The 144,179-nt window shown below is 37.4% G+C and overlaps 1 protein-coding gene, 1 long non-coding RNA gene and 1 pseudogene across 2 annotated transcripts; 2 read left to right on the forward strand and 1 right to left on the reverse strand.

Moving 5' to 3' along the window:
• The first annotated feature begins 20,562 nt into the window (after positions 1–20,562).
• LOC118497369 lies at positions 20,563–22,551 on the forward strand (annotated as a pseudogene).
• Positions 22,552–23,728: 1,177 nt separating this feature from the next.
• On the reverse strand, positions 23,729–38,349 carry LOC118497370. Its single transcript, XR_004899892.1, has 4 exons — positions 37,647–38,349; positions 33,732–33,855; positions 26,109–26,392; positions 23,729–25,248 (listed from the first exon to the last, which is right to left on the reverse strand). It is a non-coding gene; the product is annotated as an uncharacterized LOC118497370 (long non-coding RNA).
• Positions 38,350–38,788: 439 nt separating this feature from the next.
• Positions 38,789–86,068, forward strand: IPO5 (importin 5). Its single transcript, XM_028526947.2, has 26 exons — positions 38,789–38,954; positions 46,265–46,345; positions 51,188–51,380; positions 54,513–54,615; positions 57,895–57,991; positions 58,230–58,334; positions 60,381–60,503; positions 60,586–60,706; positions 62,453–62,540; positions 64,638–64,744; positions 68,894–69,018; positions 69,111–69,200; positions 69,285–69,458; positions 71,850–72,068; positions 73,097–73,180; positions 74,874–75,006; positions 75,093–75,214; positions 76,207–76,303; positions 77,477–77,649; positions 78,615–78,726; positions 78,816–78,871; positions 79,993–80,115; positions 80,947–81,166; positions 81,770–81,998; positions 84,049–84,190; positions 84,778–86,068. Exons 1-26 carry the CDS (start codon positions 38,865–38,867, stop codon positions 84,862–84,864), a joined length of 3,294 nt encoding a protein of 1,097 aa, XP_028382748.1. The 5' UTR covers positions 38,789–38,864; the 3' UTR covers positions 84,865–86,068.
• The last annotated feature ends 58,111 nt before the right edge of the window (positions 86,069–144,179 follow it).

Raw genomic sequence — 144,179 nt, forward strand, 5'->3', positions numbered from 1 at the left:
TTAAGAACAGTAACCAGAGGGGAGGTGGGAGGGGATAACAGGGGGAAGGGGAGAAGGGTTTTCAGGAACAAATATAAAGGACACTTGGACCAAACCAAGGGCAAGGGTGGAAGCTAGGGAAGGCGGTGGGGATGGCTGGGTTTGGGGGAGTAATGGGGGAAATTCAGACAACTGTAAGTGAACAACAACAAAATAATGTTTTAAAAAAATAAGGAAAACATTTTAAAAAGGAAATGGGCAAAAGATCTGAACAGATACTTCTCCAAGGAGGACATACAGAGAGCCCACAGGCATATGAAAGGATGCTCAGTGTCACTAGCAGCAGAGAGATGCAAATCAAAACCACAATGAGATACCACCTCATGCTGGTCAGAATGGCCATAAATAAGAAATTAGTGAACAAGAGCTGGTTAGGATGTGGAGAAAAGGGAACCTTGTGTACTGTTAGAGGGGATGCAGACTGGTGCAGCCACTGTGGAAAAGAGTATGGAATTTCCTAAAAAAAAAATAAAAAATGGAAACTGCCTTTTGATATGGCAATTCCTCTACTTGGATTACACACTAAGAATCCTGAAACACCAATTCAAATGAACCTGTGCATCCCAATGTTCACAGCAGCATTATTTACCATAGCCAAGTGCTGGATATAGCCTAAGTGCGCATTATTAAATGAGTGGATCAAAAAACTGTGGACACTTACAAATGGAATAGTATGGAAAGAAAGAAAGGAGGATCTCTTACTGTTCACGACAGCATGGATGAAAATGGAGAGCATTATGCTAATTGAAAAAAAGCCAGGCAGCAGAAGGCAAAATAGCATATAATCTCAAATATAAGTGAAGCCTAATGAACAAATCAAACAGATGACTAAAATAGAACCAGAGACATGGAAACACAGAACAGAATGGCATGAACCAGAGGGAAAGTGGGAGGAGAATAAGAGAAGAAAGGGAAGGGCCTAGTTAAAGAACAAGATAAATGACCCATGGAGATGGACAACAGTGTGGGGATTGACTGTGGCAGTGCAGGTGGGTGCGGTAGTGGAGAGCTACAGGGGAAAATTGGTACAAATGTAATTGAACAACATAAAAAGAATTAAAAGAATTTAAAAAGTAACAGCTTGTAAGAATGAAAAAGGGGGTAGGGGACATTGCTAATTCTTCAACTTTCATTTCAGTAGATGTACCCCAGCTAAAGAATTAATTCAGAGTTAACAAAAAAAAAATAGATTCTCTTTTCATTATGATGCGTCTTGGTGGGAACTCTTTGCATCCATCTTGTTTGGGACTCTCTGTGCTTCCTGGACTTACATTTCTATTTCCTTCACCAAATTAGGGACATTTTCTTTCATTTTCTTTCAAATAGATTTCCAATTTCTTGCTCTTTCTCTTCTCCTGGCACCCCTATGAACGGAATGTTGGAATGCTTGAAGTTGTCCCACAGACTGCTACACTATCTTTGTTTTTCTTGGGATTCTTATTTCTTCTTGTTCTAATTGGTTGTTTGTTTTTTTTTTTTTCACTTCCTTATGTTCTAAATCATTGGTTTGATTTTTGACCTTACCCACTCTACTGTTGTTTCCTTGTAAATTGTTTTTCATTTCAATTAGTGTATCCTTGGTTTCTGACTGGACCTTTTTTATGGCATTGAGGTCCTCACCAAGCTCCTGAGCATCCTTATAACTAGTGTTTTGAACTCTACATCTGATAGATTGCTTGTCCCCATTTTGTTAGTTATTTCTGGATTTTTGATCTGTTGTTTTCATTTGGGCATGTTCCTATGTTTCCTCATTTTGGCAGCCTCACTGTGTTTGTTTCTATGTATTAGGTAGAGCAGATTTTTCTCTCCATCTTGGTAGGGTGTGTAATGTAGTAGGTGTACTGCAGGGTCCAGTGGCACAGCCTCCCCTATCACCCAAGCTAGGTACTCAAGATGCACCCTCCATGTGGGCTGAGTACACCCTCCTCTTGTAATTGAGCCTTCATTACTGTCAGCAGGTCAATGGAAGAGATTTATCTAAGCCAATCAGCTGCAAGGACTGGGTATGACCACTGACTACCAAGCTGTGCCCTCCACTGAGGATCACCTGTGCAAGGAAAGGGTAGTGGTGCTCTGAGGTGGTCTACAGTTGTCCACGGGTATGCAGGCTCTGGAATTTCCTGGGTAGTGCAGGCCAAAGTCAGCTCCCAACCTGTATTTTGCCTGGGTCCACCCTGCATGAACTGTACCACAGTTTGTTTGACCATCACCCATTCAAGAACATTTTGGGGTTGTTGTTTTTTTGCCATTATGAAGAAAACTGTAAACATTTGTGTACAGAGTTTTGTGTGGGCTCTTTTCCCTTCTTGTGATAATGGCAGGCAGTGCAACTGCTGGCTTACATGGTAATTGTATGCTTAGTTTATGAGAAACTACCAAAGTGTTTTTCCAGAGTAACTGTATCTTTTTATATTCCCACCAACAATATGTGAGAATCCAGTTTCTCTGCATCCTTGCTGGCATTTGGCATTGCCATTATTTTTAATATGAGCTGTTCTGATAAGTGTGTAATGATAGGCTGTCATGGTATTAATTTTCATTTTGTTAGTGGCTAGTGATAATGAACATCACTGGACAGGGTGATGTTCTTTCTTCTGACTTGAGGAGTGCATACTTTAGAATTGCGTATATCCTTGATACTTGGCTTTGTGGTTGGTTCATATTTCACAACAGAATAATTAAGAAAAGAAGAAGAAAGATGGAGCACTGAGTTTAACTTATTTAAAAAATTTTTTTAAATTTTATTTTTATTGTTTAAGCTGTTAGAGTTGTTTCTGTTTTAAGTTTAATTTTTGGAGATACTATTTCCCTTCATATTTTAAAAATAAGAGCAACCATAAGGAAGACACTGAAATAACCAGACAGTGGGAGATAAGGTAGGAAATCAGGTAGGCCCCCAATGGGAAGCCTGTGCTATATTCAACTGACCACAGAATCTCAGTGTAAAACAGCCTTCCAAAAACCAAAATTGCTTCCAAAGAAGACTGACATGGAATTGTTCAAACATAGAAAAAATTTTTATTATGCACATGCATGGCATAAAAGTTTCATGTACTGCACAGAGGAGTGCTAGCATAAGAATAATTTGAGTAAAAATGAGAAACCAAACACTTCATTTCCAGGTAGTTGGAAAATGTTTTGAAGAGGTGGAAATTTGAGCTCTTTAAAAGCCTCTTTAGGATGTGACAATATGATGGGAGGGATGAGGCACAAAGTTGTTATGTGTCATTATAAGAACTTTGGTACTAGTCTTACTTTGATCAGAAAAGAAAATGACAGGAAAGGTAGAGGAAGTTTGTCATAGCATCTTGTATTTATTTTCTAGAGCTGTCATAACAAAGTACCACAGGCTGTGTGGCTTTAAACAACAGAAATGTATTGACTCACAGTTCTGGAGGCTACAAAGAAATTAGATTCCTGTATTATTTTATTTATTTATTTATTTATTTTTAATGTTGTTCAATTATAGTTATCTGCATTTACTCCCCACTATTCCCCCCCACCCAAGCCATCATCACCTCCCTCCCTTGCTTGCAACCCATCCTTGGTTTTGTCCATGTGTCCTTTACAGTTGTTCATGAAAACCCTTCCACCCAACTGGAATCTAATCAAGAAAACAAACAAGCAAGCAAAATATAACCAGAGATGTTGAAATTAAGAATAATCTGACTATAACCAGAGGGGAGGAGGAGAGGATAATAGGGGGAACATTTCTATATTATAGAAAAATGCTGAATCAAGAACAAAAAGTTTCTGGGGTCAATTTATAGTCAAACACAAATTCAGGCATTCAGGATGTTACTTGTTAACTGAGCAAGAGAGAATCCTCAAAACCTTATACACACAAAAGAACCAGCTTCAACACAACCTGCCCTCACCAGCACAAAAAATACAAGAGGTGGTGGACAGAATGACCCTCATTTAATCAGTTGGTGGGAAGGAACTACCAAAGAAAGACCCAACAACAATAAAAACCCAAAGACAAACACAGAGCCAACTTAAATGACAGCCCAAGACCAGTGAGCTTGGGAGATCAAGGAAACTGCACCACTGAAACTCACTGGTATTCTACCACAGAAGTTCACACCACAAACCTAGGGAGCCAGAACAGATTGATTTAAAAAGCTGAGGCTAACAAGAAGAGTCTCACAAACAATGGGAAGACAAAGAAACAATCCCCAAATAACAGGAAAGGAGGAAGCCTCACAAAGAATGCTAAATGAAATACAGGAAACACAACTATCAGATTTTCAGTTCAAAGCAATGCTTGTTAGGAAGCTAAATAAGCTACCAATGAGCTACCAGAAACTACAGGGAAGCTACAATGAACTCACTGAAAACTATATCAACATGAGAAAGGAAATATACCTGGCTAACGTAGCTCAGTGGATTGAGTGCGGGCTGCGAACCAAAGTGTCGCAAGTTCAATTCCCAGTCAGGGCACATGTCTGGGTTGCAGGCCACAGCCTCCACCAACCCACACATTGATGTTTCTCTCTCTCTCTCTCTTTCTCCCTCCCTTTCCTCTCTAAAAATAAATAAATAAATCTTAAAAAAAAAGAAAGAGGACATATAAACTATCAACAAGGGCTAAGGGGAAATGAATACAATTTCTGACTGAAGAACACAGTAGAAAGAATGAAAAGCAGGATCGATGAACAGAAGATCAGATCAGCAAATTGGAGGACAAACTAGAAAAAACACCCAGAAAGAGCAAGGTAAGGAAAAGAGGCTCAGAAAGAATGAAGAGGGATTAAGGGAAATGCAAGACAATAATGAAATGCAATAATATCCCTATAATAGGAATACCAGAAGGAGAAGAAGAAGAGCAAGGGATAGAAAACTTATTTGAAAAAGTAATGATGGAAAACTTCCCTAATTTGATGAGAGAAAAAGTCACACAAATCCAGGAAACACAGAGAGTTCCAATCAAAAGGAACCCAAAGAGGGTCACTTCAAGACATATCATAATTAAAATGGCAAAATACCAAGACAAAGAGAGAATCTTAAAAGCACCAAGAAAGAAACAGGAAGTAACATACAAGGGAGCCCCAATAAGGTTAGCAATTGATTTCTCAATGGAAACACTCCAAGCCAGAAGACATTGGCAAGAAATAATCCAAGTAATGAGAACCAGAGGTCTGCAACCAAAAACTATTTTACCCAGCAAGGCTCTCAAAAAGATAGAAGGCCAAATAAGAAGCTTCCAGGACAAAAGAAGTCCAAAAGAATACACCTCCACCAACCACTCTCCAAGAGATGGTAAAGAGCCTGCTTTAAGGAAAAGCAGGAAAAGAGAGAGGAACACAGGTACAAAAATGGCAATGAATAAGTACCTATCAGGAATAACCTTAAACATAAATGAACTAAATGCTCCAATCAAAAGACATAGAGGAGCTGAATTGATAAGAAAGCATGACCCACACATATGTTGCCTACAAGAGACCCACCTCAGGACAAAAGATCTACACAGACTAAAAGTGAAGGGCTGGAAACAAATTTTCCAAGCAAATGGACAGGAAAAAAAAAAGCCAGGGTAGCAATACTCATATCAGACAAAATAGACTTCCAAAAAAGGTCCATAAAGAGAGACCCAGAAGGTCACTTCATAATACTCAAGAGAAGAATCCACCAAGAAGACATAAACATTGTAAACATATATGCACCCAACAAAGGAGCACCCAAATACATAAAGAAAGTCTTAGAGGACTTCAAGAAAGATATTGACAAAAACACAATTATAGTAGGGGATTTTAACACCCCATTGTCAAAAATGGACACATCTTCCAAACAAAACATCAAGTAAGATATTGTGGCATTGAACAATGCCCTAGAGGAAATGGACTTAACTGATATATAGAGAGCCCTTCATCCCAAAGAAGCAAAATACACATTCTTTTCAAATGCACATGGAACATTTTCAAAGATAGACCATATGATAGGACACAAAGCAAGCCTCAATAAATTTAAGAAAATTGAAATTATACCAAGCATTTTCTCTGACCACAAGGGACTGAAACTAGAAACCAACCCCAAGGGAAGTAACCTGAAACACTCAAAATCATGGAGATTGAATAGCATGCTATTGAATCATGAATGGGTTAAGAATGAAATAGGGGAAGAAATGAAAAAGTTTCTGGAAACAAACAAAAATAAATTCACAACAACCCAAAACTTATGGGACACAGCTAAGGCAGTCCTGAGAGGGAAGTTGATAATGACACAGGCCTACCTAAAAAAGACAGAAATATTTCAAACAAACAGCCTAACCCTACATCTACAAGAACTTGAGGAACAACAACAAAGACAGCCCAGAGCAAGCAGAAGGAAGGAAATAACCAAGATAAGAAAAGAATTAAATGACATAGAGACTAAAAGCACAATTCTAAGGATCAATGAATCCAGGAGCTGGTTCTTTGAAAAGATAAACAAAATCCACAAGTCTTTAAGCAGGCTCATCAAGAAAAAATGAGAGAGGACCCACATAAACACAATCAGAAATGAAAGAGGAGAGATTACAACTGACACCACAGAAATACAAACGATTGTAAGAAATTACTATGAAGAACTGTATGCCAAGACATTTGAAAATCTAGGTGAAATGGACAAAGTTCTAGAAAAATATAATCTTCCAAAACTCAATAAAAAAGAAGCAGAAAGCCTGAACAGACCAATAACAGCAGATGAAATTGAAGCACTAATCAAAAAATTCCTGACACACAAAAGTCCAGGTCTGAATGATTTCACACGAGAATTCTACAAAGGATTTAAGGTAGAGCTAATCCCTATCCTTCACAGACTATTCCAAAAAATCCAGAATAATGGAAGACTCTCAAGCTGTTTTTATGAAGCCAGCATCACCCTAATCCCAAAACCAGATAAAGACAGAACAAAGAAAGAAAACTTCAGGCCAATATCACTGATGAACATAGACTCGAAAATCCTCAGCAAAATATCGGGTCCAAAATATTGTTGGGTATGGTTGGGGTGCGGCAAACCATACCCAACAATAAATTAAAAAGAAGATACACCATGACCAAGTGGGATGCATCCCAGTGATGCAAGTATGGTTCAATATTCCCAAATCAGTAAATGTAATACGTCACATAAACAAAAGCAAAGACAAAAATCACATGATCATATCAATAGATGCACAAAAAGCATTTGATAAGATACAGCACCCATTTATGATAAAAACACTCAGCAAAGTGGCAATAAAGGGAGCATTCCTCAACATAATAAAGGCCATATATGAGAGACCTACAGCCAATATCATACTCAATGGGCAAAAATTAAAATCTTTTCCACTGAGATCAGGAACAAGACAAGGTTGTCCACTTTCACCACTTTCATTCAATATAGTATTGGAAGTTTAACCACAGCAATCCAACAAGAAAAGGAAATAAAAGGCATCCAAATCAGAAAGGAAGAAACAAAACTGTCATTGTTTGCAGATGACATGATAGTGTACACAGAAAATCCTATAGACTCTGCCAAAAAACTGCTTGACCTAATAAACAAATTTGGCAAAACTGTGGGATACAAAGTCAATATCTACAAATCAAAGGCATTTTTGTATACCAACAATGAAACAGCAGAAAGAGAAATCAGGAAAAAAATCCCATTTGATTTAGCAAAAAGAAAAATAAAATACTTAGGAATAAATCTAACCAAGGAAGTAAAAGACCTGTATACAGAAAGCTACACAACACTGAGGAAAGAAATCAAGGAAGACACAAACAAAAGGAAACATATACCATGTTCATGGATTGGAAAAATTAACATCATTAAAATGTCCATACTACCCAAAGCAATTTACACATTCAATGCAATACCTATTAAAGTACCAATGGCTTATTTCACAGACATAGAACAAACACTTCAAAAATTTATATGCAACCATAAACAACCCGGAATACCTGCTGCAATTTTGATAAAGAAGAGCAAAGTAGGAGGGATCACAATACCTGACACTAAACTATACTACAAGCCCACTGTATACCAAACTCTATTGCAAGGCCACTGTTATGAAAACAGACTGGTACTGGCATAAAAACTGGCACATGGGCCAATGGAACAGAACAGAGAGCCCAGAAATAAACCCAAGTCTCTACAATCAATTAATATTTGACAAAGGGGACAGCAAAATAAAATGGAGTAAAAACAGTCTCTTCAACAAATGATGTTGGGAAAACTAGACAGCTATGTGCAAAAAATGAAACTCCAGGACCAACTTACACCATGTACAAAAATAAATTCAAGGTGGAGGAAAGACTTAAATATAAGCCATGTCACCATTCAAGTCCTAGAGGAAAACATAGGCAGGAAAATCTCAGATATTTCACGCAGCAACATTTTTCTGTTACGTCCCCCAGAGCAAGGGACATAAAGGAAAGAATAAACAAATGGGATCTCATCAAAATAAAAAGCTTCTGCACAGCTAAAGAAAACAGTATTAAAATAAAAACAGAACCAACCATATGGGAAAACATATTTGCCAATGATACCTCAGACAAGGGTTTAATCTCCAAAATATATAAAGAACTTACATGACTCCACTCTAAGAAGACAAGCAACCCAATTAAAAAATGGGCAAAGGACTTAAACAAACACTTCTTCAAGGAGGACAGACAGAGGATCAAGAGACACATGAAAAGATGCTCAATATCGCTAGCTATCAGAGAGATGCAAATTAAAACCACAATGAGATACCACTTTACACTAGTCAGAATAGCCATGAGAAACAAAGCAACAAACAAGTGTTGGAGAGCTTGTGGAGAAAAAGGGGACCCTAGTGCATTGTTGGTGGGATTGCAGACTGGTACAACCACTATGAGAAACAGTATGGAATTTTCTCAGAAAACTAAAAATGGATCTGCCTTTTGATCCAGCAAGTTTACTGCTAGGATTATATCCTAAGAACCCTGAAACACCAATCCAAAAGAACCTATGCACCCCAATGTTCACAGCAGCACAATTTACAATAGCCAAGTGCTAGAAGCAACCTAGGTGCCCAGTAAATGAATGGATCAAAAAACTATGGTCCATTTACAGAATTGGAATCTATGCAGCAGAAGAAAGAAGGGACTCCTACCCTTTGCAACAGCATGGATGCAACTGGAAAGCATTATGCTAACTGAAATAAGCAAGGTGGTGAAAGACAAATAGCGTATGATCTCACCTTAACAGGAACCTAATCAACAAAACAAAGAAACAAGCAAAATATAACCAAAGACATTGAAATAGAGAACAGACTGACAGAGTTCAGAGGGGAGAGGAGAGGGAATTTCAGGGGAAAGGGGAAAGGGGTTACAGGAACAAGTATAAAGGACACATGGATAAAAACTAGGTGTGGGTGGAAATGGGAGGGCGGAGGGGAGGGCTGGGTGGGTGAGTTGGGATGGGAGTAAAAGATAGAAAATTGTACTGCAACAACAATTAAAATAAAATAAAAAAAGATGTTAGTTGTTAGTTCTTCATTGCAGTCTTTTGGACCTTTAAGATTGTACTGCAAATGTTCATTCTTTCTCCTGTATAATTACAACAGTTTTTTCTCTTATCTTCTTCACTCATCTACTGTCTTTGACCTAGAAACTATCCATTGAAATTAAAAGCACTGTTATAAGAACTTTACATATGTTAACCTTTTTTTTAAAAGATTTCACTTATTTATTTTTAGAGAGGGAGGGAGGGGAGATAGAGGGAGAGAAACATCAGTGTGCGGTTGCTGGGGGTTATGGCCTGCAACCCAAGCATATACCCTGGCTGGGAATCAAACCTGCAACACTTTGGTTTGCAGCCCACGCTCAATCCACTGAGCTATGCAGCCAGGACTGATACGTTAACCCTTTAAGTCAAATGACACAACAACCCAATAAAGTGGAAATCAATGTTCCCATTTTACAGATGAGGAACCAAAGCATAGAGAAGCTGTGTAACTTACCCCTTGTTTCAGAGCTAATTACAAGTGAGGTAAGCTGGGATGGTTCCAGAGCCTGTGTTCTCAGGCACTAAAATATCACTTAGTTTCTATTTCTTAGGATATCAAAACAACAACAATAAGTATAATAAGATTTTACAATAATGTCAGCAAAGTACTTTTTACAGTTTCTTGGCAATAGTAGGGACTATATGAATGTACTTTTCCCAGTTTTATTGAGAAATAATTGACAGCATTGTATAATTTTAAGGTACACAATGTGGTGATTTGATATATGTAAATAATATGAAATGATTATCACACTAAAGTTAGTAAACATATCCATCACCTTGCATAGTTAACATTTTTTGTATATGTATATGTATGTGTTTTTGGTGTGTATATGTGTGTGGTGAGAACACTTAAGATCTATTCTCTTAGAAACTTTCAAGCAGACAATATAAAATTGTTAACCATAATCACCAAAGTGTAAATTAGACCCCCAAAACTTATTCATCTTATAACTGGAGGTTTGTACCCTTTGATCATCATCTCCTCTTATCCCCAAATCTTCCAAACCACTAGTGCCATCAATTTACTCTCTGTTTCTACTATAAGTGATTCTACATATAAGTGACATCATACAGTATTTATTTTTCTTGTATGAAAATTATTTAACCTTTTTTTAAATTACTTTATTGTTGTTCAATTACAGTTGTCTGCATTTACCCCCATCACTCCCCCCAACCCCAGCCATCCCCACCCCCCTCCCCTGCTTCCACCCCACCTTGGTTTGGTCCATGGGTCCTTTATACTTGTTCCTGAAAACTCTTCCCCACTTCCCCTCCCACCTCCCCTTTGGTTACTGTCAGATTGTTCTTAATTTCAATGTCTCTGGTTATAGTTTGCTTGCTTGTTTTGTTGATTAGGTTCCTGTTAAAGGTTAGATCATATAGTATTTGTCCCTCACCACCTGGCTTATTTCACTTAGCATGATGCTCTCCAGTTCTATCCATGCTGTCACAAAGGGCAGGAGATCCTTCTTTCTTTCTGCTGTGTAGTATTCCACCGTGTCAACGTACCACTGTTTTTGATCCATTCATTATGATGGGCACTTAGGCTGCCTCAAGCACTCAGCTATTGTAAGTTGTACTGCTATGAACATTGGGGTACATAGGTTCTTTTTGGCTGGTGTTTCAGGGCTCTTAGGATATAATCCCAGCAGTGGAATTGCTGGGTCAAAAAGCAGTTCCATTTTTTATTTTCTGAGGAAATTTCATACTGTTCTCCACAGTGGCTGCAACAGTTTTTGTCTGCACCAACAGCGCACTAGAATTCGCTTTTCTCCACATCCTCTCCAACATTTGTTGTTTGTTGATTTGTTTATGATGGCCATTCTGACCACTGTGAAGTGGTATCTCATTGTGGTTTTAATTTGCATCTTTCTGCTGGCTAGTGATGCTGAGCATCTTTTCATGTGTCTCTGCACCATCTGTAGATCCTCCTTGGAGAAGTGTCTGTTCAAGTCTTTGCCCATTTTTATTGGGTTGTTTTTTTTTCTCCTGGAGTAGAGTCATGTGAGTTCTTTATATATTTTGGAGATCAAATTCTCATCCAAGGTAACATGGGAAAATATGTTTTCCCATAGAGCTGATTCTCTTTTCATTTTAATGCAGTATTCTTTAGCCATACAGGAGCTTTTTAATTTAATGAGATAACATTTGTTTATTCTTTCCTTTATATCCCTTGCTCTAGGGGATACATCCATGAAAATATTGCTGGGTGGAATGTCTGAGATTTTTCTGCCTATGTTTTCCTCTGGGGCTTTTGTGGTATCACAACTTATATATGTCTTGTATCTACCTTGAGTTTATTTTTGTGTATGGTATCAGTTATTGATCAACTGTCATTTTTTTGCATGTAGCTGTCCAGATCTCCCAACACCATTTGTTGAGGGGGCTTATTTACTCCATTTTATTCTTCTACTCCCTTTGTCAAATGTTAACTGACCATAAAGACTTGGGTTTATATCTCAGCTCTCTATTATGTCTTGGCTATATCTGTTCCATTGGTCTATGTGTCTGTTCTCATGCCACAGCCATTCCATTTTGATTACAGTGACCTTGTAATACAGTTTGATATCAGGTATTGTGATCCCTCCTACTTTGTTCTTCTTTCTCAACATTGTAGCAGGTATTCGGGGTCACTTATGGTTCCATATAAATTTTTTAAATGTTTGTTCTACATGGGTGAAATATGTCATTAGGACTTTAATAGGGATTGCATTGAATCTATGAACTACTTTGGGTAGCATGTACATTTTGATGATGTTAATTCTTGCAATCCATGAGCTTCCATTTGTGTCCTCCTTAATTTCTTTCTTCATTGTTATGTCATTTTCTGAGTACAGGTCATTTACCTCCTTCATTAGGGTTATTCTGAGGTACTTTATTATTTTTGTTGCTATATCAAGTGGGTTTTTTACCCCTGATTTCTTGTTCTGGTGTACCATTGTGTGTACAAAAATGCCTTTGATTTCTGAATATAGACTTTGTATATGGCTGTTTTGCCAAATTCACTTATTAGGTCAAGTAGTTTTTTGGTGAAGTCTATAGGATTTTCTATATACAGCATCATGCCATCTGCAAACAATGATAGTTTTGCTTTCTTTGTTCCAATATGGATGCCTTTTATTTATTTTTCTTGTCTAATTCCTGTGGCTAGGCTTCCAATACTATAATGAATAGGATTGTTGAAAGTAGACATCCTTCTCTTATTCCTAATCTTACTGGGAAAGCTCTTGAGTTTTTGGCCATTGAGTATGATGTTGGCTGTAGGTCTCATATATGGCTTTCATTATGTTGAGGAATGCTCCCTCTATTCCCACTTTGCTGAGTGTTTTTATCATAAATGGGTAATGTACCTTATCAAATGCTTTGTCCACATCTATTGTTATGATCATGTAATTTTGCCTTTCATTTTCTTTATATGATGTATTATGTTTATTGATTTGGGAATACTGAACCATCCTTGTATCCCTGGGATGAATCCCACTTCATCATGGAGTATGATCTTTTTAATATATTTCTGGATGTGCATTGGCAATTGTTTGTTGAGGATTTTAGCATCTATGTTCATCAGCAATATTGGCCTAAAGTTGTTTTTTTGTTTGTTATGTTTTTATCTTGTTTTGGGATTAGGATGATGCTGGATTCACTATAGGATTTTCTAAGACTTCCATCTTCTTGGATTTTTTTGGAATAGTAAGTGAATGATAGGGGTTAGCTCATCCTTAAATGCTTTGTAGAATTCTCCTGTGAAACCATCTGGTCCAGGACTTTTGTGTGTTGGAACCTTTTGATTACTGCTAAATTTTGTCAGTTTTTATTGATGTGTTTAAGCTTTTTGCCTGTTCTTCACTTAGCTTTGGAAGATTATATTTTTCTAGAAATTTGTCTGTTTCACTTAGGTATTCAAATTTCTTGGCATACAGTTCTTTGTAGTAATTTCTTACAGTCTTTTGTATTTCTGTAGTATCAGCTATAATCTCTCCTCTTTCATTTCTGATTGTGATTATTGGGTCCTCTCTCTTTTTTTCTAGATGAGTCTGTTTAAAGGCTTGTTGATTTTGTTTCTCTTTTCAAAGAACCAGCTCCTGGATTCATTGATCCTTAGCATTGTGCTTCTAGTCTCTATGTCATTTAATTCTTTTCTGATCTTGGTTATTTCCTCCTTTGACTTGCTCTGGGCTGTCTTTGCTGTTGTTCCTCGAGTTCTTATAGATGTAGGGTTAGGTTGTTTGAAATATTTCTATCTTTTTAAGGTAGGCCTGTGTCATTATGAACTTCCCTCTCAGTACTGCCTTGGTTGTATCCCATAGCTTTTGGATTGTTTTGAATTCATGTTCATTAGTTCCAGAAACTTTTTGATTTCTTCCCTAATCTTATTCTTGACTCATTCATTATTTCATAGAATGCTACTCAATCTCCATGAGTTTGAGTGTTTTTGAGTTTTTTTTTCTTAAGGTTGGTTTCTAGTTTTAGTCCTTTGCAGTGAGAGAACATGTGTGATATGATTTCAATTTTCTTGGAAGTATTGAGGCTTGTTTTGTGACCTATCATGTTGTCTATCTTTGAAAATGTTCCATGTGCATTTGAAAAGAATGTGTACTTTGCTTCTTTGGGATGAAAGGCTGTGTGTGTGTGTGTGTGTGTGTGTGTGTATCAGTTAAGTTCATTTGATCTAGGGCATTGTTCAATGCCACAATATCTTTGTTGATATTTTGTTTGGAAGATCTGTCCATTTTTGACAGTGGGGTGTTGAAATCCCCTACTATAATTGTGTTGTTCTCAGTATCTTTCTTGAAGTCCTCCAAGATTTTCTTTATGTATTTGAGTGCTCCTATGTTGGGTGCATATATATTTATTATGTTTATATCTTCTTGATGGATTCTTCCCTTGAGTATTATGAAGCGACCTTCTGGGTATCTTTTTATGGCCCTTTTTTTTTAAGTCTCTTTTGTCTGATGTGAATATTGCTATCCCAGCTTTTTTTTCCTGTCCATTTGCTTGGAATATTTTTTCCCAGCCCTTCACTTCTAGTCTGTGTAGGTCTTTTGTTCTGAGATGGGTCTCTTGTAGGCAGCATATGTGCAGGTCATGATTTCTTATCCATTCAGCTATTCTATGTCTTTTGATTGAAGCATTTAATCCACTTAGATTTAAGGTTGTTGATAAGTACTGATTCATTGCCATTTTTTTGTACCTGTGTTCCTCTCTCGCTCACTCTTTTTTTTTTTTTCTTTTCTAAAGCAGATCCTTTAGCATCTCTAGTAGAGCTGCTTTGGAGGAGGTGTATTCTTCGAGTCTTCCTTTGTCTGGGAAACTCCTTATTTGGCCTTCCATTTTAATTGAGAGCCTTGCTGGACAGTGTAGTCTTGGTTGCAGGCCTTTGTTTTTCAATACTTGGAATATTCCTTGCCATTGCCTTTAGACTTGGAATGTGTCCACTGCGAAGTCAGTTGCTAGTTTTACTGGGGCTCCCTTGTATGTTACCTCCTGTTTCTCCTTGATGCCATTAAGATTCTCTCTTTGTCTTGGAATTTTGCCATTTTAATTATGATGTGTCTTGAAGTGGGCCTCTTTGTGTACCTCTTGATTAGGACTCTCTGCATTTTCTGGATTTGTGTGACTTTTTCTCTCATCAAATGAGGCAAGTTTTCCATCATTACTTATACAAACATGTTTTCTGTCCCTTGCTCCTCTTCTCCTTCTGCTGTCCATATTATATATTATTATGTTTTATATTTTCCTGTATTTCCCTTAATCCCTCTTCATTCTTTCTGAGCCTCCTTTCCTTTTCTTGCTCTTTCTGGGTGTTTTTTCTACTTTGACTGCCAGCTCACTGACTCAATCCTTTGCTTCATCAAGCCTGCTTTTGATTCTTTTTACTGTGTTCTTCAGTTCAGAAATTGTATTCTTCATTTCCTCTTGGCCCTTCTTTATAGTTTCTATTTCCTTTTTCATGTTAATATACTTTGCAGTGATTTCACTGTAGTTTCAGTATGGTTTCTGGCAATTCTCAGTGAGCTCATTGAGCTTCCTTATAACCATTGCTTTGAACTCACTGTCTGATAGTTGAGTTGCCTCTATTTCATTTAGCATTCTTTCTGAAGTTTCTTTTCCTTTCATTTCAGGATTGTTTCTTTGTCTTTTCATTATTTGTGAGACTCTTCTTGTTAGCCTCTGATTCTTAAATTGATCTCTTCTGACTCCCTGTGTTTATGGTGTGAACTTCTATGGTAGGAAACCTGTGAGATTCAGTGCTGCAATCTCCTTGACGTCCTGAACTTGATGGTCTTAGACTGTCATTTACGTTGGCTCTCTGGATGTCTTTGTGTTTTGTAGGTTGTTTGGTCTTTCTTTGGTGAGTCCTTCCCTCTAGCTGGTTAACCTAGGGTCACTTCACCCACCACTCTTGTATGCTGTTGTGCAGGTGTGGGCAGGTTGTGTCAAAGCTGGTTCTTCTGTCTATATGAAGTTTTGAGTCTTGCCTCTTGTTATTGTTCAGTTGTTTGTTCTGGGTAGTTCTCCACCATTTAGTTGTAGTTCCAGATCAGTCCTGAGTGGAGGTTAGTGTGGCTTCCACTCAATCCTTCACCTTTCTCTTTTTATCTATTAGTGGTTCCTTTGTCAGTGGATTCTCTTTTAGATAGAGGGAGTGTATTCTATGGGATTTAAAGTACCAACCCATAGAGAAGAGATAGAAGGTCTTTTGGATACATATAGTGTTAACCATTTTATTTCACCCAACTAGCTACTTTTCAGAAAGTGTGGAAAAAAGATAAGACTCTTGTTAGAGGGGGGAAGGATTATGAGTTGGATGCAGAAACAGAGAGCTTATGGGAGGTCAGATTATGAGATATAGTGAGAGTAAGGGTTAGAAAGTAGGTGTAGTGTGTGAGAAAATAGGGTTAACCACAGCAGTAATAAATTTCCAGAAGACAGTGAAACGGGCTAAGATCCTGAGGGGCGTTGTATAGTATTTAGAATTGTGTGGAACAATTATTTACAATAATACTGGAACAACAATCATATGACAGAATCTATGTGATCTGAATAAGAAGAATAGGAAGTATACAACCTAGAGTAGTGTGCTATGGAACACAAGTGAAGTGAAAGAAGGAGAATTAAAAATACACTATGAAAGAGAGAACAAGGAAAGCCATTCAAACAATGGAATTAAACAAAGAAAATAAAGAAAACTAAACAGAAAGAGAAATACAAAATGCTAATAAAAGTAAAAATAATGAAAAATAATAATAATACAAACTAACAATAACTTGCAAATTCTCTGAAATAGCAAAGTGATACTTATCTTAGTTTATCACTTGTTGGCTCACCCCTCTTTGGATCTGACTCTGGTCCTTTCACACTTCCCGGTTTTATTGTCTCACTTGTGGGGGAAAAAAGAAGGAAGAAAGAAAAAAAATCCTCCTATCTTTAAACCGGCCAAGTCAGTTTTGTTGGTCTTACTGGCTGCAACAGGCTGAGGGGGGTTGGGTTTTGCTTTTCTCCCTTTCTGTGGTTTTGTGCAGATGTGGGGCAGGTCTGAGAAGTACTCTTCACAGTTGTCCAGCCTCCAGCCCAGTTCCTCAGTTTGCTGCCGGTCCCCCCACTGCCCTTCTGAGCTAGCCTTACACCTTCAGTCCACCAGTTGTGCTGTCCTTGAGGTACACCAATTAGGGACAACTCACAACCACCTTCTTGCTCTTTGCTGTCCAAGGTGCTAAGATCTCTTCAAGTCTCTTCAGGATAGTTTGCCTCCCCCACTGAGTTAATTCATCCTGGGGATTGCTGACTCCCTGAGCCCTGCTGGTCTCCTCTGCAGGGAGTGGGGTGGGGGGCGTGGGCAGGGGATGCCTCCACTTTCCTCTTAGCCAGCCAGTCCACCGGTCAGGGCAGGAGCACAGCTCCGGCAGTGATGGTGGTCATCGGCGTGAGCCTCCAGGGTGGCAGGTATGTGCACTGCTGCTGTGGCAGGGAAGAGGGTCAAGTACATGGCACCCTTGGGGCTTTGGGCATGAGTACACAGCCTCTGCTGCTGCAGCTTGGGAAAGGATAGGGGCACTGTCACAGTACTGGCAGCAGTGGTGGGCCTGCTGCGGAGGCTGCAGAGGCAGCAGGGATGCCACCTGGGGAAGCAATGGAGGCTGCTGGGAGAGAATTCCCTGAAAAGCCACAGGGACACTTTTTTTAAAATTCTTTCTGTTCAAACCTGCTGCTCCAAACAAGCATCTGGCCTCTCACACAGCCCAACTCTCCAGCCAGACTAGACACTCTCTAGGTTAGGATCTGTCATGGTCCAACTCTTCTCCTTTCTCCAGGTGTCACCTGCCTTCCCAATTTCTCTGGTAATGACCCAGCTGGCATTCACAGTCTCAGACAGTGCACAACATGCCTGCATGTTTGCCAGTCTTTCTCTATTCCCCTCAGCAACTTCAAGCATCCAGGTCCTTCCTGGTGCTGCTCAACCCTTCCTGTTTGGCAGAGCAGGGATCCATTGACCTGGCTCTCTTCCAAGAATCCTGTGGCTGGCCCAGCAAGTGCTGGGCCTGGGACTGCAACTGCCACTGCCCTGGACCCCACGCTGGTCCCAGGGACCTTATCATCCCAAAGCAATCTCCTTGCCATCTGATTTTTCAATGTCCTCTACAATTTTGGCCTCAAACCTTCATATATATGCTGGGATAATGTTGGCTGTTCACTCTGAAGAAGTGTCAGATCAGCCATGTATTCCACCTATGCACAGCAGGGAGTGGACTCTGCTCCCACCTATCTCACCGCCATCTTCTGAGTCCCCTTTGCCCATTTCTTAATTAGATTTTCTTCCTGGCATTGATCATATGAGTTCTTTATATATTTTGGAAATTAAACCCTGGTGCAATGTATTGTTGGCAAATATACTTTTCCATATTGTCATGTGGTTGGTTCCCTTTTCATTTTGATGATGTTCCTTTAGCCGTGTAGCTTTATAGTTTGATGTGGTCTCACTTGTTTATTCTTTCTTTTCTTTCCTTTGCCCTAGAGGATGTATCAGTGAAAATATTACTGCATGGGATATCTGACATTTTATTGCCATTTTCCTTTTATGGGAAATTTTTTTCCCATAGGACTTTTATGGTGTCATGGCCTATGTTTAATCCTTTTATTCATTTTGAGTTTATTCTGGTATATGGTGTAAGTTGGTGGTCTAGTTTCTTTTTTTTTTCTTTCTTTCTTTTTTTTTTCTGCATGTTCTTATACAGATTTCCCAGCACCATTCATTGAAGGGCTACTTTTGCTCCATTTTATGCTTCTGCCCCATTTATCAAATATTAATTGACCATAGAGACATGGGTTCATTGATCTTATTGGTCTGTTTTTATGCCACTACCAGACTGTTTCATTACAGTGTCCTTGTAGTATAGTTTGACTTCAGGTATTGTGATCCCTCCTTCTTTGTTCTTCTTTCTCAAGATTGCTGTGGCTATTCTGGGTCATTTTTGGTTCCATATAAATTTTTGAAATATTTGCTCTAAGTCTGTGAAATCATTGGTGTTTCAATAGGTATTGTGTTTAATCTACAGAATGCTTTGGGTAATATGGACATTTTGATGATGTTGACTCTTCCAACCCATGAACACAGTATATGCTACTCCCTTTGTTTGTATCTTCCTTAATTTTTTTCTTCAGTATTCCATAGTTTTCTGAGTACAGGTCTTTTGCCTCCTTGGTTAAGTTTATTCATAGGTACTTTATTTTTCTTGTTGCTATAGTAAATGACATATTTTCCTAGTTTCTGTTTCTGATATTTCATTGTTGGTGTACTAAAATGCCTTTATTTCTGCACATTGACTTTGTATCCCACTGTTTTGCCAAACTCACTTGTAAGTCAAGCAGTTTTTTGGTAGAGCCTATAGGGTTTTCTATGTACACTGTCAAGTTGTCTGCAAACAGTGACAGTTTTACTTCCTCCTTTCCAATTTGGATGCCTTTTATTTCTTTTTCTTGTCTTACCACTGTGGCTACAACTTCCAATTCTGTGTTGAATAGAAGGGGTGAAAGCAGACATCCTTGTCTTTTTCCTATTTTGGGGGGCAAGCTTTCATTTTTTCCCATTGAGTATGATGTTGGCTGTAGGTTTCTTGTATATGGTCTTTATTATATTGGGGTATGCTCCCTCCATTCCCACTTTTCTGAGTATTTTTATAATAAATGGGTGCTGTATTTTATCAGATGCTTTTTCAGCATCTATTGATAAGATCATGTGATTTTTGCCTTTCATTTTGTTTATGTGGTTTATTATGTTTATTTATTTGCAAATATTATACCATCTGTGCATCCCTGGGATGAATCCTACTTGGTCATGGTATATGACCATTTTAATGTATTGCTGGATGAGGTTTGCCAATATTTTGTTGAGAATTTCAGTATCTATGTTCATTAGTGATATTGGCCTGTAGTTTTTGAAGAGAGCCTCTTTTTTAAGATTTTATTTATTTATTTTTTACAGAGAGTGGAAGGAGAAAGATAGGAAGAGAAACATCAATGTGTGGTTGTCCCTCACACACCCACAACTGGGGACCTGGCCTGCAACACAGGCATGTGCCCTGACTGGGAATCGAACTGGCTACCCTTTGGTTCACAGGCCTGCACTCAATCCACTGAGCTACACCAGTCAGGGCTAAAGAGAGAATCTTAAATGTAATAAGAGAGGAGCAACCAACTACCTGCAGGAGCATCCCTATAAGTCTGTCAGCTGATTTCTTAAAAGAAACTTTGGAAGCTTGAAGGGATTGGCAAGAAATATTCAAAGTCATTAAAAGCAGAGGCTACAGCTAAGATTACTTTACTAGGCAAAGATATCATTTAGAATCAAAAGGCAGATAAAGTCCTTCCTAGATAAGAGAAATGGTGTTCATCATCACCAAACCAGTATTATATGACATATTAAAGTGGCTTATTTAAGAAAAAGAAAGAAAATCAAAACTATTAAAAATAAAATGGCAATAAATACATATCTATCAACAATTGAATCTAAAACACAAAGGTTGTCAACTTTCGCAGTGGTTCAACTTGGCAGCCAGCCACATTACCAGTGACAGTGGCAGCTATGACAGCAGAAAAATGAGGCAGAAACGGAAAGGAGATCTCAGCCCTGCTGAGTTAATGATGCTGACCATAGGAGATGTTATTAAACAACTAACTAAAGCCCATGAACAGGGGAAAGACATCAATCTAAGTAAGGTGAAAATGAAGACAGTTGCCAAATATGGCCTTTTGTCACAGCCTCGCCTGGTGGACATCATTATTGCAGTCCTGCCTCAGTACTGAAAGGTCCTCATCACCAAGTTAAAGGCCAAACCCATCAGAACTGCTAGTGGGATTGCAGTTTTGGTGATGATGTGCAAGCCCCACAGATGTCCACACATCAGTTTTACAGGCAATATATGTGTATACTGCCCTGGAGGACCTGATTCAGACTTTGAATAATTGACACTGTCTTACACTGGATATGAGCCAACCTCCACGCTAGTTGTTCATGCTAGATATGACCCTTATCTACAGAAGAGACACTGAATAGAGCAGTTGAAACAGCTTGGTCACAGTGTGGATAAAGTGGAGTTTATTGTGATAGGTGAAACACTTATGGCCCTTCGAGAATACAGAGATTACTTTATTCGAAATTTACATGATGCCTTATCAGGACATACCTCCAACAATATTTACAAGGCAATCAAGTATTCTGAGAGGAGCCTCACAAAGTGTATTAGGGTTACCATTGAGACCAGGCCTGATTATTGCATGAAGTGGCAGTTAAGTGACATGTTGACCTATGTCTGCACAAGGCTGGAGACTGGGGTGCAGGAGTTGTCTATGAAGATATGGCGCAGAGATACCAAAGGGTCACACTGTGAAGGCAAGTGTGTGAGTCATTTCACCTGGCCACTCATATGATGCCTGATCGGCTGAATGTGGGCCTGGAGAGAGACATTGAACAGTTTACAGAGTTTTTTTTGAAAACCCTGCTTTTTGTCCTGATGGTTTAAAACTTTACCCTACCCTAATGACTTATGAAAGTGGGCTGTATGAGCTGTGGAAAATCAGGGAGATATAAGAGCTACTCTCCTAGTGACCTGATCGAGTGGGTGGCTTAGATTCTTGCCCTGGTGCTCCTTGGACTCAAGTGTACCAAGTGCAGAGGTAGTGTGTTATCTGTTATGCCAGAAATAATCAGTGACTACCTGCTGACAATTTCTAATGAGAGTAGTCTGATTTCATATGGAGGGGTTTGAAATTTTTTTTTAATTAAAAAAGGGACACCTGGAATGCCAACTATAAACAGAGAGGGGTGGAGATGAAAAGATACTATATCCAAGCCACTTTGCCAGTATCATATTTATTAATGAATTCCTCTTTCCCTTCATTCATGATCCAGGAGGTGGAACTATGAAGGTAATAAATACGGTACCTGGTTCCAGGAGCTTATGATCTAGGGCAGGATTTCCTTTCTAATCCTTCAGTCTAGGTACATATACAGTGAGTGTGGGGGGTGAAGTGTGGCCATGTGTCTGTTATCCCTGTTCTAGAGCCTCTGAAGATAAAGTAAAGACTGTCAACAATCATTCTTTGCAGATATTAATGTAACTATGGAGAAAGAGTGACATATTCCCAATGGCATGAAGGAAAACAGCTGTTTTTTCTCATAGAAATTAAGGTCTCACTTGCAATTATGGGCCTTTTTAAAAAAAAAACAAAAACTGGAGATAGAACATAGTGGGGCGGGCATTTAGAAGCCATAAAATTAGCTATCTACCTACAATTCAAACAAAACCATTCCTGTATTTGCTGGTCATTAGGCACATTTTCACCACCCTGTGAAAAGCTGCCTGGATTCTTGTATTACCAATACAGTAGTCCCCCTTTACCAGCAGGGGATATGTCCCAACCCCACAGTGGATGCCTGAAACGGCAGATAATACTGAACTTATAGAGAGAAAACTATATATTTTTTCTATACATACATACCTACATAAATTTTAATTTGTAAATTAGGCACAGTAAATTATTAACAATAACAACTAACAATAAATAGAACAATTAAAAAAAAACAAAAAATAAATAAAATAAAAAACAAACTAAGCAAACAAAAAGAATAGAGACAGAATCATAGATATGGATAGGGTTTTGATAGTTGCCAGATAGCAGGCTTGTGGAGGGCTGTGAATAGGTGAGGGGATTAGGAGTACACATTGGTAGTTACAGAATAGCATGGGAATGTAAAGTATAGTATAGAAAATAGAGTAGCCAGATAACTTATATGCTTTATCCATGGACATGTACAATGGTGTGGGGTTGGCCTGAGGAAGTGGAGGGTGCTGTATGGAGAGGGGCAAAAGGGGAAAAATTGGGAAAATTATAATAGAATATTCAATAAAAACTAATTTAGAAAAACAAAAGGCATTTTAAAAAATGAGTTGGATTAGAGTGAGCTAAAGCAATGAGGTGAAAAAAAGAGAGAATTTTCTGGTAGGCAGAATAATAAAAAACTGAGATAAGAAAGCTAAAGATGTAATTCACAAACCATACAATTACCCTTTAAAGTATACAATTCGTTTGTCTTCAGTATATTCACAGTGGTGAAATGAGAAACATAATCCATTTTAGAACACTCTCATCAACTGAAAAAAGCCCATGCCGTTTAGTTGTCATTCCCCGTTTTCTCACCTCCCCCAGCCCTATGTAACCACTAAACAACTTTGTCTTATAGTTTGGCCTATTCTGAACATTTCATGAATTATATAATATATGGTCTTCTGTGACCATCTTCTTTCACTTAGCATAATGTTTCAAAGTTTATCTATGTGTAGTATGCATCAGTACTTAATTCCTTTTCATTGCCAAATAATACTTTATTGTGTGGATATACCACTTTTTGTTACCCATTCATCAGTTAAGAGATATTTGAGTTGTTTTCCACCTTTTGATTTTTATGAAATATGCTGCTATGAATATTCATATGCAAGTTCTTATGTAAATATATGTTTTCATTTCTCTTGGGTATATACCTAGAAGTAGAATTGCTGGGTCAAATAGTAACTTTCTATTTAACTTTTTGAGGAACTGTCAGACTGTTTTTTAAATTGGCTGCACCATTTTACATTTCCACTAACAATTTAAGAGTCCAATTTCTGCTCATTCTCACCAACATTGTTGTAATGACTTTTTGATTAAAGTCATTTTAGTGGGTGAAGTGGTATCTCATTGTGGTTTTGATTTACATTTCTCTGATGACTAATGATGTTGAGCGTCTTTTCACATACTTACTGGCTATTTGTTTATCTTCTTTGGAGAAATGTCTTTTCAGATCCCTTGTCCATGAAAAATTTCTTTTTGAAAGATCAAGTGAAGATCAGATTCTTAACTCTTGGTTACTTCAGATCTAGTCTTCTACTATATGAATTACATTAGTCCTAACTGAATGAATTTGAATTCTTCCAATCCTAGCTAGGTCCATGAATCTATGGATTGAAAGAAGCACATGTCAAGTTGGACATTCACTGAATGGAAGCTGAAGATAAAGTGCCACAAAAGGTCTCCAGTTTCTGCAGAAATGAACTTTTGATAGAAGGTCCATGCAAATAATTTCAGGTCTTTTGAGTGGTAAGTCCTGCCAAACAAGTCCTCTATATTAGTACAAAAACTGGCACAGAAAGAAGCCAGTGGGGAAATGTGTTTCATTTTCTGAAACACATTGAAATTATTGCCTGAAAAAATTAAATCCAGTTTCTGTCTGAATTACATTAAGGTGGTCCATCTTCCACCCAAGGTAAGACTGTAGCTGAGCTATTTCACTAAATGTGTGATGCAGCTTAAAAATATACATCCCAGGAAAAGCAACGCAGCAGGGTCTCAGCATAAACATGTTCATGAAGGGGCAGCCATGGATGAGAAAAGCTCGTATTTTGCTTCCAGGCCTTTCTCTTCAACTCTGTAATAAGTTATTATGTTGTCTCATTTAAATGTAAACATTTAAAAAATATTTGTTTTTTTTTTAAGTGGCTAGGCCCAACATTTCCAAAAATAAGGCTAATGATGGTAAGAAGGAAATAAGTATGTACCCACTTGTGAGTACACAGATGTAAATGTAAGGTTTGGGAATAAAGAGTGAAAAGTTATGACAATATCTGAGGCAGCTGAGGGCACCACAGTTGATTATTTGAACACATTATGAGCTCACTGAATACTTAATAATTAAGAATAGGAATTTTCCTTTTTCAAAAAACACAAAAGGCCATTTATATTATCCATCACTAACATGCACACCACCATCCCAAACAGTATTATTAAAGGACATGTTGTGAGGGTTATAAACAGCTCAAAGAATCTAAACCTATCATTACATGAAGGACAAATATTCAAATGATTATTAGAAACTTTATATTTTAAAGAGAAAATAAACAAGTCATAGAGTTGATTGATTATCCAAAATTCTCACAACTCATTTGGTTCTAGCCATAAAGTGGAAAAAAAGGCCAACAGGATCTTAATGCAAAATAACCCCCACAGTCCTCTGTACACCTGGTTTTTTGGCCTACCTTTATCTACCTCATGCTTCCTAGTCAACTGTTCTTCCACTTGTTGGGTGCTTGCTGATGGAGAAATCAATAGATATTCCTCTAAATCCAATCTCTGTTTTAGGTTTGGCATGCCCAAATATCAGTCAGGGCAGCTGAAGTCGGCCAGCACCTTCCATAAAATCAGGCAACTGTCAATACCGTAGGGGCTGGAGGAATGGCTAGGATTCATTCTTTCAATGTGTTCTTCATAGATCTTATAATCATTCAATTACTTAATCTGCATAATTTCTGGCTTTGGACTCTTGGTAGGATCCTTGAGCAAAGAGCCATGAGGACACCTCAACTGCCATCACCCCTGCCCCTGAGCCAAAATATCAGAATAAACTACAGGTGATAGATATGAGGACCAAGAAGCAATGAATGGTGCTAAAGAGCTTTCAAGATGATGTCCAAAGTACTTGTACTTCACATTTTACCAAGAAACACTGTGACCCATCCAAAGAGGTCTGTGTACATTTTCTGAAATGATTCTAAAAACCAAGAAGTTTGGTTTCAATTAATTATCTATGAAAATTTATAAACAGAATGATAGAATTCTAAATGTAGTAAAACTGGGTCATCCAGGACCAGGATAATCTAGGCCAAACTTGCAAAGTTAATATATCACATAAAAATTTAACTACAAAATGCCACAAACTCATTTAATAGGAAATTTTCTTTTTTCCATATAAAATTTCCTTTGTCTCTATGAGAGATCAGTTTTCCCCCTCAATATTGAGTTGTAGAACAGAACTGAAATTTGTAGGTAAAGAAACTATTTCAAAATGGAAATTGATGATATATTTGTATTCAGTCTAAGAAACCCTCAAAAGCATGAATTTTTCTTTGAGTTCTGAAATGCCAGAGCTCCCTTTCCCTTCCATGACTTTGGAAACAGTTGGGTTAGCTTAAAATATGTGAATGCCTGAACACCCTGTAAAACTTGTTTGTGGGCAAACTGAAATATACCAACAGCAAAGCATTTCTTACCTGCAATGGGTCACAATTGCAGTCAGATGTCTCCATGGTGACCTCTCTGAGCCATGAGGACGGAACTGTGGGGTTCATGACATGCTACAACAGGAGTGACCACAGTGCCGAAAACAGCTTTGACTACTGTAAGCCATCCCCAAACCTCAAATTCAGATGAAAAAATTAAGAACTTAATCCATATTGAGGGATAGATAAGGGTGATTCTGGAGGGAAGGTATCTCTGTGTGAGATCCAGGGGGTCATTGCAACTCTGTTACCTTCCAGAGTCCCCATAGTAGTACCTAAACAGAAGGCCAGAAAAAAAATGATTTTGAGCACTGACTGGAAAGACACCTAGAATGAAAGAATAAGAATTTCATGATTGCTCATTGTTCTTTGATAAAGAACAATGTCCTAAATTGTCCTAAATTACCTGATGAATGTCTCCATGTACTTATTATTAGAATTGCCCCAAATAATATAAACTATTGTCCTAATTACTTATGTAGCCTACTTGAAACAGCCAAAATGAGTTTTTATTTTATTTAGGTGGTTCCGGAGAGAAACCTTTCCAGGACCCATGTATGGGCACAGCTGTTTTTCCTGATCAGGATCCTTGTAGTATATACCCAAGTAAGATATATTTTATTCCATCTCTGGCCACTGCTGATTGTGTTCTTTATTTCCTTTCTAACAGAAAACTCTTATCATGATATTTCTTTTTTTAATTCATTTTGAGAGAGAGATTTGTTGTTCCACTTATTTATGCATTCATTGGTTGATTCTTGTACATGCCCTGACCAGAAATCAAACTCCCAATTTTGGTTTATTGGGATTATGCTCTAATCAACTGAGCTACTTGGACAGAGAATTTTTATTTCTTGATCATTTCACCTTCTATTCACCAATTAATCAAAATCCAATTCACTGGGACATTTTACCTGACTTTCCTATAGAAAAAAGCACTTAAAAGCAGTATGACACAAAGGTGCTTAACTTTATCAAGTGTCTCAAAGTTCTGTTTAAAATTTTTAGAATTCCCATCTTAGGCTTCTGTATATTATGGTTGTGTCCTCTCAGAGGCTGAGTACATTTTATCTTAATTTTCAGAGATCAAGTAAATGAGAGAAATCATAATTCATTTTTATTGTAGAAAAATTAATCACTAAATAGTCAAAAGAATACCTTCCTCTAGAATGTAATTCTCTAAGTAAGCATCAAAAAGCCAAAATGTCATCTTACAAAGAAAATTAGATATAGGGGATTTGTCAATGGCAATGTCTTTATTATATAAAGTTTAATTTAGATCTCCCTAAACAGTTTTGCTCTACTGTTCTGTCACTTAAGTGTTTCTGCCTATATATGTTGGAACTTTCATAACATCAGTAGTCTAGTTAATCCTTTGTAACATAACCACCTTTGGTTGGTTATGAACCACCAAATGAAAAATACCTGAGTGGCCAAATAATTGTCAAGCTCATGCATGGTACTCTACATGAAATATATTCAGCTCTCTCTCCTTTGTGCCTATTTCACTTACCATCTAATGCACTTGGTCATCTGTTTTCCAAAATACATAGATAACAAGATGATGATAGCAGCTGGTAAGCAGAGACAGCTTTCGTTTTATGTTGTCAGCTCGAGTAAGTGGCAGTTGACTGACAGGGAAAAGGAGGGAGAGAAATCTTCTAAAATACAAGCAGAAATGTAAGACCTCAGGTCCCAGAGATCCAGAGTGACTTAGTTTATGGAAGAGCAACCCAAAGTGGCCTCTGTAATCATTACTCTATTTCAACACAGTGTGATAATCAATTTAATGATTCCAATTTTGTAGCTGAAAAGATACACTGGGGTTCTAGATGAAGAAATGGAGATCTAGAAAAGCATTGAAAGCCCAGTTCAGTGTCAGTAGGTTGGTGGTGAAGCTGCAAATGGAGCCAGGATCTCCTGATCCCAATAAATTTTTTCATGACAAAATGATTGAAGCCTCATTGGTTAAATATGAGGATTAACTGAGATAAAGTACAGAAGTACTCACAGAAAATGATTAAAATCTTGTTAGCTTTTATTTTGAGTTAAAAACCTGGTATTTAAAAAAGATTGAACATTTTTAATACTAATTGATTAAGTAACATTGCTCTTTCAGAAAATTAAGTTCCATAAATCAATCCATTCTCAGGTGCTAAATGTCACCTCTTCAGAAAGGTTTCCCTTGACCACTCTATTAAAAATAATACCTTTTTCACTTTCTGTCTCCTTACCTTGATTTAATATGCTTTGTAACCCATCAACATATGAAGATACATATATATTTTCCTGGTTTCTTCTAAACTGAAAGCTTAAATATGACTTTTTTCTAGTTTTAAATAAAATAGTCCTCTTCCTTCCTCAGAAAAGATTTAGTCCTTATTCTCAATCTCATAACCCCAAAGCAATTAATTCATAAGCCCCTGGACTCTAACCAATCTGAGTAATGATGTAATGGGACCTTTAAAATGATGGTGTTTAAATGCAAGGATTAATATTCCATTTTTAAGCTGCATTCCAATATTTTATAAATGTAGTTATGTTTTAAGAGAAAATACTTGTTCTATGTATAGTTGAATCCCTGTAACACAAGCATTTTTATAACATGGCTCCAATGTCACTCTTATTTTAGATGGCAGATAAAACTTAAAATACATTCCTGCCTTTCCCATTCCTTTTCTCCATTCTTAAAAAAGCAGGCATATTATCTCTGTAATCTAGCACAAACTTACACATGAACAAAATTAATTAGAAAAATGCTTAGAATGAGATGGGAAGACATCATTTGGCAGTATTAGTTTGACCTAATTTCTTTGTGAAACATCCTTTCTAAATAAGAGATAGAGAAATAGATTAGATTATATGGTTGAAGATGTAGAGATGCACCGAGAAAATACCACTTATTAAAGTATCAAAAATAAAAATAAAAGTAGTTCCCTAACATAAAATGTTGTGTAATTTACTGTAACATTGTGCTTACTTGTTCTTCCACTATCTTTACATTCATTAGTGGATTCCTAGATATTAAAGAAACACTTGCAATCAGAGATCAAAAGGGAATTAGAATTTAAGGTGCCTAATGTTCAATGTACTGCCACTAGTTTCCTCTTATGATATTTATATTATGAATTAAAAACCTCCTCTGCCTGACCTCTAGGTGTTGGAATGTCTCAGGACTGAGTCTCTCACCGTCTTTCTTTTCCCTGGGTGATGTCATCCACTTCCACAGCTTCCAGTGTCATAAATGTGATGACTTAAATGATTTCCAACTCTGCCCTGTTCCTGAGCTCCTGGCTCATCTGTCCAACTGCTTATTGGACATAACCTTTTGGATGTCTACTAGGCATCTCAAATTTCCTGTGAAGGAAACCTCATTTATTTTGTTCTTTCCAGACTATAATCAGACATTCTCATCTTAATGCTATCACAACTGCTCAGATCAAAAACCTAGGCATCCTTGATATGTCCTCTCACCCCCATCAGAGGTGAAGCCACCATGAAGCTCATGAAGTTTAAGCTGCTGAGCCCTTCACATGCACAGAAACTTTCTAAGGCACTCCATTTTGTATTATTTATTTTTCTTATAGATGGCCCTCAAATTATGTAAATTTCATGTCCCACAAAACTTGGATCTGCCTCTGCACCCCATATCCAGCTCTATTTTCAAAAGAAAAGTTATCTAAATCTGACCACTTCAGACACTGGGGATCACTGTAGCCCAAGCCACCATCTTCTCGGACCCGAGTGCTACAATGACATCCTAATGCTCACCCACTTCTTTCTACAGTTGATTTCTTATATAGCAGACAAAACAATCCTTTAAAGCTGTTTTCCAGGTCGTATCTCTTAGTTAATCATCAAATGTCTTCCCATTCCACTTACAATAGGTCATAATACTGTACTATGACAATGCCCTACATGATCTGGCCCCTACTTACCTCCCAGCACCTTCTCTCATAGCTCACCTGCTTCTATACCAGTCTTTCCTTGCTGGAATACATTAGATTCATTTTTGACTTGGGGTTTTTGCACTGACTGTTTCCTGTTTGGGGGAATTTCCCCCCCTTTCTTTGCTTGTCTCATCTTTCAAGTCTCAGTCAGATACCACCTCCCCTCAAAACACCGTATCCCTTAAGTAGTGCCCAAACTCTGCTTCAGTCATTCTTGATCCCGTTATTCATTTTTTTTTGCCAGTGGTCACTGTTTAAAAATATCTTTTCTACTCAGCTTACTTGTTCATTGTTTGATTTCCTTGAAAAGGTTTTGAGCTCCATGAAGGTGGGAACTCAGTCCACTTGTTCACCACTGAATCCCCACAGCCTATGAGTGACCACTGCAGAGAAGGTGCCCAACAAATATTTGCTAAGTAAATAAATTGTTTGTTGAATAAATACTAACAGTAAAGTGTAGCATACAGCAGTACTACACATAGAGTAAAATCGAATATGAACTACCATAAAGTTCCTTTTGTTTCTTCCTTATTAACTTTAGACCATTAAAAAATCTATCTTGCCAGGAGATGCTAATTTGAGATGCGGATTTATGTCACAATTAATATTCTACTATGTAAGCCATCATAATGTATGAGATAAAATGTGTATGTCGTTGTGTCCAAACTGTAAGATACTTGCTTTAAGCAGCAAATAGATGGAGAGGAAATTATAGAGATTATAGAAATGTATCTCCCCATTTCTCTTCCCCTCCAAATAATGGTTTAGGAATGTTCAGAAGGTTTGAGAACTATGAATGTTATCATCCATGTATTCTGAACTGAGTTCAAAATATTGTGAAAAATAGCAAAAAGTCAATAATCAAGGTCTAAATCAAGTTCCTTCAGATCTCCAAGAAAAAAAATTTTTTTAAAATAGCAGCTTTCTTGAGATATCATTTACATACCATACAGTTCATGCTTTTAAAGTGTACAATAGAGTGTTTAGTTATTTAGAGTTGTGTATCCTTACCACTATCAGATTCCAGAATATTTTCATCACCCCAAAGTGAAACTCCATACCCATTAGCAGTCACTCCACATTTCCTCCTCTCTTCTTCTACTTACCCTCAGTCCCCCCAGGCCCCTAACAACCGCTATTGTACTTTCTGTCTCTATGGATGTGCTGATTTTGAACGTTTCATATAAAAGGAACCAAAAAATATGTCACTTTTTATGTTTGGTTTCTTTGTCATGTTTGTTGTTATTTACTTGTTTGTTTACTTATTTATTTGGGAAAGGGAGGAGAAAGAGAGGGAGAGAAACATCAACATGTGGTTACCTCTTATGCCTCCCTATGGAGGACCTGGCCTGCAACCCAGGTATGTGCCCTGACTGGGAATCAAACCAATGAGCCTTTGGTTCGCAGGCCGCACTCAATCACTAAGCCACACCAGCCAGGGCACTTACCATATTTATAAAGTTTATCCATGTTGTAGCATGTATTAATACTTTATTTCTTTTTATTGATAAATAATATCTCATTGTATATTATACCATATTTTATTGTATCTGCCCATCAATAGATGTACATTTGGCTTGTTCTACTTTATGGCTATTATGAATATGTACAAGTTTGTGTGTAGACATGTTACCATTTCTCTTGAGCATATACTTAGTAGTAGAATTGCTGCATCATATGATAACTCTTAAGTGTAACTTTTGGTGAAGTACCAAACTGTTTTCTAAATTGACTATACCATTTTATATTCCCATAGACAATGTATGAGGGGTTCCAATTTCTTCACATCCTTACCAACACTTGCTATTGTCTTTTTTAATACAGCCATCCTAGTGGGTATGAAGTGACATTTCATTGTGGTGTTAATTTTATATCCCTAATGAAATGATGTTGAACATCTTTATTGTACTTATTAGTCATTTGTATTCTTATAACTTCTTTGGGAAGTTAGTCTACTCAAATGTTCTGCCCACTTTTTAAATGGGTTGTCTTTTGTCATTGAATGTAACTGTTCTTTATATATTCTGGATACAGGTCCCTATATGATTTGCAAATATTTTTGTCCATTCTCTGGGTTGTCCTTTCACTTTCTTGATGGTTTCCTTTGAAGCACAAAAGTTTTATTTTTTATAAAGTTCCATTTTATCTATTTTTCCTTTTGTCTTTTGGATTTGGGTGTTATATCTAAGAAACTATTGTGTAACCCAAGACCATGAAGATTTGGTCTCTTTTCTTCTAAGAATTTTATAGTTTTAGCTCCTACATTTAGGTCTGGGTTCTATTTTGAGGTTTGTATATGGTATGAAGTAGCAGTCCAGCTTCATTCTTTTTCATGTGGCCATCCAGTTCTACCTATAACTCTTGTTGGAAAGTTTGCTCTTTCACACTGAATGGTATTGTACTTTTATTCATCAGGGTTCTCCAGAGAAATAGGATCAATAGGATGCAGAAAGAGATTTAAGAAATTAGCTCACATGATCGAGGGGCTGGTATGTTTGAGATCTATAGGGGCAAACCAGCAAGTGGAAATCCAGATAAAAGCTGATGTTGCAATCCTGTGTCTGAATTTGCAGAGCAAGACTGGTGTTTCTGTGCTACAGTCTTGAAGCAGAATTGCTTCTTCCTTTGGAAACTAGTCTTTGCTTTCAATCAGGCTTTCCACTACTTGGATGAGACTCACCCACCTTTTGGAAGTTAATCTGCTCTACTTAAATTCAAGTGATCTTAAATATTAATCACATCCATAAATACCTTCACAGCAACAACTAGCATTTGACCAAACAACTAGGTACCATAGCCTGGCAAAACTGAAACGTTAAATTAACCATCACAGCATTCTTGTCAAAAATCAATTGACCACAAATATAAGATTTATTTCTGGATTCTCCATTCAATTCCATTGACCATATGTCTATCCTTAAGCCAGTACCACAGTGTCTTCATTATTGTAGTTTGTAGTAAGCTTTAAAATCAAAATGTGAATCTTCCAACTTCTGTTTGTTCAAGATTGTTATGGATATTTGTAGCCTCTTACAATTAATATGAATTTTAGATTAGCTTCTCCATTTCTAAAAATAAAGCAGCTGAAATTTTGACAGTTAATTACTTTAAATCTATAGGTCAATTTAGGGAGTGTTGCCATCTTGATATGAATTCTTTTAATCCATGCATATGTAATGAGTTTTCATTAATTTAGACCTTCCTAAATATCATAATAAAATGTCCTCCTTTGTCTCTGATAACAACTTCACTTTAAAATCTATTTTATGTGATATTAGTACAGCCATTTCAGGTCTCTCTTTCCCTCTCCTTTATTGTTGTTCAGTTACAGCTGTCCCACCTTTTTCCTCATTGCTCTCCCCTGTCCCATCACCTCATTCCCATAGTCGACCCTTCCATTTTGAACACTGCTTTCATGGTATATTCTTTTCCCATCCTTTTACTTTAAACCTATCTGTGTTCTAAAACACACACACACCACAACTTAAAAATAAAATTCTTCTGCTAAGCATGTCTTTATTTCAGTTGTTAAAATGCAGCCAATGATGGTTTTTAAGTTCATTTACCACATTTAAAGAAAATAATCAAAAAAATAAAAGGTATTCTTTCTTCCCCCAAATCTTAACCTGCCCCTGATTTATAAGTATCAAATCTGGAGTCTTACCTTCTAAAGGTTAAACAAATCTGTTTAATGTCAAACCAGCAGGGAAAGAAAATTCCTCAGCAAGGAACACTGCTCAGAAAGTACCGTGCCATGTCACCAAATTCCTGAGAATCCAGTGGGAAAACTGGAAACAACAGAAAGCACTATAAGGTAGCTAATTTTCACTTTGTAACAAATCACTTACTAAATCTAAATGAACAAAGTATGGAGGATACCTGTGTATAGCTTAGCTGGTTATTTTATTCTCTAGTAAAAGCAATGTCCAATAAAAATATACTGTGACTCACAATGCAAATTACATATGTAACTTTAAAATTTCTAGTAACCATATTTTAAAAGTAAAAACAGGCAAAATTGTTAACATAATTAATAATTAGTTTATTAATAAATATAATCAACACATTAAATCAGTATATTATCATTTCTACATGTGATCAGTATAAAATGTTAGTTATTCTATATTTCTACTATGTCTTTGAAACTTTAGTGTGTTTTTATATTTAAAGCACACTTTAATTTGAACTTACCACATTTCAAGTGATCAATGGCCATAATGGCTTGTAGCTACTACACTGGACCAGTGCAACTATAGCATTTAAAATTTAAAATGGCCTTAAAATACTCTATGATGATCATATCAACTGGAAAGTTTTTTCTTACTATAGTTATTGTACATTGCTGTAACATGACTGCTTATATAATAGGGATTATAAAAATGTAATAACAATAGGTAGATGTCCAATCAAGATTAAGTTTACAAATTTTGGAGGTTTCAATCTGCATTAGTAATGACAGCTAATATTTATTAAGCATTTACTTTATACCAGGCACTATGTCAAGTATTTTAACTAATAGTGAAAGGTACTTCTGTTATCTCCATTTCATAGAAGAGGAAATGGGGACTGAGAAAAGTTACTTAACTTGGGCAAGATCACATTAGCACAAAAGTTGTGAAGTCGTTATTTGAACTCTCATTTGGGCTGGCTCTGGAGTCTCTGTTCTAGCCTCCAAACTTGACTGCTTACTTAAATACATCCTACTATCTACAGTCATTCAGCAAACTTTCATAATAAAACTATGAGAGAAGGCAAAAGAAGTTACCATAATTGAGTCCCCATTTCCCTGCCTGTGCTCAATTCAGCAATTTGTTGAGGGCCTTTTGCTCGCAATGCTCCTAGGGAATGTGAAGGTTTCCCTTGCCCCTGGCTGGAATACTTTGAGTAACACACTGCTGCAGAGATCGACGGACTTGCACGTTTTGATAAAAAAGCAGCTGAAGTGTTGAACAATTCAGCATTTTTATTTTCAGTAAATAATCTTTTAAACAAGGGGTCTCCAACCTCTGGGCCTATTAGGAGCAGGCTGCACCAGCAGGAGGTGAGCATGAATGTAATGCACTTGAATCATCTACAAACCATACCCCTACCCCAGGTCGTTGGAAAAATTGTCTTCAATGAATCTGATCCCCAGTGCCAGGGTTGGGGACCTGTTTAAACTGTTCTCATTTTTTTGCTGGCTTTTCTGTCTACGGCAACAAACAATATTATTATTTGAAAAAGTTAAAAATTATATTTATCAGCCAAGTGTCTATGAACTATCCTTAATCCATTCCACATACTATTTTATTTTGCACAATTGGAAGACTAGTAGAAAATATACACATATATTTTAAAAACACAAAATTGTGACCCACACATCTATACCACATGTAGCTTTAAGGGTAATTATTTACTTAGGTTTACTTCTTATTTAACCCCAAAATCTATCTAATTAATCAACAGCTAAAAAATTACTACTATGCAGAAACCATGCTATGTGAATTTAACAAATATTATCTTAGCTTTTACAACACCCCTATGAAGAAATACTATTCTCATTTTCAGGTAAGGAAACAATGCCAATCTTTTTTTCATTGTACCATATGAATAAATACCTGTAAATAATACCATCACTATACATCTGTGTGAAGTTACAGATTCTAATTTATATTATCTAAACTGACCCTCATAAGTTGTGATATAGACAGCACATGCTTACAACTATCAGGACAAGTGGTTATAGTTTTGGAGTCTTGGAGCAACTTTTAAAAAATTACAATTGTTTATTTGGAAGAATCTTATTTTGTTTACATTCAGCACCCAATAAACTAGAAATAGGCAAGACCAAATTCAACCACAGTCAAGAGATGCTTTCACAGAGGTTTATAATTCTAACTTCGCCAGCCACCTCCCATTTCTAAAACACTTTCATTCCAACATGGAAGTCCATGGAAGAACAGTAGCTGGAAACATGCTAATACTCTCTTTTAAAAAGACTTTATTTATTCATTTTTTTAAAAGGGGGAGAGGAGCCCTGGCTGGCGTAGCTCAGTGGATTGAGCGCGGGCTGGGAACCAAAGTGTCCCAAGGTTCGATCCCAGCCAGGGTACATTCCTGGGTTGCAGGCCATAACCCCCAGCAACCACACATTGATGTTTCTCTATCTCCCTTCCTTCCCTCTCTTAAATAAATAAATAAATAAATATTTTAAAAAGGGGGAAGGAGAAGAAGAGAGGGAGAGAAACATCAATGTGTGGTTGCCTCTTGCACACCCTGCTTCAGCGGAACCTGGCCCACCACCCAGGCATGTGACCTGACTGGAATCAACCGGTTGACCCTTCAGTTCACATGCCTAGGCTCAATCCACTGAGCTACACCAGCCAGGGCCTAATGCTATTTTTAAGGAGTCTTGCCTGCTGTGGTTTTATACATGTCATGACCAGACTGTGCAGTGACTTTTGACAAACATCAAAAATCCTAAATCAGCTAGATTTCATGAACCAGTTGAGAGAAACTTCCAGTCTTCTTATTTTCACAACCTCGCCCTTTTCCACAAGAAAAATGCTCTAAGCAAATATGCTGCAGAACTTAACAGAGGTAAAGTCAGGTCTAATAAGCTGAAGGGAAAGGCATCAGCAGCTGGCCACTCACAGTAAATCAGCCCAAAGCAATGGCAGCTGTCAGGAGTAGGCAAGATTTAAAGTTTTCTATCCTTCCATTTTATTCCCAAGTATAATGTAATGTTAGAATTTTGTGATTAATATTAATACCATACCTTAACAATCATTATTATTCCATTTTATAGATGAGAAATTGAGGCTTACAGACATTATGTGCTCACTCAAGTTTACATAACTAGAGACTAAAGACCCAAATCCACTCAAGTTCAAGGTTCTTTACGTTCTACCATCTATTCCTGAAAAATAAACTCTCTATTTTGAAATGTGCAGACTTAAGTTGGAATTTCTATTATTTAATAATTACTGAACAAATATATATACTCTATGGAGTCACTGCCAATAAAAACACCACAGCAGGTGTTAAAAAATAACTGGAGATCAGGCCATACTCTTGAGCAAGACTCTAGGCAATTTACCTTATTTCATTGGTAAACTAGCCATTAAAAATGGTTTATAATATGTGATTCCCCGTATCTTAATTCCCTTGGGTGAGGAAAAAGCCTTCTCTGAATACAGACATTCCCACTGCTAATGGTCTGTCTTTGAAGAAATGTGTCATAAGTATGATAAATTGTCACATCTAAGAAACATCAATTCTACAAAGATAGGTCTGCAGACTTTCTGTAGAGAACCCTATCACTGTCACAGCTAAAACTTAGGGGGGTTTCTCCACAAATTAATTAAAATCCTTTAAAATGTCTTGGCTGATAATCACAATTGTATGGGGATCCCAGGAACTCTGCCCAAAGATTCTGGACACAGCGGCCCAGATTCTAATGTACAGCCAATGTTTTAAATCCTTCGCTTAAAAGCAAATGTTTTAAGTAGACTTCCAAAGAGCAGAACTTGAGCAAAATAGTCAACAGTAAATTAAATTTCCTAAATTAAATTCGATGGTCTGCCAGAAGTGTACTAACCTCCATCTCACCCAACGTGTAACCTCATTAGAAAAGCTGTGTCCTTTTAAAGCAAAGATGAATTGTTATTTTCTTCTTTGTCAACTTCAGCCCAGTGCGATGGACAAAGTAGGCGCTGCTCTCTCAGCCTTTGGTAACTCCAGTAGTAAAGGAAGATTGGGTGTATTCCCTAACCATTAGTGCGCTGCAATTGAAATCAGGTCTCTGGGCCCGCAGTACCTGTGGGAATCAGTTAACACTTAAGGGATCAGCCCTACAACTGTTGCTTTAGGGTGTCTCTCTCAACTTTCCCAACCGTTTAAAGAACAGGACTCCAAAACCCGGAATTTCAGGAAACAGTCACGGATCCTGAGGTAGGGAGAGAGTGGGGACGTGTGTGGTACCCATACATCTCAAGCTGGGTAGAGAAGGCCAGGAGAGAGAGCCCAGGGCTCTGTAACCCCTCTTCCGGGCAAGCCCAGGGCGTGAGTCACTGGTGAACGCAGCGGAAGGGGCAGTCTTAGGGAAGTCAGAGGGTCTGACAGATGGAGGGTTCTGGGGAGGCAGAGCGTGGAATTTAAGTGTGAAGTGCGTTTTAAAGGAACTCTCTCCCAGAGGAGTGGGAGTATGGGATTGCAGGGGCGAAAGGGCCTGGAACTGGGAGCGCTCCCTGTCCTGCGGCTAGGGCCAGGAAGCGATGAGGCGACGAGGCCGGCTAGCCGGGGACGCCTAAATCTCCCGAGCTCTGAGCTGGCTGGCCCCCTCCTCCCACGCCGGGCTCAAGGCCTTACGGCGGCCACGCAGCCCCAGCAGCATTCACGGTGCTAAATTCCCTACTCGGCCGGCCCACTCCAAATCCCAGAAGCACGCCACGCGCCGCCAGTGACGGCACTGCAGGGTGCGTGGCCAATCCGCACGACCCAGTCCCTCCCCACACTCCCAGGGCCAATGAGGCGCAGACGCCGGCGGCCACGGCGGGGTGAGGGGTTGAGAGGCCCCGCCCCATTTTCCCCTTTCCCCTTTGCCCCGCCCTTTCCCGCCCGGCTCCCCGAGTCTGGCGCGCAAGGCTGGTGCAGGGTCCCGCACTGGGCCCGCCCCCACCCCTCCCGCCGGCCGCCAGCGGCCAGCACGCCTCACGGCTTCTGTCTCCCCTCCCTCCCCCCCCCCCCCCCCTCACCCTCTCTCTCTCTCTCTCTCTCTCTCTCTCTCTCTGTCTCTCTCTTTCTCACGCCTAGCGCAATGGCGGCGTCCGCGGCGGAGCAGCAACAGTTCTACCTGCTCCTGGGAAACCTGCTCAGCCCCGACAATGTGGTCCGGAAACAGGCAGAGGTAATCGAGCTTGTCGCCCAGACTCCTTGCCCTGGCCGGCGCGCTGACTCTCCCAGCGACACTGCCACACCGGGCCTTGGCTGCTCAGCCGCCAGGGCGCAGGCCGGGACCGGCGAGCGATGGCTGCTCAGCCCACGTGCGAGGGGGCCAGAGGATCCCATGGGGCCCTTCCGACTCTTGCATCCACGGGGCCGGCGCCAGTTTTTTCTCAGCCGCGCCTCGCACACACGTGTGTTGCTGCTGCTGACAACCCCCGCCCAGATGGAGAAGCCAGACAGCTGGAAGGGAAGTGGGGCGTGGGCAGACCCAGGCCCTGGGGCTCCCCTCGCCCCTTTCCGGCTCTCTCCCATTGAAAGCCTCCCCCATGGTGTCCACCCAGCCCAACCTTCTTGGTTCCCCAAACCCTGGCTGCTATCTAACCCATTACCCCTGCTTCTCTCCTGACCTCTCATTTTAAGTTACCATCTGTCCCTCCATTCACCATCCTCTCTTGAAATGTGTTTCTAGCCCTTTCCACTGGGTTTCTCCCACATCTCTCACAGTCTTGTGAAGTTACCTTTATGGTTTCTTTCTAAGCAGCTTCTACCTTATTTTGCTCTTCAGAGAAATCTTTGATCTCAAGAGATTTGTGGTCTCATAACATAAATGGGATGTCCTGGGACTTCCGTTGTTTAACTGGGCAATGCTGTATGCTTAAATCTTTGATTTCGTTAAATCTAACCTTAATCTCTCGTTTTTTAATCACCTCTGACTCCTGACCTACAAAATGTGCATCTGTGATACAGTTTCAAAAGACGATGTTTCATATGCATTTGCAAGTTCATTTACCAAGCAGTAGGAGTAAGACACATTTGGTGCATATAAGACTAATGCTACTCTGTCAATGTTGAGACCACAATTTATTTGACACTTAAAGGGAAGGGCAGAAACTTTAGTTTCTTCGAAATGCATTATCAGAACCTATCTTCAGACTTGATTATATCCGGAGTTCTTTGCCACCATGTGATTGAAGATTTCTATGATTCAGTGAAGGATGTTCAGCCATATCTTTTTACAGAGTAAACATTTATATTACATATAGCTAATGAATTCGGGGGACACTGCCTCCTCTGGACTCACAAGATTTATCGTCTTTAAAATCACAATGTTAATAGATTTTGAATAGATTTAAGGATGCTGGTTACACTTAGGTGGTTTTATAATTTGCAACATAAATACACTGGAAGTTAGTTCTGTATGAAAAGGTACTTTAAATTATTAACTTTATCGTAATAACTTTTGGTTGACTTGTTGTACTTGTAATACTTGCTTGGGGTAAAAATTCAAAAGGTACAGATACTTTTTTATCTCATTCTCTGAAGATAACCAGTTTTTAAGTTTCTTGTGTATCATCTCTGGAATCACTTTACAAGAAGTGTATATACATATATGTGTGTGTGTATATTCATTTTTATATAAATGGGCTTCTAATACGCACACTGTTGGTACACTTTGAATATTTCACTCAATATATTTCAAATTGCCACATAAGAGATTTTGTTAAAGCAGCTAGCTATGTAGTATTCCATCCAATGGATGTACATATTGTTTATGCAACTAGTCTTCTATGAATGAAATGGACGTTGAGATTTCCAGGGTCCTATTCTTGAAAACAGTGCTATACATAGAAGTACATGTATCCCTATCTTTTCAGACTTTGCCAGGTTTGTTTGTAGAATACTTAAAAGGAGCATTTGACCTTAGAAGTAATATGCATTTATTTATTAGCTGCATCAAATCGCACTCCTATCAGTGTCATGTGACAATGCCTAATAAAACATTTTAATGCTTTCTGTTAGCTCTATGGGTAAGTTTTCACAGAAGTAAGTTTTTAATCCCAGCCCATAATAGAAATTGTCATGTGTTACAAAGAAGAACAGCATTGTATTTAGTCAGCTAGTTTAATTCTGCCTCTTTCCTCCAGTTGCTTAAGTCTCTATTGGGGAATCTTTTTCTATTCAACCAAATATGCATGTGGTTCAGCTTGAATTCCAGTTGGTGCCTGTTGTAAATCTTTTATCACTTTTATCACTTTGGGGGTAGTTAGCAGCATTCAGTACACTTTCTCATTATAGAGCAATTAAAAATAAGTACTGTTATTCTCTTAAGTCTCTTTATTCCTAGTGAAAACGTTAAAATATATTTTTACTTTTTTGTATAGCATTGTAATATACAGATATATATTTAATCCTCACCTGAAATGTTTTTCTTCTGAAGAGAAACATCTCAGGTGAGAGAGGAAAGGAAACAGAAACATTGATTCGTTGCCTTCCATACATACATACCTTGACTGGGGCTTGAACCCACAACCTAGGTATATGCCCAGACCAGTAATCTAACCTGCAGCCTTTTTTGGTGTGCAGAGCAATGCCCCAACCAACTGAGCCACCTGGCCAGGGCTCTTCAAATGATACCTTAATACCCTTTTTTTTTTTTTTGCTTGCATCATGAAATGAGTATTTTATTATAGTCTGTAATAGCAAATACAGATTTTTTTCTTTTAACTAAAGACTTGGCAAGGATTCAGTAAGTATCTTTGAAATTTAATCAATCAAAATAAAAGTACATAGCTGACACATACATACCAAACTGTTGACTAAGATGACTTCTTTTATATTGAAATATGAAATCAAGTACAATTAAAGGTTCATTTATAGTAATTACTGTTGAAATCATTGAAGGGCTTTGAAACTTTAAAAAGTTTTTCATTGTTTTCCATTGTAAACCATTTGGTAGGATCTGTATCTTTTTTTTTTTTAAGGGAGAGAAGAAGGTACAGAGAAAAACATCGATGTCTTGTGCCACTTAATTATGCATTGATTGCTTTTTTAAAAAAGATTTTATTTACTTATTTTTAGGGGTGGAGGGAGAAAAAGGTAGAGAAACATCAATGTGTGATTGCCTCTATGCTTCCCCAACTGGGGACCTGGTTTGCAAGCTAGCATTCAATCCACTGAGCCATACCAGCCAAGGCATGATTGCTTCTTATATGTGCTCTGACCAAGGTTCAAACCCACAACTTTGGTATAGGCAGATGATGCTCTAACCATCTGAGCTAGCCAGCCAGAGTTAGGCTCTATATCTTCCACTAAAAAAATCTTAGAGGATTTTTCTCTTTAACTTTAAAAAAATATTTACAATATTTAAAGAAGTCATTTAAATGTCCTTGTCTCAAAATACAATAATATGAATAAACAATTGAATAATTGACAAGTAATCCAAAATTAAATATCCATGACATTAATAATACATTTTATACGAAATAAGTATTTTATCAATCATATGCATGGATTTTATATTTTCATTAATTTTTTGCATTGACTTTGTACCTCTGATTTTTGAAGTATTTTTTATTGATTATGGTATTACAGTCTTCCCAATTTTTCACCCTTTATCTTCCCTTCACCCTGCACACCCCAGTCCTCTAGCATTCCCCTCCCCTTAGTTCATGTCCATGGGTTGTACATATAAGTTCTTTGAGTTCTCTGTTTCCTATACCAGTTTTTATCTCTCCCCGTCTATTTTATGCCTACTAATTATGCTTCTTCCCTGTACCTTCCCCCCATTCCTCCCTTCCCCCTCCCCGCTGAAATCCCTCCATGTGATGTCCATTTCTCTGATTCTGTTCCTGTTCTAGTTGTTTGCTTAGTTTTTGTCTTCATTGTTTTTCTTTTCTTTTAGGTTCATTTGTTGAAAGTTGTGAGTCTGTTGTCATTTTACTGTTCATATTTTTGATCTTCATTTTCTTAAATAAGTCCCTTTAACATTTCATATAATAATGGCTTGGCGGTGATGAACTCCTTGAACTTGATGTTATCTGAGAAGCACTTTATCTGCCTTTCCATTCTAAATGGCTTTGCTGGATAGATTAATCTTGGATATAGGTCCTTGCCTTTCATGATTTTGAATACTTCTTTCCAGCCCCTTACCTACAAAGTTTGTTTTGAGAAATCAGCTGATGGTCTTATGGGAACTCCTTTGTAGGTAACTCTTTCCCTTCCTCTTGCTGCTTTTAGGATTCTATTCTCTCTTTGTCTTTAATCTTGGGTAGCTTAATGATGATGTGCTTTGGTGTGTTTCTCTTTGGGTCCAACTTCTTTGGAACTCTGGGCTTCCTGTGTATCCTAGAAGTCTGTTTCCTTTGCCAGATTGGGGAATTTTTCCTTCATTATTTGTTCAAATAAGTTTTCAACTTCTTGCTATTGTTTTCCTCCTGCCACTCCTATAATTCAGATATTGGGACGTTTCAGGTTCTCCCAGAGATTCCTAAGTTTCTCTTCAATTTTTTAAATTCTTGTTTCTTCATTCCATTCTGGTTGAATTTTTATTTTTCCCTTTTGTTCCAAATCATTGCTTTGAGTCCTGGTTTCCTTCCTGTCACTATTGGTTCCCTGAATATTTTGCTTTATTTCATTTTGGGTGTCTTTCATTTGTCCTTTTATTTTGTGACCAAGCTCAATCAGTTCTGTGAGCATTTTGATTATCAGGGCTATAAATTCTCTGTCAGTTAGGTTGGCTATTTCCTTGTCACTTAGCTCTTTTTCTGAAGTTTTGCTCTGTTCTTTCATGTGGGCCATATTTCTTTGTATCAGCCCACTGGTCTAGTTGTTTTGTTTGACCTTTTCTTAAATTCCTTGGTTGCAGTTAGATTTTCTGGCTCTTGTGGTGGTTTATTGATTTAGATTGGTTGTTATCCTCCTTTTGTTTGTGTGAGGAAGCAAAGGGTTTCTACATACTCCTCCATCTTGGCCCGAACTCTCTCATTGGTTCTAATATAGAACTTCATTAGCAAGATTTGAGTTGAAGGAAGATAAGGAGGGTATACTTGAAAAATGTTCCTGAATTTGTTTGTCCCTTCTTCTACATATCTGTATGCAAGGTAGGCTTCCTAAACATTTATGGAATGAGTGAGAAGAGTATATGGGGTGAAATGTGCTTTACATTGTATGATCGTTCATAGTAGAATCAAATGGAATTGAAATTTTATTTGCCACACACTGGTAACATTCATTGAACCTGCCTGGGCTAGTGCTAGGCTTAGTCTTAGATGTTTGCTTAGAAATTTGTCTGCTGAGAAGTAAATATTCTTTATACTATAATGTTCTATATCCTGGGAACACAGATGTGAAAAACATACCATACCTGTCCTTGTGGAACTCAGCTATTTTGGCTAAGAAAAAGTTGCACTTTAGATTTTAAAGCTGTGTTCTTTTTATCAAACTATAATCCTTTTTTTCCTGCCCAAATTTTGTTATCCTTGACCCATATTTTGTAATACTATATCTGGATTGCTACAGAGGAACATATCAGATAAGGAGAGTCCTCTCTTAGGAGTCAGATGTCACTCATACTATACTCTTCTTCCTTGATTTCTAACTCATTATGGAATAGAGTTTACTATTTAATTTAATGTTTGTTTATATGTCTCTATTAGAATCAGCACTGGATAACTCACATTAATAGTCTCAGCAGGGCCAAGGGTAGAGACCATCAGAATTCATAACAGGTTTTCTGAGAGTGGTATCCTAAGAATTTTTTTCCAAAACTTGATTTAGCCACAGAAAATTTAAGTGTTAAATACTTACAACATCTACAGTACATGAGGGGCTAAGCTAAGCATTGATACAAGGAATAAAAAGATATTTTTAGTGTACTGTGAGATATGTTCAAATAAAAAGGCTATATTTGGTTTTTTAGTTGCTTTGATAAAGATAAATGAAAAACCTGAAGGTACCATATCCATTTTTGCAATCTTGAGAATATCTTTACATAAATCATCTCGTTTCTGGATAAATTAAACCATCTCTCTTCAGCTGAGAATACTTTGTGTCACAGTTTTCAGCATTATTATGTTTCCATATACCTGTGTATTTGAGAGGAACCTGAGGTTATCAGAAGATACCAAGTTCTTTATCCCAAATTTGTTCTTCCCCAAATTGACATATGTTCGAGAAGCTTGAAAACTATGTAGCACTGGGTGAATAGAACTGGTTATTTGGTGGTGTCAGTCCCCAGGGTTGAAACCCAGAGAGCATTTAGTGCCAAGGAGATTTTGAGTACAATTTGGCCTCAGAAAAACCAAGCAAGACCTTGGACAAGTCATTTAACTTTTGAGCCTTTATTTCTTTATCTGCCAATATCTCAAGGATGCTGTGGAGCAAGCACTTAACTAAAGGTGTAAGGAATATGAGGATACAGAGAAGCCCTGTTTTCCCTCTTTTGTTGTTACCCCTTCTCCAGAGAAACCAGGTAAATTTTATGGGTAGTAGTTATTAGACAATATACAAGCTCTTTGAACTTGGACTGCAAAGAAATGAAAGTTATCTACAATACCCTTAAAGTGGATATCCGAGTGGACTATCTTTACTTATTTACTGATTGCCAATTCTAGTCAATCAGTTTAAAGAGACTTTTGGGGGGGGATCAAAGTGTACTTAAAATAATGGGGTTTTTTCCATAGTAATACTAAAGTTAGAATTTTTTACACATGCACATAAATCTATATTTTCACTCAATTTTATAGACATCATATACTTAGGCCTTGTCTTTTGATCGATTTAGATCATCTGTCTTTTTTAATTGGTGTCAACTTAGTTTTTATTGTTAACCAGTTTGCTCTCATTTTATATTGTTAATGGAGTTGAAGACCTGAGTCTCAAAATCTAGATTTCTAGATCTAGTAGTCTCCTGGCCAAATTTATTCTAACTGTATTCATTTATTGGTGTATATAAATATGGTTTTAGTATAATCCTTGCTTTAAAGAAAAGGTAGCATGGAGAATTTGACTACTTTCTTTTTCTTTCTCTGACTTCCTTCATCTGAGGTAGTCTCTGGTGGTTCTTAGTGCGCATTTGAACCAGTTTTACATCTTCTGATCTAAAAAATGTTGACAAGATAACCAGTTTTCCATGACATAAGGAGATATTCAGCACTTATTTTGCAGCAAGGTAGCTCAAGTCACACTTAACACCTGCCTTCCTAAGCTTTGAGTTTTGTTAATCAGATATTAACAAAAGCTGGGGAAATGCATGCACACATCATTTTTAAGAGGTAAAGGTAGAAAGGAACTTGAAAGTAACTCCTTGAATTATCTTCTCTTTTTTAACCTATCTGAAGTATATTTTATGTTACAGGAGAAATTTTTAATACTAGTTTTAGGTTATATGACTTCCCATGAGATCTTTCCCAGCCTTCATTTCTTTTCCCTAGTGTAATCATGAGGCTTTCTAATATTATATTCTAACCTTTAATGTTTTTCTTTTTTATGTAGGAAACCTATGAGAATATCCCAGGACATTCAAAGATCACATTCCTTTTACAAGCCATCAGAAATACTACAGCTGCTGAGGAGGTACTGTAATATTTGAGAATATATTCTTAGAAAACAAGTTGGGTATTAAATTGTGGTAAAAGTAGGTAGTAAGAACTGTTGTTTACTGCCTGGTTGTTACCAGAATTTTGAACTCATTATTTGCTAAAAGCTATTTGGAGTTAAAATTTCTGAAATACTCATATTAAGAATGAGAATATTTTTCCCCATGCCAAATGATGTGTCCAGCATATTTAAAAATAATTATATTAAAATTATTAAATATAAGTGGTTTCTGTAGTTATAAAAAATTTTCTTCCTTAAATTCATTCTAAAAGGAAAAAATTATTCATTCAGTGTTTTAATGTGTTACCAAATGATTTTGAAAAACTACTTTTTATCTATCTTTAAAAATGTTATGCTTATAGCCATCTCTAAGTGGAGAATAATATGTGCTATAAAGGTTCTTAGGAAACAAGACACTTTGTAGAGTCCTTTAAAAATCCTGGCTTGGCCCTGGCTGGCATAGCTCAGTGGATTGAGCGCAGGCTGCGAACCAAAGTGTCGCCGGTTCGATTCCCAGTCAGGGTACATGCCTGGGTTGCAGGCCATGACCCCCAGCAACTGCACATTGATGTTTCTCTCCGTCTCTCTCTCTCTCTCTCTCTCTCTCTCTCTCCCCCCACTCCCTCCCTCTCCCTCTCTCTCCCTCTCCCCCTCCCTCCTCCTCCCTCCCTCCCATCCCTCTCTGAAAATAAATAAATAAAATTATTTTAAAAAAGAAAATCCTGGCTTTTAGCTCCAACTGGTGTGGCTCAGTCTGTTGGGCACAGGTCTGCAAAGCAAAAGATAGCACTGGTTCAGTTCCCAGTCAGGGCACTTGCTTAGGTTATGGGTTTGGTCCTTGAGGTAGTATAAAAGAAGCAGCCAATAGATGTTTCTCTCTCACATCTATATTTCTTTCCTTCTCTTTCTCCCTCCCTTTTCCTCTCTCTAAAAAAAGTAAATAAATAAAATAATTTTTTAATAAAATCATGGCTTTTAGCAAATTAACTAGTTACTGTACCAAATGAAATATATAGCTTCTTACTGCTTTTCTGTGCATTTACAAGCTATTTTTTTTCTTTACATAAGTAATATCTGTGTATAACATTGAATGCTAACCGAATATCCTGTTCATTACAGGAAAAACATCAAAATACCCAAGTATATAAAACTTACCCCATCTATGAAATGCACTTAGAATTTGTAAAATGAGGAGGCTCCTTTATTAATAGTCACACTATATGTAAAATGCTTATATTAACACATGATGGAAATGAAGTCACACTAAACTACATAGTAATACACCTGACTTTTTCTTTAATTCAAAATGAATGTCAAATATAAACAACAAACAGATAGTACTTAAATCTCTTAAAAATTGGCTGTTTTAATTCTTGAAGACAGGTGCAAGTTAGCTATGAAACATTTTTTTTTCATACTACAAGAGAAAGTTTATTTCTGAAGTTACAGAGGTAATAGAAGTAATCCAACTGGGCTGCATAGGCTCAGGAAACAAGTTACAAAAGCAAAAGAAGGGCCCTTGGAGCTTGGGAGAGAGAAAGGCAAAGGTAATGTGCCTGGTGGGAAGAGGGAGGGTAAGGGAAAGGTGCAAGCGTGCTCCCCAGAGGGAGAGTGTGCCACTACAAAACAAATTTTAAAGCTAAGAATATTATGAAAAGTATTGAATTTTATTTTAAAAAACCTTATATTGAACCTCATTTAAATATTGATTTAGGAATTAGATGATTGTGAACTAGCCTCATCATCTTGATTGTGGCTTCATAGTTTTCAGTATATATGTGAGAATTGCACGAATTTCAGCTGCTGTTATGGGAATGGTTAACCACTTTGAATCCTTTCAAGAGCATAAAGTTTTAATATGTTGGCTGTCTGCCAAAAGTAGTTCAGATAAAAAGATTTCTCAGTGAAAAGTAAATGGAGGAAAAAAAGGCAAATTTTATTTGTATAGCTCAACTCTTTTTGTTGATCATAGTCCCAAAGTAATTATAGTGATAATGAATAGCTGCAACACGGGGTGGGGGAACATGAATAATTGGGTTTAATATTTTCAATGGCTTATAGATTTAATATGATCAAATTTTAGAAAGATGTATGTCTCAACTTTTTTAAAAATATATTTTATTGATCATGCTGTTACAGTTGTCTCATAGTTTTTTCCCCTTTATTCCCCTCCACCCTGCACTCCCCTCCCACCAGTATTCTCCACCTTTTAATTCATGTCCATGGGTTGTACATATAAGTTCTTTGGCTTCTCCATTTCCTATACTATTTTTAACCTCCCCTATCTCTTCTATACATACCATTTATGCTTCTTATTTCCTATACCCTTTCCCCCATTCCCCCTCCACCTGTTCCCCATTGGTAACCCTCCATGTGATCTCCATCTCTGTGATTCTGTTTCTGTTCCTAGTTGCTTGCTTAGCTTGTTTTTGTTTTTTTGGGGTCCACTTGATATTTGTGAGCTTGTTTACATTTTACTATTCATATTTCTTTATTAACTTTTTGTTAGATTAAGTCCCTTTAACATTTCATTTAATAAGGGCTTGGAGATGATGAACTCTTCTATTAACTTGACCTTTTCTGGGAAGCACTTTATCTGCCCTTCCATTCTAAATGATAAGTTTGCTGGATAGAGTAATCTTGGATGTAGGTCCTTGCCTTTTACGACTTTCAGTACTTCTTTCTAGCCCCTTCTTGCCTACAAGGTTTCTTGTGAGAAATCAGCTAATAGTCTTAAGGGAACTCCTTTGTAGGTAACTGTCTCATTTTCTCTTGTTGCTTTTAAGATTTACTTTTTATCTTTAATCTTGGGTAACGTAATGACGATGTGCCTTGGTGTGTTCCTCTTTGAGTCCAACTTCTTCAGGACTCTCTGAGCTTCCTGGAAGTCTATTCCCTTTGCCTGATTGGGGAAGTTCTCCTTCACTGTTTTTTTTCAAATAACTTTTCCATTTCTTGCTCTTCCTCTTCTCCTTCTGGCACCCTATGATTTGGATGTTGGAACATTTAAAGTTGTTGTGGAGGCTCCTAAGCCTCTCTTCATTGTTTTGAATTCTTGTTTCTTCATTCTGTTCTGGTTGAATGTTTATTTTTGCCTTCTCCAAATCATTGATTTGAGTCACTGTTGGTTCCCTGTATATTTTCCTTTATTTCACTTTGCATAGTCTTCACTTTTTCCTCTCTTTTGTGGCCATACTCAATCAATCATTTCTGTGAGCATCTTGATTACCAATGTTTTGAACTGTGCATCTGATAGGTTGACTATCTCTTCAATGCTTAATTCTATTTTTGGAGCTTTGATCTGTTCTTTCATTTGGGCTTTTTTTTTTTTTTTTTTTTTTTTTTTTTTTTTTTTGTCTCATCTTGTCTGTTAACATTCAGAGGGGCAGAGCCTTAGGTGTTTGCCAGGGTAGGGCACCCCACTTCACTGTGCTGTGGGGGCTGGGTCCAAGAGGGAACAATGTGTCTTTCTCAGCTGTGGGCTGCTTTCAGTCACTTCTGCTGTTACCCACAAGTAAATTGGGCCCTTCTGGTGTTGATTTCCAGGTTGGTGGGTATGTGTACATCCTAGGACCTCATGGGTCTGTTCAACAAACTTTCCTGTGAGGCTGGGAGTTTCTCCCACTGCCACAACCCCCACAGCTTTTTATAGTCAGAGGTTTTGAAGCTTTATTTCCCTGTGCTGGAACCCTGGATTGCACAGTCTATCTCTCTCCCTAGTTGTTTTCTCTGTTTATTCACACACAAATGTGGAACCACCCAGTCCTCCACCTGCTGCCCTGGCTGCCCTTCTCCACCCCTCCCACCAGTCCGGATGAATTTTTCTTCTTTAAGTCTTTGGTGATTGGACTTCCATGCTGTTTGATTTTCCAGCACTTCTGGATATTTTTTGTTTTTATATTTGTTGTTGTCCTTCTTTTGGTTGTGTGAGGAAGCAAAGTATATCTACCTGTGCCTCCATCTTTGCTGAAGTCCTGTTTGTCTCAACTTTTATAATCCAAAGGAATATTATACAGAAAATGACAAACTTGAACTAATTCTACAGGTTTGAAAATGGGATAAGAATATACACATTGAAATTAATTACCACTTTTTAGCTGTTGGGAACTTGTAATGTTTCTTTGTATGAATGAGGCATAAAAATAAATAGATTCAATAGCATTTTGTCTCAGAAGTTAATGAAAGGTCAGTAATATAGCAAGGTAGTCCAGACTGGGAGTATTAAGATTGTGTAGGAAAAGTACTTCAAGATACTAGAATGAGAGCCAAATGGAGAAGTAGGAAAAGAGCATTATAGGGTTTGTAATTTATATTAAGATCTGTTTTTCTCACTCGAGCTGTGAACCAAAGCATCGCAGGTTTGATTCCCAGTCAGAGCACATGCCTGGGTTGCAGGCCACAGCCCCCAGCAACCGCACATTGATGTTTCTCTCTCTGTCTTTCTCCCTCCCTTCCCTCTTTAAAAATAAATAAATAAAATCTTTTAAAAAAAAAAGGTCTGTTTTTTTCCAAAGAATGGATTAAAAATAGAAATTTTAAATAGGTTTGTTATTGCTGTGATAGGTGCTCCTGTTTGAGATTTAATATGTTTAGGGCTGTTCCTCAGGTATAAACAAAAATAGCTTTTGGATGGTATTTTCTATACAGTAAGCTAATGTGATTAAAAAGTTTTATTTTTCACAAAATCTAATAAAATGTTCTCAGGATGAACTGTAAAAATGGAATAGTAAAATCAGTCAGTGGCAGAGTGAATCTAGTATGTTGGAAATTTTTTCTCTAGTAAGATACCAGTATATTAACCATGTTATCTGTTTATAGGCTAGACAAATGGCTGCTGTTCTCCTAAGACGTCTTTTGTCCTCTGCATTTGATGAAGTCTACCCAACTCTTCCTTCTGATGTCCAGACTGCTATCAAGAGTGAACTACTAATGATTATACAAATGGAAACACAGTCTAGCATGAGGAAGAAAATTTGTGATATTGCTGCAGAGCTAGCAAGAAATTTAATAGGTGTGTATACAAAAGTACTTTTATGTTATAAAAGAAAATGAACACAGTTGACCTTTGAATAACGCAGGTTCGAATTGTGTGGGTCCACTTATATGGGGACTTTTTACAATAAATACCTGTACCTTTTTCAGTTTATTGTGGAGAGTCTGGATGCAGAAAGTTGACTATATGCATTGTTCTATACCATTTGATATGAGACTTGAACATCTGTGGATTTTGTTATCTGACACAGATCCTGAAATCAATACCCAGCAAATAATCAGAGACAAATCAGTTTAACGGGAGTCAACAGTTATGTGCAGAGTTTCATTTTGTTGGGGATTGGTATCTCTAAACCTCCACGTTGTTTAAGGGTCAAGTATATACGAGGTCTGTCCGGAAAAAGTCCAGCCATTGTTAATGTAATGAGAGCAGTTTGGATGACACCAGTGTAACCTCACAGCCAAAGAGAGTGGACCGAAATGCACATGCTTGAATACTGATGACTTCACTGTACTAGCCAGTGGGGGTTGTAGGCTATGATGAGTGAGCATGTGTACTGTGTAGCTATCACATTCAAAATGACTGAGCAAGGAGAACAATGAATCTGCATCAGATTTTGCATTAAGCTTAAACATTCCTCCATGGAAACTATTTGAATGATTCAGAAGGCTGCAGCTATGGGCAACTGGTGATTGGCAGTTTTATCACAATAACACACCTCCTCATGCTTCACATCTCATGCAGAGTTTTTAGCGAAACAGCAAATCACCCAGGTGACTCAGCCCTGCTACAGCCCAGATTTGGTGCCTTGTGACTTCTGGGTTTTTCCCAAAACTAAAATCACCTTTGAAAGTGAAGAGATTTCAGACTGTCAATGAGATAGATTCAGGAAAATACGATGGAGCAACTGATGATGATTGGAAGAATAATGTAAGGTTGTCCCAAGGTACCTACTTTTAAGGGGCCTGGGGTGTCATTGTCCTATGTACAATGTTTCCTGTATCATCTTCAATAACTCTATTTTTCATATTACATAACTGGATACCTTCTGGACAGACCTTGTAAATATATATATTTTTAAGTGGAATCTTTAGAAGAAAATCCCCAGCTGCCTAAATACCATTTATTCTGTTGAAAATGAGAGTGATTATGAATTCTGCATTTGGAGCCAAAAATCACAGATGTTTGTGAAATGCAGTCATCATACTATTGGTTCTAACACATTCATGTGGAGAAGTTTTTGTAGTTTGTTTGAAAGTTGTCTGTTTTATTCCCTCTTAATCTGTAAAGTTTTGAAAGCATAGTCTAATTTAGAGCCTTCTTTACAGATTTGCCAATAGAAGTAGAAATCAGTGGGATCCAGGTGCTTTTGCTGTTATATTTGTATATTTATAAATTATGTACATATGCTTTTATACTACTATAATATTTACATTATAAAACACCCAAATATATTTTTAAAGGAAAACATCTAATACTGCATTATATGAACTGTCAGAACCTTTTGGTCACTTTAAATAATAATGTAATTAAACATACTCTTTTGACAGATTCATAAATACGATTTTAAACTGAATTCATTTAGGTGGAATTTTTAAATGTTGAAAAGGATATCTCACTGAAATAAGGGCTAAATGGGAGAACTTTGTTGGTTGTGCTTAGTATATCATAACACTAATTCTTTAATTTCAGCTACCTACTGAGTTCAGAACTCACTGAAACTCTTAATGTTGAATTATTTAAAAAGTTTAGAAGATTCTATTAAAAAAATTTTAAGTATACAAATAAGAATTTTTGTAGGTGACATTTATAACTCAAAATCATTTAATAATGGAAACATTTTCAAAATGTTTCAAGAGTGATCTCTTCATGGATTTTTTTTAAAGCAGTTATTTTAAACCTCCTCAAATCATTTTTTAGTTGAAGGGACAGATTAAGAGTATTATTTTTTAATGTCAGCCAAGTAGTGTTCATTTCAAAAAATATCGGTAAATATGGAGGGAAATGTTTAACAAGAAAAAGTGTATGACTTGAGTGTAACTTCTATTGAGATGGCCAAAAAGTCTGCTTAATTTTTTTTTGGTTGTTTTTTTTTGGGGGGGGGTTCCCCCAAAAATAAAGACACGTTTTTTGTTTTTTCATTTTCACCAGTAATTTTATTGATTGGATATTTTGAGTGTGCTGGTTATCTCCTGTTATCTTCTAGTGGAAGAGGCCAAGGGTGCTGCTAAACATCTTCCAATGTGTGACAGTACCACAGCAAAGAATCATTTGGCCAAAATATCAGTAGTACCAAAAAACTTGGCAAGCCACTTTGATACTTTCAGTCAATCACAGCACCTCCCCCATACATTGCACAAATCTTTTTTTTTGCACTTCAGTTACATTTTTACCTTTCTTGAAATACTAAAGCATAATATGCCAAAAATGTTGTCTGTCTTCTTCAGTATTAAAATGACTGCACAAAATTTACCAGATCTGATTTTTTTTTAATTGCATGCTGATATGACAGCTATCTCAATACAATGTAACAAAATTGTTTGAATGAAGTTAAGACAAGTAGGCACTACTAGAGCCATCTAATGGAAAAAAACTTAAATGAACTTTTTGGCCAACCTAGTACAACTCAGGTTCTTTCTAAGAGTGTAACTAATGAGCCTCTTAACTAATATAGTAGTTTATTGAGATTTCTCATCTTTATTATAAAGTATCACAAAAATTTTATTACTTTAAAATCTTGTTGAAAAGGACTTAAAACTGGAAAGCATCAGCACCCCACTCTAAGTCCTGGTTTCAAGACTTTGTTACCATATATTAACTTTAACTGCTTTTTAAACTCTTTAATAACAATAGTATATATTAAAGATTCAACCAGTCAAACAGTCACAGTGATATCTTTTCTCAATCCCCCTCCTTCTAAATGACCACTGTTAATATCTGTGTTTAAGTAACTCAAATATAAACAGTTGTCTTTTACAAGATTATTATGTCATTTTTAGGTTAAAGGACCTAATTGTGTTGGAATTTTTTTAAAAATGTAAAGCAAATGACATTTTCTACTACTGCATATTTCAAATAAGACTTAAAATGTAAGGATTTACCCTTTAGTTTTGACTTACATACTTTATGCCTGGACTTCTTTATTTTTAGATGAGGATGGTAACAACCAATGGCCTGAAGGTTTGAAGTTCCTTTTTGATTCAGTCAGCTCTCAAAATGTGGGACTGCGAGAAGCCGCCCTTCACATTTTCTGGTATATACACTGATCTCATTTTTTTTTTTAAACTTCAGTGTCATAAATATGCAAAGGACATTTTGATTTTTCTAGTCTAACTTACCTATTTTTTATTTTTTAATATAGTTTATTGATTATGCTATTGCAGTTGTCCCATTTTCCCTCCTTTATTTCCCTCTGCACTGCACATCCCTCCCAACAGCATTGCTGACCCCCTTAGTTACTGTCCATGGGTCATACATGTAAGTTCTTTGGCTTGGCTTCTATATTTCCTACACTATTCTTTTTATTTTAATGAGTTTATTTATTTTTTAAAGATCTTATTTATTTCTAGAGAGAAGGGAAGGGAGGGAGAAAGAGGAGGAGAGAAACATCAATGTCCGGTTGCCTCTTAGGGCCTGCAACCCAGTCACGTGCCCCGACTGGGAATTGAACCTGCAATGCTTTGGTTCACAGCCCCACACTCAATACACTCAGCTATATTAGCCAGGTTATCTGTACTACTCTTAACCTCCCTGTCTATTTTCTACCTACTATTTATGCTGCTTATTCCCTGTACCTTTTCCCCTATTTCCCCCTCCCCTTCCCTGCTCATAACCCTCCAAGTGATCTCAATTTTTGTGATTCTGTACCTGTTCTAGTCGTTTGCTCAGTTCATTTTTGTGTTTGTTTGTTTGTTTTTAGGTTTGGTTGTTGACAGTTGTGTTTGTTATCATTTTACTGTTCATGTTTTTGATCTTTGTTTTCTTAAATAAGTGCCTTTAACATAATATAATAAGAGCTTGGGGATGATGAACTCTTTGAACTTGACCTTATCTGGGAAGCACTTTATCTGCCCTTCCATTCTAAATGATAGCTTTGCTGCATAGATTAATCTTGGATGTATGTCCTTACCTTTCATGACTTTGAATACTTCTTTCCAGCTTCTTCTTGCTTGTAAGGTTTCTTTTGAGAAATCAGCTGATAGTCTTATGGAAACTCCTTTGTAGGTAACTCTCTCCTTTTCTCTTACTGCTTTTATAATTCTCTCCTCTTTAATCTTGGATAATGTAATTATGACGTGCGTTGGTGTGTGCTTCCTTGGGTCCAACTTCTTTGGGACTCTGAACTTCCTGGACTTCCTAGAAGTCTATTTTCTTTTCCAGATTGGGGACGGTTTTTTTTTTTCTTTTGTTATTTTTTCAAATAAGTTTTCAATTTCTTACCCTTCCTCTTCTCCTTCTAGCACCCCTATGATTCAGATATTGGAACATTTAAAGTTGTCTTGGAGGCTCCTAAGCCTCTCCTCATTGTTTTGAATTCTTATTTCTTCATTGTGTTCTGGTTATTTCTTCCTTTGGTCCAAACTGTTGATTTGAGTCCCTGTTTCCTTCCCATCACTATTGGTTCCCTGTACGCTTTTCTTTATTTCAGTTTTTATAGCCTTCACTTTTTCCTCTATTTTGTGACCATATTCAACCAGTTCTGTGAGCATCCTGATTATCAGTGTTTTGAACTGTGCACCTGATAGGTTGGCTATCTCTTCATTGCTTTGTTGTATTTTTTCTGGAGCTGTGATCTGTTCTTTCATTTGGGCCACATTTTTTTTTGTCTTGGTGGGCTTGTTACATTCAGAGGGGTGGAGCCTTAGATATTTGCCAGGGCTGGGCAACCCACATCACTGGGTTTAGTGCTGTATGTGGGGGAGGGGTCTGAGAGGGAACAATGCCACATGTTCTGCTCTCTGCTGGTTTTCAATCACTTCCTCAGCTACCCACAAGCAAATTGGGCCCTTCTGGTGCTTATTCCCCAGGTGGGTGGTTTTGTGTACATTCTAAGATCCTGTGGGTATCTCCAGCAAACTATCCTGTGAGGCTGGGAGTTTTTCCTGACACCTCAACCCTCACAGGTTTTTTGTTCAGGTTTTGAGGCTTTATTTCCCTACCCTGGAACCGTAGGTTGCATAGTCTATCTCACTCCCCAGTTGTTCCTCTGGGATTATCTGCATACAAATATGGGACTGCCTGTTTCACCAGCCATCACCTTGCCAGTCCCAGTCCTCCAGCTGCCACCTTGCTGTGAGTCCCTCTCCACCAGGCTGCCCATCTTGGCCCCTCCTACTGAGCTGGATGAATGTTTCTTTAACTCCTTGGTTGTCGGACTTCCATATAGTTTGACTTTCTGTCATTTCCGGTTGTTTTTTGTTTTTAAATTTGTTGTCCTTCTGGTTTTGCAAGGAATCACAGTTTATCTGCCTGTGCCTCCATCTTTGCCAGTAGTCTCTGCAAAGTTCCTGACAACTTTTTAGACTTAACATAATACCTTCGATAGTTTGTGTTTGATTTGGAAGTAAAACTGAAAAAAATAAATCTTTTTATTTCATATTATGATCCTTATTTGTATATAAGGTTCTCTGGAGCTTGATTTCTTTCCTTTGTTTTTTATGATTGTGAAAAAGTTTCTAGAATGGTTTCTTCTGTTTTATTCGGAGACTGACACAGTACTAAATGTAACTCTTGAGAAAGCTGCTTTAATAATGACATCTTGAAGAAGAGAAAGAAAATGCTCATGAATCCCCATTGTTTTCTGGGTCTTCTACAGTCCAGCTTTATAAAATGTAACATTTTAATAAACTGTATTTATAAGGAGATGATCAAGGTTTAGAATGCAAAAACTATCTACATTAAGAAAAATTTTACCCTGCTATGTAATACAGTATACTGCATTTAAAGTACAAGTAGATTTATAATTTTTTAAGATAATATGCATTTTTTTCAATAAGATATACCTTGAGCATCAAGCGAGGATAGGGTATATTAACACTATTGTCTACTTTCTTTGTCAAATGTATCTTATTTATATCAGTAATCTAGAGTAGAGGATTAAGTAAAAATATTTAGGTTAATTGTTTACCTAATTTAAAGTAGAGAAGAACTTAAACTTCCCTGGATCACCAAGACTGGGAACGGATTGTCAGAAAGCATGGTTGTTGCAGTACCACCTGAGACTGTTTGCTCTTGTCCTATCCTGCCCTCTACGTTAGCTTCTTACTGAGACAGTGATAAGAATAAAATATTGGACTGGGGTGGGTGACTGAGTCCTGTATGACTGAGTCTTTCCAAGTTCTTAGACTAATCCTTTTTATTTTGTTTGTTTCCATTCATCCTACACCAAAAGAGGACTGCTTGAAGGGGGGATGGGTGTTCAGCCTTAGGTACTAATACATATTCTTCGAGTCATGCAGACATTTAATTAGATATTCTAGCTGATACTGTACTAACATGTACTTTTTAAAAACCACTGTGGATCATTTTTTAGGAACTTTCCTGGAATTTTTGGGAACCAACAGCAACACTACTTAGATGTCATCAAACGGATGTTAGTTCAGTGTATGCAAGATCAGGAACATCCATCGGTGAATCATTTTAATTTCATTAATATTAACGCCTAATTTGAGATAATATCTAATTCGTGAAAGAAATTTATGTATTTGGAGATTGTCTTTAATACATTAAAATATAAATACTAGTTTTTACTGCCAAAGGAAAATTACTAGTTTTACTGATAAAGAAAAGTTTCATTTTGTGTAAGAAAACTTGAACTTGGCATCCATCTAAAATGTCTCATGTTTGTCATTTTTTACTCTATTTTAGATCCGAACATTATCTGCTAGAGCTACAGCTGCATTTATACTTGCAAATGAGCATAATGTTGCTCTGTTCAAACATTTTGCAGACTTGTTACCTGGGTTCTTACAGGTAAGGAAACTTTAAAATAGGTGATAATTATATTTTCATTGGTTTCTGTAGTTTAATAAATTCACATCAGAGTTCTCTAGTGTATTCATTCATTCAGTAAATATTGATTGTCTACTGTGTTCTGGTACTAGGCACTGGGGATACATCAGTGAACAAAACATGCAAATCTGTGTCCCCATTGAACAATTTTTACATCTTTCTACTAGCTTTGATAGATTCTTAGTCATTTCAAATATTTAGGTTAGAGTTCCAGAATTTTTCTATAATGCAAATGATATAAGCAACTTATGCTTATTGAATATATAATTACATAGGTTATTTCCATTGAATCAACCAAATAACCTATGAATTTAGCCTATGAATCATTTTACCTAAGGTGAAACCAAGGTCACAGTGTTGGTTAGTGGTAAAATCATGCATGATTCACACCCAGATCAGACTACAGTTCTTACTATTAATGAGAGGGTTTAACAGTTTGTATTATAAAGTAAATAGTTTATGGTTAATTCCCATTATTGGATGTTGAGGATAAGTTATTATTTTAAGGACACCTTCTGCCTCAGTGAGAAGATAAAATAAGATTGGATGAGTTGGAGCATTTATTCTTAGCCTTGTCAAATCCCAAACCCACTTTATAACAAATACTTTGTAACTTCTCATATTCTGTCCTAAAATGAAATGCATAGATAACATAACTCACATATATGCATGTTTTTAAAATATCAGTCCATGTTTTAAAATACCCAAAGAAGAAATAAAGAGAAAGTAACATAATAAAAATGGCATGCTTTCCACATACAAATTCTAGGGCGTGACTACCACAAGAGACAGAGCAGATGAGGTGCTTTTTTTAAGTGATCTATACAGATGTAATAGCTAAAAATGTGAACGAACAGATACAGAGGTCTCATTGACACGTCAAACACCACAGTTGCTGTTACTACTTACTACTAATTTGATTTCTAGAAGCGGTAAAGTTTTGAATAAAACAAAGGTATTCATTCTTGATTTATACAGTATTTACATTTAGGAGGGGTGCATTATGGTGCATTTTTTAAATGATGCAAAAAAATCTGTGAGTTAGGTTCTAGGTTCAGATAGTTATGAGTTTTTTAATTTTTGTAAGTGTCAGACATTTAGGATCATGAAAAATGCATGATAAGAAAACCTTGTGAGTTCCTCAGAAGCATTTGTATCACAGATGCAGACTATCTAGTACTCTAGGCTTTTGCTCATCTTCAGTCATGACAATCAAGAAAATACCTCCTAGGAGAAATAGCAACCCTGTTAAGAACTGGGTTAAAGAGGATTTATAGGAGCTAAAACTGAAACATCCTACATGGGTCAAAGGATTTAGTAGAAACTTTTCTCCCTATGACATCAAACTAAAAAGATAGTTTAGGTCAATGACAAAACATTAACTGTTCCATTCTATTTTAGCAGTTTTTATTATCAAAAGATCTTGAATTACTCACTAAGCCTGATTTCAGATTTTGTTTCTCTGAATTTAGAGTAAGTTAAAATGTTAGACAAAACTTCTGGGGGTTGTCACTCTGAAATAGGCAGTGGTAAATACAAAATGTGCACTTAAGTACTATGGTGACCAAGCTTGACGTCAAAGAGAAATAAATTGGGAACATGGGACACTTTAAATGTATCAAATGTATTTACTGTATGTATAAAAAAGACTAGGGCATGGATGTAGGAAGGATAGAGGAAAGGGATTCCTTTTGGTTATGAAAAAAATTCCTTGATAGCCTTAAGTTTTATTGTGGTAGTTATTGTAGTTTCACTGATTTTAATATTGACTTATATTTAAATCCTTATTTTGTATGTTTCTAGTTAATGTTAGTTAAAAGGAGGAGGTATACACAGGGCTGTAGGTGGAACAAACATTTGCATAATGTAGGTTGCTATGTTATTATTTAGTGAAAAATATTCTAGCAGTATTTCTCTATTGTCTGCCTCTTAATGTTTTAGCTAATGAATCATCATAAAGTGACTCTTGAGCACAGACTTTTTAAAATTCTCTTTCATCTTTTCTAGGCTGTAAATGATTCATGCTACCAGAATGATGATTCAGTCCTTAAATCCCTTGTTGAGATTGCAGATACTGTTCCCAAGTATTTACGTCCTCACTTGGAAGCTACTTTACAGCTAAGTCTAAAGGTAAAGTAAATAGTTCAGTAACTGTTCTGTTTATTATTTTCAATGAACAAACTACTAAATGTATGCAAATGTGTCTTTGTAGTTGTGTGGAGACACTAGCCTCAATAACATGCAACGCCAACTTGCTCTTGAAGTAATTGTGACCCTCTCTGAGACTGCAGCTGCTATGTTAAGAAAACATACCAATATTGTTGCACAGACTAGTAAGTCAAAGATCTTTAAATAGTTTATATTAATGTGGAAAAATTGTTAAATAAATTTGCTGAGAATTGTATAAGTTCACAATTTGTTGATACAGTGAATGTCCTTTCAAAACCAGAAGAGTTCGGGAAAGTGCATCTCTATGTGCATGTACTCAACTTGATGGATTTGCTTCAGCTCTCCAAATCTTCATATGATAACAGGCATGACATGTGATACCTGGCAATCACTTAGAAGATGTTTAAGAACTTTATGGAGATATTTGACTAAGATATTGAAAGACTAAAACATTGAAAGAACTAAGTATCAATTTTCCTCAAATTAATCTGTAAATTCAATAGAATTTCAGTCCTAACCCCAATAGAGTTGGTCATAAGATTTATCCTGAAATTCTAAGTCAAAGAAAATGGGGCTTGGAGTAGCCAAGAGAATTTTTACAAACAAAATAGAGTTCTTGCCCTGTCAACTGTGAAGATTTAGGAGTGGGAGCAGATCCACTCACATAGAAGCAAAAGCTGATTTTAAAAGATAATTCATGAAAGGTCATCGTGGCAACTGGTTATTTCTACCTAAAAAAGTATATCCATCTTAAATATTCTATAACAATCAATTGGGGTTGATAAAAACTAAATACATTTTAAATAAGTAACATTTTAAAAGTAAAGTTTGATAGTAGGGAACTATTGTTTTTAAAGACTGGATCAGAAACCACAGATGCAAAAACATTGCTAAATTTGCTAAAAGAAAAACAGTTTTTTGACCAAGTACACCATAAGTGAAATTAAAAGATAAGTTACAGACTGGAAGAAACTAATTGTAATGCACACAATCAACAAAGATTTGGTATCTGGACATTAGACAAAGGTTACTAACAGGAAATTTATAAAAGAAGAATCTGAAATAGCTAAAAAACACTGCTCCTCAATAAAAACAAGTGTAATTGTGGACTATAACTTGTTAGAAACTTTGACAATATCAAATGTTGATAAAGGGTGTGGTTAGAAGACTTTTTCACAGCTCCTGGGCACTTCACACATTGCTGTGAAATAAGACAGGCCTTATAAACTTAGAAATATAGGCTTATGCAACCAGTATGGAATGCAGTTCAGTGATTTTTAATACTGTTGAAGATACCTGTAGCAATTTCATGTCCTGAACTAACACTTTTCAAGGAACTAAGTATAAAAATTTCATCAAAGCAAATTTTGTAATTGAAAAAAACCAAAATGTCCATCAATGGGAAAGTGTTCATATAACGCATTGCTGTGAAGTAATTAAAATGAAATCCATGTGTTGAGATAAAAGAAAACTGCCAGAGGATACATATAGTGTGATAACTATGTGTTATATAAAAATTAAAATTTTGAAATAGTACTATCTTTGTATATACATATTGAGATTTGTAGTTCAAGTATAAAAACAGTTTGGGAATAGAACTATATTTTATCATGAAGCTCACTTATGCTGAATGGGGAAGAGAATGCAGTAGAACATGGAAAGTTTTATTTTTTTTCCCCTTAATGTTACTTCTTAAAAAGAATAAGATCTAAAGCAAATGGTGACCCTCCTTAAAAGTTTAAAACAACAAAAGAGGTGTTGGGGACACAGGCAAATAGTTTTTTTGTTTCACTCTTTTAGAGGCAAAGTAAATTCTTTGTTTTTTACTTCTTGAAATTCTTGTTTGTAAATGATTATAATGACAGTAAAAAAGCAATGGTATTCAAGTCTGAAATTATTTTTTCCTTTAGTTCCTCAGATGTTAGCAATGATGGTTGATTTGGAAGAGGATGAGGACTGGGCAAATGCAGATGAACTAGAAGATGATGATTTTGACAGGTAATCATATATACCAAATACATTATGGAGGTTCCTTGACAGGGAAAAGCAATATCAGGTGGCAGTGAGAGATCTCTTTCCTGCTGTATTCTATAATCTGAAGTTAAACTTCTAAGTTTAGCATATGGGATACTTAGGCCTTCTGTTGTATGCATTTCTGCATCACTGTTTTACTCTAAATTTTCTTCAAGATTTTTTATTTTGAGTATCTTAAAATATGTATAAAGAAGCTTTATTGTAAGCCCTGGCTGGAGTAGCTCAGTGGATTGAGCGCAGGCTGCGAACCAAAGCATCGCAGGTTCGATTCCCAGTCAGGGCACATCCCTGGGTTGCAGGCCACGTCCCCCAGCAACCGCACATTGATGTTTCTCTCTCTCTCTCTTTCTTCCTCCCTTCCCTCTCTAAGAATAAATAAATAAATAAAATCTTTTTTTAAAAAGCTTTATTGTGATAAATGCCTTTATATGCATATGCTTCATTTAGAATGGCTGTTTCAGCACAGTTCCCAGTGAAACTTCTTATTTTCCTAATATAATACAATTTAACTTGAGACTACAGAGGAGATAGTAGTGGTGAGATTTGAACAGTAGGTGACGGTACCACTGTCATTACTATTTTACTTGTTGTGACTTATGAGTCCCCCATGAATACTGATTCCTATGGAGAAGTCAACCAAAATCTATAGTCACTGTCCAATAGCAATGATGACCCCTTACATGTACATTAAACAACATTTCAGAGCTCTGCTGTTTTAATAGATTCTTTCAATAGTCATAAAGGTATATTATCATATTATTAGATGCAGAATGGAGAGAGAAGGTTGAATGATTTGTTCAAGGCTACATAACCAGTTGGTAGGATGGGCTTTAATACCATCTCTCTTAGTCTTCCTAGGGCATCATACTGTCTCCTCCTTAAAAAGAACAAATTATTCTCCTGAAAGGCTGGTAGTCAGTATAAGTTAACTGTAACAATACTAGAAATGAAGACATTTCACTTACAGAATACATGGTAGTTTCTGAGGCTAACTGCCATCATTAAAAATGACTGACTTCTGGCTTATAAATACTGTGATGGATTGTATGAAGGTAGTCCTTCACTGGATATAACCCAATAGGGCTCAGTAGAAACCAGGGTCAGATCGAGTTTCCTTTTTCCACTTCAGTTACTATAATGTGCTGCTACCTGGGCCCATAATTTGCCATGTAAAAAGCATTTGACTTTATTATACAGTTTATGAAGCTATTTTTTTCTGGACCAAATGAATATGATTTTCTTATCTGTGAATAAATGGCCATGAGTATATTTTCAAGGTCAGTTTAAGTCTAAGAACCTCTTCTAAAGATCATTTGTAGCTTTATCTTTATATACAGATGTGGGCAAAAGTAGGTTTATAGTTGTGAGTAAGCAAAATTAGCTTATTGTATTATTTTCCATATGAACAACTATAAACCTACTTTTGTCCATCCTTTATTAGTCTTGTCCTCACAAAACAGCTAAAAATTATGCACATGACAAACTCTCTACTTAATCTTGGAATTCTAAGAAAGTACAATGACTTTTATGTCAGGTTTTCTTCAGTTTTCAGTGAAAACATTGGAATGGAGTTTCACTTATACCTAATTTTTGACAATGCAGTTTATTCCTCTTTAAACACAAATAAGCTTACAGTGAGGAAGAAAATCGTATACAGTCTCAGCACCCCTTTCAGTTTTCTGTTTTCTGTTCACTGATAAGTTTAAAGGATATATGTCTAGGAAATGAGAAACAAGACTCTTCTAAATGCTCTGCTCACACTCCTGAGTCTTCAAAGTATCAGAAGCTAAGTTTTAGCCATTGAGGGGTTTGTGCATGTAAAAAGAGAAGGGAGAAAGCCTTGAAAAATAAGATGCGGACATAGGGTTTTTTTAAACTACAATGAATCATGATAATTTTATTTGCCTTCCTCCCCCTTTTAACATTAGGGTTTTTAACCCACAACTTACTGCATACATTCAAGACTCCTTGAGTTACTCTTTTTCAGTCCTAGTTTAATAACATGTACTATTCTTGTGTATTTTGATTATATTGAAAACATTAAATTCTGTTGGTGTGTAGCAATGCAGTTGCTGGTGAGAGTGCTTTGGACCGAATGGCTTGTGGACTTGGTGGAAAGCTCGTTTTGCCGATGATCAAGGAACACATTATGCAAATGCTTCAAAATCGTAAGCTATAACTCTTTCAAATGATAGAATACTGGAAAGTGGCTTCTAAATCATAAACTCTAATGAATGCGTAGCCTGTGTCTAAAAATTAATCTTTATCTTTTTTATATCTTAACCTGATTTTAAATTATACTGATAAAATTCTTATTAGTTGTCTTTCCAACTGTTCACTCTTACACCAAAAATATTTTTCCTCTATTAAAAGTACTCAAGCTCTGACCAGTGTGGCTAAGCTGGTTGGGCGTCAACCTACAGAGCAAAAGGTCAGTGATTCGGTCCCCAGTTGGAGCATGTGCAAGAGACAACTGATAGAAATTTCTATTATTGGTGTTTCACTTTCTGTCTTTCTCCCTCCCTTCACCTCACTCTTAAGTGTGCGCTCAGGTGAGGCTAAATAATAAGTCAGACAATCAGTCAGTCATACACTACATCCATGATTGGGATTAGAATCCAAAGCTGTATTTAATATTGGTGTAAAGCACATTAACAATGGTAAATGGTACATATTTCTTAGCTAACGTAAGCCCCACTTTTTTTTGTTTTGTTTTAAATAATGAACTGCAAATTTTTTAAATATGTAAGTTCAGAGAAGGAAAACCATTTCCAAATCCCTATAGCATGCCATCATCACATTTTATGCAGCATTCATCTAGAAACCTTGCACATTGAGAATATATGAGGCATATCTCTGAATCAAGAATAGACATCCTTTTGTATCAGTAAATATTTATTGCTTTTCTTAAGTTTAATTCGTAAGTTTAGTATGCAATGATCAGTATCAGATACTGATTGACATATTGGATTCCTGCAATTATTCCTCAGTTGTCTCAATTTTGGCTTAATGGTATATTGAGTAATTGAAACAAATCTATATAATTTAGAGCACAGGTGGCAAACATGGCCCTCCACCTTGTTTTATCCAGCTCAGCACCTTGTTTCTACCTGGTGGCAGTGCCAAGCTCTCGCTTAACTGTTAAGGAGTAGTTACATTTATACAGTCCTAAAATTACATTTGGCCCTTTGAAGGCAACCGCAAGGCTGATGTGGCTCCTGGTGAAAATAAGTTTGACACTCCTGATTTAGAGGGAGTTCCAGCCAAGATGGAGATGTAGATAGATACACTTCACTTCCTTGCACAACCAAAAGAAGGATAACAACCAATTTAAAAACAAAAAACAACCAAAACTGCCAGAAAATCAAACTACATGGAAGTTGGAAAGCCAAGGGATTAAAGAAGAAAAATTCATCCAGACTAGTAGGAGGGGTGGAGATGGGAAGCTGCGTCGGAGAGGAGGCACGGCAAGGCAGTGGCTGGTGGACCAAGATATCTGATATTCGTGTGCAGATAAGTTGGGAGGAACAACTGGGTAGTGAGACAATCCTCACAACCCAGGGTTCCAGCATGGGGAAATAAAGCCTCAAAACCTGTAGCTGTAAAAATCTGTGGGGGGTGGTGGCAGTGGGAGAAACTCCTAGTCTCATAGGAGAGTCTGTTGGAAAGGCCCACAGGGTCCTGGAATATATACAAGCCTACCCATCCGGGAATCAGCATGTGAAAGGGCACACTCCACTTGTGGGAAGTAAAGGATGTGAGGGAAAGTGGGGCAAGAGCCAGGCAAGCTAGGAAGCAGCATTGTTCCATCTTTGACCCCTCCCCCTCATATAGTACCACAGTGTAGTGAAGTGGGTTGCCCTGCCCTGGTGAATACCTAAGAATCTGCCCCTTACAATATAACAGGTGCACCAAGACAAAGAAATATGGCCAGATGAAAGAACAGATCAAAACTCCTGAAAATAACTAAACAACAGCAAGATAGACAACCTGTCAGATACAGACACTGATAATTGGGGTGCTTTAGAAATGATTGAGTATGGTCGCATAATAAAGGGAGAAATGAAGGCTATCCAAAGTGAAATAAAGGAAAATACACAAAGAACCAACAGATAAGGAAAGGAAACTGGGAGTCAAATCAAAGATTAGGAAAAAGGGAAGAAATAACTAATCAGAACAGAATGACGAAACAAGAATTCAAAAAAAAAATGAGGAGAGGCTTAGGAAACCCCCGGACATCTTTAAATGTTCAGCATCCTAATCACAGGGGTACCAGAAGGAGAAGAGCAAGAAATTGAAAACTTATGAAGTAAAACTTCCTCAATCTGGAAAAAGGAAATAGACGTCTAGGAAGTCCAGGAAGTTCAGAGTCCCAAAGAAGGTAGACCCAAGGAAGCACACACCAAGTCACTTCATAATTACATTACCCAAAATTAAAGAGGAGAGAATTTTAAAAGCAGCAAGAGAAAGGGAGAGAGTTGCCTACCTACAAAGGAGTTCCCATAACTGATTTCTTAAAAAAACCTTCATGCAGGAAGGGGCTGGATGGAGTATTCCAAGTCAGGAAATCAAGGACCTACATCCAGTATTACAATATCCAGCAAAGCTATCATTTGGAATGGAAGAGCAGATAAAGTGCTTCCCAAATAAGGTCAAGTTAAAGGAGCTCATCATCACCAAGCCCTTATTATATGCAGTGTTTGCAGTGTTACAGGTGGGACTTATCTAAGAAAAAGTTAAAAAAAACTGTGAACAGTTAAATGACAGCAAACTCACAACTATCAACAGCTAAACCTAAAAATTAAAAACTAAGAAAACAACTAGAACAGGAACAGAATCACAGAAATGGAGGTGACATGCAGGGTTATTAGTTGGGGGAGATGGGGAGAATTGGGGAAAATGGTATAGGGAACAAGCATAGTTGGTAGGTATAAAATAGACAGGGGGAGGTTAAGAATAGCATAGGAAATGAAGAAGCCAAAGAACTTATGTGTACAACCCATAGACATGTAAGGGGAGGGTGATAAAGGGGAGAAAAAATGGGAGAACTGTAATAGCATAATATACTATATAGATAAACTCAATAAAATATACTTAAAGATTTATATAATTAAAACATTTTTTAAGATTTTATGTATTTTAAGATAGGGGAAGGGAAGGAGAAGGAGAAAGAGAAACATCATTGTGTGGTTGCCTCTCAAGCACCCTGTACTGGGGACATGACCCACAACTCAGGCATGTACCCTGACTGGGAATCAAACTAGCGAACCCTTAGTTCACAGGCCTGCGCTCAATCCACTAAGCTACACCAGCTAGGCCTAAAACATATAATGTCATTATGAGTGATAAAGTTTTAATGCTTAAAATGAACATTAGCAATTTTTCAGAAAATCTTTACAGTATAATTAGTTTCAACAGAGTTCTTTCTACATGGGTTTTGGACTCCCCAAAATGAAAAATTAAGTATGATATATTTTAGGATTTTTCTACAACACGCTTAACTCATACTACCAGTTCATGAACTTTCTCTTCTCAGGATCCCTTTACAATCTTAAAAATTATTGAGGATTCCACAGTGCTTTTGTTATGTGTGTTCATATGGGAAACAATACAATAATTAATAATGCAAATGTACATTCTGTGTTTCATATACTGAAAACTGTAAACCTGCTTTTGCCCTGCCTTGTACTTATTTATATTTTGCCTTGTTCTACAAGGAAATTGAAACAGCCTAAAGTGAACAATAATATATAAATATTTAGAAGTGAGAGTTGTGGAAATTATATATTAGAATAGGATATGAAGTCTAGTAAAAGTAAACATTGCCTAACTAATATTCTGTTAACCAAAAATCACATATACATTATTAATATCAGAATACAAATAAAGTTCATCTATATTCATTTACCATATTACTAAAACAAATTCTTTAAAAGCAACATTTTTTCTCTCTTTTTAAGGAAATATGATTGACTGAATCAGTAAATCTCTATTCAATAAACAGCAGTATGTGAAACAAAATCCAGTTATTTATTGCTTGTAGTAAAATATTAGGAGAAAAGTCTTTATTATAAGTAGTTTATAGATACTAATATTAAAGGTCTTAGCTTTCATATATCACCTTTTAACTCTTGGCATAGAAATGCTTGTGTGACATAACCACTGTTACAATACGATGAAATGACCTAGTCGTGTACTTTTTCTATCCAGTTTTTTAATTAATATACTCTTTTCAAAATAAGAACTTTTTATACTTCTGCTAGAATGACATGTTTGTAGTGTCTCATTGCTTCTCTTTGGTTTTTAATTTTCTATAGCTGACTGGAAATATCGGCATGCAGGATTAATGGCTTTATCTGCCATTGGTGAAGGATGCCACCAGCAGATGGAAGGAATTCTAAATGAGATAGTAAATTTTGTATTGCTTTTTCTTCAGGATCCTGTAAGTACCAATAAATATTTGGTTCATAATTATTACTACAGTTTCATGTGGGAAATGGATAGCCTTTACTAATACCAAGGAGTATATTCCAGCATCCAAGAGTAAGGTATGCAGCCTGTAATGCTGTGGGACAGATGGCTACAGATTTTGCACCTGGTTTCCAAAAGAAATTCCATGAGAAGGCAAGTAACAAGTCCTCAAACACTCAAACTTTGAGAAGAGTGGTGACATTTCAAAGTGTATGCTTACGTGATTGCATTTCATAGGTGATTGCAGCCCTGCTGCAGACCATGGAAGACCAAGGTAATCAGCGAGTGCAGGCCCATGCTGCTGCTGCTCTCATAAACTTTACTGAGGACTGTCCCAAGTCACTACTTATTCCGTATTTGGATAATTTGGTGAAACATCTGCATTCCATCATGGTACTTAAGCTTCAAGAGGTAAGTTTTAAGGTCTTTAAGCTCCCTAGTTAGATAATAATTTAGGTCAATTTGATGAATAAGACCCCTGGAGAAAGGGGGACTTTTCAGCATGGTTATAAAGAATAGAAAGTTAGAAGGACATTCTAGGCTTGACCAGAGAATGAGCCAGTTTTGGAATAGGGAAGATAACGGCCTGAAGGTTAGGTAAAATCGGTATATGGAATGCATTGAACACAAAATTATTTTTTTAACTAATTTATCTAAACTTGGAAGAACCAATTTATGTTCTTAATTGTTGTGAGAAATCATGATAATGTGATTTTAGGAAATCAGCACAGTAGCATTGTGGGACAAACGAAGAATCGATTTAAGGCAAGACCATCTTGATCATTGTTCAAGGACCTTGGGTGGTAATACTGGAAATTGGGGAAAAGGTAACTAAAAAACATTACTTGGGAAGCATTAGCAGTTTCTTTCTACCAGTTTGAGTTTTAAAATATGAAAGAGAAGGAAGTAAAAAATGTTGACCACTCTCCTAATCTAGGTGATAGAAATAAAGAAGATGTGAAGAAGAATTCTTTCACATTCCATTCTTTTTGCTTTAAATATGTTATTTTTAAAATACAGCCTGGCCATTCAAATAGAAAGTGGTTTGTAATTAGTTATAGCTTAAGTAAGAGAGGCAACCTACAAACAATTTAATGGTGTTAGTACAGCGGTGTGTGTGAGAAAAGATGTAGGTAAGGAAAGCAAAGATTGAGTCCCAGTTATCAAGTACAATGAAAATAAATTGCTACTATAAAAATGAAATGAATAAAAAGGACCTAAAAGCCTTTTCTTACTATTTAACAGATATAAAGTTACTGTTAAATTGCTATAAAAGTTTCTAACTCTCAATTCCTCTACTTGAACATGAACTAGTAACAGACGGTTTTTAAACCACATTTTGCATAGCACTGGTCTAAAGAAGAACAAAAAGGAAAACAAACAAAAACAAACAAACAAACAAAAAAACTCATAGACACAGCCAACAGTATGGTGCTTGCCAGAGAGGAGAATGGGTGGTGGGAGGTGAAAGAGGGTAAAGGGGGGATAAATGGTGATGGAAGAAGTCTTGACTTAGAGTTGGTGGACACACAATACAATGTACAGATGATGTATTATAGATTTGTACACCTGAAACATATACTTTTATTAACTAGCGTCACCCCAATAAACTCAATAACTAAAAAATAAAGATACAGTGTCTCAGCCCTGGCTCATGTGGCTCAGTTAATTGAGCGCTGGCCTGGGAACCGAAAGGTCACCAGTTTAATTTCAGGGCACATGCCTGGGTTGTGGGCTAGGTCCCCAATTGGGGTTGTTGGAGAGGCAACTAGTTGACGTATCTCATGCATCTGTTTCTCTCCCTCTTTTTCTACCTCCCTTCCCCTCTCTCTAAAAATAAATAAAATCTTTAAAAAATATATACTGTGTCTTAGAAGGAAAAGAAATGGGTTTGAAACAAAGGATGTGTTCAGTGCCATATAATAGCAGAATAGGAGTGTAATAAAGGAACATGAGTGTATTTGAGGATTAAAACGTAAACCCAGGTTGAAGGCAGATTGGTTGGCTAGTTAAAACAGGAATAGATAACCAAACATGATTTTACAAATAAGTTTGCATAGAGGGCTTAAACATAGAGATAGAGAAGGGAATAAGTTAACCTCTTAAAGGAATGGTGGAATTCATAATACAAGGTGAGGAGCTCTGTGAAGAATGTGGGTGTAGTTGATGGGGAAAATGGAGAAAACCTGAAGTAGTTATTGGGTCAAGTTCAAATTAATCTTTAGGAATTATAAATAGTATTACCATGTGACAGCATGAGCTTAGTTGCAAATACACAGGTAATACTTGTTACTAGCAAGGTCAAAGAATACTGTAGATCTTTGGTGCAGGAGAAAGGATGACTACATTGAAGATGTAGAGTGGAGAAATGAGTGAAAAAGAGCACACCAGTATTATCATTAGTGGTATCTTCTCAGGAGAGTCAGATTAGAAGATAAAGGAATGGATCAAAAAGGGAATTTCTTCCATGACATAGAACAGGACAAAATATAGGGTAGGAGCAATAAATGGAAAAAAAATAAATAAGAAGGGTAGGCATTTACTTGGTGGCAATTTTGTGCTCGAGGACTAGCTATGCTTTGAGATGAAGCAAAAATAAATAAGGAGAGCTGTGGTAACAGAAGAAAGACATCCTACATAAATAGTTCAACAGGAATTCTTAAATTTGCTCCAAAACCTGTCATCTCCACTCTGACTGCTGAAGGGTAGTTGCCACTTACTGTTTCAGAAAAGCATTTGGAAACCAGAGTATTTCTTCCAGTTTCTCATTTATGTAATGTATTTTGTGTGTCTTCCTTCTAGTTGATTCAGAAAGGCACCAAGTTAGTTTTGGAACAAGTTGTGACATCTATCGCATCAGTTGCAGATACTGCAGAAGAAAAATTTGTCCCCTACTATGACTTATTTATGCCATCACTAAAGCACATTGTTGAGAATGCAGTTCAAAAGGAACTTAGACTTCTCAGAGGAAAAACTATTGAATGCATCAGCCTCATTGGTCTGGCTGTTGGAAAGGAAAAAGTAAGTGATTTTATAGTATGTTGAAATTGTATATAATTTTTCTGCAGAGGCATTTAGGGTACAAGAAGGTTTTTTGGATGCTTGTTTTTTCCCATTATCTTACTCTTTCAGTACTCCTATTTTATTTTAAAAATTGTTGCCTTTGTTGTTGTTGTTGTTTTATTGTTAATATTAAGGTTCTTAACTCAGTTACGCTCTTGAGACCTCTCCCTTTTCTTACCACATGTACAGTCCAGGAGTTCAGGATCCATGTTTAGTTTCACCCATTTAAACATTTGCCTGGAACCATTCCAGTTGCTTTCCTGTTCACTAAAAAAGAATCAAGTGTCCTAAGAGAGAAATTTAGCTTTTCAGATGTTAATTAGGAAAGGCCATTGGTCCATTGTGTTTTTTTTCTTCCCAGCCAACATCTCAGACTTGTCAAAGCTAATCCAAAAATAAATTCTTGTCATCAAACCCTTGTGTTCTCAGAATTATCAACATAGAACCCCTTACTATGGTTTCCAAAACCAGCATCAGTATTAACTTACTTACAAATTGTTTTCTGTGAGTTACCCAAGAAGCTAACCAGCAAAACATTTTTATGTTTCATATTCTATATATGGCTTTCAAACTATTTTTAAAACACTGCCTGGTTATACCGTGGAGATTGCCAGAACCACAGAGTTAATTGAAAATAATATAGGTTTATAGAGCAATCCAAAATTTTCTTTCTGGATTGGTAGTATCATTTTACTGCTGGAAATGCATAAGCCATAGACCAAAACTTGATGCCATTAGGAACAGCTCTATACAGCATTTTTCTTTGACTTAACAGAATATATTTTTCTGTAAAGAGCACTGAGTCTTTTGAATATGATGAAAAATTTTCCACATAATACTTATATCTGAGGGGTTATGACCCATATGGGAAATGTAATAGATCTTTTGGGAAAGTTTTGTTATTACATGAGGAACATAAAATGCCTCTCTGAATTGTTATACATGAGTAATATTAGTATTGATTTTCATAAATATTTTCTTTCTAGTTCATGCAAGATGCATCAGATGTGATGCAGCTGTTGTTGAAGACACAGACAGACTTCAGTGATATGGAGGATGATGATCCTCAGGTAAAGCAGCCCTCACACATTCATCTTGATCCACTTAGGAGTTGCAGCTAGTGCAAGGCTAAGTATACTAAGAAAAAAAAAAGAGAGAGAGAGGAAGGGAGAGAAAGGGGAAGTGAGGAAGGGGGAAAGAGAGAAGGAGGGAGGGGGAAAAGGGAAGGGAAGGGAAGGCAAGAGAAGAAATTGAGTAATAGGTTTCTTGAGATACCAGCCCCTGGTTTCAGAGACATTCTTCATTGGCTTGACTTCTACTTCTCATAATAATACTCACAAGGCCTAACATAAAACAGGCAGTTGTCCTGGCTGGGTGACTCGGTTGGGCATTGTCCCACAAAGTGAAAGGTCACCAGTATGATTCTTGCTAGGTTGCAGGTTGAATTCCTGGTCAGAGCACATGCCTAGGTTGCAGGTTCGGCCCCTGGTTGGGAAGCAAGGCTACTCTCTCACATCGGTGTTTCTTTCCCTTTCTCCCTTCTTTCCCTTCTCTAAAAAATAATAACAACAATAATTTCAGAAAACAGGTACTTAATAAATAGTTGAATTAAATTTTGACTTCTTTTTTAGTTTGCTGAGGCTCTTCTCTGACTGTCAAAGTTCTGTTGCTCTTGAGGGTTCTATCCTAGGCCCTCTTTTCTTCTCACTCCTCTTAAGCAGTGTCATTTATAATCATTGCTTTGGTTTTCCTATATATGCTTGTCACTTCAGATCTTTCTCTAAATTCAAGATTTATTTGTCGCCCTGGCTGGCGTAGCTCAGTGGATTGAGCGCAGGCTGCGAACCAAAGTGTTGCAGGTTCGATTCCCAGTCAGGGCACATGCCTGGGTTGCAGGCCATGCCCCAGCAACTGCACATTGATGCATCTCTCTCTCTCTGTCTTCCTCCCTTCCCTCTCTAAAAATAAATGAATAAAATCTTTAAAAAAAAAAGATTTATTTGTCTAAATACTTACTAAACATCTCCATTGGGATGTTCCCTGGTCTTTTGAATGCCATGAGTTCCCTCCCCTGTCAAAAGAAAAAGAAATACAGAAACCTAATGATCTTAGAACATGCCATGCTCTCTTGTCTCTGCCTATGAATAAACTTAGACTCCCCCACTCAAACTGGCCAATAGCTCCTCGTATTTCACATCCAGTACACGCTTCGATGGTAGGTACTTAATTACATTGTGTTGTAGCATTTGTAATAATAATAAATGTTCATCCTAATCTTAATAGTATTGACAATGCCTAATAAAACAGGCACTCAAACAGTTTAATTACATTTTGACTTTACACAGTCACATTATATCGTCTATACATTTAAAAAATTTTTGTTTTTTTCTAAATTAAATTAGTGCCTAGGAATTGATATGTTTCAGTGGGTTTTATTTATGTGATTTAGATGACAGTTGAGAAAGCAATATATTGCTCATTGAAAGTTGGAAAAAATTGATACAATCCTAGTCGTCGTCTTTTGCCTCACTTGCTGACTGTAGCCTCACTTGCTGACTGTATTCCAGTGTAGAGGTTCACAGTGATTTTGTTACTGTTTTTGAGCATTTTAAGTTTATGACCTTAGAAAATGCAAGTATTGCTTAAAGAGCCACGAATGTAAAAAAACATTATTTCCATGAAATAGTGAAATAGCATCCTTTATAATATTTTAAATCTGTTGTTTTAAAATCAATTTTAATTTAATTTTAACTTTCCCCCCAGATCTCTTACATGATCTCAGCATGGGCCAGAATGTGCAAGATCCTTGGAAAAGAATTTCAGCAATACCTTCCAGTGGTCATGGGGCCTTTAATGAAGACAGCTTCAATTAAGCCTGAAGTAGCCCTTTTAGATAGTAAGTGTCTTCATTAAGACAGCAGTTGTAAAATTTCTCTTTGTTATTAATTTTAACATGAATTTGGTTATTTTCCCTGTTAATAGCCCAAGACATGGAGAATATGAGTGATGATGATGGTTGGGAATTTGTGAACCTTGGAGATCAGCAAAGTTTTGGTATTAAAACTGCAGGACTGGAAGAAAAATCAACTGCTTGTCAGATGCTGGTAAGTGATAGTAATGTTTACACATTGTTTAACAACTTCTCATAACGCACTTACATACTTTTCATCAGTGCTAAAGAAATTATTTTGAGGAGTAGGAATATAGTCTTTAAAACAATGCAGAAATCTTTTGACCCAACATTCCTACTTCTGAATTTCCATCCTAAAGAAATCATGTGGATAAAACTTCATTATCAATGCTTTTTCTAATAACCAAAATAAAAAAGGACAACAAAAAAACAGCCTGAATAATGCCTATTATTAGGTAGATAATAACTATAGTACTTTGGAGTATTATATACCATTACAAAGCCACGGAGGACAAGAATTTTTGTGTTTTGTGCTTAGTGTATAAATAGGTAGCCAAGGAATTACTTTTTGAAATGTACTCCATTAAAAATGGAAACTGGTATGATTTCAATTGTAGAAGTAAACATGGTAGGAAAATTTAAATGTTTACAATGATTATCTTCTGTGGTATTATGGAGGATGTGTGTTTAAGTAATCTTTGAGTATTCTGTTTTTTTCCTTTATGAACATGATAATGAGGGTTAATATATTTCCACACTGAAATTTTTTTTTTAAATACAAAATAGGGTAAGCCTGTTGGCTACAAATTTACAAAGTAATTGATGTGCTATAATTGAGTTTTAGGGTTTTTATATCTTTTTCAATTATTTTTTCTTAAGTGATATATTTTATTTAAAGTATTTAAGAGTGCTGAAACTTTTGCTAAACTCACAAATAAAAATATGGAGTATTTCAGACTTTAAATGACTATATACTATAATTAATTCGTGGTCTTTTCGATTTTATTGTATTTTATTCTATTTATTTAATGTTAGAAAACTAATTTGACAGCCCTGCATGCATTAAATGTAAATGCATTTAGTCAGGATACAACATTGTGTGGTCCTTATGATTTTACTGTTTGTTAATAAAAATACCTATAAACTAACGAGGACTTGATTTCTTTTCCAATACTTTGGTTTCAGGTTTGCTATGCTAAGGAGTTAAAGGAAGGCTTTGTGGAGTACACTGAACAGGTTGTCAAACTGATGGTCCCTTTACTGAAATTTTATTTCCACGATGATATCCTACAATTTTTAAATGCAAAATATGTCTAGATTTAGTTAAATTGTAGTTTGTTTAAATACTATTAGACTTTGTGTTAACTGAAGGGTATATCACCATTATTGTTTGTATTTACACTAACTATACTTTTAGGTTATAAACTTGGTCCTTTGTTTCACTTGAGCCAAAAACGTGAAAAAGAAATGTTGCCTATCCTCTAGTTCAGCAGTATCAACCTTTTTGGCATCAGGGATCAGTTTTGAGGAGGGAGTGGGGCTCAAGCTCACCTGTTATGGATGGGGGGAAAGGCAAGAGGCAGAGCTCAGGTTGGGACCCCTGCTCTAGTTGGTAGTTTTCTATGACCCACTGAAGGATTTTAAGGATTAGTGTTTTATTAGCAAATGTTTACATTGTATATAATTGCTACTTTTGGTAGTCTTTAAAAAGTAAGGCCTTTCTTAATAGGTTAGAAACCCACTGATACTTAACTTTCTGTAGCACAGAATCCTACATTGCAAATATGGGTAGAACTTTTGGAGATAATACATCTCTTAGTAAATCTGCATGTTAAATGTTTTACTCTTTGACCTAATGATAGTAAATACTATGTATATGTGCATTCTTACGCCTTTACACACATAAAATTTCATAGATGGGCTATATACAGAGTGGCAGAGTGGTAGAGCCCAGGGCCAAACCTAGATCTGTCTGCCTCTGGAGTCCCTTTGTTGTTGTTCCTCTTGGAGTGTTCTGGGTGGCATCCTTTGCAGAAGATGGCTTTTGCCCATCAGACAGTTCTCCTGTTATAAGAGGACAAAACAGAATTATCGTTAAGAGGAAGTCTCAAGACCTTACTTTATAAGGTATTAGATAGGGAGAAGCAACTTAATCTTAGAGGAAGTGAACCAAGAGCCCAGGTCTTTTCACAGTCATTTTTATGTTTTTTTATTTACACTTGAGATTCATTCTTGCTGTATTGCAGGTGAAAGAACAGACAGGAGTTATGTCTTATGAGCAGGGAGACTTCTATTTTTATACACATACATTTAACACAAGCTCTTGGATGGTGGTCTTAGATAAATAGAGGTTGCCTAGAGCACGTTTTAACTCTGATCACTTTAACATTTAAGTGAACAAAATGAAAGAGCAGTCTTTTGAGGATAATGATTACTATTTCCTTAACAATAAAACGTGTTCGAGTGGCGGCGGCAGAATCCATGCCTCTTCTGTTAGAATGTGCAAGAGTTCGAGGTCCTGAGTATCTCACACAGATGTGGCATTTTATGTGTGATGCTCTAATCAAGGCCATTGGCACAGAACCAGATTCAGATGTCCTCTCAGAAATAATGCATTCTTTTGCAAAGGTAAATATCTTTCTCTTAAAAGTATATATAAGGTTGTGTGTTCATTTATTAGTCTTGCTAATACATGGGCAGAATTGTATGTGTGCTCCCACAATGTTTTTAAACCAGATGTGTTCAGTTCTTTTTAAAATATTTTGGTGTTGTCATTTTGTTTTTTAAGAGTTATGTAGTCCGGTCTTGATTGGTTTCCACCATCATTTACCTATAATCCAATTACAGAAGCTTGGGTATCATCTCCAGCTCACATCTAGTTTCTATCCTTGTTTCTCTACTAAATTCCTTTTTTTCCCATTGTCTTATCTCTCCTTTGTGCTTTTGAAGTAGCCTCAGTTGGTCTGTTCCAGAGTTGCTTTTTTTTCCCTCCCAGTTTATTCTCCTTTTCTCAAGTATTAATTTGTCTTTTGTTTGAGCCACTCACCTTCCCATATTCTTGGTCACCCCTGTTACTCACAGCACCATAGCTTGTTCCACAGTTTGTTTTAAAAGATCTTCAGCATCTTTATCTGTCCCCATTTACATTCCGCATTTCAAAATTTCTTCTATTTTCCCAAAGAGTGCATGCTTCCATGCTTCCATGTCTGCCCATATCCTTCCTTTTGCCTGTAATGCTCTTTCATGGCAGACTTACCTTCTCCAGTGCTGTCTTTTATAGAGTATATATGTGTAATTGAGCTCCTAGATGCTAGTTGATCTGTTCTGTCTTTGAAGCCTCAGCACCTACCAGTAATGCCTAGCAATTAAGATATGCCAAGGACTAGTTTAAAAGGAAAGTTTTTAAAATTCTTTAAATACTGGCATTTTGGGAAAAACAAAAACCAAGTGTATTCACTCAATCGTTGGTTTCCAGGGTAGTGAGTTATGTTAATTTATCTCATGTTTCCATGTGATTCTTAATGAAGTTTAACTTCTTACTCTTAAAAACACATAAATCTCATTAGTTGCTTTCTTCCTCAACCACATTTTAGTGCATTGAAGTAATGGGAGATGGATGCCTTAATAATGAACACTTTGAAGAATTGGGAGGTATACTGAAAGCTAAACTGGAAGAACATTTTAAAAATCAAGAATTACGGCAAGGTACGTTTTTTTATACTTTCATTTCTGAATGTAACCCTTGACCATTTTGGCAACTACTTAAAAAAGACATTTATTTGGATTTGTTTTAGTTAAAAGACAAGATGAAGACTATGATGAACAGGTGGAAGAGTCACTACAAGATGAGGTAAATTACTCCCTTCAGAACTTAATTTACATCACCATTTACACCAGGAAGATTTTTAAATGCTTAAGTTTCTAATACATTGACTTGTCATTCTGATGTAGTTATCAGTAATCTTTAGCAGAAGAATCTTCCTTGTATCTTATTCATTAATTTAGGAAATAAATACTTTGAAATTAGCTGGTTTGTGTTTTGGATGCTGTGTGTGCATTCTGTTGCAATACTTCACATATAAAAGTACTTTGGAGTTTGCCTAGTATTTCCTTTTACATACTCCTCATAACTACTAGTGTTTTCGCTATCTTAAGATACTTGAACTCGGACTCAGATGTTAAATGACTGCCTAAAGCCACACTTGATGACCTAGGGCATGAGGCCAGATCTTTCTGTAATATGGGCTGTCTTTCTAATGGATCACAGAATAACGCAAATTTCCTTCCAGTAAATAATATATAATAGAATTCTTTACCTTGTTACTCAGTTCTCACCTCATCATACCACTTAACACCATCAAACATATTTAAAATGTGTATTTAGGATCCAGAATACGTGGTATTTGCCATCCTGGTGGACCAGTGCTGGTATATGCAGGTCATCCTTATTCTCTGCAGGTTGCTTACAGCATGCCGTACACAAATCATTTGCAGGGATGAGATGTTGTAAGTAACTGACCCCACATCTCCCCACCATCCCACCTCAAAATTCAAACCTTGCAAAAAATGCTAAAGTAAAAACACCTTTGTTTCAGAACTTTGAAACTTAGGATAATTATTAACCATGTTTTTTAAGTATGTACCAAGAAAAGTCTTTGCAGTAAGTGCAATACTAGGGATACACATTTATCTTTCCATAGGCACTAAGAGACATGACACCCAGTTGGTGAGGTAACTTGTCTCTAGATTCTTGCTTTGCCCTTAAGAAAGTTATGAAAGTGTGCTGATTGCAAGGACCGTGTGTGGAGGTGGAAGAGAGTATAGGGGAATAAATGGTAATGGAAAAAATAAAATATAAAGTAATTATTAATTTTCTAAATTTCTTAGATTTTTAAAAATAAATGTTACTGTTAATAATAGTGGGGATACTTTTTAATACATATGCATGTGCTTTGTTTTATTTTGTTTTAGGACGATAATGATGTTTATATTCTGACCAAAGTGTCAGACATTTTACACTCAATATTCAGTAGCTACAAGGAAAAGGTGTTACCATGGTTTGAACAGCTGCTTCCATTAATTGTCAACCTAATTGTAAGTGTTGCCTCTTTTTGACAGTTGCTTTAGATAATTGATCTGGAGCTCTATCATTACACCATTTGAAAACTTACACTTTCAAGTTAAAATGGATCTTAGAAATCAACAGTTTTCCTCTGTGCATCTTTAATTTTGTCAAATTTATTGCATTGCTCCGGATATCTTCTCACTCAATATATACTTAAAAGTTTGCTAATTAAGTTTTCCATAATTCAGTTAAATCATAATACATTCTATAGACATGCAAGTGATTTTTTAAATTATTTCAGATTATCTATGTCCTGCTAAGTTAGTAAATGAAAACAGAATGATTACATTTTTTTGCAGTGGACCTTCAAGAATTCATTTAGGACCTTTGTTGTATACAACCAGCAGTCAGATTCTGTTCTTTTGTTTTGTTTTGTTTTGTTGTATAGGAAAACACTTGATTACATAGTTCAATCAAAGCAGGTGGGAAAGAGGCACTTAGACAGAGACCAGTTTCAGCAAGACAGCTGGCTGTCCAGGCAGTGGAGGGGCTATTGTTGCCAGATTCTGTATGATGGCCTCATATTTCAGTTTTTTTTAAATGTAAAGTAAATGTATATACATTTTTGCCACTGTCAGTTCTTTCTGGTATATGGCAATGTCAGGCTGTGGAATTCTGTAACAAATTATACAAGTCTTTTTTAAACCTGTACTTATTTAAAGCTGTGATTGTTGCTAAATTGTTTTTTGTTGCTTGTATCAGAAACATTTGTGTAAGCCAGTAGTTTGTAGCGACTATTCATTTCTTTACATTTTTATGTACTTCACTATTCAAAGTTTAAAACAGTATCTCTTTTGTAGTGTCCACATAGACCATGGCCAGACAGACAATGGGGATTGTGCATATTTGATGATGTTATAGAACACTGTAGTCCAGCCTCATTTAAATATGCAGAATATTTCTTAAGACCAATGCTCCAGTATGTATGTGACAGCAGCCCAGAAGTAAGGCAAGCAGCTGCGTATGGCCTAGGAGTCATGGCACAGTATGGTGGAGATAGCTATCGTCCTTTTTGTACAGGTACTGATGTTTATTTGGTTACCTGCATGTTCTTCCAGGCATCCCTTTTGTTTTTACCTCATTCTCCCTTCCATACACCCAAACATTATCTACCTATTTCTGCTTTATCGTCTTTCTCTTTTTCAAAAACTCCATGTGTAGCACTTAAGAATTTACAGTTTTTATTCTCATAGAAATGGAAATGAAATCTGAATGGAATCAGAGCCTCCCCATCTTGATTTCATTTGAGTTTGGGAGGTATACCACAGCCCCAACACAGGATTTTTAAAATTCACTGGAGGTCCCTGTATGTTTAGCACAAGAATATATAGTTAGGCAGCTTTAAAAAAAGCTTAAGTATCCTGAGGTGACCAGGAGTGTAAATTTGGAAGCCACTAACTTCTTGGGGTATGGAAGTAGTAAAGTGCTAGTGTTTCTGACTATTGGGACAGTCTCTTCCACTATCTTCCATTATATGTAAGTCATTCTGTGGACAAGATAAAACATTCCTTACACTTCAGCATTTCCTCACTATAATGAATAACTGGACCAAAGATAAATATTTATTTTCATTTGCATAAAAATGTGAGCTTTTAACTGGTGTTTTTTAAATGCTTATTTTAGAAGCACTCCCACTGTTGGTAAGAGTTATACAGTCTGTCGGTTCTAAGACCAAAGAAAATGTTAATGCTACAGAGAACTGCATCTCAGCAGTAGGGAAAATTATGAAGTACAAACCTGACTGTGTGAACATTGAAGAAGTCCTGCCTCACTGGTTGTCATGGCTTCCACTACATGAAGATAAAGAAGAAGCTGTTCAGACTTTCAATTATCTGTGTGATCTGATTGAAAGGTAAGAAAGAGAACAGCCCTGACTGGTGTGGTTTAGTTGATTGGGCGTTGTCCCACAAAGTGAGGGGTCAGCAATTCGGTTCCCAGTCAGGATACATTGGTCCCCAGCCACAGGCACATATAGGAGGCACCCTATCAATGTGTCTTGATGTTTCTCTTCCTTTCTTTCTCCTTCCTCTTAGCTCTGTAAAGGAGTAAATAAATACATAAATAATTTTTTTAAAAGAAAGAGAACAGATAGGCCTTATTTCTTTCCCCTTCACATATAACAGTGCTTCCAGTGCACAGCCCTCAGGTTTGTAGGTTTGTAATAAAACCTTATTCCCTTCCTTTTCACATAAAACAGTGCTTCCAGTGCACAGCCCTCAGGTCTGTAGGTTTGCAATAATGCTGTCTTTATAAGTCATGCTAAGAAACCATATTACAGTTAAGATTGCCTCATAATCTAATTTGGGATATTTATGGAATTAAATTGAACAGATGAGGCATTACAGAATATGTTTTAAGGCTTCCTTTTATTGTTCTGTCTCCCACCTCATCCATCCAATTCATTCATTCATTTGGCTTTACTTTTTTTTTTTACTTTCCATTTTACTGAGGTATAAATGACTATTAGTAGATGAGATTGAAGTATTGGGTTGGCCAAACAGTCTGTTTAGTTTTTTTCATAAAATGGAAGGCAAATTTTTTTCATTTTCTCCAGTAACTTAATTGATTTGTATATTTTGAGTGTGTCAGCTATCTCCTTTGTGGTATAACATTGATTGTTCTCAGTTAATGTCTCAATTTGATCGTTGTCAACTTCAACTGGTCTGCCCAACTTCGGAGCTTCATTCAGGGAGAAATCTCCAGCACGAAACTTTGCAAACCACTCTTGACACATTCGTTCAGTCACAACACCTTCTCCATACACTGCACAAATCTTTTCTTCACATTTCAGTTGCATTTTTACCTTAATTGAAATCATAGAGCATAATATGTTGAAAATGTTGCATATATTCTTCCATCTTCAGTATTAAAATGGCTACACAAAAATTCACTGTTTTTGATAAGGTTTTTTAATGCACGCTTGATATAACAGCTGCCACAATCACAGAATTGTTCCTAATGAAGTTAAAGACAACTAAGCACTACTAGAGCCATCTTACAGGAAAAACCAAACAGACTTTTTGTCCAGTTATGTCTATGAGTAAATCTAAGAATTGCAACAACCTGGCGGTTATAGAAGCCATTAAAGGCATGTTCTCTGGTGGTCTGTTTTTCTAAGTTCAAGTTCCCCTAAATATTAGTCAGGTCTAGGCTCTGTTGCTATTAATTACTTCTTTCAGTTCGTGAATAAGTCCAAGGGCTACAACCACTCGTCTCTTAGAGTTTTTAGAAATGGACCAATGGTCATATTTCTTTATGCTTGTAAGTTCACATTTGCACAAATAATTATGTTTGAGCCTTCCTGCTGAGAATAGCCATCCTGGAGACTATGCATTCCTTACCTGCTTCTGCCTCCGAAGTGACCATTTTCCACCATGCTGTTGGACCATCTCCTTTGGAAATGACTGCTCTGGAAATCTAATTAAACTCACTGTTACATTTCTTTGCATTAAACCTACCTGGAGTTTATTTCCTGGCTTATTCTTAAAATGCCCATCTATCAGTGTGATTTATTTTAGAAACCTTTTGTAGTATGTGAATGAAATTTGTATGAAGAAGGTATTATTCTTGTTAATACCTTTTTGTTTTAATAAGTCACATTATTCTTAAAGCAGTTAGAGTACAGCATTCTATTTCTTGGCCCTTAAGTATCCCTGAGAGATGAGCCAAGTATTTTTTCTAATTTATATGGGGAAAAAAACTGAAGAGTTAATAAGTAAAATCAGCTGGGTTTCCTCCTACTGAATTTAAAAAGGCAGTTGATTTTAGTAAGTGCATAATCACTCTGTTTTAAAACCTTATAACAAAATCCAGTGTTAGAGGAAGGGTGTAGGAAAGTATAAGTGCTTGAGTGATTTCTTTTTGTAATTTTCATTTATAATGGGTTTCTTCTCTTTTGTCAGTAATCACCCAATTGTTCTTGGCCCAAACAATACCAATCTGCCCAAAATATTCAATATAATTGCCGAAGGAGAAATGCATGAGGCAATTAAACATGAAGATCCTTGTGCCAAACGTTTGGCTAATGTAGTTCGCCAGGTACAGGTAAGCTGATCTGGTTAAATTGGTGAAGGGGAAATAAAATGGTTTGGTGTTTTTGTATTGTTTTTATATTCTTCATTAGAAGGAAATAGAAATCTAATCTAAGGAAATCTTATTTTTATATTCTCTTATCTTCATACCTCAAATGGATTATGCTTATCTATATGTCCCCATTATATATTAGAACTGAAACCTTTCTCTTCAATTTGAGACATTTTGCACCTTTGGTTCATGCTTAACACATACTCATTATGTATAAATTTGTCTGTGTAACTGGGGAAGAAAAAATATACAGCTGGTCTCATATGTTTAAATCATTTTTACTTTCTAAATTCATGTGCATTGGCTACTTGAATGTGTCATCTACCTATTGTAGCTTTATCAGTGCAGAAATGAAGAAAACTTACTGTAAATACAATGAACTTTAAAGAAATGAGTAGTTCTTACTTTTACAGTGATAATCATCGAACTAATCTACTTGGGAAGAAAGTATTTTGGTGTTATTCCCATCTGTCAAATGATGATTATTAAAATACTTCCACTTGACCATTTCACCAAGTCTAAATCTGTGAAAATGTTTTTTTCCCTAGACTTCTGGAGGATTGTGGACTGAATGCATAGCACACCTCAGTCCTGAGCATCAGGCAGCCATACAGGAGCTCCTGAACTCTGCTTGAAGGGCCTTAATATCACCACCAGAAAACTAACTGCAAATAAACGTTACCATTTTGTTTAGGTTTCTTTGTTTTGTTTTTAAGAAAAAGAGAACAGTAGAGTTGTGTGTAGGCTATTCTTCTGCAAAGCTGCAACAGCAGAAAGAGAAGCACTGGGTTTCAGAATGGTATTTAAATGGATTTGTATCATACCACCGAAGAAGTTCCCATAAGCCCTATAGTAGCACTGAAGAGTATTTTTTTATTGGTATTACCCACCAATCTGAAAGTGAAAGGGAAATTAAATTAATTTTTCTCTTTAAGACATAAGGAAATTTAAGACAAACAGCTTTAAGATCTGTTACTCACCATAGATACGTGTTAGAATTAGAGTGTGTCTTTTTGTAAGGTAGAAAGAATCCTACCCCGCAGACTAGTAGATCCAAGAATTGGAGGGGAAAAAAGCTGAAGATAAAAACAAGCATGAAGATGTCATATTTTATCTCACTTTCAGTGTTTTGTTTTTTTTTTCCCCCAAAAGGCTTATGTGGTGACTCAGATTGGAAAGCTTTTTAGCTTCCAGCCCTTGAATGTGAGGTGTCATTGGCATGTCTGGCAGTAGTTTCTCATTTTCTCCTCAATAAACAGCATTGAAATACAAAAGAAATCTGTGTAAAAATTCCATATTGTCTGGCTTTGATTCATTTAATGTTTTTAATGTAAGAATAATATTTTTTAAAGTAGTAACTGTGGCTCTGAATGTTTTTTTTCCTAATAATTTTCCTTGTGCAGTTCAAACTTGAAAACATATAGTTTTTACCATCTTCTACTTTAATTTAAGCTAAGTTATGATATACCTGCTATGTTCACAATTGGTTACATTTTAAAACTAGTATTGTTACATTTAGATATAAAAAGATTTGGCATAGTATTTTCATTACAAATTGTAATTGCTGTAAAGCCACACACAACTTTTAAGCATTTAATTTCATGAGAAATGTGATGACTAAAATTATTTTCTAATTCAGTAAAATGTTTGCTTTTTTTATGTATTAACCTCATAGCAGTAAATGGTTTGTTTCCTCAAATAATTTTTCTAAAAGATCTTAATAGATTTCTGTTGAAACATCAGTGTTAACACTTTTATGGTTTGTACTAATTTCAACCGTGGTATAAAAATGCATTTTATGCTTAGATCAGAATTTAAATTAAAGGTTTTTTTCCTTAAGCGATTTGCATTACTTTATTAAAACTGAACCTGAAATGGAATGTAAAGTAGAATGAAGATGGTTCACTTGGGAGCAGCTTTGAATACATTTTCAGTTTTCAGCTATTATTATTAGCCTGGAAACTTCATTGTCTGTCAGAACAACATGTTGAATGACTTCACTATCACAGTCTTTGCTTTCAGTGGGTACCTATTTGACTTGGAATGTTGTTGGGTAATATTTGGAGCTACTTTATACTCTTTATTCTTTTATATATTTATTTTCATTTTTTTAATTTTTATTGAATTCATTGGGGTAATACTAGTTAATGAAATTATACAGGTTTCAGGTATGCAGTTCTATAATACATCATCTGTATTTTGTATGTTTACCACCCAAAATCAAGCCTCCTTCCATCACCATATATCACCTCGATACCCTCTTCTACTTCCTCACCTCCCCCTTCCCCTCAGGTAAGCACCATACTCTTGTCCCTGTCTATGTACCCCATATTCTTGTTGGAGTAAAAATGTGTCAGAACAACTCTCTTCTGCTTTCTTACCTAGAACAGAGTTTGAAAGGCCAGTAAACTGGAGCAATTTGGGTCTAATTATTACTACACTTAAAGAAAACATTCAGATGAAAGTGTGGTCTGAAGATGGCTACATTATTTTGGAGTGTCTATTGTTTGCAAAGCACTATACTAAGCACTTATGGGTAAGAACCTCCTAGCTCCTGTTTTAAATATTAATGGAATAATCAGAAGATGGACCAGTAAAAAGAGTCTAAGGTCACCAAAAATAGTAAATAGGCATAAATCAATCAAAAGCTGATTGGATCCTTCTTGACAGTAAAATAAGTGGAGTTGAGTCAAGATAATCAGGGAAAGTTGGTACAAAAGGCTATTACTGTGACGTGATCTGTAATCCAGGACTCATAATTAATTGTAATATGTTATTAATTATCTGCGAGAATTGGTTTTATTTACGCTCAGATGAAAGTTTACGATTTTTTTCTCTTATACCAAAATTAGTGGCCTTGCGTTTCAGCCAGTAATGTTGTGAACCCAAGCTATGTCGAGGAGGGGGGGAAATATGTGTGGTTTTTAGATTTTCTAACAGGATTGAGTTGCATGCACAAGTTAGAAATTTTTAACATAACTTAGTTTGTAGTATTTTTTTTAATGCTGTCAACTTGAAAATTAAAATTGTCAAAGCTAATTTGACAGTTCTGTAATGTGAGGCAACTGTATCAAAATGTTGGAATTGTAGTTTGACTAACAGAACCATCAGTATATACATGAGCAAATATTCTTGATGCACCTGGTCTTAGAACAAATAAGGGGGCGAGCATATCTACAGTGCTGCTGTAAGCATATTTTTATGATCTAATCTTTAATGATTGATTATTTGGAATTAAACCAGTTTGAAAGGCTAAAGAGCTAGCTAAATGTTTTGCTTAAATTGGTACTGCTTCATTCTGCCTACAAGTATTACATCAAAAGATCTAGCTCTTGTCTTGTTACACAGAAATAACTTTGCTCCTCTTAATCCCTCTTTGCCTAAAATAACAACACCCAAAACCTGCCATCATTCATTTTCTGAGCCCTGAAAGTATGAGTACCAGTTTTCTAGAAGTGAATTATCTTCAAGGAGTAGGCACTTGAACTTCCAAATGGGTGGAAAGGGGGCTGGTTAACTCTAAAACCATCCGTTGTAACTCGAACAGTCATTTGCTAGACAATATTTGGGCTTATTCTATATATTATGTATATTGCTATATATTTGAGTGAACAAGTACCAACACTTGGACAATAAATTATAGTTCTACTTCTAAGAATAAAACTAAAAGCAGTACAACGATGGTTTGTATGTAAAACATCACAAAAAAATGGCCTTTAAATTCCAGTTGAGGCAGCAGAATAGAATTGTGAAATATTCCTCGATAATTTTGGATCTTTCACTGTGCGTTACCTGTTGATTGATCTAGACATCTGTTTTTCTCTTGACTAGCATTCAGAAGCTAACTGAAATTAAGACTAGTGCCATTTGATACTGTTTAGAAATTAGTTCCCCTACTTCCCTGGAAGTTTTGTATCAGATAGATAGAAAATACAAGTTTTGAATCACAGCCTGACAATATCCTGTGGTCTTAAAGTATACCTTGAAAGATTATAGTGTTAAACAGTTAAGACCAAGGATCAACAAATTCTAAAGGACTAAACAATAAATATATAGGGTGTTGCAGGCTCCAAGGTCTCTGTCTCAACTACCGCAGCCATTCTAGCACAATGCTAAATAAGTGTGTAGCTGTTTGATTAAATTCCAAAAACAGGCTGCCCAAAGTTTGCCCTTCACCTGATTAAAAAACATTGACGGGGTTCAGAAATTTGCATTGTACATGTTTTGACACCTTGGACAAATTCACCTGTGCCATAGTTGCCCACTCTCTAAAATGGGAATAATAGGACATGTGTAGTCCTAACTGCTTATGAATCTGGGCCTATGCCAAGCTCCTTAACCTCTTTCTATATCAGTATTCATGAAAGTTCAACTGTATCTAACCATAGGTTGGTTGTGAGGCTTGAAGTAGTAGGTATACATAATATATAGAAACTCCTAGGACAGTGTCTGGCAGTGAAGGTCCATTAAAAGTACACGTTTGAATAGATAGAGTTAACTGCATTGTACGTGTTTTTACAGCTAGTTGACTGTCATATTCCATGGAAAATGTAGGACTCATGAACCAAAAAGAATCCAGACATTTTTATTACATAACAAAAATCATTGGGTTGGCCAAAAAGTTCATTTGGTTTTTTTCTATAAGATGGCTCTAGTAGCACTTAGTTGTCTTTAACTTCATTTGAAACAATTTTGTTAGATTGTATTGTGACAGCTGTCATATCAGCATGCATTTTTTAAAAACTATCAGAATCAGTAAGTTTTTGTGTAGCCATTTTAATATTGAAGATGGAAGAAAATACACAACCTTTTCAGCGTATTATGCTTTATTATTTCAAGAAAGGTAATGCACCTGAAACAATGATTTGTACAGTGTATTATGGAGAAGGTGCTGTGACTGAACAAACAAGTCAAAAGTGGTTGGCAAAGTTGCATGCAGATTTCTTGCTGGACAGTGCTCCACAGTCAGACCAATTGAAGTTGATAGCAATCAAATTGGGGCATTAATTGAGAACAATCATTATACCACACAGGAGATAGCCAACATACTCAAAATATCCAAATCAATACAGTTATTAGTGAAAATGAAAAAACTGTCTTTTTATCTAAGTGGACATTTTAGTCAATACAATGGCTTGAGTGTAAGTGCTGAGGAAAGCACATGGTCTGCCTTCAGGTAGAGAAAACAGATAATTACATAGCAAGGAAAAGTATAGAGTGCTGAGTGTAATAGGAAGAAATCAGGGAAATGAGTCATTAAATAATACAAGTAGGATGTGCATACACTGGCTTTGAGACAGGATAGTAAGAAGCTAGGGAAATTCCTTAGCAAGTAACATTGGGAAACAGCTGAAAATTTACAACCAGGTGCAGTGTCACCAGAGTAGAAGGCCCGCAGTGCCAGGCAGTGCTCAGGATAACCTCTTCTCCCCTAGCCTTTCCTTTCTGGAGATAACACCTAGGCTTCAGTTGTATTTCAGCTCCAGGCCCAGAAAAGTGGCAAAACCAGGTGGACAACAGAACCAACTACAATAACTAAAGACTCCCTACCCTGGCTCTGAACATCCAGTAGAGACCATGACCCTGGAGAACTGATATTCTACTGAAACTACCCCCCCCCCCCAGACCTCCTCTAAGATTCCCACCTGCAAGAAAGAAAAAGCCTCAAGACAAAGGACCCCAACAAGTGTATGTGCTCTCCCCTAGGGAGAAGCCTGCACCATTCTTTCTCACATCTTTCCTCACAGGCACTGGTGTCCTAAACTATAAAGCAAATGGGCATCTGGCAGCTTGTCCCAGGCTAACCCCCTGAACCTGTCCCCAAAGTCCCCTTTCCTCTGACTTCCCAGTGAGCTAAGGCAACCCAGCCTAGGCTCTCCTATTGTCTGCTCCTATGCCAAGCCCTCCTTTCACTGTCCCCAGGTTTAATAAATGTATTTTTGTAGTCAACTGGACTTGTGAAATCTTTCCTACAAGAAGTCAAGAAACCACACACTACACCTGGCCCCCAGGCAGACCCACTTAGGGCCAGGCTCCTGTCTGGTAACAGCTCCAGTATAGGCATTCTAGCAAACTGTGCCAGAGACAAAATATGTCCACTCCTGGTCATTGAACCCTCCCCCCGCCCCATTGTGAGTGAGGCTTTCTATCCAGCCTTGTCATCATTGTGATTTTCCAGGGCCTGTGTGACAGAAATGGCCCACAGTGGGAAACTTGGGACCAGTGCATAACATGAGGGAATATTGTCATGATTATGTTGACAGTGAAAAGAGATCATGCCAAGTCATTTGTACCCCATTTAAGACTTGGCCTTGACCTCCAATTGCAGTTATCCTGATTTCACCACATCTAGAAACCTCCCAGTGGAGCAGGTGGCCTTTGTTTCTGTTCATCCCAGTAGCATGTGGCTGCTGTTTACCACTTAAATTTCACACTCCCAGATTGTCTCAAACCCATCTCTTGGTCTCAGCTCTCATTTTTCATGTAGATTTACACATCTAGCCATTGAATTAAAGCCCTCTTTGGACAGAAGATAAAGAACAGTTATGATGTTTCATTTTCTGATTATAAAAAGATTTTAAGTGTATTAAAGGTTCAGAAAAGATAGTTCTATTTTCAAAGAAGTATATAGCCCATCAATACTTTTAGTGCTCTTAAGTTGGGTCTCATGGAAAAAGTCACTGTAAATGATCAATAAGGTCATATTGTAGCTGGTGTTTTAAGAAAAAAGTAAAAGTATAAAATAGCAACAAATGTAAAGACATAATAGTTTGAAATAACTTTCAATAGAGTCATATTAACCTACATAGCAATAGTAAAGGATTCTGAGGAGGAACAAGGTTTGCATTTGAGAACACTTAATTTCTGATTCACAATGGGAATCATTTCTTTCTTCCCTCTGGAGACATGAATCGGGCTCTGGGCAGGCCTTCAGGGGTCCCACTCACCCTGAAGTGAAGTGCTTCCCCAGACTACTCAATGTGAATGCAATGATCATCTCAAGTCACTCAGAGGGAATGCTAAGCTGGAGGAATGGCCAGCAACCCCTGATTCCATCCTAGCATTTGATTCCAGTCACCATATCATCCCTTACACCCACCTGATAAGGGAATCCTGGACCCACAGGCTTTCTGCTGTTTAAAAACCGCCTCAACTTGCAGATAAGGGACTGTTTTTCTTTGTATCCACTTCTTTATTGTACTAGGAAAGCATTTGCTTCTTGCCTGAACCTGTTTTCATAACAAACATCCCATCTTGGCCTTTGGGTTATCTAGAATAGATTATTTCTAAGCAGTTTCTTTTGGATACTCTAAAGACTTCCTCTGATTTGTGTGTGGAAGTGAGTACTGGTGAGAATTCAAAGAAATAATGTAACCAAAGTGCTCAGGGGGAGAAGGGTAGTGGGTGTTATTGTGACAGCTACATCCAGCCCCCGGAGATAAGCCCCAATCATTCAAACATTCCAAAAACCTACCAAGATTGAGAACCTATTGATAACCTAAACTTCCTATTTCTGAACCCATCTGACCATTTTCTGGAAATATTTTATTGAAAAGACCCATGAAATTTTATCAAGCCAGATGGCATGGGTAAGTGGATAAAGAAGGAATGCTCTCTTCCTTTAATTTCCATACATTACAAAATATTAAGGTATTTGAGGAGAGGCCTGAATTCTGGAGAGTCTTCAGTTTTATTTAACTTTTTTTAAGATTGTATTTATTTTTAGAGCAAGGGGAAGGAAGGAAGAGAGGGAGAGAAATATCAATGTGAGAAGCAGCCATCAGCTAGCTACCTCTGGTACACACCCAACTAGGGACTGAACCAGCAAACGCAGGCATGTGCCCTGACTAGGATCCAACTGGAGACTTTTCAACTTTATAGGATTACATGCAACCAACGGAGCCACACAGGTCAGGGCTTATTTAACTTACTTTTTACACAAAGGATCACCTGTACCTCATTCAAAATTCAAAATTTATCAAACTTTCCACTCTGTCCCTGAGCTACCCCCATTCAGTTCCTTTGTGAAAGAAAAATTCACAGAACTCGTTCCCTACAGAAGCTTTTTGCTACCTGTAATTCATATCCTCCTTCCGGAACAAAGTTAGCACTCCTGATGAAATACCTGAGTGTCTTTCTAGTAGATAGAACTCAGGTTAAAAGCTGCTGAGAAACTACCCATCCACCTCATTAACCAAGCCTGAATTGTTTAACCAGATATTTGAGTTGGTTTTTTTTAATAAACCAATGATCATCTATTGTAATTTTTTTGCCTCTAAGTGCTTCTTAGAAATTGGCCTGCGTGAGGCCTATATTTTTATAATAAATGTATAATAAGTTTCCAACATAACTAAATTGTCTAAAAGGATTTTTTTTAAACATCCTTCACAATAGGAAAGATTATCCTTATGTATCCTTCCAGGATTATTCATATTCAAGTGGCTTTTTGGAATAAAAATTACTTCATTTTGGCTAGGGATAAGTTCTCATTAAAGATAGAGATTGAGCCCTGACTGATATAGCTCTGAGTGTTGGGTGTTGTCCCGCAAATCGATGTTTCTCTGCCTCTTTTTCTCTCTCCTTTCCCCTCTCTCTAAAAATAAATAAAATCTTTTCTAAAAAAAAGAGGTTGAACATCCTTTGCTCTTTAATTGACAACATTTAAATTGATATGCTTAGCACTGGTTACCATGAAAATGTGAAAACTAGGTCATCACACTGACTTAGAACCTCATTTCATCTTAAACTAAGTGGCATCAGGCTTAAATCAACACAACAGGTTTCATTCTCGTTAGCATATTTTAATTATGTATGTTCCTAAAATGATATTATTTACTAGCAATTTCATGTTATTTTTTCAAAATAATGTTCTGGTTTTAGTATATTTTTGTGGTTGCCTACTGTTTTTTCATTTGTGGCAGTGATATAAATTTTCCTTTAAAGTACTTTTTGAAAAAAGCCAGTGAATTGATTTTTTTAAAAGATTTTATTTATTTATTTCCAGAGAGGGAAGGGAGGGAGAAAGAGAGAGAGAGAGAGAGAAACATCAATGTGCGGTTGCTGGGGGCTGTGGCCTGCAACCCAGGCATGTGCCCTGACTGGGTATCGAACCTGCGATGCTTTGGTTCACAGCCTGCGCTCAATCCACTGAGCTACGCCAGCCAGGGCTGATTTTTTAAAATAGTGTAATGTAAACAACTGCTTTGGGAGTATAACAGAAATCATGCAAATGGTACTCATGATTGAAGTCTAGGAAATACATTTTCTTGGCCGTGGTTTACAATACTATCATATAGGTTCAATGCTATCATATAGGTTTGTTTTACCTAGTGGTGAGAAATACAAGGCGATGATCATTCTGTCACATTAGATGAACAAAAGTCAGCAAGAATATGATTCACCCAACAAGACACTGGGAGGCATGGGTGAGACAAAAACAATAGAACCATACAGGTTTGCGTGGGTTTTTTAAACTTTTTTTAAGTAAGAAAAAATGAGTTTTAATCTTAGTGTTTGGCAAAAATTTTAAATGGAAGAAAGTGATTTTCATTCTTTTAATCAACATGTGGAAATCTTATTCAGTAAGATTTCAAAGTAATGCATAGAGTACAATGCCATTTTTGTATAAATGAAAAAAATGAAAGTAGAGCTTGTGTTCATGTGCTTGTCACTCAAGTGATTCAGAAGATACAGTAAATAAGGAGGGAAGATGGCAGTAAGACAGGTGGGAGCGGAGTCCACTTCTCCCTGTGCACAGGTGAAACACCTAGCCAATCTTCTGAGGAAAAAAGCAGACAGCCAATGGTATCCAAGCATATATGAAGATTGGATGCCAAAACTGTGGAGGACATTGAAAAATCAGATGGTGAGGACAGTGTTTCAGGACAATAAGGTCCCTGGAACCAGTGCAGGGACCAGGGAGTCTGCAGCCCCAAGTCTGGCCTGCCATGTCTGCCACAGGATTCTTGGGAGAGAGCCAGGTCAACAGCTCCCTCCCCTGCCAAACAAGGTTTGAGCAGCACCAGGAGGGACTTGGATACTTGAAGTCACAGGGGGAGAATAAGGACGAAGTGGCAAACATACAGGGGTAGTGTGTACCCACTGAAACTTTAGACACCAGCTTGGAAGAGTTGGGTAGTGATGGGCACTGACCCTGCCAGTCCCAGGTCTGGTTGGAGAGTTGGGCTGTGTGAGAGGCCAAGTGCTTGTTTGCACCAGCAGGCTTGAATAGGAGGGATTTTTGAAAAAGGAAAAAAAGAGGCACTCAGCAGCTGCTAAGGGAATTCTGCAGCAGCTGCCCCTGCCTCTGGCCCCTCTAGCCCTGGCCACAGCGGCTGCACTCCTGCTGCAGCAGTGGAGGCTGAGCTCTCACGTTAAGAGGCCCAGAGGTGGAATGCCCCTGACCTCAATATCCCTGCTGCCACAGCAGTGGAGGCTGAGCACTCACACCCGAAGCCCCGGGGACAGTGCACACCCGAACACGTGGCTCAGACACTGACAATCCCACCTCAGCAACAGAGGCCAAGCACTCATGCCCGCAGCTCCGGGACAAAGCTTCCTGACCCTGCTGCCTAGATGCACCTCGCCCAATCCCATCCCCTGGCACAGCAGCAAAGGAGGCAGGTGCCCGCATCTGAAGCAGCAGCCACGGTGGCACCCCCACCCTGCAGGGCTGACTGGCTCTCTAAGAGAAAGGTGGAGAAGCCCTCTCAGAGGACAACTGCAGGGCTCAAGGAGTCAGCAATGCCCAGAAAGACTTAAGGGGGGATGTCAAACTACGCTGAAGAGACTCTAAGAGTCCCTAGCATCTAGGATAGCAAAGAGCAAGAAGGTGGTTTGTGATTGCCCCTAATTGGTGCACCTCAAGGATACCACAACTGGTGAACTCAAGACACAGGCTGGACACAGAAAGGCACTGGGGGCCCAGCAGCATACTGAGGAACTGGGCTGGAGGCTGGACAACCGTGAAGAGTATTGCTCAGACCTGGCCTGCATCTGCACAAAATCACAGGAAGGGAGAAAAGCGAAATCAACTCCCCTCAGCCTGCAGCAGTCAGGAAGACCAGCAGAACTGGCTAGACTGGTTTAAAGCCAACAGGAGGCTTTTTTTTTTTAAATTATCACTTCCTTTCTTCCTTTATTTCTTATTTTTATTCCTTCTTTCTTCCTTCCCTTTTTTTATCCCCCACAAGTGAGACAATAAAACCTGGAGCTGTGAAAGAACCAGAGTTAGACCAAAAGAGGGGTCATCCCAAAACTGAGACAGTGAGACAAATCTCACTTTGCTACTCCAGAGAACTTGTAAGTTATTGTATATTTGTATTATTATTTTTTTTCATTATTCGTACATCTCTTATTTTATTAGTATTTGTTTCTCTTCTTTCTGTTTAGTCTTCTTCACTTGGTTTGTTAAATTGCATTGTTTGACTGGTTTCCCTTGTTATCTCTTTCATAGTGTATTTTCAATTTACCATCTTTTACTTCACTTGTGCTCCAATAGCTCTAGGTCATGTACTTCCTATTCTTCTTATACAGATCATCTATATTCTGTCATATGATTTTTGTTCCATTATTGTAGTAAATAATTGTTGTTCCACACAATTATAAGTACTAAACATCGCCCAGATCTTAGCCCATTTCACTGTTTTCCAGGAATTTATTACAGTTGTGATTAATTCTATTCTCTCACACACTACACCTATTTTCTATCCTTTACCCTCACTTTACTTCATAATGTGACCTTCCACAACCTTACTGCTCTCTAGATCAAACTCACAATACTTCCACACACTAACAAGAGTCTTATATTTTTTCCACTCTTTTTAAAAGTGGCTAGATGGGTGGAATATCATAGTTGACACTATACATATCCAAAGGATCTCCTATCTCTTCTCTATAGGTTGGTACTTTAAATACCATAGAATACACTTCCACCATCTTAAACTATTTTGCCTTCCCCCTCCAACTGATCAGAAAAAAAGAGTAAGTGGGAGCTGTGAACACCAGTATACTTGCTCAAAGGGGAACCCCACCAACAAAGAAACCACCAACAGATAATAACAGATGAACGTGAAAGAGGGAGTGGAAGCCACACTAACCTCAACCCAGGACCTATCAGCAAATACAACTAAATGGTGGAGAAATTACTCAGAACAAACCACTGAACAAGAGTGGAGAGAAGCCTCAAAACCACATACAGACAGAAGAACCAGCTTTGACAAAACTTGTCCACTCCTGCACAACAGAATACAAGACATGGTGAAAAGAGTGACCCTCAGTTAACCAGCTGGAGGGAAGGACAGACCAAGAAAGCCCCAAAAACAATCAAATCCAAAGATATACACAGAGACAACATAAATAACAGCCCAAGACCAGTGAGCTTGGGAGATCAAGGAGAAGGTGCCACTGAATCTCACAGGTATTCTACTGTACAAATTCACACTTTAAAGCTAGGGAGTTAGAACATATCAATTTAAGAAGCAGAGGCTAACAAAAAGAGCCTCACAGACAATGGGAAGACAAAGAAACAATCCCCAAATGAAAAAAAAAAAAAAAAAGGAGGAAGCCTCAGAATGAATGCTAAATGAAATAGAGGGAAGTCAATTATCAGATATTGAGTTCAAAGCAATGGTTATCAGGAAGCTCAATGAGCTCACTGAGAATTAGTAAAAACTACAGGGAAACTACAATGAAATCACTGCAAACTATATCAATGTGAAAAAGGAAATAGAAACTATCAACAAGAGCCAAGAGGAAATGAAGAATACAGTTTCTGAACTGAAGAACACAATAGAAGGAATCAAAAGCAGGCTAGATGAAGCAGATGATCGGATCAGTGAGCTGAAGGACAAGGTAGAAAAAAAAAAAAAACACCCACATAGAGAAAGAAAAGGAAAAGAGACCCAGAAAGATTGAAGAGGTGTTAAGGGAAATGCAGGACAACATGAAACATAATAATACCAGTATAATAGGGATACCAGAAGGAGGAGAAGAAGAGCAAGGGATAGAAAACTTGTTTGAAAAAAGTAATGATGGAAACCTGCCTAATTTGATAAGAGAAAAAGTCACACAAATCCAGGAAACACAGTTCCAATCAAGAGGAACCCAAAGAAGCCTAGTTCAAGACACATAATAATTAAAATGGCAAAATTCCAAGACAAAGAGAGAATCTAAATGCAGCAAGGGAGAAACAGGAAGTAACATACAAGGGAGCCCCAATAAGACTAGCAGCTGCCTTCTCAATGGAAATGCTCCAAGCCAGAAGGGAATGGCAAGAAATATTGTAAGTAATGAAAACCAGAGGCCTGCAACCAAGACTATTCCATCCAGCAAGGCTCTCAATTAAAATGGAAGGTGAAATAAGGAGCAACCTGGACTAAAGAAGCCTCAAAGAATATACCTCCTCCAAACCAGCTCTTCAACACATGCTAAATGGTCTACTTTAAGAACAGTAAGCAAAAGAGTGAGAAAGAGAGGAACACAGTTACAAAAAAATGGCAATGAATAAGTACCTATCAATAATAACCTTAAACATAAATGGTTTAAATGCCCCAATCAAAAGACATAGGATAGCTGAATGGATAAGAAATCATGACTGACACATATGATGCCTACAATAGATGCACCTTAACCAAAAGACCTACACAGACTGAAAGTGAAGGGCTGGAAACAAATATTCCAACCAAATGGAAAGGGGGAAAAAAAGTTGGGGAAGCAATGCCCATATCAGACAAAATACACTTCAAAAAGAGAGCCATAAAAAGAGACCCAGAAGGTGGCTTCATAATACTCAAGGGAAGAATCTATCAAGAAGACATAAACATTGTAAATATATATGCATCCAATATGGGAACACCCAAAAACATAAAAAAAAAATATTGGAGGACTTCAAGAAAGGTATTGACAGCAATACAAATATACTAGGGGATTTCAACGCCCCACTTCAAAAATGGATAGATCTTCCAAACAAAATATCAAGAAAGATGTTGTGGTATTGAACAATGTCCTAGATCAAATGAACTTAACTGATTTTATATACATATATATATATATATATATATATATATATATATACAGCCTTTCATGCCAAAGAAGCAAAATACACATTCTTTTCAAGTGCATGTGAAACCTTTTCAAAGATAGACCACATGATAGGTCACAAAACAAGCCTCAACACATTCAAGAAAATTAAAATCATATCAAACATTTTCTCCAACCATGAGGGACAGAAACTAGAAACCATCCTCAAGGAAAATACCCCAAAACATTCAAACTCATGGAAATTGAATAGTATGCTATTAAATAATGAATGGGTCAAGAATGAAATGAAAGAAGAAATCAAAAAGTTTCTGGAAACAAATGAAAATGAACTCACAACAATCCAAAACTTATGGGACACAGCCAAGGCAGTCCTGAGAGGGAAGTTCATAGCAACACAGGCCTACCTAAAAAAGATAGAAACATTTCAGATAAACCACCTAACCCTACACCTACAGGAACTCGAGGAACAACAAAGACAGTGCAGAGCAAGTAGAAGGTACTAAACAACCAAGATCAGAGCACAATTAAATGACATAGAGGCTAAAAGCAAAATTCTAAGTATCAATAAATTCAGGAGCTGGTTCTTGGAAAACATAAACCAAACTGGCAAGCCTTTAAGTAGACTCATCAAGAAAAAAAAGAGAGGACCCAAATAAACACAATCAGAAATGAAAGAGGAGAGATTGCAACTGACACCCCAGAAATACAAAGGATTGTAAAAAATTATTGCAAAGAACTACATGCCAAAAAATTTGAAAACCTAGGTGAAATGGACAAATTTCTAGAAAAATATAATCTTCCAAAAATGAATGAGGAAAAAGCGGAAAGTCTGAAGAGGCCAATAACAGTTGATAAAATTGAAGCAGTAATCAAAAACTCCCAGGACACAAAAGACCTGGACCACACACTTTCAGAGGAGAATTTTACAAAGCATTTAAGGGAGACCTAACCCCTATCCTTCATAGACTGTTTGAAAAAAATCCAGGAGGATTGAAGACTCACAAGCTCTTTTTAAGAAGCCACCATCATCCTAATTCCAAAACCATATAAAGATATAACAAAGAAAGAAAGCTTCAGGCCAATACCACTGATGAACCTAGACACTAAAATCCTCAACAAAATATTGGCAAACTGCATCCAGCAATACATTAAAAAGATCATACACCATGATCAGGTGGAATTCATCCCAGGGATACAATGGCGGTGTAATATTTGCAAATTAATAAACATAACACATCCCATAAACGAAAGGAAAGATAAAAATCATGTGATTATATCAATAGATGTGGGAAAAGCATTTGATAAGGTGAAGCACCCATTTATGATAAAAACACTTAGTAAAGTAAGAATAGAGGAAGCTTTCCTCAATATAATAAAGGCCATATATGAGAGACGTACAGCCAAAATCATACTCAATGGGCAAAAACTAAAGGTTTTCCCACTAAGATCAGGAACAAGACAAGGTTGTCCATTTTCACCACTTCCATTCAACACAGTATTGGAAATCCTAACCAGATCAACCAGACAAGAAAAGGAAATAAAAGGTATCCAAATTGGAAAAGAGGAAAGAAAACTGTCACTGTTTTCAGATCACATAATACTCTACATGGAAAATCTTATAGGACCTCCAGCCAAGATGGAGGCATAGGTAGACACAATGTGCCTCCTTGCACAACCAAAATAAGGACAACAACAATTTAGAAACAAAATAACAACCAAAACGGACAGAAAATTGAACTGTATGGAAGTCAGACAACCAAGGATTTAAAATGGACACATTCATCTAGATGGGTAGGAAGGGCCGAGTTGGTCAGCTGGTCAGAGAGAAATCTGGGCACAAAAAGAGGTGGCACCGAGCTCATAAAGTATCCTGGACATGCAATACCACAGCAGGTGGACCCTGGGTGTGGGATGGCAATGGGGAGACCCAAGGAGGTGGTGATTGTGAAGCGAGGCACTGTGTGCAAAGCAGCTGGCTGACTCAGCAGTACCACATTCATGCACAGTTAAACCAGGTGAAATTGGGGATCGAGACAGACTGCACAACCCAGGGTCCCAGCACTGGGAAACAGAGCCTTGAGGCACTGATTGAAAGCACCTGTGGGGGTTGAGGTGCCTGGAGAGACTCCCAGCCTCACAGAACAGTTCGCTGGAGAGATCCACAGGGTCCTAGAACATGCACAAGCCCACACACATAGGAATTGGCACCAGAAAGGCCCAGTTTGCTTGGGGGAAGTGGCGGAAGGGACTGAAATCTGAAAGAGAGTGGAGAAAACACCATTGTTCCCTCTCAGACCCCGCCCCTACATACAGTATCACAGACCAGCAACTGGGTGGCCCTGACCTGGTGAAAACCTAAGGCTCCACCCCTCTTATATAACAGGCTTGATAAAACAAAAAAGAAAAAAAGGCCCAAACAGAAGAACAGATCAAAACTCCAGAAAAAATACAACTAAGTGACCAAGAGGTAGCCAACCTATCAGATGCACTGGTAATCAGGATGCTCACAGAATTGGTTGAATTTGGTCACAGATTGGATGAAAAAATTAAGGGTATGCTAAGTGAAATGAAGGAAAATGCACAGGGAATCAATAGTGATAGGAACAAAACTGGGACTCAGATGAATGGAGTGGACCAAAAAGAAGAAAGAAACAATCAAACAGGAAAGAATGAAGAAACAAGAATTCAAAAAAGTGAGGAGAGGCTGAGAAACTTCCAGGATATCTTTAAACATTCCAACATCCAAATTATAGGGGTACCAGAAGGGGAAGAGGAAGAGCCACAAGTGGAAAAATTATTTGAACAAATAATAAAGGAGAACTTCCCCAATCTGCCAAAGGAAATACACTTCCAGAAAGCTCAGAGAGTCCCAAAGAAGTTGGACCCAAGGAGGAACACACCAAGGTACACCATAATTACATTACCTAAGATTAAAATGAAAGAGAGAATTCTAGAAGCAGCAAGAGATAAGGAGACAGTAAGCTACAAAGGAGTTCCCATCAGACTGTCAGCTGATTTCTCAAAAGAAACCTTACAGGCAAGAAGGGGCTGGAAAGAAGTATTACAAGTCATGAAAGGCAAGGACCTACAACCAAGATTGCTCTGTCCAGAAAAGCTTTCATTTAGAATGGAAGGGCAGAAAAAGTGCTTCTCAGATAAGGCCAAGCTAAAGGAGTTCATCATTACCAAGCCCTTATTTTATGAAATGTTAAAGGGACTTATCTAAGAAAAAGAAGATAAAAAACATGTATAGTAAAATGACAGCAAACTCACAATTATTAACAACCACACCTAAAACAAAAACAAACTAATCAAACAACTAGAACAAGAACAGAACCACAGAAATGGAGGTCACATGGAGGGTTATCAACAGGGGAGTGGGAGGAGGAGAGAGGGGTACAGAGAATAAGTAACATAGATGGTAGGTAGAAAATAGACAGAGGGATGGCAAGAATAGTATGGGAAATGTAGAAACTGAAGAACTTATGACAAATGGACATGAACCAAAGGGGGGGGGGAATGTGGGTGGGAGAGGGTGTGCAAGCTAGAGGGGAATGAAGAGGGGAAACGGCACAACTGTAATAGCATAATCAGTAAAATAAAAAAATAAATAAAATCCTACAGACTCCACCAAAACACTGCCCAACCTAAAAAATGAATTTGGAAAAACAGTGGTATACAAAGTCAATATCCATAATCATACTTTTTGTGTACCAACAATGAAATATCAGAAATAGAAATCAGGAAAAGCATCCCATTTGATATAGCAGCAAAAAAAAAATAAAATACCTAAGAATAAACCCAACCAAGGAGGTAAAAGACCTGTACTCAGAAAACTACACAACACTGAAGAAATAAATTAACAAAGACACACACAAATGGAAACACATTTCATGTTCATGGATTGGAAGAATTAACATCGTCAAAAAGTCCATTCTACCCAAAGCAATTTATAGATTCAACACAATCCCTATTAAAGTGCCAATGAGATATTTCACAGATACAGAACAAACATTTCACAAATTTATGTGGGACCATAAATGACCCTGAATAGCTGCAGCAATTTTGAGAAAGAAGAGCAAAGTAGGAGGGTTCACAATACCTGATATCAAACTGTATTACAAGGCCACTGTAATCAAAACAGCCTGGTTCTGTCGTAAGAACAGACACATAGGCCAATAGAACAGAATGAAGAGCCCAGAAATAAACCCAAGTTTCTACAGTCAATTTATATTTGACAAAGGGGGAAGAAGCGTAAAATGGATTAAAAATAACCTCTTTGGTAAATGGTGTTAGGATATCTGGACAAGTATATGCAAATAAATCATACTAGACCATCAAATTGCAACATACACCAAAATAAACTCAAGATGGATAAGAGACAAATGCAAGTCATGACACCATAAAAGTCCAGAGGAAAGTATAGGCAGGAAAATTTCAGATATCCCACCCAGCCATATTTGCACCAATATCCCTAGGGAAAGGAATATAAAGGAAAGAATAAACAAATGGGATTGCATCAAACTGAAAAGCTTTTGCATGGCTAAAGAAAACATCCACAAAATAGAAATGGAACCAACTGTATGGGAAAATATATTTGCCAATGGGGTTCATCTCCAAAATACATAAAGAACTCACATGATGTCACTCCATGAAGACAAACCATCCAATAAAGAAATGGGCAAAGGACCTGAACAGACACTTCTCCAAGGAGGATGTGCAGATGGCCCATAGACACATGAAAAAATGCTGAACATCATCAGCTATTACAGAGATACAAATTAAAACAATGAGGTTTCACTTCACACAGCTCAGAATGGCCATCTTTAATAAATCAACAAATAAATGCTTATGAGGTTATGGAGAAAACGGAACCCTAGTATACTGTTGATGGGAATACAGACTGATGCAGCCACTGTGAAAACAGGGTGGATTTTCCTCAAAAAACTAAAAATGGAACTGCCTTTCAGTCCAATGATCCCAGTGCTGAGACTATCTAAGAATCCTGAATCACCAATTCAAAAGAACCTATAACTTTCATAGAAGTGTTATTTATAATTGCCAAGTACTGGGAACAGCCTAAGTGCCTATCAGTAAGTGAGTGGATCAAAAACAACAACAACATCAACAACAACAACAACACTATGGTACATTTACACAATGGAATACTATGTAGCAGAAATAAAGAAGGAACTCCTACCCTTCCTGATGGCATAGATAAAACTGGAGAGCCCTATGCTAAGTGAAATAAGCCATCAGGTGAAAGGCAAATACCATTCAATCTCACCTATAAGTGAAATCTAATCAAAACAAACAAATGAGCAAAATAGAACCAGAGATATGAAAATAAAGAATAAACTCACAGTGACCAGAGGGGAGGGGTAGGGGAATAATGAGGCAAAGAAGGGGAAGGGACAATGAAAGGAACATGAATAGAGGACTCGTGGACACGGACAATGGGGGATAATGACTGTGCAAGTGGGGGGATGGGGAAGGGTGAGCAATGGGGAAAAAGGTGGGAAAACTGTAACTGAACAACAATAAATAAATAAATAAATAAATAAAATGAAAAAAGAAGATGTGGTACATATACACAATGGAATATTGCTCAGCCATAAAAAAGAATGAAATATCACCATTTTGTGATTGCGTGAATGGACCAAGAGGGTATTATGCTAAGTGAAGTAAGTCAGTCAGAGAAAGGCAAATACCATAAGATTTCACTTTTATGTGCAATCTAAGGAACAAAATAAACATAACTGAAACAGACTTGTAAATATAGAGAATAGAATGATGGTTGTAGAAGGGAGGGATTTGGGGGGATTGGCTGAAAAAGGTGAAGGGATTAAGAAGTACAAATGGGTAGTTACAAGATAATCACAAGAATGTGAAGTACAGCATAGGGAATATAGTGAATATTGTAATAAATATGTATGGTACAAGATGGGTATTAGAGATATCAAGCAGTGCGAAACACTTTATAAGGTATTTGATTGTCTAATTATTATGTCATATACCTGAAACTAATACAAAATAATATTGAAAGTAAAGTGTAATAAAAAATAATAAAATATTTTTTAAAATCTTTTCTTTACATCCAATGCCTGAAAACTATTTGACCTTCAATAATGGTAGCAAAGAATTCATTGCTATTTGATATCTAGCATTATTTTTAAGTATAATTTATTGATTATTGTCTTACAGCTCTCCCATTTTTTTTCTCACTTTATCCCCCTCCACCTTGCACCTCTCCTCCCTCCAGCATTCCTCCCACTTAGTTCATGTCCATGAGTCGTACATATAAGTTCTTTGGCTTCTCCATTTCCTATACTATTCTTAACTTCACCTTGTCTATTTTATGCCTACAAATTATACTTCTTGTTCCCTGTACCATTTCCCCCCATTCAACCCCTTCTTACTCCGTGCTGATAACCCTCTGGGTGATCTTGGTTTCTGTGATTCTGTTCCTGCTCCAATTGTTTGTTTAGTTAATTTTTTTCTTTTTCAATTCAGTTGTTGATAGTTGTGAGTTTGTTGTCATTTTACTGTTCATGGGTTTGATCTTCTATTTCTTACATAAGTCCCTTTAACATTTCATATAAATAAGGGATAGGTAATGATGATCTCAAACTGGACCTTATCTGGGAGGCACTTTATCTGTCCTTCCCATTCTAAATGGTAGCTTTGCTGGATAGAGTAATCTTGGATGTAGGTCCTTGCTTTTCATGACTTTGAGTACTTCTTTCTGGCTCCTTCTTGCCTGTAAGGTTTCTTTTGAGAAATCAGCTGATAGTCTTATGGAAACCCCTTTGTAGGTAACTGTCTCCTTTTCTCTTGCTGCTTTTAAGATTCTCACCTTACCCTTAATCTTGGGTAATGTACCTATGATGTGTCCTGGTGTGTTCCTCCTTGGGTCCACCTTCTTTGGGACTCTCTGGGCTTCCTGCACTGGCATGTCTGTTTCCTTTGCCAGATTGGGGAGGTTTCCCTTAGTTATTTTCTCAAATAAGTTTTCAATTTCTTGCTTTTCCTGTTCTTTTTTTTTCTGCACCCTTATGATTTGGGTGTTGGAACATTAAAGTTGTCCCAGAAATTCCTAAGCCTCTTCTCATTTTCTTTTTGAATTCTTGTTTCTTCATTCTGTTCAAGTTGAATGTTTATTTCTTCCTTATATTCCAATGTGTTGATTTGAGACCCAGATTCCTTCCCATCACTGTTGGATCTTTGTATGATTTCTTTTGCTTCACTTTGTATAACCTTCACTTCTTCCTTTATTTTATAGTCATACTCAGTCATTTCTGTGAGCATCTTGGTTACCAGTGTTTTGAACTCTGCATCTGATAGGTTGGCTATCTCTCATCATTTTTTAGTTCTTTTTCTGCAGTTTTGATCTGTTCTTTCATTTGTGCCATATTCTTTGTCTCAGTATACCTGTTACCTTGTAAGGAGAAGAGCCTCATGTATTCACCAGGGTGGGGCAACCCACTTCATTTTGTTGTGGTGCTGTATGTGAAGGAGTGGTCAGAGAGGGTAAAATGCCACTTGCTTGGCTCTCATCCCACTTTCAGCCACTTCCCTCATTTCCCACAAGTGGATTGTGCACTTTCAGGTGTTGTTTTCCCAGTGGACAGGCTTGTATATATTCTAGGATCCCATGGGCCCCTCCAGGAGACTCTCCTGTGAAACTAGGAGTTTTTCACATCACTGGAACCCTCACTTGTTTTTACAGCCAGAGATTTTAAGACCTTAGTTTCCTGCACTGGAACCCTGGGTTGTGAGGTCTATCTCATGCCTCAGTTGTTCCTCCAGGTTTTTCTGCATGCAAATATGGGACCACTTGACCCACCAGCCACCAACTTGCTGCATGTCCTCTGCTCCCCAGCTGCCCATCTCTGCCCCTCCTACTAGTCTGGATGAATGTTTCTTCTTTAACTCCTCGGTTGTCAGACTTCCACACAGTTCAGTTTTCTGGCAGTTCTGGTTGTTTTTTGTTTTTAAATTTGTTGTTATATTTCTTTTGACTGTGCAAGGAAGTGAAACATATCTACCTATGCCTCCATCTTGGCCAGAAGCTATTCCTGATATCTAGCATTATTTTTGAAAGCAATATATAGATCCCAGTTAAGCACATGTGTAAGAAGAATTTGGAGAATCCATGAGAGTTTTATGATCAAAATAAAAACATAGTAAGACTAAGGAAATCAGCTAGGATGCATATTAGAAAACATAAAAAGTAATATTACCCTAAAATACAGGTGAACACATTTATGCAAGAAAATATGGATACCATATTGTTAATACCTTTTACATCTTTATAAATTTAGCATATGCCTGTGAAGAAAATAATAGCCTTTATATATGATAAAATATGTAATTTTGACATAACACTGGATTTTTAAATTGTCTTCATTCTCCTACACTAAGTAGTCAGAATAAACACTCAATCTTTTAATTTCTGTGTATGATAAAATATGATATGGCTAAACATGTTGAACATGTTTCATGTGCTATTTGCCATGCATATCTCCTATGTGGCAAAATATTTGTTTATATCTTTTGCCTTTTTTACAACTTGATTGCTAATCTATGCATGTGGGGGTTTTGCTGTCAACTTTGGAAAGTTCTTTGCATTTATAGATATAAGATCTTTGTCTGATATATGATTTACTAATATTGTTCACAGTTAGTAGATTTCTTTTCATCCTCTTAACAGTGTTTTTTGCAGCACAAAATAGATGGGATCTGTATGCTGAAAATCACAACATGCAGATAAAATGAATCAGATAAGATCTAAATAAATGGAGTGATATATTGGACTTATGAATTGGAATACTCAATATAGTAACACATCAACTTTCCCAAAATTAGTATCTAGATTCGACACAGTTCCTATCAAAATCTCAGCAAGTTTATTTTGTAGATATAGAGAATCTTATTCAAAAATGCATATGGAATTGCAGGCTAGAATAGCCAAAACAATTTTGACAAAGAATTAAGTGTGCATAGAGGAAATACTCTATTTGATGTTAAGACTTACTATATAGCTATAGTAACTAAGACCCCTAGTACTGGAAGAGAAATAGATAAAAACATAATGGATAAAACGTGAGAACCCATAAATAGATCAATGAAATATATACAATTAAATTTTGGGAAAGGTACAAATCAATTCAATGGAAGAATTATAGTCTTTTCAAAAAGTATACTGGAGAATTGGACATTTATAGACAAAAAATGAAGTTCAACTTAAACTTCATACTAGATTCAAAGATTCATTAAAATGAATATGAATTTAAATGTAAGATGTAAAACTATAATGCTTGTAGAAGAAAGCAATAAGCAAAATCTTTAAGACCTAGGGCTAGGTAGAGATTTTAGACAAGGAAATCAGAGTCATTGATAGGTTTTACATATTCTTCCTTTGAAATGGTTGTGCAAGTTGATCCCACCCCTTCCCCAGGTCTGAAAGGAGGAATATCCCAGCCTGCCTGTAATCCATGCACAGTATACTCTTCAGGAAGCTCTGCCATAGCCACCAAGTCCTCCCTCTTTGTATATGCTATTTGGGTTGGATTCTTGTCAGTTGCAATGAAAGGAATTCTGATTACTTCAGGGCAAGTTAGTCTGTGGACCCAGGACTTCCTGATTTGAAAAGCTGTGGGGTTCTTTTTACTGCCATAGGTGCCCTCATGTTGTTGAGGCATCTTAGAGGTACTTTTTTCTTTTCTTAGAAAATTTCCCTTTTGAAGGAATCATCATCTGTATGTCTAATGTGGTTTCCACTACATTTTCAAGTAAAATGAATGCTCCTTTTAGTAAAGACTATTGAGATTTAACTAAGTATTGTTGATCATCTACACTATGTTAGCAAGTATATTTTCTCATTTTTTTTCATATAGTAGTCAATAAAGAATAATGTCATAATTTCTGTTTGACCAATGAGGACACAGAAAGTAAAGGACTGGCCCAAGACCAAAGGTAATCTCTTTTTTTATTCTTTGCCTGAGGATATGTTTTATTGATTTTAGAGAGAGAAGAAGAGAGAGAGGGATAAAAAAATCAGTGTGAGAGAGAAACATCAGTTGGTTGCCTTCTGTATATTCCTCAACTAGGGATCAAACCCACAACCTCTTGGTGTATGGGATGATGCTCCAACCAACTGAGCACTTAGCCAGGGCAAAGATAATTTTCATCCCATTAATAATCCTGTGTTCCCTGTGAACACTACCCTTCATGAACTCCAATAATTTATATCCTCTAGTGCCTTCCTTTTTTAATATTAAAAAAATCCTATTGGAACCTTCATGTTACTGGTGGATATGTAAAATTGTTCAACCACTGTGGAAAATTTTGCTGGTTCCTCAAAAATTAAACATAGACCCTGTCTCCATAATTGTGAGAAAAAAAATATCTGTTGTTTATAAACCAAAAAATATGAAGTATTGAATTACTATATGGCCCAGAAATTCTATTCCTGTGTTCATTCACAAAAGAATTGAAAGCAGGTACTCAAGCAAATACAAGTACATGCAGGTTCAGAGCTGTACATTTCATAGTCAAAAGGTAGAAACATCCCAAGTGTCCATCAGTAAATGAATGGATAAACCAGACTGGTATATCTATACAAATGGGATATTACTCAGCCATGAAAAGGAATGAGGTATTGATACATGCTATAATATGGATGAACTTCAAAAACATTATGCTAGGGGTTGGGCCAATGGAAGGAGGCAAAAAGGGAAAATTTCGGACAACTGTAATAGCATAAGCAATAAAATATTTAAATAAAAAACCAGTATGCTAAGTGGAAGACATCAGACACAAAAGTTCATATATTGTATGATTCCATTTATAGGGAATATATAGAATAGATAAACCCATAGAAACAGACTGCAGATTATGGCTGCCACAAGCTGGTGTTAAGGGTACAGAAGGAATAGGGAGAAACTGCTTAATGAATATGGAGTTTTATTTTGGAGTGATGGGAATATTTGGGAAATAGGTAGAGGTATGGTTGTTCAACATTGTCAATGCACTAAATACCACCAGATTTTTTCACTTTAAAATATTTGATTTTATGTTACATAAATTTCACCTGAATAAAAATTTTAATATTCTTATACACACATATAATACATATCACTGAAATGTATGAAATTTATAGTCATTCTATACTGTGTTGGTTAGTTTTATGTGTCAACTTGACTGGGCTAAGAGATTCCTAGACAGCTGGTAAAAAAAAGATTACTTCTAGTTGTGTCTATTAAGGTGTCTCTGGAAGAAATTAGTGTTTGAATCAGTAGACTGAGTAAAGATCAACCTCACCAATGCCAGTAGGCATTATCCAATTTGTTGAGAGCCTGGAATAGAACAAAAAGACAAAGGAAGCACAAATTTTCTCTCTACTTGAGCTGAGACATTCATCTTTCCCACTCAGAGACATTGGTTCTCCTGGTTGTCAGGCCTTAGGTTTCAGACAGAACTATTCCCCAGCTTTCCTGGTTCTCCAGTTCATGGCTGGTAGATTGTGGCCCAACATCCATAATCCTGGTGTGTGCGTGTGTGTGTATATATACACACTGTATATATACCAGTATATATGTGGATATACTGGTATATCCACATATATACACTATTGATGGTGTTTACCTAGAGAATCCATTGTAGCTCAGCTCTCTTCTGCTTTCTTCCTTTCCCTCCTCTCTGTATCGTCATATCATGTATTCCCCAGAGAAATTCATATTAACACTGTGTTTCTCTCTATATATATGGCATGTATACATGTATGCACAGATATATACAAAGGTTTTTAGTTGTCTTATAAAATGGGATCATATTATATATGCCTTCTAGATCTTGCTCTTTTTTTTCACCAGAAATTCCTACTGAATTAGATCCAAGCACTGGTATAACTCTAATTTATTTAGTTTTTAATGGCTGTGTATTGCCCTTCTAGCAAAACTGAAAGAAGACACTCATTCAATCTACCAATGTTTGCTATTTCTTATTTTATTCATCCTTTTTATTTTCTTAAATGTCCTCTAATTCTGCTCTTCATCTACTGAAAACACAAGGTCAATGAGTCAGGAACTTTAAGTTGCTTTTCTAATTGTGCTGATGAGCATAACCATGCATCTACCAAGGCTCTCTTGGGACCTGGAACATATATTTTCAAGAATACCAAAGTTGAGGTGCAGTTTGTCACTGCTAGGAGCAAAGCTACTTGTCCACATGGGGACTGAACCCAAGGCCTAGGCCTCACTACTGCCATGCTTAAGCCATGGAGAGAGCCAGTGGCTGAAGATAATTGGCTGTATAGATAGACTCTCTTCCATGGAACCTTAAAGACCAAAACAATCTTTTGAAGCAAATAAAACAAGCTCATATTGTTTTTCTGCATTAAAATGAAATCTTTTACTCGGCCTCCTCCAAAATAACATTTAATAATAAGAGTTGGTTCAGAGGTAGTTGCACAGGTAGTAAAAAGGAAGAATAATCCCTTATTTTGTTTATCCAACTTGCCAAAGCCTGAAGGTATTTTCAATGTTGTTTACAGCAACAGAGAATTTAAGGAACACCTTCTTAAATTTGTGGAGCATGTCCAGCATAGCAGGTTGCCCAGCAATGTTCTTCCTACAATATTCTTTGAAACGTTCTTCCTAGCAGAAAGATATCAACCATTATTATTGCTCTGCAAATTGAGTGAGTGGTCTTCATTAATGAAGACAGAGCCATATGCTGGGTAAGTCTATAATCCTTGAGGGTGAGATAAAAATGAGATATGGTGCTTGGGCTGAGCCTTGCAAAGTCACAGTGGACTCAGATGTTTCCACATACCTCCTAATAGATAGAAAACATGACCTGGCTTATCAAAGGAAGGAAAACAACTACAGTTTTATATCATGGAAGTTCCAGATTTTGTGGCACTTGAAGTTTTAAAATTCAAGTAGGACTCTATTTATTTCAATCTTTTTTGGGGGGAAGGGGTAATTTTCTTTTATCTTATTGTTCTAGTACACTTCTCTGCTTTCCCCCCACACAACTGCCCCCCAACCCCAGCCATCCCCAGTTCCCTCCCCTGAATCCATCCCTCCTTGATTTTGTCCATGTGTCCTTTTATACTTGTTCCTGAAAACCCTTCACTCTTTTCCCCTCATTCCCCACCCCCCCATCTCCCCTCTGGTCCCTGTCCATTTGTTCTTAATTCCAACATCTCTGGTTATATTTTGCATGCTTGTTTGTTTTTTGATTAGGGTCCACTGAAAACTGAGATCATATGGTAATTGTTTTTCACTGCCTGGTTTATTTCTATAGTATAAGGCTCTCCAGATCCATCCATGCTGTCACAAAGGGTAGGAGCTCCTTCTTTCTTTCTTTCATAGTGTATGATGGTGTAAATGTACCACAGTTTTTTGATCCATTCATTTACTGATGGGCACTTAGGATGCTTTCCAGCACTTGACTATTGTAAATTGTGCTGCTATGAACTATGGAGGCATAGGTTCTTTGGATTATTGTTTCAGGGTTCTTAGGATATAATCTTAGTGGTGGAATTGCTGGGTCAAAAGGCAGTTCCATTTTTAGTTTTCGGAGGAATTTCTATACTGGTTTCCATAGCAGCTGCACCAGTCTGCAATCCCACCAGCAGTGTACTAGGGTTCCCTTTTCTGCACAACCTCTGCAACACTTTTGTTTGTTGATTTGTTTATGATGGCCATTCTGACTGGTGTGAAGTGGTATCTCAGTGTGGTTTTAATTCACATCTCTCTGATGACCAGCAATGCTAACATCTTTTCATATGTCTCTGGTCCTTTGTATGTCCTCCTTGGAGAAGTATCTGTTCAAGTCTTTTGCTAATTTTATAACTGGGTTTTTTGTCTTCCTACGATGGAGTCTTGTGAGAATTATATATTCTGGAGATCAAACCCTTGTCAGAGATATCATTAGAAAATATGTTTCCCATATAGTTGGTTCCCTTTTCATTTAATGCTGTTTCTTTAGCCTTGCGGAAGCTTTTTATTTGATGAGATCCCATTTGTTTACTCTTCCCTTTATGTCCCTTGCTCTAGGGGACATATCAATGAGAATATTGCTATGTGGGAGTGTCTGAGATTTTCCTACCTATGCTTTCCTCTAGGACTTTTATGGTGTCATGACATATATTAAGTCCTTTATCCACTTTGAATTTATTTTTGTATATAGTGTAAGTTGTTGATCAACTCTGTTTTTTTTAATTTCTTTATTTATTTTTTCCCATAAATTATTGTTGTTCGACTGCAGTAGTCTGCATTTTCTGCCCACCATTCCCTCCCACCTCAACCAAACCCACCTCCCTCCCTTGCTTCCACTCTCACCCTTAATTTTGCCCATGTGTCCTTTATAGCAATTCCTGAAAACTCTTCTCCACACCATCCCCTCCCCTTCCCTCTGGCTATTTTTAGATTGTTTCTTAATTTCATGTCTCTGGTTATATTTCATTTGCTTTTTCTTTTGGTGACTATGTTCCAGTTAAAGGTGAGATCACATGGTATTGTCCTCACTGCCTGGCTTATTCACTTAGCATAATGCTCTCCAGTTCTATCCATGCTCTTGCAAAGGGTATAAGCCCTTCTTTCTCTCTGCTGTGTAGAATTCCATTGTGCAAAAGTACCATAGTTTTTTGATCCACTCATTTGCTTATGGGCACTTAGGTTGCTTCCAGCACTTGGCTATTGTAATTTGTTCTACTATGAACATTGGGGTCACAGGTCCTTTGGATTGTGGTTCTTAGGGTATAATCCCAGCAATGGAATTGCTGGGTAAAAGGAAGATCCATTTTTAGTTTTCTGAGAAAATTCCATCCTGTTTTCCACAGTGGCTGCACCAGTCCTGCATTTCCACCAACAGTGCACTAGGGTTCCCTTTTCTCCACATACTCTCCAACACTTGTTTGTTGATTTGCTCATCATGGCCATTATGACCAGTGTAAGGTGGTATCACTTTGTGGTTGTAATTTGCATCTCTCTGATCCCTAATGGTGCTGAGCATCTTTTCATATGTCTCTGCGCCCTCTGTATGTCCTCCTTGGAGAAGTGCCTGTTAAAGTCTTTTGCCAATTTTATAATTGGGTTTTTTTGTCTTCCTGGAGTGGAGTCGTGTGAGTTCTTTATATATTTTGGACATAGATCAAACTATTTTCTGAGGTATCATTAGAAAATATGTTTTCCCATATAGCTGGTTCTCTTTTTCATTTTAATGCTGTTTTCTTATAGCCATGCAGAAGCTTTATAATTTGATAAGGTCCCATTTGTTTATTCTTTCCTTTATGTCCCTTGCTTTAAGGAACATGTCCATGAAGATGGTCCTCCATGGAATGTCTGAGATTTTCCTGTTGATGTTTTCCTCTAGGACTTTTATGGTGTCACGACTTATATATGTCTTTTGTACACCTTAAGTTTATTTTTGGTATGGTGTAAGTTGGTAATCAACTGCCATTTCTTTGCCTGTAGCTGTCCAGCTCTCCCAATACCATTTGTTGAAGAGGCTAGTTTTACTGCATTTTATACATCTTCCTCCTTTGTCAATATAATTGGACTGTAGAGACTTGGTTTATTTCTGGACTCTGTTTCTGTTCCATTGGTCTTGTGCCTGTTTTTTATGCCAGTACCAGGCTGTTTTGATTACAGGGGCCTTGTAATACGTTTGATACCAGGTATTGTGACCCTCCTACTTTTGCTCTTTGTTCTCAACATTATGGCATTATTCGGGGTTGTTTATGGTTCCATATAAATTCTGAAAGGTTGGTCTATATCTTTGAAATATGTTGTTGGTTACTTTAATAGGGATTGCACTGAAATCTATAAATCGCTTGGGTAGTATGGACATTTTGATAATGTTAACTCTTCCAATCCATGAACATGGTATTTGTTTCCACTGTTTGTGTGCTTCCTTAATTTCTTTCTTCAGTATTGTGTAGTTTGGGAGTACAGATTTTTACTTCCTTGGTTTGTTTATTCCCAGGTGTTTTATTTTTTTTTTGTTGCTATATCAAATGGGATTTTTCTTGATTTCTGTTCTGATGTTTCATTGTTGTACAAAATGCCTTTGATTTCTGGATATGGACTTTGTATCCTGCTGTTTGCCAAATTCATTTACTAAGTTGAGCAGTTTCTTGGTGGGGTCTATAGGATTTTCTATGTACACTATCATGTGACCTGCAAACAATGACAGTTTTGTTTCCTCTTTTCCAATTTGGATGCCTTTTCTTTTCTTTTCTTATGTGATTGCTGTGGCTAGGCATTTCCAATACTATGTTAAAATAGAAGTAGTGAAAGTGGACATCCTTGTCTTGTAACTGATTTTAGTGGGGAAATTTTTAATTTTCCCATTGAATATGATGTTGGCTGTAGGTCTCTCATACATGGTTTTATTATGTTGAGGAATGCTCCCTCTATTCCCACCTTGCTGACTGTTTTTATCGTAATGGGTGCTGTACCTATCACATAGTTTTCCCACATCTATTGATATGATCATGTGATTTTGTCTTTTGTTTTTTATGTGATGTATTACGTTTATTGATTTGCAAATATTGTACCATACTTGCATCTCTGGGATGAATCCTACTTGGTTCATGGTGCATCATCTTTTTCATGTACTGCTGGATGCAGTTTGTCAATATTTTGTTGAGGATTTTAGTTGTCTATGTTCACCAGCATATTGGCCTGAAGTTTTCTTTCTTTGCTGTGTCTTTATCTAGTTTTAGGATTAGGATGATGCTGGCTTCATAAAAAGAGTTTTGTGAGTCTTCCATCTTCTTGGATTTTTGTAATAGTCTGTGAAGGATAATAGTTATCTCTTCCTTAAAAGCTTTGTAGAATTCTCCTGTGAAACCATCTGGTCCAGATCTTTTGCATGCCGGAGTTTTTTTATTGCTACTTCAAATTCATCAGCTGTTATTGGTGTCTTCAGGCTTTATGCTTCTTCTTCAATCAGTTTAAGAAGATTATATTTTCTAGAAATTTGTCCATTTCACTTAAGTTTTCAAATTTCTGGCATATAGTCCTTCAAGATTTTCTTTATGTGTTTGGTGCTCCTATGTTGGGTGCATATATATTTACAATATTTATGTCTTCTTGAGGATTCTTCCCTTGAGTATTATGAAGTGACCTCTGGGTCTCTTTTTATGCCCTTTTTTTGAAGTGTATTTTTTCTGATATGGGTATGCCGGCTTTTTTTCTGTTCATTTGCTTGGTGTATTTGTTTTCAGACTTTTACTTTCAGTCTGTGTAGGTGTTCTGTTCTGAGGTGGGTCTCTTGTTACACAGCATATGTGTGGATCATGAGTTCTATCCATTCAGCTATTCTATTACTTTTGACTGAAGGATTTAACCATTTATGTTTAAGGTTATTATTGATAGGTACTTATTCACTGCCTTTTTTTGTACCTGTGTTCCTCTCTCTCTCACTCTTTTCCTTCATTTTCTTATAGCAGTCCTTTTAGCATCTCTTACAAAGCTGGTTCGTAGGGGTATTCTTTTAGAATTATTTGTGTGGAAGAACTATTTGGCCTTCCATTTAATTGAGAGCCTTGCTGGATAGAGTATTTTCAGTTGTAGGCCTCTGGTTTTCCTTGCTTGAATATTTCTTGCCATTCTCTTCTGGCTTGGGCGTTCCATTGAGAAGTCAGGGGCTAGTCTCATTGGGGGCTCCCTTTGTATGTTTTTCCTGTTTCTCCCTTGCTGCTTTTAAGATCTCTCTTGTCTTCTAATTTTTCCATTTTAATTATGATGTGTCTTGAGGTGAGCCTCTTTGGGTTTCTCTTGATTGGAACTCTCTGTGTTTCCTGGATTTGCGTGACTTTGTTTTTTTCATAATATTAAGGAAGCTTCCATTATTACTTTTTTCAAACAGATTCTATCCCTTGCTTTTCTTCTCCTTCTGTTATCCCTATTCACAGGTATTGTTAGCTTCATGTTGTCTTACTGCTCCCTTACTATGTGTTCATTCTGCATCTCTTTTCCTTTTCTTGCTCTATGTGGGTGTTTTCTTCTACCTTGTCCTCCAACTTGCTGATTCAATCTTCTGCTTCATCCAGCCTGCTTGCAATTCCTTCTAGGGTGTTTTTTATTTCTGAGATTTATTGTTCATTTCTTCCTGGTTCTTGTTATAGCTTCTGCTTCCTTTTCATGCTGAGGTAGTGTCACACTCACTTCTGTGTAGTTGTCTGTCAGTTCTTAAGCATCTTTATACCATTAATTTGTATTCAATATCTGATAGTTTGGTTCCCTCTATTTCATCTAGCTCTTTTATTGGAGAGTCTTCCCTTTCCTTTTGATTGTATATTCTTTTCTTTGTTTCACCATTTTTGGTCACTAATTATTTTTGTTTCTGTGCTTCCTAATGTTTCACTTTGCCAGCTGTCTTTGTACAGTGAATTTCTATGGTAGGAATTCTATGGGGTTCAGTGGTGTGGTCTCTTTTATCTCCTCTCTGGACCCTCTAGATTTTCTTCTGTTTGTGTGGGCTCTTTTGTTGTACTTAGGTTTTTACCTTTTGGTGGTTCCTTTGTTGGTGGTTTTTCTCCTCCAGCAGGTATACTGATATTCCCAGCTGCCACATATTCTTGTATATGATCAGTGGCGGGGGGGGGGGGGTAGGCAAAATGGATTAAGACAGCAGGAGAGTATTTATGGGATTTAAACTACCAGCAAGTAGAGAAGTGATAGGAGATTCTTTGGATAAGTATAGCATTAACTGTGTTATTTCACCCAGGTAGGCCACTTTTTATAAAAGGTAAAGAAAGATAGACTCTTGTTAGAAGGGAGGATGATTGTGAGCTGAATTCAGAAAACAGAGCATTTGTGCAAGGTTAGATGATCAGATATAGTGAGATTAAAGGATAGAAAGTAGGCATAGTGTGAGAGAGAATAGAGTTAACCACAACAATAATAATGCTTTTAAAGTGAAGGGGGCTAAGATTATGGAGGGTTGCTATGTAGTATGTACAATTGTATGAAACAACAATTATTTACAATAGTACTGAAACAACAATAATATGAGAAGAAATATATGATTTGGATAACCAGAATAGAAAGTACCCAATCAAGAGTTGTACATTATTGGAACATGGTTGAAGTGAAAGAAGGAAAATTAAATACAATAAAGAGAGAATAAGGAAAAACCAGTCAAACATGCAATTAAATAGGGAAATAAAATGAGGAAAACTAAACCTAAAGGAAGAAAATAAAAAATACTAATAAAATAAAAGTGGTAAAAAATAATGAAAAAGTAATAATAATACACATACACAATAAAATGCCAGCTGTATGGGAACAGCAAAATGACCTTTGTCTCAGTTTCTTCATTTTGTGGGTAGCTTTGTGCTCCCCCTTTGATTTGCCTCTGGACCCTTGCGACTCCACATTTTATTGTCTCACTTGGGGAAGAAAAAAGAAAAGAAAGAAAGAGAGAGGATCCAAAAAGAAAAAAAGAGATAATAATAAGCCTTCTACTGACTTTAAGCCTGTTCAGTGAGTTCTGCTGATCTTCCTAAATGCCACAGTAAGAGGGCGACTGGGCTTTGCTTTGCTCCCTTCCTTTGGTTCTGATAGGATGGGGACCAGAATCTGGGTTGCAATATTCACAATTTCCGGCCCCCAGCCAGGTCTTTCATGAACTGCCCAGGCTCAAATCACCATTCAATTGCTCACAGTGTGAGTCAATCTCTGGTGTGGAAACTCAAGACAAGTTAGGTGCACTGTTCTGGCCAGCCCCTCACTCTTGGCACACAGTGCAAGACAAGCGGGGTGCACAATTCTGGTCAGCTACAGTCTCTGGGTGTGCAGTGTGAGAGAAGCAGGACATATGGTTCTGCTCAGCCACTCATTCTGGGTGTGTACAGCTCAAATAACCCTTGGGATGAGCCAGCCGCTGCTGGAGAGTTCCTTACAAAACAGCTGCCTACAGTTCCCAAGTGGGGCTTTTCACACAGCCCCACTTTCCAACCAGTCCAGAGACTATCCAAGTCAGGGTCCAACATAGCCCAACTCCTACCTTCTCCAGGTGTTTCCTGGCACCCCAATTTCTCTGGTGACAGCATCCACAGTCCTAGCAGATGTGTATCCCCTCTATGTGTCTCCCACTTCATCTCTATTCCCTCCAGCGACTTCCAAGATCCATGTCCCTCCTGATGCTGGGCTGCCCTCCCTGCTGTTGGTAGGGGAGGGAGTGGTGCTCTAACTCTCCTCCCTGTATCCCTGGGCAGGTGCTGGGCTGGGGGCCACAGCAGCCTTGGTCCCTGCACAGATCCCAGGGACCTTACCATCCCAGTGCAATCTCCTTACTGTCTGCTTTTCAACATCCCCTGCAATTTCTTGCCTCCAAACTTCATATAAGCTGGGATTCCATTGGCTGTTCACTCTATTCCTCAGATCAGCTAGGTGTTCCAGCTGGGCACAGGGAGAACTGGGCTTTGCTGGGCTTATCTTGTCACCATCTTCTCCAACCTGATGTTTTCGCTTGATTAGAATGGTGTTATGGTTTTTTTTTTTTTTTTAGCAAGAATACCATAGAAAAGGTATTGTGTGATTTTTGGTATGGTAGACACAAAGGTGCATGATGTCACAAGACCTTACCATTGGTGATGTTAATGAACCTCCAGTGCTTGGTTGTGGTGATGTCTATTGGCTTTCTCCACTGTAAAGTTACTCTCTTTCTCCCAGGAACATATTTTCAAGCTATGACAATATCCTGTTATCTCTCAAAGTTTCACCACTAATTTTAGCATCTATTAGTTCAATGGATCTTGTCTGTCACAATTACATGTTAGCCTAGTGGCAATTTTCTATTTCTCTCTCTTCTTTATTAATTGCAATTTCCCTATAATGAAGAGATGCACCTTCTGCCATATATTTGTTTAACTATTTCTATCAGTATGGAATCATGGATATTGTCTTATTCTGTGGACTAAAATCCAATACTATATTAATTACTTTAAAAATTTAATTAATTTTTCAAATTGTTTCATCTTTGACCATGAGAAACCCCTTTAAGGTTGAATCCTACATTCTTTCAACAAGCTCCCTGCCATTTTTTAAAAAATGTTTCCTTACATATGGGTCCAAAAAATGTTCCAAGATCATCTTGTGGTTTCCCTACCCAGCTTTGGAACTAACTAACAAATTATCCAAGGAACCCTAGTTTCTTTCATTGGAGATATTTAGAACCAAGATTGGGATGCCAGGCATTCTCATTGTTATGGAAGTGTCATTGCTTCTAGGCTCTCTTAATAGACAACTCTAGGAAAAAGATGTATACCTGTAAACTAACCTACATATTCACATACGCACACAAACACACACACCTACATGTATATTTCTATATGTGTCTGTATATGTTTTTAAAATCATGAATTTATACTGATATCTCTGATTCTAATTTGATACTGCAGGGATCATTTTAGCCTTCACTTGGAACAACTTTTAGCAATGATAAAAATCCTGGCTTTTATTATCTATAGTATATTCACTTATTTGCTCAATTCTAGCACACCCATAGTAATTTTGGAATTACTAACCCGTACCCCTGTGAGAAACACATTTACAAACAATATAAAGCACTCATGTACTATTCTGTTGGTGTCTGCTAAAGATACTGTTTATGAACACTACTTACATTAGGTCTTTTCTTGCTCATCCCCTTCTGTGTTGTTAATGATTCATTTGTGATACAGTTAAGGGTGATTTTTTGGCATTTGTACTTTATTTTGGGTATTTGAAGTGTTTATGAAACATTACTATAGTTTTAAGAGTCAGAGCTATACAAAAGATATACTCAGAGAAATGTCACTCCCTCTATATCCATAATTTGATTTCATTAACCTCTTTTTCTTACTCCTTTTCCATCTCTCTCCCCAATGATAATTGGTGTCTGTGTTCCTGATTTATCCATCTTCCTATTTTTGGACACATAAACAGATACAGGGATATTGCCTTGCAATCCCTTTTTTCTTACATAAAGCTTAACATACTATAGATAAGCTCCTGTTCTTTGCTTTTGCATTTTACAAAGTCACTCACAGAGATATTCCTCATTTTTACTTTTTATTTTATTTTCTTTTAAAATATATTTATTGATTATGCTATTTCAGTTGTCTTAATTTTTTGTCCTTCCCCCACAACTTGGTACTCCTATTCCCTCCAACAATCCCACCTTAATTCATGTCCGTGGGTTATGCACATAAGTTCTTTGGCTTCTTCATTTCTTATACTATTTTTAACATCCCTTGACTGTTTTGTGCCTGTCAATTATGCTTCTTAATCCCTGCACGTTTTCTCCTACTGTAGCCCTTCCTGCTCCCAACTGATAACCCTCCAAATGATCTCCATAGCTATGATTCTGTTCCTGTTGTGGTTGTTTGCTTAGTTTATTTTTTTAGGTTCAGTTGTTGATAGCTGTAACTCAGTTGCCATTTTAGTATTAATAGTTTTGAACTTCTTCTTTTTCTTAAATAATTCCCTTTAACATTTCATGTAATAATGACTTGGTGATGATGAACTCCTTTAGCTTTACCTTATCTGGGAGGCACATTATCTGCCCTTCCATTGTAAATGATAGCTTTGCTGGATAGAGTAATCTAGGTTGTAGCTTCTTGCTTTTCATCACTTTGAGTACTTCTTTTCAATCCTTTCTTGCCTGCAAAGTTTCTTTTGAAAAATCAGCTGTAAGTCTTATGAGAACTCCTTTGTAGGTAACTGTCTCATTTTCTCTGGCTGATTTTAAGATTGTCCCCTTATCTTTAATCTTGGGTAATGTAATTATGGTGTGCCTTGGTGTATTCCTCCTTGGGTCCAACTTCTTTGGGACTCTCTGGGCTTCCTGAACTTTCTGGAAGTCTATTTCCTTCACCAGATTGGGGAAGTTTTCCTTCATTATTTGTTCAAATAAGTTTAATTTCTTGCACTTCCTTTTCTCCTTCTGGCACCCCTATGATTTGATGTTGGAACATTTGATGTTGGAACCCCTATGATTTGATGTCCTCACAATTCCTAAGCCTCTCGTTTTTCAAATCTTGTTCTTCATTCTTTTCTGATTGAATGTTTATTTCTTCCTTCTGGTACAAACCGTTGATTTGAGCCCTGGTTATCTTCCCTTCACTGTTGGTTTCCTGTATATTTTCCTTTATTTCACTTTGTATAGCCTTCACTTAGTCCTTTATTTTACATCCATATTCAGTCATTTCTGTGAGAATCCTGATTACCAGTGTTTTGAATGCTGCATCTTATAGGTTGAATATCTCATCATTTCTTAGTTCTTTTTTTCTGGAGTTTTGATCTGTTCTTTCATTTGGGCCATATTTCTTTGTCTCAGTGTACCCATTATGTTTAAGGAGTGGAGTGTTAGGTATTTGCCAGGGCAGGGCAAACCACTTCACTGCATTGTGGTGCTATATGTGAGGGAGGGGTCAGAGAGGAAACAATGCTGCTTGCTTGGCTCTGATCCTTATTTTGGTCACTTCCCCCATTACCCACAAGCAAATTGCACTTTTCTGGTGCTAAATCCCATGTGGGTGGTTTGTGTAGGTATAAGACACCATGGGCCTTCCAAAGGACTCTCCTCTTTGACTGGAGTTTCTCCTGCTGCCACACCCCCACAGGATTTTACAGCTAGAGATTTTGAGGCTTCTCTTTTGCCTCCACACTGGACCCCTAGGTTCCAAGGTCTGTCTCACTTCCCAGTTGTTCCTCCCAGTTTATCAATACTCAAATATGGCAATGCCCAGACCACCAGCTACTACCTTACCCACCCGGGCCATCACCTTGTTGCATGTTCTCTCCTCTCCAGCTGCCCATCTCCACCCCTCTTACCTGTCTGCATGAATGTTTCTTTAATTCCTTGGCTTTAGGACTTCCATACACTTCAATTTTCTGGCAGTTCTGGTTGTTTTTTGTTTTTAAATTGGTTCTTTTCCTTTTCTGTTTATGCGAGGAATTGAAGTGTATCTACCTATGCCTCCATCTTGCCCAGAAGTCCTAATTTAAATCTTTATAATATTTTTTCATGACCATTTAGTCCTCTTATATGTCCCTCCTCCCAGTAGTTACTGCACTGTTGTCTATGTCCATGAGTCATTTCTCCTTTTTGCTCAATCCCTCTGCTCCCTCAGCTCTCACCCCATACTAGCTATGATCCTGCTCTCCATCTATGAATCAGTCCTGATTTTCCTTGCTTGTTCAGTTTGTTCATTAGATTCCACATATGAATGAACATTAGCATAATGTTCTCCTGATCCATCTATATTGTTGCAAAGGCACAAGGCTTTGCTGCTTCTGTTTTCTTCTAGGATTTTTATGGTTTGGGGCCTAACATTTAAGTCTCTGATCCATTTTGAATATATTCTTTGTGTGGTAAAAAGGTGGTCTAATTTCATTCTTCTGCACGTATCTGTCCAATTTTCATAATGCCATGTATTGAATAAACTGTCTTTAGCCCATAGTATGTGCTTGCTTCCTTTCTCACATATTAATTGACTATAAATGTATGGGCTTATGTCTGGGCTCTCTATACTTTTCCACTGATTTGTGTGTCTGCTTTTATGCCAATACCACATGATCATATTAATAGATGCGGGAAAAAAATCTGATAAAACCCAGCACCCATTTATAATCAAAACTCTCAGCAAAGTGGGATTAGAGGGAACATACATAAACATGATAGAGGCCATATATGACAAACCCACTGCCAGCATCATATTCAATGGGCAAAAACTATAAGCATTCCCCTCAAAATCAGGAACAAGACAGGGATGTCTGCTTTCACCTCTCTTATTCAACATAGTACTGGAAGTCCCAGCCACAGCAATCAGACAAGAAGAAAAAATTTAAGAAAAAAAGCATCCAAACTGGCAAGGGAGAAGTAAAACTGTCATTTGCAGAAGGCATCATACTGTACATAAAGAACCCCAAAGATTCCACTAAGATAGCACTGTAATGGATAAATAAATAAGCAGTGTAGCAGAATAGAAATTAACATCCAAGATAGTTCCATTTTATATACCAATGACAAACAGAAAGAGAAATTAAAAAAATAGTCCCGTTCACAATTGCTTCAAAAAGAATACCTAGGAATAAACCAGACCAAGAATGTAAAACACCTGTGCTCAGAAAATTATAAGGCACTGAAAAAATAAAGAGAAGAAGATGCAAATAAGTGGAAGCACATACTGTGTTCATGAACAGGAAAAATTAACTATCAAAATTATACTTCCCAAAGCAATCTATAGATTCCAAGCAATTCCTATCAAGATTCCAATGATGTATTTCATAGCACTAGAACAAATATTTCAAAAATTTATATGAAACCACAAAAGGCCCTGCATAGCAATAGTGATCTCAACAAAGAACAAAGTTGGAGTAATCATGCTACCTAATATCAAACTATACTATGAGGCCATAGTATTCAGTGATTTCTCTTTCATAGAAAAAAATGTTATGGTTACCAATTTTATAGTCAGTTACTCCAGGGAACACTAGAAAAGTACTCCAGGGAGTACTCCCTCCCTTCTTACCCAGTCTATAGCGCCATTTAATGTCAATTTGAGTGGTGGATGTCACACCCAGTAATTCTTCTTCAAGAATTTATCCTCTAAAAATACTGACACATGTGGTGGAAAACTCACATGCAGGAAGATTTGGTGCAGGATTGTTTGTAAAAACAAAACATCAGTTACAAAATAAATGTCTATCATAGGGAATGGTAAGTAACATGGAGCCCATCCATGCCATAGGTAATGTGCCACTGTGAAGATAGGAGGTAGGTATGTAAGCACTCACAGTGAGGCAAATTAAAATATGTTCTTATTTATGTAAACACAGTGACTCGTGCATAGTAATAAAAATCAGTAGCATTTATAATTATGTGTAATATGCCAGGCTCAGTTCCAAGTATTAATACAAAATTTATACTGTATGAATCAGCTCATTTAATCCTCTTACCACACTAGGAGGTAAATTCTATTATTATCCTCCTTTTTACAACTGAGAAAACTGAACCTGGTCAATGTTGCACAGTTTGTGATTGAGCCAGGGTTCAAACCCAGAACACTGCATTCACCAAGGAGGGATGGGTGCATGTGCACACACGCATACTTACACACTCACATATCAGTATATTATTAGTTGTTGCCTCTGGTAAGGGAAGATTTTAAAGGATAGGTGTCTCAGGTACAATCAAAATATTTATTATTGAATACTTTTGTGCTATTGGTATTTATCATATTCTTTTCAAATAACAAAAATGTTAGTACATTTTAAAAATTCACATGGTATGAAGAACAAAATGAAAGCAGTAAAATATCATATCTATGTCTTTATTATGTGGAATATTTTTCTTGTCCCTCATTGTTTATCCCAAACTCCTTGCCCTGTGATTAAGTACCAAGCAAAAAAAAAAAAAAAAAGAATTCTTGTAAAAATAGCTTCTCATATTTAGGGGCAGGTAATGACACATTTTACAGCATTGGAGTAGTTTTTGTAACAATTGTATGACAAATAAAATAATTTTCCTCTAAAAGCAATTATACTTATGTAAACCAATTACTAAACCCAGCTAATCATTATAAAGAGTTTTATTATTTATTTACTTGTACATATCATTCCACAAAAAGTATGGCACACCATAAGTATACAAATTGCTTTTTTGTCTGTGATGTGACCCAGTGGAAAACCCAAAATGTGACCAACCAGCCTTCTTAGTCACGGGATTGTGGTTGTGACAAATTACAGATGAATCAGTCCTTATGTGGCTTATATGTTCCCTAGAGAATGTTTAGCTATTCGTGAAATGAGTTAACTAAATATGTCGTGATTTAGGCAGTAGAAAACTGTTTCAAATTGACCACTGAGCCAGAACATTTCTTGGGGATTCACAGAATCAGATTGTAATAAAGGATCTCAAGACATCTGCTAGTGTAGTAATTCCTAAATCTAACTAGCCACCAGAACCATCTGTGGAGTATTTTGTTGTTGTTATCATTTCTACAAATTGCTGAGTCCTCCCTAATAATTCAGTAGCTCTTGGGTGGAACCCAGAAATGTGCAATCCACCCATCATAGCTGATTTCTGATGCTCAGCCAAGTTTGGAATTACTGGTTTGGCTTATCCCACTCTATTTAACAATGTAGTTTTGACTCATTTAATTGTGCTTTAGTGAAGTAGCTGGTAGGTCAATGAATAATGAAATGTACTTGAACAACAATAAAAACATTAAAAAAAGAAATGCTCTATAATGTGCTTTAAGATAAAGTCCACCCCATTTATATGGACTATATCAATTATAATACAAAGAACAATATGTATTATAAAACACATTCAGCACTTTATAGTTAAAAAAGCATTTGCAGATATTATAGTAGAAGCAATATAGTATAGTGATTAAACAATAGGTTTTTTAAAATATATTTTATTGATTATACTATTACAGTTGTCCCATTTTCCCCCTTCACTCCCCTCCACCCTGTACATCCTCTCCCACCCACATTCCCCCCCTTTAGTTCATGTCCATGTGTTATACTTATGAGTTCTTTAGCTTCTACATTTCCCATACTATTCTTGCCCTCCCCCTATCTATTTTCAACCTACATTCTATGCTACTTATTCTCTGTACCTTTTCTCCCTCTCTCCTCCTCCCACCCCCCTGTTGCTAACCCTCCATGTGATCTCCATTTCTGTGGTTCTGTTCCTGTTCTAGTTGTTTGCTTAGTTTCTTTTGGTTTTGCTTTAGGTGTGGTTGTTCATAATTGTGAGTTTGCTGTCCTTTTACTATACATGTTTTTCTTTATCTTCTTTTCTTAGATAAGTCCCTTTAGCATTTCATAAAATAAGGGCTTGGTGATGATGAACTCCTTTAACTTGACCGTATCTGAGAAGCACTTTATCTGCCCTTCCATTCTAAATGAGAGCTTTGCTGGATAGAGCAATCTGAGATGTAGGTCCTTGTCTTTCATGACTTGGAATATTTCTTTCCAGCCCCTTCTTGCCTGCAAGGTCTCTTTTGAGAAATCAGCTGACAGTCTGATGGGAACTCCTTTGTAGGTTACTGTCCCCTTATCTCTTGCTGCTTCTAGGATTCTCTCCTTCATTTTTACCTTGGCCAATGTAATTATGATGTGCCTTGGTGTGTTTCTTCTTGGGTCCAACTTCTTTGGGGCTCTCTGAGCTTCCTGGATTTCTTGGAAGACTATTTCCTTTGCCAGATTGGGGAAGTTCTCCTTTATTATTTGTTCAAATACGTGCTCAATCTGTTGCTTTTCCTCTTCCCCTTCTGGTACCCCTATAATTCGGATGTTGGAATGTTTAAAGGTGTCCTGGATGCTCTTAAGCTTCTCCTCATTTTTTTGAATTCTTATTTCATCATGCTTTCCTGCTTGGTTGATTCTATCTTCCTTCTGGTCCACTGTATTGTTTTGAGACCCAGTTTCCTTCCCTTCACTATTGGCTCTCCTCCATGTATCTTCCTTCATCTCTTTTATGGTAACCTGCATCTTTTCATCTAATTTGTGCCCAAAATCAACCAATTCTGTGAGCTTTCTGATCACCAGTGTTTTGAACTGTGCATCTGATAGATTGGCTATTTCTTAGTCGCTCAAAAGGATGAGTCCTGGGGGACTGATCTGTTCTTCTGTTGGAAACATATCTCTCCCTGTCTCTCCTTTTTTTTTCTTTTTTTCCCAGTCTGGTCGCTCTTGTTACAGTGGGGGGCGGAGCCTTAGGTGTTCACTGGGGCTGGGCATCCCAGTTGCTAGATTGTGACATTATATGTAGGGGCTGGGGTGGGAGCGGGGATGGGAGGGAACAATGGAGGTAGTTCCATTCTCCTGGGATCTCAGTCCCTTCTCTGGGATCCTGGGCTGCGAGCTCTGCCCTGGTCCACAGTCGCCACCTCACTGGGTCTGCCAGCCGCAGCTTGCATACTCAGGGTCCACCGCTGCATTCCTGCACATCCCGGATGTCTTACACGCCGAGTTCAGGCCAAGTTTTCCCCGGCCTCTGTGCGCTGCTGACCCGCTCTCGCCCCTCGGCCCCTCCTATCAATCTGGATGTACGGGTCTACTTCAACTTCTTGGCTGTCCGACTTCCATTCAGATAAATCCTCTATGAGGTCTGGGAGTTATTCTAGCTCTAAATTGTTGTTGTTCCAATCTTGGTTGTGCATGGAGGTACGGTGCGTCCACCTATTCCTCCATCTTGCCGAAAGTCAACAATAGGTTTTTAACTCAGGCCTTTTAGCTTGTGAAGGCACTCAGAATTTGCCACCCCAAAATATGCCACTTTGGCATAGGGATTGTGTTGAGCTGAAGGCAATTGAGAGTCAACACACGCTTAGAAAGTTCTCTGTTCTCTCTTATCTGCCTAAAAACAGGACATAAATTTCCTTTGGTTAAGATGCCTTCTCCCCATACCAGAAAAGGAAGAGCAACCTTTATCACTGGAGATAGGAAAGTGACACTAAGATACACTTGCATAAACAGACCTTACTAAAAATAATCCTTGGCTTTCATTAGTCCTCCCATATGGCTTTCCTAGTCATTTCCCCATGATTTATCATCTATCAAAGTCAAAATCCTCTTTCCTTTGTTAAAATGGTATAATAGCCCCCAGTCAAACTATTTCTTTGAATTTCATTCTTTATTGTGAGCTCTTATGCACATAAATATTATTAATCATATAGTTTTTCTCCCATTAATGTCTTTTGTTAGTTTAATTCCCAGACCCCCAGTGTATGAACATAAGAGGGTAAAGAAAAAGGTTTTTCTTTACAAAACTTCAAACCTCAGTTCTACATTTTCCTATTTATGTCAGCTTGGACTCATTTTCTTTTAAAAATTTTCTCTGTGCATCATTTTGCTATCTATAATATTATGGTAATAGTACTATCATAGGTTTGTAAGTTCAAATGAGTAATACTTTTAAGTCCTTACATCTGAGTCTGGAATATAGTAATTAGTTGGCAGACATTAACTATTATTTTATGTGATTGTCTCAAGGTATTACAATCAAAATTTTATGTAAATTGAAGTTTGGAGAGTTTAATTACTTGCCCCAGGTCAGATGAAAAATAATGGAAACTCAAAACCAGGCCTCTTTTTTTTCTAGTTCTAAAATATTTTTCATTGATTATGCTATTACAGTTGTCCTCATTTTTCCCCTTTGGCCCCCTACACCCAGCAACCCCTACTTCCTCTGGCAATCCCTGCTCCTTTCTTCATGTCCATGGGTCATGCACATAAGTTCTTTGGCAACTCCATTTACTATACTTGCTCATAACATCCCCTTGCTTATTCTTTAATTATGAATTTATACCTCTTAATCCCTTCGCCTTTTGCCTCATTCCCCCAGACACCCCTTCCCACTTGCCACCATCCCAATGTTCTTCATATCTATGATTCTGTTTCTGTTCTGCTTATTTGCTTAGTTGGTTTTCAGATTCAATTTTTGATACTTATGTGTTTATTGCCATTTTAGTGTTCATAGTTTTGATCTTTTTATTAATTAAGTCCCTTTAACTAACATTTTATATAATAATGGTTTGGTGATGATGAACTCATTTAGCTTTACCTTCTCTGAGAAGCACTTTATCTGCTCTTTGATTCTAAATGATAGCTTTGCTGGATAGAATAATCTAGGTTCTAGCTTCTTGCTTTTCATCACTTCCAATACTTCTTGCCAATCCCTTCTAGCCTGAAAAATTGCTTTTGAGAAATCAGCTGTCTCATGAGAACTCCCCTGTAGATACTTTTCTCTTGCTGCTTTTAATATTCTCTCTTTATCCTTAACCTTTGGCATTTTAATTATGATGTTTCTTGGAGTGAGGAGACCCATCACTCCTTCTTGTTTGGCACTCTCTGATTCCTGGACTTGTATGTCTCTTTCCTTTGCCAAAATAGGGAAGTTTTCTTTCATTATCTTTTTCAAATAGATTTCAAATCTCTTGTTCTTTCTCTTCTTCTAACATCCTTATGATGTGAATGTTGGCACCCCTATGATGTGAAGTTGTCCCAGAGGCTCCTTACAACATCCTTAATTTCTTGGATTCTTTTTCTTCTTGCTGCACTGATTGGATATCTTTTTCTTCCTTATATTCCAATCATTGATTTGATTCTTGCTTCATCCACTCCTCTGATATATGTATATATTGATTCCATGTAAATTGTTCTTTGTGTCAGTTAGTATCACTCATTTCTGCCTGGATCTTTTATGCTACCGAAATACCACTGAATTCCTTGAACATCCTTATAACCAGTGTTTCGAATTTCTGCACCTGATAGATTGCTTATCTCCATTTTATTTAGTTCTTTTTCTAGAATTTTGTTCTGTTCTTTCATTTGGGCCATATTTCTTTGTCTCCTCATTTGGCAGCCTCCTTGTGTTTGTTTCTGTGTATTAGGTAGACCTGCTTTGACTCCATGTCTCAGTAGCTTAATGTAGCATGGCTTAATGCAGTAGGTGTCTTGTAGGGTCCTGTGGCACAGCCTCCCCTACACCCAAACTGTGTACTCAAAGTGCTCCTCTAGTGTAGACTGACTACTCCTTCCTCTTGTAGATGAGTCTTGATGCTGTCAGCAGGTCAATGGTATGGATTACCCCTCCATACAGCTGGTATGACTGGCTGTGACCCCTGGCCAAAAACCACCTCCCTCCATAGCTTGTGGAGAGAGGTGGTTGGGTGGTGCTCTGACATAGCCTGTAACTGTTTGCTGGATGCACAGATTCTGAGGTTTCTTTAGGTGGTGCAGGCTAAGGTTAGCCTCCCCCTGTGCTCTGTTGAGGTCCCTTTGGCATAAGCTATAAAGCAATTTGCAGATGGCTTTTGCTAGTGCCAGGCCTGGGGCCACTCAGCAAGCGTTTTGCTGGGCTGCGGTCAGCTGTTGTGGTTTTTTTTTTAGCAGATTTAGGAAGGTTTTAAAGCCTCTGCCTAGCCCAGCCTTTCATATGGGAAAGCCACTTTTACTTGGGTGGGAGCATTGCTTGGGTAGGCCCATAAGTTGGACATACCAACTTACAGAAGGTAAGGTTATGGGGTATAACCTTAGGTAATTATCAGGGTGGGACTTACATTGTGAGCCAGGCTGATGGATTTTCAGATGTGGTGCCACCACCCTGTGGTTCTGTGTGAGGGAGGGCTCAGCAAATGTACAATGGCCGTTGTCTGCAGTTCTATCTGGGAGAAATCTATCCCCTAGCTCTTGCCCTGATGCTGGACACTTCAGTTCCTCCCTATATGCCACTGGTTCCCTTCAAGCAACTGCCGTAGTGCTGGAGCCCAGAGGAGTGAGTCTGAGTACGTCCATGTGAGAATCCCACAGTTTCTTCCACTGACACAACTCCCACTGTTTTTTATGGCCAGAAGTTATGGGGACTTATCTGATGGTATGACACTGGAACCCTGGGATGAGCTGTCTGGTGTGGGGTGGGGATCCCTAACTCCCAAGATATCCCTCCATTTTATATCTACCACACATGGGTTTGGGACAAGCTGGTTCCGTGTTACATGTCTCCACCTCTCTATTTCTCCTACCTGTCTGTATGAATATGTGTATGTGTGTGTGTGTTTAATTTCTTAGTTGTTGGCCTTCCATACAGCTCAATTTTCTGACAGTTCTGAATGATGGTTGTTCTATATTTTAGTTGGAATTTTGCTGCGGTTATACAAAGAGGTGAGCCACCTTTATGTATGCCTCCATCTTGCTGACCAAAACCAGATTCTTTGATTCCAGATTTCACATTTTCTAGTTTTTAAATATTTATTTAATGTTCTAGAGTTCTTTATAACTTTGATTCTTGCCAAGAGGATTTGGGACAAGTGTTTAATTCTGAGAACCAGAGGACTCTTGGTAATATACAAAAAAAATGGAAAAATATAAAACAGGAGAGATAACTCACTTTAAAACATCTATTGACAACAAGTAGGATAAACTTTAAACAACAATAAATAAATGACATATGTAAGGATAAGTATGGGTATGAAGTTGAATTAGCAAGTGAGATTACAACAAATATTAAAAAATCAGGTATGCTTTTGCCAAATCTGCCATAAATGAGGGTAATGTCAAAGAGAAGACAAGAGAAGTTCCATCCTACACTTACCTCCTCCCAGGTATCATTCCGTTGACTTGGAGACTATTCATAGGCTTTCACTACATTATTGTAAGATATGGTTCACTCAAATCAATCGTCTCAACATTGGGGTGAAGTTGAATAGTGATCCAACTAGTATTCTTTCATTCAAACTTGGAAACAGATTATAGCTGAAACTAGAAACTACAGGCCCTGCAGTTTAATTTTTTTAATTAAAAGAAAGATGAAACAGGTTCTCTGAGATGAGCAAGCTTTCAGCCAGCTATTAGTCCTTTAAATAGGGAAAATTTTACCAAATATTTACAAGCTTGTTACCATAAGTTAAGTTAAATCTATATTTTTTCTGTAACTTATTATCTTAACATTATGTTTTTAAATTCTTTAAGAATGACAAAGAACTTTCTTATAAATTAAGAGGTAATTTTCAGTACTTCCAGGGAATATTCACTTGTAATTTTGAATCAAAGTATTTGTCATATAAGCCTCTTAAAGTTTACAGTTTATGCCAAGTTTATAGCTTATGTCAAGTTTGTAACTATGATTGAAACATGGCATGATTTTACCTACCATGTTTGTAATAATTGACTGTCTTCACTAATCTAGCCTATTTAGCTAAACATCTGTGTAAATTCTCTTAAATCACAAATCAGACTAAAGCGCTTACTATTTGTAAAATTCTGAGGGTTTTCTTTTGTTTTACTGATGGTTCAAAATAGTATTACAATTCTGTGTTTTTATAAATAAAAATAAAAGCTTTCTAATTGAGTAAAATCTTGGCAGGTACATTTATGTCTAGTAGACATGACTTATAAATCTTGGCCAAATTATGAAATGCCTATATTTGGGTACTAAAATCAAACAATACAAAGAAGGAGGAGAGAGACTTATAATAATTGGTAGGTACAAAATAAATAGGGGGAGGTTGAGAATAGTATAGGGAATGGAGAAGCCAAAGAACTTACACGTATTACCCATGGACATGAACTAAGGGGTGGTGGCATCCTGGAGGGAATGGGGGTAGCAGGTGTTGGGGAATAAAGGGGAGAAAAAATAAGACTGCTGTAATAGCATAATCAATGAAATTACTTTTATAAGTAAATAAGATAAATAAATGAACAAATAAAAATAAAACCCAGAACAACAGCAAAAAAGTTATTAAGGATGCTTAAATTTTAAAAAAAATCACATCTAAAAAGGGGATAAATAAAACAACCTAAGTTTTCTTCTCAGATGTGTCCTAGAGGTGCCCTGTGCTTTAAGACTTGGGAAGGTACATAGTGAGTTCCTCATCATCTCCAGATGTCTGGGCTCTTCTCTCTTAGTCTGTTCATTGCTGCTCTCTCTCTTCTGTGATATATCTTAATTATCATTGCTTCTGTGCCCATCACTGGAGCTTCTAATATGAATGTCTACCTCTCTCCTGTTCTCTAAACTTTTCTTTGATCTTATCTTCTCAGAATTTTGATTATTTCACCCTCCTCCAATAATTTTCATCTATTTGGAAATGGTTGGCCTTTTCTATAAAATATATATATTCAGTCAGTCAGAAGAATTCTTTGCTGCTTTGGGATAAACTGATCAATTATAATTCATGAATGGAAGAGCTGGGTCTTCAGCACTTTAGAGTTTCATTTGTTTGATGTCTTGTTAGAGTTTTCTGCAATTAGCCAGGACAAATTCAAAAGTTAAATTTAATTATACCTATGGTTTTAGTTTATATGATATAGCTCTAAAGCCTGGACTTTGTGAGTAAATTGGACCCCAAGTAAATATGAATTTATTCTGATCATGATGGTAGATCATGATGAAAGATGAAAAGGAAGTTCAAAACTACAAAAAATCTATTCTGGAAGACAGCAGTAACCTGATCAGGAGACATCTATCTGGGTTTTTTTTTTTAAGATTTTATTTATTTATTTTTTAGAGAGGGAAGAGGGGGAGAGAGAGAGAGAGAGAGACAGAGAGAGAGAGGGAGAGAGACATCAATGTGCAGTTGCTGGGGGCTGTGGCCTGCAACCCAGGCATGTGCCCTGACTGGGAACTGAACCTGTGATGCTTTGGTTCGCAGCCCGCGCTCAATCCACTGAGCTATGCCAGCCAGGGCAAGACATCTATCTGTTTTGAGTCTCACCATAATGGGAATGAAACCACCCTCAAAAATATCCAATTCTGTGCTTCCAAAACAACCTTCCAGTTACTCATCTGCTTTCCAAGAACCTCAGTGCCTGGAAGTGGGTACCCAGACAGGATGACTAAGCCTTTTCAGAAGCATAAGAAAAACAATGTGAATAAGTCAGTCCATTTATCATCAGAAATTAGTAAATTGGCATCCTGGTTTATATATTATTAGTTTCTTCTGTATTTTGTTTAGCACTGTCTGACCAACTAACTATGGAACATGACAAGATTGTGCTTTACAATATATAAGACAGAGTATCAAGTACATGATTAAGATTCTGGATTCTTGTAAATTACTGAGATGATATGCAATATACAGTCAAACTTCTGGGGGCAGGCTCCCATTTCTCCCTGAGCTTATTTCAAAATATAGCAATTATTTCACCTTGTCTTTCACTTAGAAACACTCCATCCTCTCACCATAGGTTGTTCCTATAAATCATGTAAAAATTGATGGGGAGATAGTTGCTTGAAATTTCTCTCATCTTTCAATATGGTATCACAAGGATTTCAGTGGACTTCTCCAAATTTTACAAGAAAGAACTTTTTTAAAATAAGAGCAGTTTATAATCATCAGATTGCATTTCTCTTTCTTCTTTCTGGTTTATAAAAGTAACACTTTCCAGGACACATTCTAAAAGGCAAGACAAAAGGAAAAAGTTACACAGTGCTAATTCAGTTATCTACTCTGAATGACATTAAATTTTTTTGTAGTAATTTCTTACAATCCTTTGTATTTCTGTGGTATCTGTTGTCATCTCTCCTCTTTCATTTCTGATTGTGTTTATTTGGGTCTTCTCTCTTTTTTTTCTTGATGAGTCTGCTTGAAGGCTTGTCGATTTTGTTTATCTTTTCAAAGAACCAGCTCTTGGATTCATTGATCCTTAGAATTGTGCCTTTAGTCTCTATGTCATTTAATTCTGCTCTGATCTTGGTTATTTCCTTCTTTCTGCTTGCTCTTGGCTGTCTCTGTTGTTGTTCCTCTAGTTCTTGTAGACGTAGGGTTAGGTTGTTTGTTTGGAATGTTTCTAACTTTTTTAGGTGGGCCTGTATCGCTATGAACTTCCCTCTGAGGACTGCCTTGGCTGTGTCCCATAAGTTTTGGGTTATTGTGAGTTTGTTTTCATTTGTTTCCAGAAACCTTTCGATTTCTTCCCTAATATCATTCTTGACCCATTCATTGTTTAATAGCATGCTATTTAATCTCCATGATTTTGAGTGTTTTGGGTTTTTTTCCTTGGGGTTGGTTTCTAGCTTCAGTCCCTTGTGGTCCGACAAAATGCTTGGTATGATTTCAATTTTCTTGAAATTCTTGAGGCTTGTTTTGTGTCCTATCATGTGGTCTACCTTTGAAAATGTTCCGATTAGACTTCCAGCAAGATGGAGGAATAGGTGGATGCACCGTACCTCCTCGTACAACCAAGATTAGAAAACCAATAATTTACAACAATAATTCACTATCAGAATAACACCCAGATCTGGCAGAGGATTTATCTGAATGGAAGTCGGGCAGCCAAGAAGCTGAAGTAGACCCATATATCCGGACTGGTAGGAGAAGACGAGCCAGGCGGGCGCAGGGCTGGCTCGGGTCGGCGGCGCGTGGAGGTCGGGGGAAGGTTTGGCGCAAACTCGGAGCAAAAGCCATCCGGCAAGCAAGAAGGCAGCGGTGATCCCTGAGTACGCAAGCTGTGGCTGGCAGACCCAGAGGGGCAGCGATTGTGGACCAGGGCAGAACTCACAGCCCGGAAGCCCAGACAAGGGCCTGAGTCCAGGGGAACGGAACTACCGCCATTGTTTTCTCCCGCCCCGCTCCCGCTCCGCCCCGCCCCCACTTATAACATCACAATCTAGCGACTGGCGTGCCCAGCCCTGGTGAGCACCTAAGGCTCGGCCCCCCACCTTAACAAGAGCAACCAGACCGGAAAAAAAAAAGGAGAGATGGGGAAAAAAAAAAAACCATGTTTTCAACAGAGCAGATCAGTCCCCCAGGACTCATCCTTTTGAGCGACCAAGAATTAGCCAATCTATCAGATGCCCAGTTCAAAACACTGGTGATCAGAAAGCTCACGGAACTGGTTGATTTTGGACGAAATTTAGATGAAAGAATGCAGATTACCATAAAACAGATGCAGGAAGACACGCGGAGGAGAGCCAATAGTGAAAGGAAGGAATCTGAGTCTCAAAACAATACAGTGGACCAGAAGGAAGATAGAATCAACCAAGCAGGAAAGCATGATGAAATAAGAATTCAAAAAATTGAGGAAAAGATTAAGAGCATCCAAGACACTTGTAAACGTTCCAATATCCGAATTATAGTGGTACCAGAATCGGAAGGGGAAAAGCAACAGATTGAGCACGTATTTGAACAAATAATAAAAGAGAACTTCCCCAATCTGGCAAAGGGAACAGTTTTCCAAGAAATCCAAGAAGCTCAGAGAGCCCCAAAGAAGTTGGACCCAAGAAGAAACACACCAAGGCACATCATAATTACTTTAGCCAAGGTAAAAACGAAGGAGAGAATCCTAGAAGCAGCAAGAGGTAAGGGGACAGTAACCTACAAAGGAGTTCCCATCAGACTGTCAGCTGATTTCTCCAAAGAGACCTTACAGGCAAGAAGGGGCTGGAAAGAAATATTCCAAGTCATGAAAGACAAGGACCTACATCCCAGATTGCTCTATCCAGCAAAGCTCTCATTTAGAATGGAAGGGCAGATAAAGTGCTTCTCAGATAAGGTCAAGTTCAAGGAGTTCATCATCACCAAGCCCTTATTTTATGAAATGCTAAAGGGACTTATCTAAGAAAAGAAGATAAAGAAAAGACATGTATAGTAAAAGGACAGCAAACTCACAAATATTAACAACCACACCTAAAGCAAACCAAAAGAAACTAAGTAAACAATTAGAACAGGAACAGAACCACAGAAATGGAGGGCACATGGAGGGTTAGCAGCAGGGGGGTGGGAGGAGGAGAGAGGGGGAAAAGGTATAGAGAATAAGTAGCATAGAATGTAGGTTGAAAATAGATAGGGGGAGGGCAAGAATAGTACGGGAAATGTAGAAACTAAAGAACTCATAAGTATGACACGGACATGAACTAAAGGGGGAAATGTGGGTGGGAGGGGGTACAGGGTGGAGGGGAGAGAAGGGGGGAAATGGGACAAATGTAATAGCATAATCAATAAAATATATTAAAAAAAAAAAGAAAATGTTCCGTGTACATTTGAAAAGAATGTGTATTTAGCTTCTTTTGGATGGAGGGCTCTGTATATATCAGTAAAGTCCATTTCATCAAGGGTATTGCTCAATGCCACAATACCTTTGTTGATATTTTGTTTGGAAGATCTATCCATTTTTGATAGTGGGGTGTTAAAATCCCCCACTATAATTGTGTTGCTGCCCATATCTTTCTTGAAGTCCTCTAAGATTTTCTTTATGTATTTGGGTGCTCCTATGTTGGGTGCATATATATTTACAATATTTATGTCTTCTTGGTGGATTCTTCCCTTGAGTATTATGAAGTGACCATCTGGGTCTCTCTTTGTGGCCCTTTTTTGGAAGTCTATTTTATCTGATATGAGTATTTCCACCCCACCTTTTTTTCCTGTCCATTTGGTTGGAAGATTTGTTTCCAACCCTTCACTTTCAGCCTGTGCAGGTCTTTTATCCTGAGGTGGGTCTCTTATAGGCAGCATATATGTGGGTCATTTTTTCTTATCCATTCAGCTATTCTGTCTTTTGAATGGAGCATTTAATCCATTTACATTTAAGGTTATTATTGATAGGTACTTATTCATTGTCTTTTATGTACAAGTGTTCCTCTCTCTCACTCTCTTTTCCTTCCTTTCCTTAAAGCAGTCCCTTTAGAATCTCTTGCAGAGCTAGCTTGGTGGAGGTGTATTCTTTTAGACTTCTTTTGTCTGGGAAGCTTCTTATTTGGCCTTCTATCTTGATTGAGAGCCTTGCTGGATAAAGTAGCCTTGGTTGCAGACCTCTGATTCTCATTACTTGGAGTATTTCTTGCCATTCTCTTCTGGCTTGAAGAGTTTCCATTGAGAAGTCAGCTGTTAACCTTATTGGGGCTCCCTTGTATGTACTTCCTGCTTCTCCCTTGCTGCCTTTGAGATTCTCTCTTTGTCTTGAAGTTTTGCCATTTTAATTATGATGTGTCTTGAGGTGGGCCTCTTTGGGTTCCTCTTGATTGGAACTCTCTGTGTTTCCTGGATTTGTGTGGCATTTTCTCTCACCAAATTAGGGAAGTTGTCCTTCATTACTTTTTCAACTAGGTTTTCGATCCCTTGCTCTTCTTCTTCTCCCTCTGGTATCCCTATTATATGGGTAGTATTATGTTTCATATTGTCTTGCATTTCCCTTAATCCCTCTTCATTCTTTCTGAGCCTCTTTTCCTTTTCTTGCTCTTTCTGGTGTTGTTTTCTACTCTGTCCTCTAGCTCGCTAATCCGATCTTCTGCTTCATCAAACCTGGTTTTCATTCCTTCTACTGTGTTCCTCAGTTCAGACATGGCATTCTTCATTTCCTCTTGGCCTTTGTTGAGAGCTTCTATTTCCTTTTTTATGTTGATATAGTTTGCAGTGAGATTGTTGTAGTTTCCCTGTAGTTTTTGGTAGCTCATTGTGAGTTCATTGAACTTCCTGATAATCATTGTTTTGAACTCACTATCTGATAGTTGATTTGCCTCTATTTCATTTAGCATTTTTTCTTGAGGCTTCCTCATTTCCCTTCAATTGGGGGTTGTTTCTTTGTTTTCTCATTGTTCATGGGTTTCTTCTTGTTAGCCTCTGTTTCTTAAATTGATCTGTTCTAGTTCCCTGTAATTATGGTGTGAACTTCTGTGGTAGAATACTTGTGAGATTCAGTGGTGCAGTCTCCTTCGTGTATCCGAAGGAGTTCACAGCTTCCCCCTGCTCTTTTTTGTGATCAGTTGGAGGTGTAAGGCAAAATGGTTTAAGACAGCAAGACAGTGTACTATGATATTTACATTAGCAGGCAGTAGAGAAGAGATGGGTTATCCTTTGGCTCCTTATAGTGTTAACCGTGATCCTCCACCCCACTATCCACATTTTAGAAAGGATGGAAAGAGGGTAAGACTCTTATTGGGGACGAGAGGATTGATAGTTGGATCTAGAAAGCTGTGAGGCTGTGGGAGGTCAGATTCTAAGGTAGGGTTGGAATAAAGATTAGTATATAGGAGTAGTGTGTAAAAGAATAGAGACAACCCCCACAATAGTATAGTTTAGGAAATTACAAAGTGGGCTGAGATCAGGTAGGGGTATTGAGTAGTATTTACAATTGTATAGACTAGGTCTTATTAACAGTAATAGTAAAGTGACAGTCTTGTGGCAGAATCAATGAGATCTAGATAACAAGAATAAAGAGTATAGAACCTTGAGAGGTGTATTAATAGAACACAGATGAAGGATAGTAAATTATCAACACACTGTGATTGGGATACCAGGGGGAACCTATCAAATGACAGTATAACCAGCCAAGCAAAGAAGATTATACAGAAAGAAAAAGAATACCAAAGTACTATTAAAATAAAAAAAGTTGGAAAAGTAAGAAAAAGATAATACAAATTACAGTAACTTGCAAGATCAAAAAAAATAAAGGAAAGAAAGCAGAAGATGGAGTGCAGGAGAGATAAATTTGGAGTGGAAGGAATAATACGAGGATGAATGGAAGAGAAACATAAGGGATTGCGAGATATAAAATAAGAAGAATTGAAAAATAAAATGTCACATAAAACACAAGATAAAATCAATCAACCAACAACAGCCACAAAGCAAAAGGAAACAAAACAAACAAAACAAAACAACCTCTTGTTGGTTTCTAACTGGCCAGACCAGTTTTTCTGATCTTGCTGGCTTCAGCTGGCTGAGGGATCTTTGAAATGCTTATCACTCTTCCCAGCCAAATCTCAGTAAGTCTCTCAGGTACTATCCCCAGGGCCAATCTGACTTTCCCCTACAGGACCCTGGGCGCTCCCGGGCACACTCGCTCTCCGGAGCTCACTGCTGCATTCTCCCCGGCTCCGGGTTCCCCGCAGGGTTCCAGCTCTATGATCTCAGGAAGCACCCGTGATGTTTTGGGACTCACTGTGCCATCTCTGGGGATCATAAAAGGACGCACCCATCCATCACATTTTTTAGTTTCAGGCTCTAGGAATGCACTAAGTGCCGCATCCTTCTGGGTTCACAGCGCGAGAGTCCAGATTCTTGTTGGGGCGCGCGCTTCCACAGTTCAGCACCGCAGGCTCCCAAAACCTGAGAATGCCCGTGCCTTCTCCTGGATCAGGGCTGCAATGTCTGGGTTTGCCACTGATCCACACTCCCACCCACCGAGCTAGGGGTGCTCGTGCTCTTCCAGGCCACCCCTGGTCGTGCCGGCTGGAGGCACTCACTTCTCCCAGGGCTCTGGGTGGGTGTTCACAGTCCCTGGGTGATTTTTTTCCCCAGTCCAACTGGCCTCTCTGTGAATTCAGGCAACAAAATCTCCCCTGGTTTTGCTCAACCCCCATATTCGGGGGAGGGAGCAGCGACTCCCCTCTCCTGGGAGCTCTGAGGCAGACCCAGGAGCCCGGGGGCTGGGGACTGCAACCCCCCTGTTTGCCGCACTGGTCCCTGGGTCCCTTTTGTCCTGAAGCAGTCTCCTTACCGCCTAGTTTTTCAGTGATCGCAATAATTTTTGATGTCCTGTTTTCAAAAATGTTTCAGTAACCTAGGCCACTTGCTCTGTTCCTCCACTGATCCATGAGTTGTCCTCCTCTTCACAGAAGCCGAGAATTATGCTGCCTAGAGTAAAGCCTCCATCTTTTCCCCCCACTGACATTAAATTTTTTTAAGGACAGCTGTGTACCATTAAGTCTGGAAGCAGTAGCAGTTTTTAGCCAGGCTATGATTCCTGCAAACCTATAAGCCAAATATTATGTTCTTTTAGGTAATGTTCATAAAAGTTATCAAGCTCATCATAATAAAGGTATTATTAAATCAACATCTGTGACATCTTCCAAATTTCTAATATTATCTTTGAGGGGAAGTTTATTCTTTCATTATTCTGTATTTCAAAATCATTAGATTTTATATAACATCTAAATGTTGAGACTGATGTATTAGTTCAAAGTAAAAGGAAATAGTACCTTGCTTCTCTGCCTTTTACTTTGTTATATAAGTATATGCTGCACAGACAATGATTCTAATATTTGTTAAATTCTTCCCCAATCAGTGAATGTATTAAAATACCCCCTAACTACTGACCAGCCTTCTCATATTTTCATGTAAACTGGGTAAATTAGCTAGATTACAGAAATAGGTACATACATATTTGAATTCTTTTAAATTTGAAGTCTTTTAAGTGTTCCCCTTTCTCCACATCCTCGCCAGCACTTGTTGTTTGCTGATTTATTGATGACAGCCATTCTGACAGTTGTGAGATGGTATCTTACTGTTACAAAATAAAAATGTTATTAAGACAACTATTTTCAGTGCATCACGTAATCTAATTATTGTTTTTAAAAAGGGAATCTGACCCAGCATCATAGTTAAATAATTTTAAAAAGGGATTTGAATCTCCAGTTGATTGAAAACTAGAATTTTTTTCCTGTGCCCTACTTCAGGGAAAATTGTGCAATGTTTATTTTTATGGGAGGAAAAGCCACAAAATCTTGGCTTCTCTAGTAGTTATTGTTACTTGTCATCTATTCTCATTCTTAGGTTCTCCAGAGAAAAATAATTCACTCTTAGGAAACAGATATTTTCAGTTAAGCAGTCATTCTTACAAGCTTTCAGAGTATCCTGGAGGGTCCAAGAATTCTTTGATTAGAGCCCAGCCTTCATATATTATGAAGGAATATTTGTCAAGGTAGAAAGGTAGAACATATTTACTTATCAATTTGTTAACTTGGCAAATTGTATAGCTAGTCCAGTCTACACCCCAACCCAACCACACACAACAGTTATCGAGATTTTGCTAATCTTAATCAGTAAAATTTTATTGAAGACCTACTAAGTGCCAACTATTGCACTAGGTCATGTGATCTAAAGATAAATAAGGTATAATTCTGTTTTTTTGATGTCCTACAGTCAAGTATAAATAAAATTGCTAGATATAGCAAATAAAAATGCAGGATTCCCAGTTAAACAAGGTCTTGGTTTAAGTAGGCCCCAGATATAAAGTGTGGTCTCCAAGTTTTTCTGATGACCACCCTACCAGTAAAGTTTGGGGGACATGAACTCTAATATTTCCCTGCACTGGAAACCTGGGTTGCTTGGTCTGTGTTGCTACCCAGTTGTCCCTCCTGGTTTATCTGCACTCAAATGTGGGACTTCCCAGTCCACCAAATGCCACCTCTCCTGCCCAGGTCTTCCAGCCACCACCTTGTAGAGAGTCCTTTCCACCATGGCTGCCCATCTCCACCCCTTCCACCGGTTTGGATGTTTCTTTTTTAACTTCTTGGTTGTAAGATTTCCATGCAGTTCGATTTTCTGGAAGTTTTGGTTATTTTTAGTCTTTAAATTTCTTGTTGTCCTTTTGGTTGTGTGAGGAGGCACAATATATCTACCTATGCCTCCATCTTGGCCAGAAGTCACAATTTACTATCTTAACAATTTTTAAATGTACAGTTCAGTAGTGTTAAGTATTTTCACATTGTTGTGGTACCAGTCTCCAGTGCTTTTTTATCCTACTAAACTGAATCTATACCTGTTAGAAAACAACTCCCATCTGCCCTGCCCTCACACAAAACCACTACCACTGCCAACTACTCTTCTTTCTTTCTCTATGAGTTTGACTACATTATTCTTTAAAAATTTTTATTGTATTTTTCCAAATTACCATTTAGCCCCCTTATGAGTCCCTACCCCCTGCATCACTGCACTGTTGTCCATGTCCACGAGTCCTTTTTCATTTTTGATCAATCCTTCTGCCCCTTAATTTACCCACCTTAGCTGTCATCCTGCTCTGTGTCTATGAGTCTGTCTCTATTTTGCTTATTAGTTCAGTTTGTTTATTAGTTTCCACATATGAGTAAAATCATATGGCATTTTTCTTTCTCTGACTGGCTTATTTCATTTAGCATAAAGTTCTCCATGTCCATCCATACTGTCACAAAGGCTAAAATTTTTTTCTTTGTATGGCTGAGCAGTATTTCATTGTGTAAATGTCCCATAGTTGTTTGATCCACTCATCTATTAATGGACATTTGGGCTGATTCCATATCTTGATGATTGTAAATAATGCTGCAATGAACATAGGAGTGCTCATGTTCTTTTGAATTAGTGTCATGGGTTCCTTCAGATATATTCTCAGAAGTGGAATCACTGGGTCAAAAGACAGATTCATTTTTAATTTTTCAGGTATCTCTATACTGCTTTCCACAGTGGCTGCACAAGTATGCATTCTCACCAACAGTGCAAAAGTGTTCCCCTTTCTCCACATCCTCGCCAGCACTTGTTTGCTGATTTATTAATGACAGCCATTCTGACAGTTGTGAGATGGTATCTTATTGTGGCTAAAAAAATGCAAATGTTACATAAGTATCTTTATTTTTTCTTTTTATTATTGTTCAAGAATAGTTGTCTCCATTTTCCCACAACAACTTTACCACCCCCTGCCACCCCCATCTTCCACCCTCAATCCTATCCCTCTTTAGCTTTGTTCATGAGTCCTTTATACATAGGTCTTGATGAACTTTCCCCTATTTTCCCCCATTATCCCTCTTCTATCTCCCGTCTCATTGGTGTCAGTTTTTTATTTCAACATCTCTAGTTACATTTTGCTTGCTTGTTTGTTTTGTTGATTAGATTCCTGTTAGAGGTGAGATCACATGGTATTTGTCTTTCACTTCTTGGCTTATTTCACTTACCATAATGCTCTCCAGTTCCATCCATGCTATTGTGAAGGTAGGAGCTCCTTCTTTCTTTCTGCTGCATACTATTCCATTGTGTAAATGTACCACACTTTTTGATCCGCTCATTTACTGATGGATACTTAGGTTGTTTCCAGCACTTGGCTACTATAAATTGTGCTGCTATGAACATTGAGGTGCATAGGTTCTTTTGAATTGGTGTTTCAGGATCCTTAGGGTATAATCCCAGCAGTGGTATCACCAGGTCAAAAGGCAGTTCCATTTTTAGTTTTCTGAGGAAATTCCATACTGTTTTCCCCAGTGTCTGCACCAGTCTGCATTCCCACCAATAATGTACTAGGGATCCCTTTTCTCCACAATCTCTCCAGCACTTGTTTGTTGATTTGTTTTGATGGCCATTCTGAATGGTGTGAAGTGATATCTCATTGTGGTTTTAATTTGCATGTCTCTGTTGGCTAGTGATGATGAGCATATTTTCATATGTCTAGTGGCCATTTGTATGTTCTCTTCAAAGAAGTGTCTATTCATGTCCTTTGCTAATTTTTTTTTTAGTTTTGGTGTTGAGTTTTGTAAGTTCTTTATAAATTTTTGGTATTAACATGATGCGGATCCTGGCCAGCAGATTCTGTGTATGTTGTGGCTGCTAGTGAACAAATACACACGGACAACAGAAGTCCTGTGAAGAAAAAGGGATGGCATGGCCACTCTCTGAGAGAGAGAGGGTAAGAGGGCCAGAGGCCCC

The sequence above is a fragment of the Phyllostomus discolor genome, chromosome 11, assembly GCF_004126475.2.
Source record: "Phyllostomus discolor isolate MPI-MPIP mPhyDis1 chromosome 11, mPhyDis1.pri.v3, whole genome shotgun sequence".
Lineage (NCBI taxonomy): Eukaryota > Metazoa > Chordata > Mammalia > Chiroptera > Phyllostomidae > Phyllostomus > Phyllostomus discolor.

Bases quoted from the DNA above. Each gene is read 5' to 3' on its own strand.
- IPO5 (XM_028526947.2), top strand. From the start codon at position 38,865: ATGGCGGCGTCCGCGGCGGAGCAGCAACAGTTCTACCTGCTCCTGGGA. The intron at 78,727-78,815 runs GTACGTTTTTTT...GATTTGTTTTAG, and splicing joins AAATCAAGAATTACGGCAAG to TTAAAAGACAAGATGAAGAC. The intron at 81,167-81,769 runs GTACTGATGTTT...TGCTTATTTTAG, and splicing joins CTATCGTCCTTTTTGTACAG to AAGCACTCCCACTGTTGGTA.